The 144,179-nt window shown below is 39.0% G+C and overlaps 7 protein-coding genes across 8 annotated transcripts; all 7 read left to right on the top strand.

Annotated features, from left to right (window-relative positions):
• Positions 1-12,232: 12,232 nt before the first annotated feature.
• Positions 12,233-18,770, top strand: LOC128361677 (docking protein 4-like). The gene is made up of 6 exons (XM_053322213.1): positions 12,233-12,238; positions 12,812-12,919; positions 14,221-14,335; positions 15,969-16,088; positions 16,770-16,959; positions 18,614-18,770. Exons 1-6 carry the CDS (start codon positions 12,233-12,235, stop codon positions 18,768-18,770), a joined length of 696 nt encoding a protein of 231 aa, XP_053178188.1.
• A 340-nt stretch (positions 18,771-19,110) lies between these two features.
• Positions 19,111-22,004, top strand: LOC128358095 (docking protein 4-like). Its single transcript, XM_053318490.1, has 2 exons — positions 19,111-19,253; positions 21,783-22,004. The coding sequence occupies exons 1-2, from the start codon at positions 19,139-19,141 to the stop codon at positions 21,926-21,928; spliced, it is 261 nt and encodes an 86-aa protein (XP_053174465.1). The 5' UTR covers positions 19,111-19,138; the 3' UTR covers positions 21,929-22,004.
• A 7,429-nt stretch (positions 22,005-29,433) lies between these two features.
• nadsyn1 (NAD synthetase 1) lies at positions 29,434-46,103 on the top strand. Of its 2 annotated transcripts, XM_053322617.1 has the most exons (21): positions 29,434-29,682; positions 31,046-31,106; positions 31,370-31,486; positions 31,939-31,992; positions 32,208-32,297; positions 33,261-33,312; positions 33,434-33,522; positions 33,705-33,822; positions 34,109-34,240; positions 34,417-34,488; positions 36,427-36,551; positions 36,672-36,720; positions 36,841-36,943; positions 37,524-37,692; positions 38,835-38,970; positions 39,172-39,278; positions 41,550-41,681; positions 41,942-42,011; positions 44,059-44,187; positions 44,612-44,788; positions 44,956-46,103. In XM_053322617.1, the coding sequence occupies exons 1-21, from the start codon at positions 29,598-29,600 to the stop codon at positions 44,989-44,991; spliced, it is 2,103 nt and encodes a 700-aa protein (XP_053178592.1). In that variant the 5' UTR covers positions 29,434-29,597; the 3' UTR covers positions 44,992-46,103. The 2 variants fall into 2 exon arrangements, with proteins under 2 accessions (XP_053178592.1, XP_053178600.1); XM_053322625.1 differs by lacking the exons at positions 29,434-29,682; positions 31,046-31,106 and having other exon boundaries at positions 31,458-31,478.
• A 1,704-nt stretch (positions 46,104-47,807) lies between these two features.
• On the top strand, positions 47,808-75,070 carry tpcn2 (two pore segment channel 2). Its single transcript, XM_053322103.1, has 25 exons — positions 47,808-47,988; positions 54,432-54,484; positions 55,791-55,867; positions 56,412-56,592; positions 56,698-56,814; positions 57,095-57,201; positions 59,049-59,121; positions 60,904-61,003; positions 61,104-61,169; positions 61,284-61,348; positions 63,201-63,292; positions 65,117-65,198; positions 65,850-65,939; positions 66,044-66,163; positions 66,275-66,334; positions 66,675-66,803; positions 69,528-69,577; positions 70,089-70,188; positions 70,714-70,785; positions 70,919-70,992; positions 71,837-71,942; positions 72,929-73,011; positions 73,125-73,206; positions 74,421-74,512; positions 74,772-75,070. The coding sequence occupies exons 1-25, from the start codon at positions 47,808-47,810 to the stop codon at positions 74,842-74,844; spliced, it is 2,325 nt and encodes a 774-aa protein (XP_053178078.1). The 3' UTR covers positions 74,845-75,070.
• Positions 75,071-79,829: 4,759 nt separating this feature from the next.
• Positions 79,830-84,989, top strand: pop4 (POP4 homolog, ribonuclease P/MRP subunit). The gene is made up of 7 exons (XM_053320393.1): positions 79,830-79,914; positions 81,770-81,825; positions 82,329-82,555; positions 82,677-82,754; positions 82,859-82,920; positions 83,918-84,019; positions 84,732-84,989. The coding sequence occupies exons 1-7, from the start codon at positions 79,908-79,910 to the stop codon at positions 84,866-84,868; spliced, it is 669 nt and encodes a 222-aa protein (XP_053176368.1). The 5' UTR covers positions 79,830-79,907; the 3' UTR covers positions 84,869-84,989.
• Positions 84,990-87,769: 2,780 nt separating this feature from the next.
• Positions 87,770-89,366, top strand: plekhf1 (pleckstrin homology domain containing, family F (with FYVE domain) member 1). The gene is made up of 2 exons (XM_053320647.1): positions 87,770-88,137; positions 88,637-89,366. Exons 1-2 carry the CDS (start codon positions 87,891-87,893, stop codon positions 89,224-89,226), a joined length of 837 nt encoding a protein of 278 aa, XP_053176622.1. The 5' UTR covers positions 87,770-87,890; the 3' UTR covers positions 89,227-89,366.
• A 17,993-nt stretch (positions 89,367-107,359) lies between these two features.
• On the top strand, positions 107,360-140,853 carry pcsk6 (proprotein convertase subtilisin/kexin type 6). Its single transcript, XM_053317134.1, has 21 exons — positions 107,360-107,760; positions 109,691-109,795; positions 111,658-111,768; positions 111,969-112,112; positions 112,435-112,511; positions 116,065-116,153; positions 118,346-118,518; positions 118,595-118,807; positions 121,364-121,464; positions 122,069-122,172; positions 122,346-122,463; positions 123,649-123,837; positions 133,009-133,145; positions 133,234-133,401; positions 133,831-133,933; positions 136,021-136,217; positions 137,485-137,572; positions 138,094-138,197; positions 138,382-138,511; positions 139,195-139,307; positions 140,235-140,853. The coding sequence occupies exons 1-21, from the start codon at positions 107,596-107,598 to the stop codon at positions 140,330-140,332; spliced, it is 2,727 nt and encodes a 908-aa protein (XP_053173109.1). The 5' UTR covers positions 107,360-107,595; the 3' UTR covers positions 140,333-140,853.
• Positions 140,854-144,179: the final 3,326 nt, after the last annotated feature.

Raw genomic sequence — 144,179 nt, forward strand, 5'->3', positions numbered from 1 at the left:
TACATAGGGTCTTGTAAGTATGGTTTCAAGATAGACTAGACTTGCCATGGTAGTTGGTGCTACCAGTAGTTGGTGCTACAGAGTTTGGGCAAACACTGTTTACATTACATGCCCACCAACTTTTTTTTGTATCTGTGCCCACATTCATCAAATTAAAAAAAAACTCTCATTTGTCAAATACTAAACATATTATCAATACTTCATTGGATGATGGATGCAACAATTATAAACTGAAAGTGTAACTGTCTGTCCGCCCAGCAAAGAGTAGGTGGAGTCCATGGCACAGTTAGATTTCTCTTATCACATGATGAGAGTACAGAGAAACAGAAGGCTCAAGGCTGGACCTTATATTAATTATTGTTAACACTGTGCTACATTACAGAGAAATACAAAAATCCTTAAGAGTGAGATGTCTGTCCTCTTTACTACTCTCTGCTGTAAACACACGTAGCTGTTACTGTAGCAAGCAGCTGCTCTCATGTCTCATGACTGTTCAGCCTGCTCTCTCTATTTGTCTGGCAGGCAGGCAGGTTGCTCTGGTTCTGGTTCTAAGCAGTGGTGGTCCTCTGGTTCTGGTTTCCATTTTATTTGTGTCACTGTTGTCATGTTTATTGGTTTGACCTATACTACACTCAGACAGAGCACTTAACTGCTGCTGCTCTGCTGATGTGTTTGCTCCGTAGACATAGGATTAAGTTTAGGAGGGCTTTATTGTCATGGTTACGTTAATAGCTATGTGGTTAAGGTTAGAGGATGATTGTGGTCATGTTTTGTTAAAAGCAGTGTTGTGGAAATATGATCGGTCGGAAGCGTAGAAGTGAACATCAATCTCCTGTCCTAAAGTCTGAGGTTTTATTGGCCAATCCATCAATCCCAACCTCAGCTGATTTCCTCCTTTGCTCCAATCATAATGACCACAGCTGCTAGTAGAGAGCCATGTCACTGGAGCGTAAACATATGTACTTGTTATTTCTCTTTGGGGGACAGTCTCTTTTCAAGTAAAAAACAAAACAAATTACCAACTGTTGTGTACCAGAACTCAATTTTCCTATAATCTGACCAATGATGTCTGTATGTTAAGAGCATTATGACACATTTTACAGCATGTTTATATTAGACATCTGCTAATTTTAATTAACTGGTTTCCAGATTAAAGTGATGTATGTTATGTTACTATCCATATGAACATTTTGTAATGACACAATTCAAATTAGTGGTTTAATATGTGTGTTTACTTGCTTTTATCCACTAATGGTATATTGTATTGTAGAGCGATTGATGTTCATTAACAATGTTCATTTCATTTCTGTCACAAACCTCCCTCCTGCGCTGCTGTGCAGTCTTACACCAGCTCGCACTGTGTTGTATTTACTCCTCTGTCCTTCATTATTGCTTCATTATCTGTCACTGTTGTCCTCTGCTCTCTTCTCCTCCTCTTCCTCCTCCTCCTCTTCCTCTTCCTCCCTTCCTGCAGCCTTTCTGTAGCCTCTCTGTATTTTGTTTGACAAAATGTAATGGGCTTTTTAATTGTAAGTCGATTTACTGCAGCTGCCATTATGTTGTTTTTTTCATTTTTCTGTGTGTGTGTGTGTGTGTGTGTGTGTGTGTGTGTGTGTGTGTGTGTGTAATGCACTTAGTTTGTTTGTGATTCCTACTACTCCTGCAGCTGTTAATTTAGCAGTACTTTTCACTCACAATAACCGAGGTTGAAAAACATGATTAACAAATAAAATATAGAGCAATAAAATATAAAGTAAGTAAAAATACCCCACTTACATGTAGTACAGGTGAAAGTCCTTATTGATGAAGAAGTACAGAAGGATTAAGAGCAAATACTCATCAGTTAGATGGCCTTTTTCATAATGCTATGTATTATAGGATTATTATCACTGATTCATCCATGTGTGAGCAGCATTTTTATTGTGGTTGGTTGCTTTTTTTGATTAAATACTTCTGTTAAACCTCCATCATCTTCAATTTATAAATACATTTCTGTCTTTAAATGAGTGGAAAATTCTGTCAGTGCAGTGAGATTATTCAACCTGTTTTGAGGTTTAAATTAATTGATTTAATAGCACTAGAATATTAGATATTTTTGAAGTTCTTGGAACAAGTTGAAATATTGTCACTAAAACAGCCAACTTTTTAAATAAAGTAAAGTCTCAATTTCATAATGAGATTACTCAATAAGAGGGCTGTTTTTTCACGATTTTTTAAATACTTTATGAGCAATGTGTAATATATTAGGAACAGATCATGCATCTAGTATGAAAAATAATGTGCAAAATAGCTTTCATGAATGTACTTCATCACCTTTCAGCCACTGCTTATTTACATGTTGCGTCTTCATAGACACGGATGATGCTTCAGTGATGATGTCTTTCTTCTTTTCTAAATTCAACCCCAAAGAGAAAAGAGCAGTAGACGCAGTAGAGTAGAATGAGAAGGAGGCTGAATGTGTCTTGCTGTCTGAAGGGCAGTGAGGTGCAGTGAGGTCGGCAGCTGCCTCTTCTAAAAGCCTCATTTATCTTTAATGAGTCTTGATGATGGCTGAATCATTTTAGAGCAGAAATGTAGCACCAGTGTGCCTCACGCTCTATACAATATAACACTAATGCCTTACTGATGACCAGCAACACGTGCAAACCCAGCTTTTGCTTTTTAAAGCAAGTTAAAAATTAAACCACTTAGCATAAAGCTTATTCGTTAACTCAATGGGAAAATATATGAAAAGCCACAGCCTATGGAACGAATGAAGGGCATGTGACTCAGGTGGGTCACGATGTTCTTCAGTAATGTGACCTGATGTAAATAACAGGGCCAACTGACCCAAGGTTCTTGACTTTGTTCTACATTATATATTGTAAATAACATCAGTACAAAGTATTGGTGTAGTGAATGTAGCACAATGCATCTGCCTTCCACAGAACTGCTCTCCAGAGACTGAAAATGTGATCACTGTTGTTAGTCTTGGGAGCTGTTTCCAGACATTCTAAGGAGACCACACTCCTCATAAAGAAGGATCATGTTACTAAGTGCAGCCATGGGGCTCATTGATACATTTTTAATCGTTTTGGACAACAACGCACAGACCCTGTATAGGGAGATCAGGGTGTACGGATGGGTCAACAAAACATCTGACTTTAAGATGGCATACTGTTTACTTCCAGGTTCCTACTGTGAGTCAGCATTGTTTTTTAAAGCCATGACCAACAACCATTGTTATTATTGTAACCATGAAAATGAAGACAAAGTAGTAATTTAACCCAAACAATGAATTTTACCTCAACCGAACCAAGTTGTCTACATGCCTAAACATAACCAGACCTTAACCAGAGCTTTGTCACTGTTACGGAATTTTCCATATTTAGGCTCAAGCATGGGCCTTGTGGTCATAGTAAAGGCAGCACTATCATCTTGGCATAGAGACATACTGTCTGACAGTAAAGACAACTGTCTGTGGTGTGTTGGGGAAAGTGGGAGTCACTTTGATAACTGTGACGCAGCATTATTGTGGCATCCAAGGTCAGAGGATATGACCGTCTCACTCCCTAAAACCACAGATTGGTAACTTTGTCTCATTTTTTGTAGAATAATGAATAATGACCAAAGGCAAAGAGTATTGGTGGTACTCTGTGAAGGTTTAACAAACTGGACAAACTATGTATTTTGCAGTTGGATTTGGGGGGCTAGTTGGGCTGTCATGTAACGCAGTATTGTGACAATGAAAGGCCAGAACACAGTCTGTAAGCTGCTATTCTGAGTGACATGCATGCAGCCACTCAGTTAATAAGAACACACAGCAGGAGTGTGAGTGGTAGGGCTGGGCGATATGGCTGAAATCTCTATCACGATATAAGTGTTTCATATTGGTCGATATCGATAATTATTGAAATATTGTATGACCTATTTAATCCTTACTCTAATTGTAGGCAATAAGCATTTAGGAAAAATGCATGTCAACACATATGTTCAATGTTAAAATCACAGTTGAAAACTGAACAATTATCAATAATAAAGTGCTTTTTATTAAGTGTTATAAAAACATGTGCATAGCAAACCTGTGCAAATGTAGCAAACATGTGTAAACATAGCAAACATGTGTAAACATAGCAAAACCTGATATGAGAAGAACAATGATATTTTCTACTGCAAGTTTAGTGCAAAAATGTTAATAACAATAACATTTAAAAAAATATATGCAGTATTTTATAAACATAAAATAAATTAAAGTAAAACTGAGGTAGACTTATACATCTGTAACATCTGAACTATTTATTTTAGCTCAAGGTTTTGTGCTAAGAACACCAGCTGGTTGACCTTCTCTGGTTTTAAAGCTGCCCTGGTGCATGTAACAATATTACCCCCAGTACTAAAAATTCTTTCTGAGGGGGTACTGGTGGCTGGAATGCACAAGTACTTTTTTGCCAGTTGAGACAATCTGGGGAAGTTGTGTTCATGGAGCCTCCACCAGTCCAGGGGTTCAGCCTCACTGTCTGCATCAGGGCACCTCAGGTACCTTTCCAGCTCACTCTCCACTTGTTGTTCATCAGACATGTCAACTTCTTCTTGACTCTGCTTTTTGAAGAAGCTCCCCAATGACTTGCGTTGCTTCTTCACGCCCAGTGGTAGAGGTTGTGCAGCGGCAGCCACAGCTCCACCTTCTGCACCTTGATCTGCTGCTCCCTCAGAAGGCCCTGCCAGTGACTGGCCTTGGCCTTCCTTCATAACCTCAGACATTGCTCTCATTTTAATGGCCCCTACCTTCTCTGGTCTGATGTACTGGACTTTAAACCTGGGGTCCATCAAGGTAGCCATGTCAAGGAGATCATCTGTGTCAGGGTCTGCATACTTCTCATCAAGATAGGCCATTATTTTTGTCTTCATCTCTTTTGTGAGCTGAGTGTCCCCCTCATTTACTTCAAGCAAATTGGAGCGGAACAGGTGGAGCACAGGTTTCACATAAGGGACGGTCACATATGACTCACCCGAAAGGGAGTCTGTGAACTCCAGGAGAGGAGTCAAGGCTGCATAGACTCAAGGACATCAATGTCCTGCCAAGTTGGGATCAGGTGCCTGGTGTTTTTGTCTGCAGACAGAACTTCAGTAATGGCCTTTTGTTGCTCTAGGACCCTTGCCACCATCCTCTGCCTTGAGCCCCATCTGGTTAGTGACTCTGTGATCAGCTGGTGTGTGGGAAGATGGAGACGTTCCTGTGCTTTGGAGAGTGCACTCTTTTTCTTCCATGAGTAAGAAAAGGCAGAGACCACTTTCTTGCAAACACCTACAGCCCTGTCCACTCTTCTATCCTTTCCTGCAGCACCTGTAGAAAAACAATGACAATGACATAAATTACAGATAATAGATGAGGTTCAGTAAATTAGTGTAAAGCTGCTTTCAGGAATAATAATAATAATAATAATAATAATAATAATAATAATGTATTAGCTAACAAAATCAATCCAGTAACCAACATGGATGGATGATACCATCAAAATGACAATGCTACTCACCAATTGCAGAATGCAAACGATGGCCAAAACATTGTAGCCTTGTCCAGTTGTTGAGTGAAGTCGCCTTCACCACATTTGCACCACTGTCTGTGGTGATGCACACCATTTTTTTCTCAATCAGACCCCAGGACAGCAGTGCCTCTTTCAGCCCTTCTGCAATTAGTTCTCCTGTATGGTCTTCGGGAAAATATGCCGTTTCAAGGCATCGTGTTTGTAATTTCCACTCCTCATCTATAAAATGAACTGTCAGGCTAATGTACGGCTCCGACGTACGGCTTGACCACAGGTCGGATGTTGTGGCAAAGTACTTTGCTTCCAATATTTCCTTTTGCACGGAGTCTTTGCACAACAGGTACATTTGGGGAATGGCAGTTTTTGAGAAGTATTTTCGCCCAGGAAGAACATATCAAGCACGTGAAGTAGGTTTTTAAAACCCGGCCTCTCCACGGTACTGAGTGGAAGCATGTCCTTAGCTATGTGATAAGTGACTGCCTGACTGATATCTTTATAGCGTTTAGATGACTTGTCATAAGGCACTGATGTTGAGTACCTCTCCATGGTGGTCTGCTGTTTTTGTTTTGTTGATTGTGGTTGTTTGATGCAGCTGTGTTCCAAAGGGTGAGCGCGGCTAAGATGGTAAAACAAATTGGTGGTATTACCAGTCTTGGTTGGGACCACGGTCTTGCATAACTTGCAGACAACATTTGTCTGACTACGATCGGACTTATAATATCCAAAAAACTCCTCCGCCTTTGCTAATGCAACCAAGCTTGCTTTGCAACGATTTAAACCCATAACCAGAGAGCGCTCTGGCTAAATTTACGCCGGTTTCTTGAGAAAAAAAAAATTCTATTGAAACGTTCTATCGAACACATTTTCTATTGATATCGAGTACGTGTCTATCGAGATACATATCGTTATTGTTTTATCGCCCAGCCCTAGTGAGTGGTGCATATTCACAGTTAGTAGGTGTTAACTGGTGAGGATGTGTGCTGTCTGTGGTGGTAGAAATCCTCCACCATGATCAGAGCTGGAATATGTTCACATGACAACCGCCTTTCCTAAACACATGTACTCATACTGTAAAAGAATGAGTAAATGTTCAACCTTTTCACTTTAATAATGTAATGATATATGAGTGTAAGTGTGGAACAGTTGAAAGATTTGTCTTGAATGAATTCTTAGCTCATTTTAACAGGATAGGCTATGCTTAACTCTCCTCCCCTGGCAGCAGGTCACAGCTGAAGGGGAACTGGTCTCAGCTCACATGACCTGTGACATACTCTGAGGACACTGCAGGCTGTGGTGATACAGCTCTTTCTTTGCTAAATTATGTCTCTCTGTCTGTTCCAGTTTGCCCTTCCCCACATGTCCTTCCTCTTCTTTTCTCTGTCTCTGAGGACTCTTCAGCTCCAAAGTGGCTGAATAGCTGCTGAGATTTGACAGATATTCTTGAGAGTGGAGATTTCTTTTGGTTTCCTATGTCTTCATATAAGATGAGGTGCACTACTTCTACCTGCCCAGCACCAAACAGCAGACAAGTTAATGACTAGCTGGTGAACACAATGGAGCATTTTGCAGCTAATGGGCCAGATATTTCCCTCAGGAAGTGGTGGAGAATAAAACAGAAACAAGATGTCAGATGAATGTTAATATGAGACTTTTGATCATAGCTGCATTAAAGTGTATTCAGACAGAACCTAAAGCAAATTTCAGAAGGCAGCCGCAAAATCAATTCAAAAATGGAAATGGATGCGATCTGTTGTAATTTGCCCAGAGCAGAGTCCTGCACGGGTCCCAAGACCCACCCCTGAACCAAACCACCCAGTCTTCCATAGATATGGCCAATTAATCAGTCCCTCCAGGAATTCGCGATGTCACGATCGCAACAATTAACGCAAATTCAACCAATCCGTGCGATTATGTGCGGGCCTTGCAATTTTGTCCAACCACCGCAACTTTACCGCAACTTTTCCGCAACTTTTCCGCAAATTGGAGGAGTGAGGTCGGCAAAAAATACCGTCTACCGCGACGGTAAACTCAACTAATTCTGTGTGTCTGTATCTGTGTGCCTGTGTTGTGTGCATGTGTCTGTGAGGGAGATCAATATTGTGTGTGTCTCTGTCTGCTTTGTTTTGAATCTCCAGGGCAACGGGAGAGAGCTGAAGCTTGATGGTGCCGTTTTTCCACAATCTCTTCAGATCAAACCTGACGCTATGTCCTAACACAGTTGGGTGTCACTCCGAATCAACATTATGGTTGTGCTCAATCAATAATAACCTACACGGATGTGTTTCATAGCTTAGTGACGCTAAAGTTAAATTGTGATCAGAAGATTAATTCACCTCTCGATCTGAGAGTCATCAGCTATAAATATCATTATATGCTCTGCGCTTCTTCAATTTAAACATATACGTTTTGTTGAAATATCATTGTTACCTACAGTATATGATCTATTACTTCAATTTAAACTTTTTTCAAGTGATCAAAGATCAGTTCACTAAAATGTAAGCTCTCAGATAGCAGATATTACAGTTTTGACCATGTTTGGCATGTGTGCACATTTGTGTGTGTTTGTATTTGTGCGCAGGGCGTTCAATAAAGAACGAAAATCAATCTTACAGTGTATTTGTTGTTGTTTGGTATTCAATTAATCTTTCATGAAATTGTATCATAATCTTTACTGTGAATCCAGTGCAAACCCTTGTCCATCTGTGGCTTACAGTGTCACAAATGAGTTCTCATCGGTAGGATCCATGGCAATACGTTCACTGGCTTTATTTTTTTGTTCCTCGGTCGGGTCGGGTTCGGGTCATGATCAGCGCATTTTTGCGGGGCGGGCGGGGCGGGTTGGATCTCCTGGCGGATCGGGTTGGGGCGGGTGTTGAAAAAAGCCGACCCGTGCATCACTGGTCTCTGTCTGTGTATGTGTGTCTGTGCTGTGTGTGCATGTGTCTGTGAGAGAGATAAATATTGTCAAATAAAATGTTAAAAACGGTGTGAAAACTGTCTTCAAAATATGAAGTTGAATGTGCAATGAGATCAGAGATGGTGTGTGTGCAATTTTCACTGTCTCCCGCAATTTAATTGCAACAAAAGTGCTTAAAACATCGCAACATTTACCGCAATTTTTTTTAAATGCTGCCGCAAAATCAGGCATTTTAGGCCGCAACAATCAGAAAAAAATCCCGCGAAATCCTGGAGGGACTGATTAATTCCACAGCCTGACCCTAACCCTTAACATCCACGGCCTGCATTTACACTCCAAGCAGAAAATAGTCCAGCATTAAACCATACATAGAAATTAATTGGCACCATGTGTGGTAGCTCCTGCCATCAGTGTATGAATATGTGTGAATGGGTGAATGAGACATGTAATGTAAAAGCGCTTTGAGTGGTTATAACAACTAGAAAAGCGCTACATAAGTATAGTCCATTTACCATAAACAATTCACACACACAGTTGGTGCCTAGCTAGTTGCTGCTGCTTGCTAACTGCTGCTGCTAGCTAATATTTTGTAGTTTATTTTATGATGAATTTGTGTTCGCTAGTAGCGGCAAGGAAAAAAGTTGAGTAATATTAGAGAAATAGTCCCTCTTAGAGTTTCAGGTCAGTTCTGAGGTAAGTTGGAGGGGGACTTTCACAGAGAAAGTGTAGTGTAGTTAGCCGCTGCTAGCTGGCTGCTGCTAGCTGTCCATCTACCTACACTCATCAAAATCCATTGTGGGCAGTAATATGACGCTCTTATTGTCATCATTTCATATGAAAGAAGATTTTAAATGATTTAGTCACATTTTTCATTTGGTTTGGACTGGTGTAAGATACAGTCAACCAGAAGAAGGATAAAGGATTTTATGTGTTAATATTGGGTTTTTCACCTTAGCACATCCCTACTGCTTTCATTTTTTCTCATTTCTACTATCCTCCCTCTAATTCTCCATCTCTCTTTTCCCTCTATCTCTCCGCCATACAGTATTTGAAGTAATCGAGTCTCAGCAGACTGGAGCACTAAGTGAAGTTAAAGAGAGGAGGCTGAGGGTGTTAGGGAGAGATGAAGATACTAAGTGCTAATTGCTCCCTTCTCACAGCTTCAAAGATGAAACCGACGCCAAACAGTTTGGAGTTGCTTGAATTCCAGAGGGGTCTGCTCACATGAAAGCAGCAGACAATGATGTTGTTTCGCCAGGCGTGGCGTTAGCGTAACCTTGAAGGGCTGTGTCAGCATTGCACTTAAATGGATACATGTGCATTTTTGGATAACGGTTGTTTGTTTTTCTTCATCACACTCTCTGTTCAACTATAATAGCATGATAGTATTTTTATATCCTCAGAGGAGATTTCAAACCCAAAAATATGAACTTTGACACTAAAAACTTAAAAAAACAAAACAAGTTTGGATACTAAATTGAGCAAAGGTCAGAAGTAGAGAGAGGGGTTTTAAAAGGATGAAATAGATGCATTAGTACTGCTGTGTTATTGAAAATGCTATTCATATTTATTCGTCCTTTCTCAGAGTCACTGTTACATTCTATCAGTACAAAACAGAACAGGCTAAACAGAATTATTTATCAGGAAATGACTTCTTTATAAAACTTCTTAATAATTGAAGAATGTGCTGAAAAATTTCCAAATCCCTCCTCCAGTTTCTTTGTTACAAAAGGAGTATAATCAATTTTTAAGCCTATCATACTGTCATCTTTAAGGCTCTTGTTGCGTATATGATAAACCTAAATGAAGCCAAAAAATCACATTGAATTGGCTTAATCCAAATGTAAAACTCCTAAAAACAACCGTGTTTCTTGTAAGACATCACAGGAGTGTTCAGCCTAATTTTGGGATGTAGAAGTAGAGAGGGTGTTGAGGGAAGTACTTGAGAACCATTCCGTCATCACTGGTGTGCTAACATTGTAAGGGGCCTTTTGGAGCCCACAGTTTGTTTTGTCTGGTCTATATCAACGGATGAGTTGGCAAATTTGTTTTTGGAGTTGCTGAAGTTTTCCTCTTAGTGGAGAAAAAAAGCATCACTAAAAGCCACATGAGAACATAAACACAGGAAGAAGGTCCTCTGGCCAGATATCAAAAGGGCAACGTACTTGTCCATGTCAGAACTAGGTTCAGTTGACTCATTCCACATCTAGCTGCTAGAAACTGTTGATTTCACTCATCCACATCCCGACATGCAAAGTGCACCTGGCTACAGGAGCTGTTTAGGTCAAAGTTGCAACCCAGTGATTGGGTCAGATCGAAGTTGAGTCACCACTAACAAAAAACTCAAAATTTGCCCACTTTGTAAAGGCTTTCAGTGGTTTGGGTCAATACCTGAGTATGTTTGCTCTGTTCAGACTAAACAGCAGAGGTCTAAATTCCCCCTAAGACTATCAGAAGCCATGTTTGTCCTCTAACAGCTGAAAATTATAGTGAAGTCAAACCTGCAGGTTCCAGACTTAGATGATTGAGCGACTGCTGTGGTTACTGGTGGTAACAGTAAGTATATTTTTGAAGGAAAACAAGGGATTGGAGTTTAGTCTGTGCTGTAGACTGTTGCAACAGCTTTGTGTCAACTCCTAGTTGTAATGAAACTTGAAATTAACACCTCATCTGAGCATGTGTAAACTTATTTCACAAGGGATTGATTTCATCTCTTGTGTATTCAAACCCTCACAACAACTGGTTCTGTCCATCAGTCACATCTGGTCAAAGTGTCCCTCAGTGAGCCTCTGAATTATTCTCCAATCACTTTGGATGAAGACATAAGCTGAACACCATAATTGTGATTGCAGAAGATAGAAAAATCATTTTTATGGATCAGTGTCCAGGTGTGAATAGGCAGGAGTGTCGTTGAAAGAGTCTGCTCCGATAACCCACCTTGTATCAATCCTAATTTAAAAAGGCAGAATCTATGAACTATTGAGTTCACATTTCCTTCTTTGAGCATGTGTAGGCTGGAGAGTATTTGTATTCCACACTTCTTCAATAAAGATTGGCCTGAACTTCTCATTCTCTCTCCCACCGCCACCCTCGAGACTGAATTAAGCTCTTGTAAACAGCCGAGAGACTTAAGTAGAGAGAAAGAAAGGGGGGATGGCTGGATGAGTTTTGCGTATGGATTCATGTCAATATGCTGTTCTGTGTACTAAAAGCTATTCAGCTTATGAAATAAAATAAATAAGAAAATCATGTTGTAGCATTCAGATCATTTACTTCCATTACAAGTAAAAGTCATGCATATCAAATTATATTTAAATAAAAGTGAAAAAGTATTATCAGCTAAATCGACTATATCATATAATATTAATCATTTTTTAAAATTGTATTAATATTTAAAAGTAAAAGCACGGGTTATGAAGATGATACATGAATACATAAAATACATAGCATACATGTAGCTGTTTAAGGAGGCACTATACTACCATACTTCATATAATAATAATAATAATAATAATAATAATAATAATAGTAATAAAATTAACTTTATTTATAGAGCACCTTTCATACAAGGGATGTAGCTCAAAGTGCTTTACAGGAAAGACACACAATACAGTAAAACAACAGCAAATAAACAAATAAAATAATACAATTAGACAATTTGTAAAAAAAAAAAAAAAAAAAGTCAAAATGACACTAATTAAAAGCCAGATTAAATAAATATGTTTTCAGTTGTCTTTTAAAAATGTTTACCGAGCCCACACCTCTTATAGCTTTAGGTAGAGTATTCAACATGAGGGTCAGGGCCCTTCCAAATGGTCACCAGATAAATCTGACAGGGATGGGAACACAGAAAGTTCTGCTACATGAATTTCTATTCATTGTTTTTTTGTTTTGTTTTTAACTTTGCTCAAATCTTTGCTTTTTGTGAAATATTGGACAGTTTTTAACATCTTGTAATTTAAATGAAACATCTGAAGAGTTTAGAGAGGAAAAAGGATAACAAGCCAAAAAGGTTATACTGGTTTTATATTTAACCATGCTTTGTATTTTATAAGCTTATCATATGTTTTTTTATGTCATCTTGAATATCGCAAAACAAAAGCTGTCAATTAAATGTAGTGGAGTAAAAAGTACAATATAATTCAAATGTTCATTTCTTGAGTAAAATGCATCAAGTGTGGTGTCGTCTCTGCTCTCCAATCTCTGCACCTCGCTCTCTCTCCATCTTTCTCAGCTCCTGTCACATCAAATCACTGTTTCTGACTGAAATAAAAGTGGGATTTGATATTAAATTGCTTTGATCCTTGTGTGTGTGTGTGTGTGTGTGTGTGTCTGTCTGTCTGTCTGTGTGTGTGCGTATATATAACAGATCTATCGGCGTTGCTGGCTGGTGTTCAAGAAGTCATCCAGTAAAGGACCTCGTCGTCTGGAGAAATATCCTGATGAGAAGTCTGCTTATATCAGAGCCTGTCCTAAGGTGAGTGCGTGTGTGTGTGTGTGTGTGTGTGTGTGTGTGTGTGTGTGTGTGTGTGTGTGTGTGTGTGTGTGTGTGTGTGTTTGTGACAGGTATACTCTGTTCTGCAGCAAAAAACCAAAGATAAGAAGTTGACAGACACAAACACACAGGGATGAAAGCAGCGAGCCTTCACATCAAAGTCAAATCTTCTGCTTCTGAGCTCAGCGTGAAGCAACATTCCTTCTTGTTCTCTTTTTTTCGTCTTTCTCTCAGAACTTACTCGTCTTTCACTCCTCATCATCGTCACCTCTCCTTCACCTGACCTTTTTTGTCTACTTTCGCACTTTTTCACTTAGCATCTGTCAACACACCAGTGGATTTTAGAGGAAGTTGTTGAAGGTCTTTGTGCACTTTCACTGTCAAGGTATAAGATTGTCTTTCTTGAACAGGAGGTTTCACTTCGATATAAAACAATTAGTGTTATTCCATTAAGCAGGGACTGTTGATGCATCTCCACCTGCTACTTTGGTTCATATATGTATTTAGGTTATGGTAGATGTAGATCTTTTGTGGTGTGGTGGTTAATACATACTCTCCCAGCCATTCACATCACTGGTTTTATAGCTCTGAAACAGCTGAGCCAATCACAGTTAAGCATGAGTTAAGTCAAGCTTTTCCATTAGATCATATCAAAGTGAACACACATCACAAACCTGCAGCCAAACAGATAATTAGGGTCAACTTTCCTGATCCTGATCCAAGTCTGTTAATATTGATTATCTGCTGATACTTAGAGTTATTTAATGTCCTGGTTCAAAACTATGAAACTAATCCGTGTGTCATAAAGCAGCAGTCAGGTGTTCATATGAACAGTGAAGAGGTTTTCCTCTCTGTAATCACTCCTCCTGTTCATACTGACTATTAAAAGATCTCCTTCAAATGTGCTTTCAATGGAAGTGATGGAGGACTAAATCCACAGTGTGTCCACACAGTCATTTAAAAGTAGATGATCAGCTTCTATTGAGCTTCATCAGTGTGAGTTAGTCATATCAAGTGATGTCTGACACACAATCAATCGAGTTTCATTTTGGAACTGGTATTTATGGGTATTTGTTTAACTGTGTTTTGGTTATCAGTGTTGGTCAGTTACCCTGGGAACACTGTACTTTCTATGTTTTTATGGATGATTGAGCTGAGCTGACTTTACTGTGGTCTCAACCCTTTAGTCAATCAATAACAAGACTGTTGATCACATAAAATGTACCAATACAAGATATCTTCGTTGATTTAGCTGTTTTTTTTACCTTTAACCTGTTGCCTAGGTGACAGAGATTAGCAACGTGAAGAATGTGACACGGTTGCCACGGGACACCAAGCGTCAGGCTGTGGCCATTGTGTTTACAGACGACACCTCGCGCACCTTCACCTGTGAATCAGGTAATGTATGGACACACACACACACACACACACACACACACACACACACACACAGGCACATATATATAACACACACACATATTTCTTTTAATTTCACTCCTGCAAGAAAAATCAGCAAAATACACAAGTTGAACTACACTGTACAGTCCTACTGAAATATTTTTTTTCCATTGAGAATCGTGTGTGAATAGTTTATGACTGAGAGAGCAAGACTATATACTATATCGATAAATATGCATGTTTATCATCTGATGTCAAAGCTACACAGGTTACACAGTACTAAATGTGAATGTGTGGTTTGACTCAGAGCTCAACACGCAATCACTATAGTTACGCACATAAAACATAAGAAAACAGATTTGAGATGCAGCCATAAATGTTAAACGTGAGTAACATTTGAGACCTTTGAGACCTTTGTAGACAGCTGTATTGATTAAAAGAGAATCTGTCAAATATGTGAAATGCACCCATTGTGACGGATCCATAACATTTCAATGAAGTGACAGAATTGTTGCCAGTGTGCATCATCTAATTAAGTCATTTATTCCCAAATCATGAGCTGGCAGAGGGAGGTAATTTTACTTGTTTGCAATGCAAAGCAGCTCATTTTAACACTTACACATACAGTTGGGTGAGTCAATTATTTTCCTTTTTGTTTTACCTGTAAAAACAACCTGTACACCTTTATTCTAGGAGGACTCTTCCTAATGTGACCCTGAATATACAAAAATGGAAATTGAATCCAACCAACACATTTTTATACATCCAAATTTGACCTGTGTTTATTACAAAAATCACCATTAAAACATGGTATTTGTATTCTTCATACTCTATAAAATGTTCTCTTGGACCATAACAGTGATTCTGAATTTTTCCCCATTAATAAATTGAATCCACTCTGTTTGCTCTCTGACAGCTTCATTAAGGATTAATCAAACATTTAAAGACTGATGGGGAATTTATGAATGTGAATGGTGTCAAGAGTAATAATGAGTCAGAATGTGAACAGTATGTAAGAGTTAAGAATAATCTTGATGCTAGTGGATGTGATGCCTCTCTCTCTCTCTCTCTCTCTCTCTCTCTCTCTCTCTCTCTCTCTCTCTCTCTCTCTCTCTCTCTCTCTCTCTCTCTCTCTCTCTCTCAAATACACTTTATTGGAGTTACAATATTGCCAAAAGCTAGATTGTTTATTATTGAATAATTATGTTTTAGATAATGTATAATTTGATTTAGTTGGATTTTTTGTGCCAATTTGTTACAGTGATGGTCTTCAGTGTTTGTTATAGTGGATGTTGTTAAAGGAGTCATTTGAAGTTTTATTGTAAGCTACCAAAACTCATTGGGTTTGTCCTTGAGGTAATTTCCTTCCTCATAAAACATTTGCAAAGTAGATTTAAACTATTTGAAATCCTCCATAGTTTAAATTCAGCATTGCTATGCTTCTTGCATTACAGCCATCTGAATATGATTGGAATGGTATGAACCTACAAAACAGAATTTGAGGGATCAGACCTAATTGGCAGTGTGTGCTATAGCACATTCCGCTCTCAATAGCATACAGGATTGGATGTTTTTCCCATTTTAACAATTCCTGTTGTTGGAGTGAGATTACCATATTTCTCTCTCGGTCCAGAGCTGGATGCAGAGGACTGGTTCAAGACGTTATCAATCGAGTGTCTGGGAACACGGCTCAATGACATCAGTATGGGGGAGCCGGACCTCCTGGCAGCTGGGGTGCAGTGCGAACACACAGGTAATACACAGCTGCAGCTTCCAGCTCAGTTTGGCACTCCATCAAACATAATTGACGTGTTGGTGAGTTGGAAGCCAGTGAGGGATTATGTCCCTGCTGGCTGGCAGCTTGCACCACATGTAACAGAGGAGACACCTGTCTGTGAATAGGTAAGTAGATGTTCCAATTTGGGAGTAAAATATATGAAGTAAAAATGTGAAGTGAACTGGTTTCAAAGGGGACTTCTTTAAAACGATTTCTGGAATCTAGGACCATTTTATGTCACATGTCATACCACAACTGAATCACCAGTGGTATACTTTAATGTTAAGCAGAAACAGCAGACATGACGTGTAATATAATACACTTAACTCTAATCTGGAGTAAACAGTAAAATAAAGCTGAAATTCTAAACAACAAGTGAAGCTGAACTCCACAGAGATTCATTTGAAGCTACAGAAGACTGAGAGCTTTTCAAAACAGACCTTTCTCTCTTACTCTTCACATAAGACACAAGTGTTTAGCCAGTCAGACCAAACCTTCCATAAATACTGATGAAAGAGCTTCTCCATGACAGATTAATTCATGAACAGTGAAACCCGGTTGCAACTCAACCACCAACACTTCCTTCTGATGAAATTCCTAAAGCAGAACATCAAGCCACACTGATAATAAGTCCCTGACACTGCTTGGTCTCCTCAGAGCGTTTCAACGTGTTCCTCCTCCCTTGCCCCAACCTGGACATCTATGGGGAGTGCATGATGCAGATCACCCACGAGAACATCTACCTGTGGGACATCCACAACCCTCGCACCAAGCTGGTCACCTGGCCACTCTGCTCCCTGCGGCGCTACGGGCGTGACGCCACCCGCTTCACCTTCGAGGCCGGACGGTGAGACTCAGGGAAGAGAGGAGAGGATGGAAGGGAGAGGGTGGGGGAGATGTTTGATCACTGACAGCCAGTTGCTACATATACATACAAACTCTATGCCAAGTTAGGGATCCTTTGTTACATAAATGTGTATTTAAGACCTGTATCAGAACTTACAACTAACGTGTGTGTGTGTGTACTTGTCAGTCATTCTCCGGTCAGTCCAAGGATATCCCCCTCTCTCTCTCTTGCTTTCTCTCGCTCCCTCTTTCTCACACACACACACACACACACACACACACACACACACACATACATTGGTTGGTTGTGTTGGCCTTAGCCCCATGAAGAGATTGATTGAATAGATTAGACACTGAATCAATGCTGGGCCAGACCTCCTTATCTTCTCCTCTTTGATAAAACCTGACAAGCTATGATTGGGTCAGCATGCAGATAACGGAGTGTGTGCACGCGCGTGTGTGTGTCTGGAACAAAGCAAAATAGCAAGAGCGCCCTCTGGCTGTTGGTCTACTGTACTGCATCACTGTCATTAGATGCCCACTGGCGGAAATGTGCATGTTAAAGCAGTGCAGGAAAGAAGGAAACACATGAGAACTTGGAATAATAAATAAAAATAAAATAAGAGGTCATGTTAATGAAATTTAATATATATATTATAAACTTTACAATACATGGGAGAAATTCACAGCATTTACCAAAGAGGAAATAGGGAGAAAATGTCAAAACAAGGGTGGCAAAGAAGGCAACAGGCTGCCACCAGGTCAACAACATCTTGGGACTTGTGATGTAGTCATTTCCAGTGCATTTCATTAAGCCTATTATTATCACTAGCTTTACAATACAGATGCAGTAATTTGAAACTAGTAAAACCAATAGAAACAGACTGTTTTCAATCATTTAGTTTATTATTAATAGTTTGTGAACTAATGAGCAGAGACTATAAAGACTCAGCAGCACAATCACTACCACTAGAACCAAGCAGCAGGTCATCTGTGGACAATGAGGGTGTATAGAGGTGCACTTGTTGTTGTCAGTCATTGAAGTGAGGCGAATGAGTTGACTAAAGTGGAATGTGAGTCCTGGACAATTTCCTCAAGCTCTATGTTTAGATCATGAAAAAGTACCACTGTCCACATATAAGGCTCCTCGTGTTCATTGTATTCTGATTCTTGAATTGGTGCCATTTAATGATGTCATGAGAAGAGCAGCAGGCAATATTTAGCCATGTTATCTATGGATGGATGTAATTACGGACTTGTTACAACCAATCAAAGAGTCACATGGGTTCACAGATGACTCATTCATTGGACAGTTGTGGTGATGTTTACATGGACTCGCAGAGGAAATCAAAGTTCAGTGACCGACAGCAGGTCAGGCAGCAATTTACTGCTTCTAATGTGTATATTTATCCTCTCTGATGTTACAGAGCTCAGAAACAATTGAATGTGAGAATTATTAGTCGAGACTGAAACTGGATCTCATCATACTTTTTATAAGACAGCAACTATGAGATAGTACCATACCATAATCATAGTATTATACGTATAGCTATTTAAGGCAAAATGAGGTAAGCAGCAATTCAGGTGCTAAATGTTGCTGAATAAAATATTCATTAAAATATTAAATGTTCTTACTGAGTTACTGTTGTGTGTAGGATGTGCGACAGCGGTGAAGGCCTCTACACCTTTCAGACCAGAGAGGGAGAGCAGATCTACCAGAGAGTTCACTCCTCCACACTGGCTATCGCTGAGCAGCACAAGAAAGTCCTGCTGGAGATGGAGAAAAACAGTAGGGTGAGGCTACCTGGATAACACACACAATACACTACACAATGATAATAATACAGTCTACTGTAATCTACTATAAATGAATCCAGGACGAATGGGTGTCACAGTGTGGTGCAGATTTTTTCCTTGAATATTAAACAGGGTATATGTACAGTAAGTGATGACATGGGTGCATCCTCCTCCCTCAGCAGGTGGTATACATCTCGTCCAACTGTGGCAGCTTTCTACCCACAGCTACACTTCTGATCTTTATTAGAGATGTTACCAAAACATGCTATTAATCCTCATAAAGTGTCATACATTCACTAAAATATCACTGTTATCTATTTAATGTACAACACATTGCACTTGTTTTAAATCCCTGACGATGTTGTGTGTGTGACTTCCAGTTGATGTCTAAGGGTTCAGAGCCTGGCTCGTACCCATGCACCCCCACCGCCATCCTGCCCCGATCCGCTTACTGGCATCACATCACTGGAAACCAGAGCGGCATGGACCCCGGCAGCGGTAAGCAACACAACAGCCTTAAAAAATAATGTTTGTCTATTTTTATCTAATTTTCCCAATAGACCACTTCGATTTGAACTCATTTCCTGAATTGTGCCCTGGAGGTTGTTCATGTATCTGCTGGTGTGGTGCAATATCTGTACCTGTATTGACTTGTATTGCAGTTGCATCTCTAGCTGCCCTAATTACCTGTTATTACATGCAAGAAGAGCAATTTTTAGGATTTATTTGGTAAAGAATTCACAACAAGCCCTTCAATTTATTCTGGGTTTTGCCTCTTTCACTTAAATTTTAAATTGTTTTCATGTAGTGAAGATTTAAAGGTAGAATATGTAGAATGAGCAGAACAACGCCATCTAATATATCGAGATTGTAGTCGCAACAACCAAAAAGTAATTCCAGCAGTCGGCTTGCCAGGTCCGGTGCCGGATTTTATTTTAGCTCTAACTCTGTAAATATACCACTTTGTCCACATGTCTAACCTTTTTAGGCGAGAAAGTAGCCCTTTAGATCCACAATGTGATGCTAATTTGTCCAAATAATATGTGCTTAAAGTTTTGTTCCTGCGAATTCGGAGCCACTCAAGTTAGCCGTAGCGAGTAACGCACTTCCGGTCATTTTCACAAAATAAAACACCTGTTGCCTTTTATTATTAAGAAAACCATAACGATAGAGTTGGTGCTTTTATTTTGAAAACAGGAAGCGAACATACCCTCGCTGTAACTGACTTGAAACCCTAGAAACCACCGAGGTAAATTACATTGTAACGCCAGTGGGAGTAGTAGTTAAACCTGGGAAGCGTACCTGTGTTCCCCGGGTCCTATGTTCCCCGATCGCGGCTAACTCGGTTGCTAATTCAGCTGCTAGCTCGGCTGCTAACTCGGCGGCTAACTTATCTGCTAACTCAGCGGCTAACTCAGCTAACTGGCTGACTGTAGACGGGATCATCCCTATGTTCCCCGGTCACATACAAAGTTGGGAACATAGGACACGGGGAACATAGGGATGATCCCCTAATTAAGTAGCAATACAGTCATACTGCACATCAAACAGGAGAAACTCCGCTACAAGCACGTCATTTTTACACACACCAAACACAACTCAAACACCAAGCATATTAATGATCAAATATCAAAATCCGAATAGCGTCAGAAAGTCAACCCACTCTCCACATTTTTATTGCTACCGCTCTGATACTTCATGGTACACAAACAAATAGCATCTCATATGAAAGCTAAGACCCTGGCGAGTTCAACAGTACCACTATTATTGCGCTAAAAACTCAGTGAACCAGCAGCCAAAGAATACAAAGGTAAACAACCACTTATTTATAGCGACTAACAGATATTCTGTCTTACCTTTGAAGTTTTGTGATGAAAAGTTGTACTTGAGAGCAAAAAACGCTGGTTTTAGTAAGTTCAACACGGCTCTTCTTGTTTACAACTCCATTTCACCCAGTGCCAGCCTACAGTAGCTGCACCGGAACAACAGACAACCCTGGCAACCCGCAATTCCAGCCGCTAATTGGTTGGTACAATGTACTCAGAACATGTCAGAACGTCATTGTCGAACCCGTCAAAAAATTGTAAATATATTAATTCAGACTAAATTTTTTTTTATGGAAAAGCAATACTTTCATTCTGTACCCCTCAAAACGCCCCGTGGCTGTATTATTTAAAAAAAATATATAGCTTTTAATAAATATTCTACATATTCAACCTTTAAATTGAGACTACACTTTTAATAGGACAGACTCTACTGGATCAGATTAATAGGTGATATTTAACATAGATGATATTCACAGCTTCTCATCATTATCTTACAGTGGATTGAATATGAACTAGTTATCCTAACTCAATATTGATCTCATATTCAACGTTAAAAGTGTAAAGATAAAGAGTTCAATGACTAAAATGAATCTTATACAGAGCTGGAGTCAGGACGTGGTTACATTAACTTAGCATAAAGACTGTAAACAATAAAACCATTGTGACTCTGTCCAAAGATCAGACAAACACCTAACAACACCTTTAGAGCTCAGTAATTAAATGTTTTACTAAAACTGAAATGTAAATACACCAGTTTGTGGATTTAGGGGAGGTTATGTACTGGAATATGTTTTTTTTGACAAATCAGAGTTTATCCAACCCTCAGGTACTTTAATGCAGCATCTCTGGCTACAACGCAGGTTACCAGATAGTTGGTGAGCACAGCTTTTGGTTTTGGTCTCTGTACAGATGTGATGTGATGGCACCAAACCTGGCAACCTGACATAGGTCTGTCATAGTGACTACTTTTGTTGGACGATAAATTGTCACACAAATAATCGTGATAAACAATATTATTGTCATTTGAAGATCATTTTATACCACTGATATAATGAATATAATAGCATAATAATGCACGGGGGGCAGTGGTGACTGTGCTATTGCTTTTATTCTGACTAATGGAAGACTGCAGCAATACCAAGCAAACTACATTTCAAATTTCAAATCTAAAGTAACGGTTGTGTTTCTGCTCCATCTGCAGGTGATGCCGCAGAAGACGACCTGCTGTCCACCCGCCTGCCTCCTGACCGCCACGCCACACTGCCCCTGGCAAACACACATGCACAGTCCCAGCCGCACATACACACACACTCCCCGACACACTACCCCACTTACCCTGGACAGTGACACAGACACACACAGAGAACAAGACAAAGACGTTGAAAAAATACACAAACACACACTTAACCACATGCATGGAGGCACACACACTTCTCACACAGTGAGACAAACACACACTCTCCCTTCTTACCTTTGTTTTACAGCCCAACGTTACACCTCACAGGAAATGTTGTAAGCAGAACTAACACTGGCCGACAGACCATCTTGAATGCAGAAAGCAGGAAATGAAAAAAGAACTCTGCAAAAGGCTGCCAGGAGATTGGGCTTCCTTACATGACTGCAGTTCCCACAATTCCACAGTAGGGGGCGGGGGGTATTTGGCATTTCTCCACTCTCAGGCTGAGAAATTCTGCCCTGAAGATTATTGTGTACTGTATTATATAAAGTAAGGATATAAAGCTCTCAGTGTGCTTAAAACACATACATTTTGTCTACCCATGTCTAAAAGGGAGTGTTTAAACCTGCTCTGAATAGCTGCAGTCAAAGAGTTGAATGCTAATTATGATGATGATTTTAAAGTTTTATAAGCCATAATGGTAGAAATTCTGAGTAAGAGAAGCAATTTGAGCAATGCCCCCAAAAAAGACCTTGCATGGCATCACATAAGGGAGTCAGTTTCCCTGACCCTGCAGCACAAATGTTATGTGATTAATTGCAATGAGATTACCAGGCAATTCTTTTCACCCCAGCCTAAGCTATAAACTATAGCTGCTATAAATGCTTTTGCTGTTAGATGTGGTCAGAAGAAATTCAAATAGGTTTGTTTGAAGCATGCTGAGACCTTTACAGATACACCAAATAGGTACTATCTTGTTGCCTACTAGCTAGCTACCAACTATCTATCTGGTAACTAGCTATCTGGTAATATATCCAGGTCACCATAGCTAGCTATCCGGCAGCTAACTATGGTGACCCCAATATACTACCTGATAGCTAGCTATGGTGATCCAGAATATAATGGACTAACAAAATACTGTACATCTATATTTGTCAGATTTCTACAAAGGTTTTTAGTGATGAATCAATGAAATGCCAAATTTTGATCAAATTCCCATCCTAGATTTATTATGGTGTATATACAGTAGGACTAGCAAAGCTGGATCTCTTCTTCTGGATTGAGTTTCTCACCCCCAAGAGTGACACATGTTTCAAATAGCTGCCATGGGATCAATGTGGACCGGGACTGCATGGTGCCTTAATAGCACCACATGGACTGTGCTATCATCTGAAGTACACTGACATTTGAGTTCCTGTGTGGAAGTTTCCCAGTGTACCAGCACTGGCTGACACACTTGTATGAAGAACGCTTGATAATTTCACTGTATGTGCGCATCCGGATCGATGCCTTTTGACTTTGCTGATAACTGATGTGACTTTGCGGTTACTGGATCTGTATGCTGTGCTGAGGTTCTGAACCGCTCTGAACCATGGAACAAAACTGTGATCGGATTCATGTTCTCTGGATTGGTTCCTGTACTATACCAGACATTCATTCGCCCTTAGAGCTTCAGTCTTCTCTGGGATGTACTCTTATTACCCCTCCTAGTGGCCACATACTTACATTCTGCTATATTTGCACAAGCCAGTTATTTTTCTTATGTTATTCTTTTATTTCTATGCTATTCTATTCTATTCTATTATTAAGGGTTAGGAATGGAAGGAAAGCTTACAGTATAGATTTTTGAATGCCCTGATTGATTATATGTTTGGATGGAACCTGCCATTAACTGCTGTTCAGTGTCCTTACTTTTGACCATTCGAATGCCAGAATTCTTTTAATGGGATTCATTTTTCCCCAATATTTTTCTCCTCAATAAATTGTGAAATTATCCACTGAAAAAGATGACAACATGGTCGAGCATTGGCGAGCACAGATTCTAATGGATAGAAGTAGAAAAGAAAAGAGGGGTATCTCTTCTTCCCACAGGGTTATGGTTTATTTTTGCTGTATGGTCACACCAGAGCAGATCTTAAGGCCCATATAATTGGTGCACGTGGGAGAACTTGGGCAGTATACATAAGTGCTTAGTGTGCCTCTAAAGGCCTCAGTGGTATGTGAAATTGGGTCCAAAATTAAACATAGAACTGTAGACACAGCTTAGTTAAATAAAGGTTTTCTGAAGATTAATTTTTCCCAAAGGTCACACCAGAGTGGCGCTTATTGCACCAGTGTGTAGGATTTAGTGGCATCTAGTGGTGAATTTTCATATTGCAATAAACTGAATATTGCTCCCCTCACCAGTCCCTTTCCATGCATGAACCCAAGGTGGCCACGAAACTCGTGAAATAACAAAAGACCCTTTTTAGACAGACTTTGGTTTTTCCGTTCTGGGCTACTATAGAAACATGGCAGTGTAACATGGCTGGCTCTATGGAAGAGGACCCACTCTCTTTGTAGATATAAAGGACTCCTTCTAAGGTGACAAAAACACAACAATTCTTCATTTCAGATGATAATACATTAACTAAAACATATTTACAAATATTATGTTCCATTTCTGCCAAGTCTGTTCTATTTGATACCACTTAGTGCTACACACTGTACCTTTAAGTAAATTATATGAGTATGTGGGCCAACCTGAAAGGCACTACAGCCAACGAAAGGGCCACTTTGGCTGATCAAGAGACACTTGAACCACTTAAGTGCTCCTATAATGTGACCATAGGGAAAAATGCAGCATGTAAGTGTCTCATTAGGTTACAGAAATTCCCAAGAAATCTCTGTTATACAGTAGTAGTACAATAGCTGATGTTGCAGTCTGTTCAATAATAGTCTCTTCAGCTTCACATGTATGACCTCTTCCCCACTTTCTGTTGCTTAAAACAACCTAATCTGGCATCAGGACATCTTCTTACACTCACAAGGCACATCACTTCTGCAATCCTTAAAACAGATTGTCTTAAAGGAGAATTAGTTACAATTTAGGTCATTTTTTGTAGTTTTGTCCATCATTTCTATCATTGATAATATCATTGTACCCATAAAGGAATATGACATGAAACATCAGTGGGATTAAACTTGTTAGGAGTTAGGAGGAGTTCTGCAACCCTGCCCAAACCTGACAGGTCCAGATAGTATCAAGTTCTGGGTCAGATTTGTGTTGGTGTGTTGTGTAAAGCTTCAGGCTTAGATCAAGTTCAGATCGCACATTTAACAGTAACAGTCAAGGTCAGTCAGATCGAAAAGATGTGGATGCAGGCTGGATCCAGGTTTTACTTTAGGCCCTTTTAGAACTCTAATGTAGTAGTATGCAAAGTGCATGAGAGATTATTATCAGCATTTTGGGTATCCTCACTTTCAGTTTTACCTCAAAATAAAGTGGGTTAGATCACCTGGCTAAACTGTTACCTTGTTTCCAACCTGTGTGATCATTTACAAGTTTTTTCTCCATCATTATGTTCCCAAATGTCTTTTAACTGTAGTAAGCACTATGATATTGTCACTGATAGAATAATTATTAGCATTTTTGGAGATCAAAGTCTTCCCATAGATGAAGTATTGATCAGCTCTGGTACTGTCAAAATCAAAATCACTGGAGGACACTAAACTAGACTGATATCTACACTTGTATGAGTGAATTTCCCATAGTACATACCAGTCAAACCATGTTAGCCTTCCCTCATACCTACCACAGGCCATTCAAATACCCCAAAGTCATGACTATTTAAGGATATGTCCATCTAAGGTTGTTGTCTTTCATCCAGACAGCTTGACTTTGCTACATACCACCTTTGCCTTCTATTATATCTTTTTTTAAAAAGAACTTAGCTTTTCATTTTGATGGGACTTCAGAGGTGAGGTGGTGGTGGGAGGGAGATGATTGGCATGCCAGGAAGGACGGGGTGACTGAACAAGAAAGGTTGGATCATGCTTTTCTCAGCTTATGGTCTCAAATCGGAGATCATGCTTTGAATTCTGCCTTTCAATTCTGTCATAAGTGTTTAAGACTGTCGATCTGATATTGGAGATTTTACCACAGCAATGTGATGTCTGGGAACATGTCGGCCACCTTTTACGCAATTATAAAATGCCTCGTATCTGGATTGTGTCTAGATCTGATTTAGCTGGATTAATGCTGGAATCCTTGCAACTAACATGTTTTTTTTTATGTCATTTTAACATGACAGGGCTAAGCGTTTTGTTGGTTGTTTACATGATGTAAGTTGTGTATTGTGCGTAGATGTGTTTTTGTGTACTTGCATACTGTTTAACCCGAGTTTGCTGCCCTCTTGAGAGACTCTTGTACATATGGCTATTTATTTCATATGAAGTGTGTGTGTGTGTGTGTGTGTGTGTGTGTGTGTGTGAGAGAGAGAGAGAGAGAGAGATGTGAGGGTGTGACATGAGGGATTATTGGAACATGTGTTCATTTAAAATGCTGACACTCACCATGTTTTTTGTACCTTGTAATGTTGAACAAGCAGATGGTAGCCAGTCCACACTTTGTCAGGGTGGCTCCTCACACATAAATCTGCCCCTGATTGTACAACAAGAATACACTTGCCATCCTGTCTTCTGCACTGTCCCCTCTCACAGTGTGCATCTTTTTGGCCTTAGACTAATCACATCATCTCTGTTTATGTCTGTGCCACACTGCTCTTTTTGGTTTTGTAAAGAAGCGGTTGCAGGAGAAGCCTACAGAGGGGTGTTTCATAAAGAAGGTTCAGATAAGCAGGGTTGATTGTGAAAAGCCTGGCTTGACTGAGCCTAACAAATTGAACCAGGATTAAAATGTTTTGTTCGTTCATAAGTTTGTAATATAAAATTATTGAAGTAAATGAGAACGAAAGCTCTGTTATAAACAAAGCAAAAAGAAACCTTCATGTTGTAGACTCTAACTAACTTCCATGTCTGTTTCTTAACATTCCATCTTGGGTTCAAATCCTGTTTGAGTATGTCTTTGTATTAAAATGCTAAAATTGATGTGCAATATGTATTAAACAACTTGAATTATCAAATACAAGCCCAGTCAGGTTTTATTGGAAGAAAATGAGAGCATTTACATTTTCTAGGGTTCTAAAGTTCATTTTGGGGCAAGTGACATAATAACCTCCACATGCTTGTAATTTTGTTTAAATACCTGCAGATGTGTTGTCTGGCTCACATGTACATCTGAATTTATTTATTTTATAAGAAAGAAATTGTGAAAATGCTATTTTCACTACAGGTTTACAGACATGCAAACGGCTACAGAGGTACAGTCGGGCTTTGAGGTAAATTTGAGTTAGAGCTTGTTAGCTCGATATCAACAGAGCCTGTTGGGCATGTCATTAATTTGGTCGGTATTTCATCATAAACCAAAGAATTGGATAAATTCAGTTTTGTTTCGGTTGATAATAGAGCTCGACCAGAAGTCATCCTGAACCACAGTTGTCAAGAGGAGATCACCAAAGTCATTGCTCATCACTTGGTATTCATGAATGTCTGTACCAAATTTTGTGGCAATCTATAGAGTAATTGTTCATCTGTTTCAATGAATATGTGAAAACCTTTACATAATGGTGGCCCTAGGGGAGAAGTCTGGGGATCAACAACTTCTTGAGAATTGATCCTCTGGGGATAATGAATGTCTTAACCAAATTTCACAGCAATACCTTGTGTATTTGTTGAAGTATTTCAATTAAAAGCGAAGCTGTCAACTTATTGGTGGTGCTAGGAGGAAATGCCCAAATTATTAGGATTTATGAGACCAAAATAGTGGTTTAGTCAGAAGCCAGATTTTCTTATATTAACATGTAGCAGGCATTTTTGCTTTATGAAACACCCCTTGTAAAAGTGGTAAAACAAAGTGCTAAGTGGAGGCCAATGACGGTGATAGAAATAGCTGGGAAGCAGGGTGGTTTAAAAGTATGACAGTGTCAGCTCTCACCAATGACTATGACCCCTTAGCTTTGTAACTGATGATAAAATGTTCTTTTAACCATTTACACTGTCTACACACAAAGTGCATGTTTTGGAAAAAAATAAAGTCCATTGCTTACTTAATGGTGTACCTCTCCTGATATCCATCCCTTGAATGTGACCTTTGCTAATGCTTTGTTTTGTTTTGTTTTGTTTTGTTTTTAAAAGAAGTGATGTGAATTATTTGACTTTAAATTGAAATATGACATCTAGGTTCATATGGTGTTGAAACTGATTCAAATGTTTTAAGGTTGATTTTAGGGTCAATCAAACGGGTTAATGAACATACAGGATGTGGGACACAGTAACTGCTTTGTAAGTCATAAGTATGAAGTCACTAAGCTATGAAATTCCATAGAGACCATAGAGGAGAAAGGGAAGTCCCAAGTCAAGACCTACAAGTCCGAGTCCTATAAATTTTGTGTTTCAATTCCTAAACTGGTCATTATGTGCCCTACACAACTTAATTAATTTAACTCTCTACTGCATGTTGCTGCCTTAAGCTAATAGAAACTCTTTATACAACCTCACCCTTCCATTTATGAAAATGTTGTAATGTCTGATGACTCTTTTTATTCAAACACTCTTTCGAGAAGCACAAAAGTGTTGTAGTGCCAGAAAAAAGCAACATGAATATCACCATTTAACATCTTTAAGTCAAGATAGCTTCAATCATGCATGGATATCTAAATAATCATAACTGTTTATATAGTTTACAGACATGTTGCAATTGCAATTGCATATGGTTGAGAATTTAAACATATTAACTTTTGTCACCTCAAGGTGATGATGTGCAGTTGTGCAGTGTGCAGTTAGGTTACTTGTTAGTTTTTCAAGTCAGGTGAGGTCAAGTTTAAAGTAACATGAGTCTGACTCACTGAGTGACCCAGTGACTTTGACTCACTGTGCTCCAGTCCAGACCTCTTATTTATAATAAATAGATAAATAATCTACACAAATATCATGTACAAATATACACATACTGCTTGCATAGTGCACTCCAGCACATTGGATTTCATATGAAACAATGAATATTAAGTGCTGACTTTTAGCTTTGTAACTACTTTACTTTCACTCTAAATCTACCACTTGAAAGTTGAATTTATAGTGTGCAGCTGTCTTGCAATTAAAATTTTGAAAAAAAAGTCTCATCTTCTCACCACTGCCATATGGTTGAGAATTTAAACATATTAACTTTTGATAATGTCATTAAAATTACTGATATTAAACTCATTTATATATGCCCAAATAACAGGGCTCATCAGGTTCTCAATGACCTGATCAATCTTAAGCTGTAAATGCTGTGGTGTGTCATCACAGCATTTATTGATTGATGCTATATAGGCTACTTTCCCCTATAATGAACATTAAATAAATGAATACAGCATTTTTAACCCATGAAAAGTCAATACAAGCTTATCTTATCATAACTCATAAGTTCTAATATGTTATTCAAAGACAATGAACTTATATATGTACATTTATGTTTTATTATATTAATTACATACAGTCCTTTGTTATTTTTAGCACTAATATTGCTTACCACTTGGTGGCGGTACAGCGGGTTTGTTCAATGCTATCCGAAGAAGAAGCAGCAGCAGCAGGAACATTCTCTACAGCACCGCCTACTCGTACTTAAGGTTACATATAGAAACATAACTATAGATAGACTGTAAAACTACACGTGTGTGCACATAACGTTAGATTTAATGCCAGGGTTTGCATTGTAGGCCAACGTCTGCTTTGTTCACGTTAGATAGTCACCGTATAAAAATGGGACGTAAAGTGACTCTTGCCACTTGCTCGTTGAATCAGTGGGCTCTGGACTTTGACGGAAACTTGGAGAGAATACTGAAGAGTAAGTCACACTATCACTAACTCACTGCACTGTTATGTCTTTAAAGCAACTTCATCTGTAATATATCACCACTGCAATACACGTTTCATATATAACAGTGACAATGAACCTGGTGAAGTTGGTGACAGTTAATAACATGTTTGTTTGGATATTTCAGTGGGAATAGAAACAAACACTAACATCATGTGTCTGACTTACAAGAACAAAGTTAATACTGGTTGTAGGAAAAAAGATAGTGTTACATTTTAAATGTCATCACCCAGTTTGTAGTGCTTTGCATAATATGCGGAATCACATGCCTTTAATAGCGCGCGCGCACGCACACACAAGCTACACATGAACAAACATGCACATTTAACTCCATAAGCTTCAATTATCCCTTTGTAGGACTGCATTTGTCCATACAGGCTGAACCTCATTCACTTAAACTCACACACACTCACTGGCCTCTTTATTAGAAATGAATTCAATACAACAGCTCTTTCATAAATTCTACATTTTGTTGACATTGTGAGGAAGGTCATAATTCTGCTTTATGTTTATTATTAGATCATAGTGGTTGATGGAGGTGTATTAGGGTGCGTTATATTGACAGATGTTCTTAATATTTTTTCCACTCCATTAACATACATTTGAGGGGCAAAATATTAGGAACATCAGTTAATATACAGTAATGCACCCCAGTACGCCATCACCACTTAGTATGACCTCAATAATAAACATAAAGTACAATTATCAACTTTTGACAATGTTAACAAAAACTGAAAATGTGTAAACTTAAAAAAAATTAATTTATGGAAGAGCTGTTGTATTGAATTGAATTAAATTGCACAGGTGTACCTAACAAAGTGCTGACTGTAATTTAAAAGCACTTTTTACTCTACTATATTTATAAGAGAATGAGTTGCGATATTAAAGTAATATTTGACATTCAAAAAAATATAAATATAATATAAAGCACATCTTGTAAAATTCATTGTCATAGATTGAACTGCACAGTAGAGTATGAAGTAGTGATAATTTAAGCTTCACTTCAACCAGTCACACAACAGACACAGTAACAGCAGCTCTGCAGGGACTGAGTTTGAGAAAATAACTGTGATGTCATCAGGGTAAAAATCAGGTTTATCTCAGCTTGAGTTTGGAGATTGTGGGCATTTCTCAGTCAGAGGAAGTCTGACAAAAGATGTTATCAACTTGCACAATGTCAGTATTTACGGACTAATAGTCAGGGTACCTCTTGACCTTGTCTCCTGCAAGTCGTCCAATGTTGTGGAAGTACAATAAAACACTGTAAAACCCTTAAAGGAAGTGGATCACTCTCCTAACACTGGTCTTTGTCTGTCTCTGTGTTTCTCTGCAGGTATTGAGATTGCAAAGGCAAATGGAGCCAAATACCGACTGGGCCCTGAGCTGGAGATCAGGTATGATGGGGAAATTCATTATTTTAAGGTGCTTGTTCACGTTCACAGGTTAAATTAGAAGTGCATCTCTTCCTTTTTTGAGATGGTATGCAGTATTTTCCTATATTAAAATGTCATGGTATGAATTTTTGCCAAAATCGTCATTGTGCCAAATGTCATCACTTTAATTACTTAACTAACAGCATTTTCCTCATCTTTGCTTCTTTTTCTGTCCTTTGCCTACTCAGCTGACCTCTATTTTCTTATTCACTTCATTTTTATAGTGGGTACGGCTGTGCAGATCACTTCTATGAGTCGGACACTCTACTCCACAGCTTTGAGGTCCTGAGGAAGCTTCTGGAATCTCCCATCACCCAGGACATCATCTGTGATGTGGGAATGTTGGTATCGCCATCAAACAGTCAGACCAGTCAGAATACAGTATACAGTCGGTGGTTCTGTCTTTAAAGCTGCATGAGTGATACTTTGGCACCACCTAGTGGCAGGAGGAGATAATTGAACATTTAAAAGTTTATTATCCATAAATCATGAAAGGCAGCAGTCAGTGTACAACCTGCTGTCAGTGTACTGCAAACTGCTGTGACACAATATATTTTCTTGTGTTTTGCAGCCGTCCACCCTGAAAGAAAACCCCCTTCCTCTTAAAAACATGTTTTTCCTCTCACAGTTGAATATTTGAGCTTCACTGTGCAGATGATGTATGTGCAGAGTTTGACATTAGAAGTCTGTTGTCACATAATACATGTATGGCAGGGATCTTTAAAGTAACAAAACAAGTGTATTTTACTTTGAAATCTAACCTTGAGTCTGGTGTCACATCTGCTTCCCTCAGGCCCATAATGCATCACAATGTCCGCTACAACTGTCGGGTTCTGTTCCTTAACAGGTATGTCTGTCCAGTCCAGCCTCACAGCACAGCATGTTGCTTTTTCCTATTCTTATACATTTAGTGGACTTTTTTCAGTTGGAGCATGTCAGTGCACTTTCAGATACAAATGTCTTATTTTATGATGCAACTCACATGTTTGTCACATGTTTAACTTAATCAGTAGTGTAGATTAAATTGTTTTAAAAATACACAGAACTTCTTCCATCCTGTAGAAAGATTCTACTGATCAGACCTAAGATGCTGATGGCCAACCATGGGATTTACAGAGAGATGCGCTGGTTCTCACCTTGGAATCAGTTAAGGTTGGTTGCATTGGTATTGTAAGACCCTGATAATCTTTGTGTCTGTATGAGAACACAAATTCTTGATATTTCAAAACATGTAACATTCATGTCTTTCTTTGGGTATCAACAGGTTTTTCAAATAGATTTTTTCCAGTTATTGAACTTTATACATTTTCCTCTCCATTAACTTAACTATCTCAATCAGATCTAACTGATAAATTATTGAACCTTGCAACAGATGGTGGAAATCTGTGTAACAAAGGCTGAGACATCGTCACTTTTAGTTCTTAGTATGGGCTAAACCCCAAAAAAACACTGGATCCTGTGTTTCCAACAAAATCATTTGCATCACTTGTTAGACATCCTCTGCTTTGTAAATGCCAATGTCGTTCAAAATGCAGTAACATTGTTTTCCATCTATACATAATTGAACAGTCAAAGGTATGGAGATGTCGGCCTGGCTCTTTTCTTTTATAATTGTACAAGTATAGGATGAATGGATCCATATCAAACCTTCCTCCCAACAGGAAGCTAAATTAGGAATTAAGAATGGTCAAACCAAACACTGGCTTTACAGACAGTTCTTCTAGGAGGAAGGTGAGGGAAGTTGCAATTGGCTTTAAACTGCAACCTCACCACTAGATATCACTAAATTATACACACTGGTCCTTTTAAATTCAACGCTTTAGGTCCAATACAGGCATACTGTAGCTGTAACCTGGTTTAGCACAAAGGCTGAGCAGTTAGCTTTTACATGATGTCACTGTTACATTCAAAAGTCAGCTGGTTTTTATTTAAAGTTAGGACAGTTATCAAAGATGGTAACCCCTCTATTAGTACAGGGAACTTTAATGAATGTTAGAAGAGTTTCTCTAAGTGTGAAATTCAGATGCATTTTTAGTCACCAATGTAATTTGACTTACTTGTGGAAAGGATAGGGATAGTAATAAAGGTACTCTTTTTTTCTTTTTTTTCCCCAAGGAAAGTAGAGGAGTATTTCCTGCCCCGAATGATCCAGGAGGTAACAGGACAGGTAAGAAGCCCGTCCTAACCTGAAGACTTTGATTAGTTAACAGAAGATCCGGGTGAAGATTCTGCACGTTCAAGATAGAGGGTGAGTGTATTTTATTCCTCTGTGCTTTTGTGTCCATCAGGATACAGTCCCATTTGGTGACTGTGTGCTCTCCACAAAGGACACCTGCATTGGCACTGAAATCTGCGCAGAGCTATGGAACCCCAGAAGGTAGAGCAACAGAGTGCAATACTGGAAACAACTCTAACTAACACCTGATCAATCAATCAATCAATCTTTATTTATATAGCGCCAAATCACAACATAAGTAATCTCAAGGCACTTTACACATAGAGCAGGTCTAGACTGTACTCTTTAATTTAATGTGACTGGATGTTTTCACTTCTCCTCAGCCCTCATATTCAGATGGGTCTTGATGGGGTTGAAATCTTTACTAACTCCTCTGCCAGCCACCATGAGCTCCGCAAAGCTGACCAAAGAGTCAACCTGATCAAGTCAGCCACCACCAAGGTATGAGAAATGTGAAATTATGATTTGTCATATGTCCTTTAAGACAAATACAGATTTGGAATTTAATTCATGGAAAGACAGCCCTATTGGAATGCTTCATTTGTCACGCATTTGTACATAAAGACAATGCAAAGCAGAGACCACTAGAGGGCAGTATGCTAGCACAAGTCTAGGACATAAAACTTCTATAACTTTGTATCCTTTTTTAGAATAATTCCTGCATTATTTGTTGAGTATTCAATAGCAATTCAGTACTACACTCAGTGTGTTGTTGGTGTTCATCCAGAGTGGAGGTATCTACCTGTATGCCAATCAGAGGGGCTGTGATGGAGATCGGCTCTATTACGATGGTTGTGCTATGGTGGCCATAAACGGGGACATAGTGGCACAGGGAGCACAGTTCTCCCTAAATGATGTGGTATGTATGGACATGAAAAGAACCAGACCTCGGTCAAAATGTAACCACTAATAAGTTCCTGTGTGTATTTGAAAATGATGATCGGTGTTGTGTTTACTGGAGGAAAGCAGATCAGTTATGCAGTATTGAGAATGTGTTACCAGACCTGAGGCTGTTCTTTTGTGTATGTGTTGTAGGAGGTGATTACAGCTACTCTTGACCTTGAGGATGTGCGTAGTTACAGAGGAGAAATGTGCCAGCCAAACATGGTAAGACACCATTTCCATTTTAACAACAACCACAGTCATGCAAGACATGTCATGTTATGACCAACTGCCCGCATCACTAATAAGCTTCAGCTGCACTTTGTGTTTAGTGTTTAGTAGAAGAGTTAGTTCACCATCAGAGTTTAACTATAATGTGGTCATTACACCTGCTGAACATCAACATGTTAAAGGGAACATATTCTACATATATCCAGGTTTATATTTACATTCTTGAACTGGAGTATCTGTGCATGATTTACAGTTCAAAAGCCCTTCAGCCTCTGTTTGAAATAGACTCTAGCTCCTGCCTCTTCCTGTCTCTTTAAGGCCCTCCTCCCAATGATCCCACTCTTTTCTGATTGGCCAGCTTTCGGAAACTGTCCCTCGGGAGTCTTCCTTACGCTTGGGAGGTTATGTTAACAAACCATGAAACAAACTACAGTAATATTTCTTGACTTTTTCTCATTATTTTCTCAAATACATATGTAGGATATTAAACAGGAAAATAAGAAAAGTTAAATTCTTTCAAGAACCAATGTGATTTCTTTTGGCCTAACAGTCCATGTAGATACAGGAATAAAAACACACATTGACCCAGTGACCTCTGACCTAAAGGCAAAAGGATATCAAGAAAACATTGGACAATATTAAAAAACCTAACCTTCTCACCACCAGACACAGAGAGAAAATGAACCGTGGTGAAAGTAGCAGGCCTGACATTTACTGTATGTGTGCTAATGAAACTGGAGCAGAGACTCCTTTGGGCTCAGCCTCTCATTAGGAAGTACTCCTTTCTATACAGATGTCTGTGCAAGTACCAAGCAAGCAAAATACAAAGTGAAATTTCAGTGAAATCTGCCAGTAGTGATGTTAACTGGAATCAGGTTTCAAGTGGAGTCTGAGAAAATTGAGTCAGAAGAAAAGGGATACACTAAATGTTGTGCTAGTGTGGCACATTGGATATTTATATTTAATTGCTCTCTTACTTAAATGTATTATTTTATATGAATGCACTTTATCTTGTATGTTTATAGATAACTTACATTCAATTTCATACATTTCTATTTTGAGTATAAAAGGCATGAGATCACCTGCAAGTATATAAGCTGTGAGTCTGCACTGTGTTCTTCACTGGCTGTTAACACCTGAACCAGTAAAGCCACTGAAGATCAGCTCACTCACTGCTGTGTTTTTAATTTTTCTTTCAGATTAAATAATTAAAATATATCACTCTTTGAGTCAGCTTGCAGTCTGTGGGTGACACTTTCAGTGTGTTACGCTGTCCCCAAGTGGCTAAAATTAGTCACTGCCGCTTTAAGTTATCCATCTCATACATCACATCTCCTGTCCAGACATTTATATATATATTAAACCTTTTGTTTTACCTCAGAAGACCATTGAGGAGGAATCCATATTTACAATGGTTTTGAAAAACAGCAAGAACAACAATGCAAACCAATATTAGGTAGGTAGATAGAGGAAAATAAACTGATGAATGAATGCAAGTAAAGAGAAAAACATTTGGAATCAATTAAAACAAGGTCTAAGATAAGGCCCTGAAAGAATTTTAATTTTAAGGCTTTTGCAGATTTTTCCAAGTGTAAAATGCATTCAATGCATGCAATGACATTTGTCTTATTTCATTTCTGACCAATGGAGCAACCTATTCTGTGACTGAATATCAATATTCTGTGACTTCAGGGTTAAAAGAGATCAAATATAGAGAGGCAGTGACTGTAGTAAAGTCATACATGTATCATCTTCTCTTGTAAGTGTCCTCAGCACATACACAACTTTAAGAAGTTCAGCCTTTGAGTGTGTTTCTGTTTATGTAATCACACTTCAAAATTCTCAAGTTTATATGTTTATACTTCTATTTTACTCTTCTATTTTTTAGTTGGTCACTTTGTTTGTATCATCATCCTTATGTCTCTTTTTCAGGAAAGTGAACACAAACCTTGCCACAGGGTGAAAGTTGACTTCTCTTTATCCACTTGTGACGATATCTACCTCCCTACCCACCAACCAATCACATGGCACTTCCACACACCAGAGGAAGAGATCAGGTACAAAAATAGATTTGATGTAGTACAAAAAACAGTATCAAGTTTTAACGTTTTTATAAGGCTAATACAAAGAAACCTTAATGCAAAAATAACCCAACAGTTGACTCCTGTGTTGTTCAGTCTTGGACCTGCCTGCTGGTTGTGGGACTACCTGAGGAGAAGTGGACAGGTGAGGACCAACACATACAGTTTTGGACCTTAAATCATTCAGACGAACGAGTGATTAAATTGTGTCTGTGTGAACTGGCTTTGGTGTATCTGATGGTTGTTTTTTTTTTTTTTGTTCCAGGCTGGTTTTCTGTTGCCTCTGAGTGGAGGCGTGGACAGTTCCTCCACCGCCTGTATTGTTCACTCTATGTGTGTGCTGCTTTGCCAGGCTGTAGAGGATGGCAGTAAGTATCGCCACATCATATTGCCACATGTTCTTTTAAAGGATTAGTCTGTTAACATTCTTTATTTTGTCTTAATTGGAAATACACAAACCAACGGTGAATTGCAGTACTAACAGTTATTGCGTCAAAGCGTTGTCTTCCTCTGTGTGGTTGAGCTCTGTTGTTGTACGGAAACTATTAAAAACGATGATGATGAATGGTTGTGGATCATAGCAAAAACATAAATACATTCATTTGTAAAAGAATACTAATATGATTAGGAGATAATTATGCAGAAATGAGAGATTATGGCCTTCTGTAAAAAGATTTTTCATTTTTCAAACCACTAAAAAACATGAAGGTTCTGTGTGACTCTCTCATTTATGTGAACATTAAAAAGTGACGATCACGATTCACAAGTTCAGTGAATAAGACAGTAACTAGATTAATGAATTGATTGAATCTTGGGTTGGAAGTGTGCCACTCAGGGAAAACAGTGATGTGAATATCTGTGTCTCCTGTCCTCTTTTCACTCAAGTCTAAAAAAAAAGCTTTTTTTCCCTCTCCATTCTGTCTTCCCTCCCTCGTTCCATGCTTTCAGACAGTCAGGTACTGCAGGACGTTCGTCGGGTGGTCGGGGATGAGTCCTACCGCCCTCAGCACCCAAAGGAGCTGTGTGGTCGTGTCTTCACCACCTGCTACATGGCCAGTGAAAACTCCTCAGTCGACACCTGCAACCGGGCCAAAGACCTGGCCAATCAGATCGGCAGGTAGGCGGGACTTACAGTGTTTTGTTCAGGACACTGTAAGCTGCTGTGTACCATGGAAAGCAACATCTGTCTGAAGGAGTAGCCTTATTGGCATTATTTAAAAAAATATTTAAAAAAACTTAGATAATGGCTAAGAATTAGCCAATGCTTGGAGCCAATGCATTTACTAAGTGTGACAAACCAAGTGTACGTTCTCTGCTTTACACTCATTTTGTCCTTTTAACACACTCTCTACATGCTGCACTATTTTGCCAATTGCCTTTCAACACTGACACATGTGGAAACACTATGCTGTGATGTGGATGAAATCTTATGGTCAGACCCACAAAGAAGACGAGATTTAGCCTCATTGTTCATTGTTTTAACACATTTTGTGTTAAAACATTTTGGAAAAACAGTTTGTTGTATGTTGTATTGACAGTTTGTTATGTTCAGAATACTTATCCTTACTTTACACATGTGGATACCTGTGTGTGTGTGTGTGTGTGTTTGTCTGTGTGTGTGTGTGTGTGTGTGTGTGTGTGTGTGTGTGTGTGTGTGTGTGTGTGTGTGTGTGTGTGTGTGTGTGTGTGTGTGTGTGTGTGTGTGTGTACTACATGTATGACAAACTGCTGCCCTGCACACAGGAAAAGCAAAAGCCACAAGTGTTCTTCATTTGTACTGTCAGTGTGTAGTTGGTGCTTTGTGTGAAGTTTGAAGAGTTTTGCAAGAATAGTTTGCTTTTGCAAGAGATGTATAATGTTTTGCTGGTTTGGTGTTAGGTTTTGTGGTTAATGTGAAGAGTTTTGCAAAAATAGCCAAAGGTTTCAAAGATAGTGTCAAAGCAATCAGAAAAAAACTGAAATAAAGAAATCAGAATGTGATTAGCTTATCACAGGTACATTGTATTGGTATGTACAGTGTGATCAGAGCAATCATGGGAAAGAGAGCATTACACCTGAATAAATAATGGTTAAGAAAAAGCCCAAGATCTGTACATTACATACAATTGTCCACTAGAGGGCACTAACAACTATAAACTGTCCTGCTTAGTATTTCTTTCTCATTTGTTTGTCATTTTTACTAAACATAATGTACAGTATATTTTATTAGCTGTGGAGTAAATATGTTTTCTTCTCTGTCATTTACCTCTTAATTTGCAGCTCACACATGAACATTAACATAGACATGGCAGTGAAAGGCATTCTGGGTATCTTCTCAGTGGTTACTGGGAAGTTGCCTCAGTTTCGCGCCAACGGAGGAAGTCACAGAGAAAACCTGGCTCTGCAGAACGTGCAGGTTAGACACACACACACACACATATTGCTTTTTCTCATCACTAGTTTCTTTGCTTGACTCTGTGCATCACCTTTTCTTCTTTCATCACACGTTTTTAAACCCACATCCATGTTAAACCACACTGATACTTCAGCAATACAGCTCTGGCCTTTTTTTACTTTTTATTAGTGACACAGATACTTATGTATTTTTCTTTCTCAGGCTCGGGTCAGGATGGTCCTGGCCTACCTGTTTGCCCAGCTGAGTCTGTGGGCCAGAGGAAAACCAGGAGGCTTGCTGGTGCTGGGCTCAGCCAACGTAGATGAGAGGTATTAAAGGATCTGTTTGCTTTCTAAATCAAATTGTGGTATTGCTGTTGTTTCACAGGGAGGATAGATGTAGCTCAAGACCAAGTTATTCATGAAATGATTTACATGATTGTGGCTGTAGTAATGTGTTTTGGCATCCATTAAACCTTCTAGTTTTCTAATTTCAGCCTGATTAACACCACCTGTTCATGAGGATGTGCGCACTCGGGAGATTTAATCATTAACATAATCAACACCTTTAAAAATGACCAAAGGAGGCGACCTGTTCCACTCTGTTTCATTCACAAATGTAGCGCATTTGAATTAGACACTCAAGGAGTTTTAGAGTTGTATTTTGACTTTACCGTTCTCCTCTTCTCACGCGATCACAAGCCATAAACTCCATCTTGTGGTGAAACTCAGCTACAACATCAACAATGTACAATGCCTATGTAATCCAATTGGAGCTACAGTAACCACTTGTAAATTAATAAAACATATAAATAAAACAGTTAACATCAGCAGTAAATTAAATAATAATAATTATTTAATAATAAAGTTAAACATACAATAATACACAAACTAGACAGTAAAATAAACTAATATGTAGGGGGTGTCCTTGTTTTCAAACCACTATTCTCACAAAAGCATGTTACCAAAGAGGAAACTTTTTTTTTTTTTTTACAAAACACAAAGCTTCAAGTCCTGCTGTTAGAAACCAGCAGGCATGTTTGTCTGTATTAGTAGTTGTATTAGAGGAGCTGAAACAGTTGGAAAACAGCATGAATCCAGCTGCTAATGATATGTTGTCAAAGCAGAAATAACGAGCTCTGGCATGAAGTTGCTTTAAAAAAACGTCTTTTTAAAGCAAAGCACTCCTTGACTAGTATGAGACAGTCAGAGATATTAGAGAATATTATTACTAAGGCCCAACAGATACTGGATTTTCAGGAGCCAATACTGATATTAGGGAGCAAAAAAAATCCAATATTGATATATTGACCAGTATTATTATATGTTGGTCAATGAGGTTTTTTTGTGTCCACGTGATTGAAAATAATTAAAATGTGAATATAAACATATGAATAACTTGCAAGCATTCTTTTTGTGTGGACCCAGCATCAAATTTCTGCTTATATTATAGAATATATTAGAGGATAAAGCTAATGGAATGCAATTGTTCTAAATATTACATTTAATCTGGGGAATCATCAATCAATCAATCAATCTTTATTTGTATAGCGCCAAATCACAACAAAGTTATCTCAAGGCACTTTACACATAGAGCAGGTTCTAAACCGAACTCTTCAGGTTTTAACTTTAAATAGACCCAACATTCCCACATGAGCAACAGTGCCTCGACCGGTTGGGGTTGAGAGGAGAGAAAGGAAGGACAGAGGAGAGAAGCACAATGAAAATGAATGAAAATCACAATGAATGAATCATGGAGGTCAGGAACCATTTACATTTATTTTATGAAGTCATTATTAGTATAAGTCCACTTAAATACACTGTAGGTTATAAAATATGTAATATTTATCATTCTTTTGTGGTTACACCATTTGACATTTTCAGGAGCATTCAGTCTTACTTTTGGTAAAAAAAAATGGTGCAAATGTCATTTCAAATGATATAAAACCAACAAAAATACTAAATGTACATTTAAACAAACCTGATGCTGCTTTTAAAAACTAGTTTTAGACATATTTTTGAATTGCTCATACAATTGCTTATATAACTAAATAATATATTGGATAATATATTTGCCGATACTGATATATCTATGATACAGTAGGTCAGTGTTGGCTGATAGTATCAGTTGACTGACATATCAGTGGGGCTGTAATTATAATTTAAAGCAGATTATGCTACACTGACAACTGCAACGCAACATGATGCTGGACAGAAAGCTGCAGCTGGTTACAACTTATACTGCTGTGCTGAAATATGACAGTAAAAATGATAAAACCTGAAAAAGTCTTTATTATATTATATTATATTTTGTTATATTTTTTTATATATTTAAACTCCAGATGTATTCAGATTAGGGTGTTATAAATCTTAAACCAAATGACAGACAAGTCAGACTGTCTGCACCACCCATGAGTTTGGTTTGTACCTCAGCCACCAATTCTCATCAACCAGCCGTGCGTGCCACTTCACAACAAAGGTGTTCGTGTGAGCGCTTCTAGCATGAGAGCCATTTTTAGTGAAGCTGCTGAAAGATTCTTTTTCTTCAGACAAACCAGCTTTGTGGAGAATAATTGAAGCCTAACTGGTTTTCCTGCTCAGTCTTACAGGGTATTTCACCAAGTACGACTGCTCCAGTGCTGACATCAACCCGATAGGAGGCATCAGCAAGACTGACCTGAAGAGCTTCCTGCTTTACTGTGTGGAGCAGTTCCAGCTCACTGCTCTGAAAGGGTGAGAGATTGAAGTGTTGGGTAACGTACTTGTTAAGTATGGAGAACACACCAGAAATACCAGACTTGTTTAAGTATATTTTACTTAGATACGGGTAATGGTAAATGTATTTGCATAAAAACTGCAGGACTATTAAAAAACAGCATTTCTTTAGGTTCCTGGCAGCAGTCATTGTGTGATCAAAAGTTTGTCATAGTGAAACCACAGTGGAGCATTTTGTGGTGTTTTCAGTTTATCAGTGGTTTTGCTTTCCTCTGCAGCATCCTGGCCGCTCCGCCTACAGCTGAACTGGAGCCGCTGACAGATGGACAGGTGTCACAGACAGATGAGGTAGTGAGACAGTACTATACTATACTATCTTTTAGCAGAACTGCAATAAAACAGAAATTTATTGAGAAGTCCAGGAGAAAGTAAAGAGTTCATCACTTTTTCAGATATTTTTTATTTCTTTAATAATATTATTTAAATGTATGTCAGTTTCAACTCTTACAGACACAGCTTCAACAAACAAAGCTTCATATAACTAATGGTGACACAACTGCCTTTAGATACACCCCTAACACTGTTTTATATACCAGTTGTATTCTTAATAATTAATAACAAACACATGAACAGAACATATCAGAAACATATCCACCATACCTGCAGTTTTGACCTCTCATTAAACAGACTGGGAGAAATGGATATGAATGTGATATAAGCACAGAGCTGGAGTCAGGAGTGAGTTTGCATAGCTTAGCATAAACACTGGAAACGGGTTGAAAGGGTGAGCATGGCTCTGTCTAAATTGAAAAAAAAACTTTTCATGTATAAAACATGCCATGTATAATCTGTACGGAAGCAGAAATGAGAGGGGGGGGGTGTGGTTGGGGTTGAAATTGATGGTTTTGATACACCCAAAGAGGGGGAGGGATGGGAAGAACAGCGTCTGGCCATCTCCAGCGTCTCCACTGGTTTCCTGGCAACTTCACTGTGATGACAAGACTTACAGGAAGTTTCTGCGCCATTGTTTATAAAGCTACACATACAGTTCCAGCATGTAACAGCCCCTAAGCTACTAATTGTTTTTATGATTCTGTTTGATCATCCATTTAACAAACAAGATACAGCGTGTTCAATTTTTTTAGCTTTAGAGGTGTTAGTAGGTATATTTAAAACAGATCCTAGCTTTTTCCGCCTGCTTCCAGTCTTTATGCTAAGCTAAGCTAAGCACGTCCGTACTGCAGGTCTTTCATTGTAGAACAACTCGCAGGTTGAAGACCCCAGACAATCAATATGAAATAAATTATATATTCTTTAGAAAAGGGAAAAAAAGAGAGGTACAGTATACATTATAGTCACTTCTGGACTTCTCGATGTAAAAAAAGTGATGTAACAAAAAGGAGAGCTGCCAAGTTAAACAATAAGAGATGAATGGATGGATCTCACTGCTAGTTTTGACACTGAAAAGGTGTCATATTCATATTCATATAAAGAACTCTAAACACATCACATAACGCCACCCGAGAATGAAAATGACTAATGTTTAGCTAAGTAAACAGAAAGTCAGGCCATGTAACTAGACACCATGATCCTCGTTAGTTAACCAAGATAATTGACATTGTGCTAAACAACAATAAACACACATCAGATATCTCAGTTTAAGCCAGCATGCTGTCTGATTTGGAAGTTTAAAACATTAGAAACTTATCAGGAGCGTTGGCATCTTCGTGGAACTGAATCTCTGGTCTGTGGTTAGTGTAGAGCTGCTGCTGAAGGTGGAGCTGCTCCAGCTATCAGACTCACACAGTCCTGGATTCAACATCTCATCCTGAACTTCATCCTATCACAAATAACACAACCCTCCTCTCTAAAATGAGCTCACACACAACCGTGTTCTTCCATCACAGCAGCCTGCACAAACACAACTATTCACAATGAGAAAAAATGATACATACACACAGACACAGAGACTCATACAAGTAGTGTTCTCCATTCCTCACTGTGTACGTACTGAGTGGAGACTGTAGAACAATTCAAGGTAAATAACTCTGTCCCCAACCATAATGAGTCATCCAGCATCCACTCTCCAATCCCACCCCCCACCCCCCTTACATTATTATACTATTATATTATCTATTATATTATCATTATATCAGTGGTATAAGATGATCTTCAAATGACAAAAATATCATTTATTGTGATTATTTCTGAGGAAATATATCGTCCAATAAAAGTGGTAATCATGACAGTCCATCACCTCCTTATAGAAATCAATCCCAAATCTCTGCATTGCAGGATAGTACTTAATCACGTTTGTGGTTTAACCTGTAAAAAATCTAAAGAATTTCTGTTTTCTGTCATCTTGCTCTCACCTACACCACACCTCCCTCCTCAGGCAGACATGGGAATGACCTACTCCGAGTTATCAGTGTTTGGACGACTGAGGAAGATTTCCAAATGTGGCCCCTTCAGTATGTTCTGCAAACTCATCCACATGTGGAAGGATGCGCTCTCTCCTACGGAGGTCAGTCAGTGTCTTCACACGTTGCTTTGGGAGAGTGTAACACCTCTGCCTGAAAATCTGATGATATAACTGAAACCACTGCAATTTAGCTGCTTGAACTTACGTTAGCATCAGTGTCACAGACTGATAGGACAGGCTGAGAAATGCTAAATCCTGATGGTTGAGTGACAAAGCTTTCAAGGTGAAGAGATGAAAGAGATAATATGATGTCCTCAAAAAGTGTAATGTGAGATTTCAGCAGCTCTGGCTACCAGCTGTCTATTTCTCTCTGTCTTGTGATTTAAAATGTACACACTTTCAATATACAACTGATTAATCCTTCAGCAGATAGATGGGCCTTTTTCACAGTATTGGCAAAAGTATTGATACATTTTTGTGCATCTACTGTAGCAGTTATTAGCAAGGCGTTGTGGTGTTCCTCCAGGTGGCGCAGAAGGTGAAGCGTTTCTTCGTGATGTACTCGGTGAATCGCCACAAGATGACCACAGTGACGCCGGCCTACCACGCCGAGAGCTACAGCCCTGACGACAACCGCTTCGACCTCCGACCCTTCCTCTACAACGCACGATGGACTTGGCAGTTCAGGAGCATTGACAACCAGGTAGTAAGCAATAAAATGTGACAGAGAAGAGGACAATAAAGCAGATATTTAATTGTGAAGAAGGATAGTTAACATGATTTCTAGTATTTGGTAGAGCTAGAAATGATTATCATTGGTTACCATGGATATGTTTAAGAAGTTTCCGTTTTTCATTTCCTTTCTCACAGGTGTCCCAGATGGCAAAAAACAACCCAAAGCAATAAGAGCATGAGGAGTCCAGAATCCAGAGAAACCCATAAGAACTGTGGCTGTAACCATCAGATAATACTTGATAGTTTTGATTGGTCAAACAGTGTAACCAAGGCAAGAACCATTTTTCTGGGACTGTATGGAACCTTTGTTCTACCTCAGTAAAGCCATAGATATTAATTGATTTAGCATATTTTGAGAAATACAGAGTGACAAACTTTTGTCACAATTTCAGTGGATTATATATGTGAGGTTACTAAGCATATTTATACATTTGCTGAAACTGAAACACGTTCAGCTCTGTAGGACATACATGTGATTCATTTTGATTGTTTGAAGTTTGGAATTTTAAAATGTATATAAATGTATGTTTGTTGTAATAGCCCACTTTAAACAATCTTTAATACATTTTATGCATCAACTGAGTGATCCTAGATAGTCTGAGATTTTATACAAATCCATGTATGAATATAAAATGTTCGCATTTGTGGTTAATGAGTAACAGAATATCTAAAGAGCAAAGCTCACACCTCGTATCTGAACACGGACACCAAGTTTGGTTGTAATCACTTAAGCCAATTTTGGTTTAATGAGTATTAAAGTAAAATCGAACTTACTATTAGAGGTTTAAAGACATGTAATCTCAAAACGGTACGGAATATCAATAATCTGAAAAAGTGCGAGTTGTCCGAGTAGGGGATGGGATTTCCAACCTATCTGTAAACTGTAGCTGTTTTGTTTTCTGAGACCCACATACTACCTGTATCCTAGCAAAGATTAAACGTGTCCCAGCTCTGTATGAAAGTGTGTGTGACAGAAAATGGACAGTTCAAATATGCTTCTGATATGAAGGTTTCAGTGTTTGAAACCCTCACATGACTTATCATTCAATTACCTCCATCAGGTGGAGGATTTCTTCCTGGAACTATCCTCAGTAAGGGTGCTCAGTTTAGTACAACTGTGCCAGATTAGATTAAGACTGTGAAATAGCCTTTATTCCAATCACAGGAGCACACAGACTGTTGGATCACACAGGCTATGCGCTGTATGGAGTTAAATGTCATTAGGTGGTGAGACACCCTGTATGGGATGGGAAGGGCTCTATAAATAAACTGATTCCACATGACACAGTGGATTGTTTGGTTGAACATGGTATCTACATGTTGATAGTTTAATGATAAAGTAAATGATTATGGATGGAAGACATATTGGAGAAATCTTTTGTTAGCAACTGCAAGCAAGTTTAGTGTAGAGGAAGAGTATGTGGTGCTTTCATAGTGGAAAATAAAATGTTTTGGGGCTGTAATCAACATGTTTATTCCTCATTAGATAGTACATAATTACTGTATGTACATGTTCTATTATGTACATATAGTCGCCTGTTTCTCTTTTTTCCTCCACAGTACTTCATGACTTTTGTGGGGCCTCTGCAGCTCCTCTTTTAACTGCACTAGATAGATTATGGGTACTCACCCAGCCATTCATATTAAGCGGATGATGCTTGTATAATCAACTGCTTAAATACAAATTAAGTAGCTTGTCAGTCTTGCATACAAATTAGGTTGGTGAATGTTTTTACTACAGAAGTTCATTTCGGCCAGGAAAAAAAATAAATCAAATGTTAGGAATAGCAAATCTGAAAATACTCAAAGTAGGCCAAGATTATGACTAAACTTAAAGTAAAATTTAAACTTTGTCTTAACATCAGAGTTATGTAACACTGTCTAAATTATTACTTTTTAATAGTGCTAACTAATTGTTAACAATTAGTTGATTTATTGAAATTATCCACTAACAACAATTTTGATAATTAAGAGTAATAGTGGAAGTCATAAAACAAAGCCAGATAGTTAACAAATTAAAAGATTTGAAGCCTTTCTCTCTTTAATATACTGTCATTGTTGATATATTGAATACTCTGACTGTTTGGGTTTGGACTGTCAAATAAAAAAGTCAATTTTGGTCGCTGCTTTTCACAAACAAAATAAATAATTAATGGATTGATCCAAAAACAAGAATAATTAATCCACAGTTTAATTAATAAAAAAAATTGTATCTCTACCTTTTAAGTCACCAGTCTAAAGTCTCATTCTAGGGAATAAGAAAGTGTTACTGCTCCACAATGATGGGATTTTGTAAATTATGTCTAAATGATATACAATTATGTGGTAGTTAAAAAGTTTCTCTTATATTTATCATTTTTAATATTTAATTCTATAATTTTATAGTTTTTTTTTTGTTTTGGCGAATTTGAGCTTCCATACACAGCAGCCGGACAGTACAGTATGTATTACCCCTGGCTGCTGTCTGGGCCTGCTGTTTTGACCTTGTTGTAATCACTGTATGCAGGATTGGGCAACTTGGTTTTAACATGTTTTAGTTTTTTTCTCTCACTCTCTCAGAAGACTTAGTTTCTATATATTACTCCCACCGTTTGCAGCTACAACCCCTTTTCTCCTACTGGACATTGTTCCAGGTTGTCCTGTCAGCTGTTTGTGTCTGGTGAGTGTAGCTGCAGCATGTGCGGTGTACTGTAGGTGGGGTTTGTGTTTTTTTTAAAGTCAGTGTAAAGTGATACTTGAGGACAGGACGGAGGGAGGGAGGAGCAGAGCAGAGGAGCGACTTCCTAAAAACACATTCCCCTGTTAAAAAGCTTGTTGCGCTGTTTGTAACTTTACATGTTAGTGTCCACTGACTGTAAACACGGATTTAACTCTGCTCCACTGCAGAGGATTTCACACCGTGTCCTGCTGGATCTGCTACTTTCACTTTCTAACCAGAGAAACTGCAGCGGTTCATGTATAAAAAGAAAAAGTAGTAGATTTCCTGGATGGAATCGGACAGTCTGCTGGGCAACAGTGTGAACGGAGCCTCCGGGCAGTATGGATCTGGCTCTGGCTCTGGCTCTGGCTCCGGGTCCGGGTCGGGCTCCAGGCACGGAGGGGCCCCGGGTAGCAGACGGATGTCGTACTCTGTGGCCGGACAGTCGTGCAATGTGGAGGGAGACGCAGGTGAGTGGAGGTCTAGTCTATGAAGAGATTAGACACAGTGTTCAATTCATTACAAATATGCCAATTCTGTGTAATGAAAGCTGAAAATCACTTATTTAGAAGTTCTGCATTCAAAAGTTGTACAGAAGTTAAAGTAGTACAAAATCTGACATTATGGTCAATAATAAACTTATTAAGATAAAAGGCCCCTGTTGGTATAGCCCATGTGACCCACCATCTACCCTAATCTACACAAATTAAACAGATTTAAATAAGAATATGCTCCATGACAGTATGCTTAAATCACACTTTTTTTATACGGAGACATAAGCCTGTAATACCTGTTAAAAGACCCTTTTATGATCTGGATTTCAATGGGTAGTATAATTTAGTGCTTCATTCACATATACTGTTCATTCAATTAACATGAACCAGGGGTCCCTGACAGTGTGGGAACCGGGGTCTGTGGTCTCTTTGTTGTCATGTATGGTGGGTAAAAAATCAGGATCTGCAAAGTGACCACTAACTCACAATATTTGCCTCAGAAATTCAGTGAAGTGGGAGAATAAAGTTGCAGTGAAAGTGAAAAAATTAAGTGGAAGTTCCTCAAAACTGTACTTAAATACAGCACTTAAGCAAATAGTCTTTTATTGACAAAAAAACAATAAACCAGCAGACACCTTCGCCTTGTTTGCAGTCAAAATAGCAACACTAGAGAGTACTGACTGGACCTTGAGAAATCTAAGAGCCCTGCATGCTCCAGTCTTAGTGTGTTACCTGCTCTGTGTCTGATGATCAGGCGCTGTCTTAAAGAATGTTGCTCTGTCACATTACACCTGACATTGAGCCTTTCCTTAATACTCCTGGTTACTGGTTACTTTTCATATTACATTTTTACATTAAGAAAATAATCTTATCAAATACAACAAGATGAAACCAGTGTTTCCTTTTTAGCTCATGACTCCAAAAAGTAGCAGAGTGATTTCCTCTCTAAGCTTCACACATGGTTTCCTTTTAAAAAAACAAAAACAAAATGTTGGAGGCCCCAAGAGGAACAACTTTCAAATATTTCACATAAAAAGGGTTAGAGGAAAACAAGATCAGAGGAAAACAAATCCAAATTTGTGTTGCAGAACTTTTACTTTTTCTTCCTTTCTCTCCCATTACTCATCATGACCCCTCAGGTTCATCTTGTGACTCTTTTGAGGGCCCGACCCATAGGTTGAACCTAAACTAACTGTATATAAAGTAGTGTAAACTAGCTACAACAGTAACATGTTGCTCTAACACCAATACCTTTACCTTTAATACTCCTATGGAAGTTTAGATGATAATACATCCATACTTATGTTATGTGGTTTAGGTCATTTTACTAAAGCAAACAATCAGAGTATTTCTTTCTCTTCTGACTCAGACTGCGTGTTTAACCTTTGTGATACTTGTGGCAAACAGCATCATTGTAAGGCCCCCCAGACATGTTAATACACTGTTGTGCTAGTTAAGTGAGTAGACTGAAGTATGAATGGTACTGCCCTTTATTATGTTCTTTAAAGATAATAGAATTAGAGCTGTAGTAATCGATCCCGTGACTCAGGGTATTGTGGATGAAAGGTTGTCATTCTCTGCCCTTTGTTGCTCCAGTCTTATCTCTATGTCATGTCTGGATACGCAGTTTATATGGAATCCTAATGTCACACCAAGGCAGATGAATGAAATCTCCTTCTAATTACTGTTATAGGGACAAGTCTCTGCTGATAGTACAACCTCATGGTCCAGTATCAAAGGACAGATACTTGAGTGTTAGACGTTTACACACTAAGGATGTTAAATTCTTCCATACAAGCAACCAAAAACTAATAGATATTGTACATTAAAATAGAGCTAGGCGATAGGGACAAAGTGAAATATATCACAATATCTTTGCTTAAATACCTCAATATTACTATTAGTGCTTTCACAAAATATTTACACCAATTATATTTTTGAAATAAAGGCAAATAATAGAACAGCTTCAGAAAAAGACATCATTTACTGTAATGCTGCCTTTAAAACCAGGAAAAGACACTTATGCCATATCATGATATTACGATATCCCAAATCTAACACAATATCTAGTCTCATATCACAAAATCCATATAATATTGATATGCTGCCCAGTTCTGCATTGAAATCAGACTTCCTTTGATTTAGGGTGATTATTGAAGGAGCAGTGCAACGCTTTGGGAAATCATTTTTAGGGTTGCATCTAACTTATGTATTTTATTATCAATTAATCTGCCAATTACTTTCATAATTATTGGATTGTTTGTTTGATCTATTAAAAAGTACACCTACCAACAGCTCCAAACGTTTATGATTTACATAGTTACATATTTCACCATGTCTCATCTTTTTGACTACGAGCAAGACACATGTTCGTGCACCACTTATCTGTTTTTTCTTAAGTTCTACAACAGTGTTCATACCTGATGACCTCATCATGAGCTCAGGGTGATGAAAGGCTGCATTATTATATTTACATAGTTATAGCAACGTCATATAGAATGATGCTTATTTGGTTGGGGACAGAGTTATTTACCTTTAATTCATACACAGTGAGGAATGGAGGACACTACTTGTTTAGCTAATGTGACATGAATAGACTGTTAGCTGCTAATGTGAAGTGTGGTGATACTGAGCTCAAAAAATGATCAAGCTCATATCCATGTATCATATGACAAGTCCATATATAGACATGATGATGTTGATAATTACGTTATTGTATGTATAGGCCTATACATTACTGTACCTGCTCAGCACCAACCAACAGACAGGCACAGTTAGCAACTAGCTGCTGAAGAAAGCTGGGCATTTAGCAGCTAAACAGATATTTCTATCAGGAGTTGATGGAGCATAAAACTGAAGTTAAAAGGAGAGTAAATATTACAATATTAAGTGCAGTGTCCCCAGTTTGATTCCAGCTGGAGACCTGTGTCACATGTCTAAGGCAAAAAGAACAAAACCCAAATGTATCTTAAAAGAGAATAGATATGATGAAAGGACAGTTTTACAGTTGTTGGCAGGTGTTTGTTTTTTTTACTTTGAAGGAGCTATGCTAACAGTTGCAATGGGCAACTGTTAGCAATGAACCCACTTAAAAGTAAACCTTTATTATCAGTCAGGTATATATATATATATATATATATATATCACAGTAATGTAATGGTTCTGTGTGTGTGTGTGTGTGTGTGTGTGTGTGTGTGTGTGTGTGTGTGTGTGTGTGTTGGAACTGTGACCGTTTTAAGTGTCGCCCTGCCAGTGCCACTGACCTCCACCACCACTGTGACACATCCTGCTATGATGCATTGAGTCAAGCGTGTGTGTCTGTGTGTGTGTATGTGCGCAACCAGAGCTGACTCATCATGTCTGCTTCTATGTAACTGCAGCATGGGAAAGCTACAGTCATTTAACATAATCACTTGACAGCTGGGAAACTGGGTCTCTGTCAGAGTCTACTCTCTTCTTCTACGGTGTGTTCAGTACTACTTTACTTTATACTGCTGTATTGTGTTCTAAAGCACTTTTTTTCTTCTCTGGCTGAGCCTGGCTGCACACATGATTGGCCAAAAACTAAACGATATGTTAATATAAGTTAGAACTCTTACAGCATATAGGAAGGCTTTCTGTAAAGTCATAGCAGCCTATTACTCAACATTACTAGAGGAAAATAAAAACAGCCCTTGGTTCCTTTTTTAAGCATTTTGGTCAGGCTGACAAACAGTCATAAATCTATTGATTGATGTATGAGAGAGAGAGAGAGAGAGAGAGAGAGAGAGAGAGAGAGAGAGAGAGAGAGAGAGAGAGAGAGAGAGATTTTCTCCAATCGATCTTACAGAATTAACTTCAATGAATTCTTCATCTAAACCATCATCCTGTCTCTCAGACCCCATCCCAGCTAAGCTACTCAAGGAAGTCTCACCCTTAGTTCTTTATTAGATATGATCAAACCGTCTTTATTAACAGGCTATCTACCAAAGTCCTTTTAAAGTAGCTGTAATTAAACCTCTTCTTAAAAGGCCTACTCTTGATTCAGGTGTGACAAATGACCTGGTAATTGCAAGAGAACAGTACTTGTCCTGTTAGATCTTAGTGCTACATTTGACACCACTGTCCGTCACATTCTGTTACAGAGACTGGAATAATTGATTGGCATTTAAGGAACTGCATTAAGCTGGTTTAAGTCTCATTTATCAGATACATTTCATATTGTACAAGTTAATGATAAATCCTCTGTGCATGCAAAAGTTAGACACGGAGTTCTACAAGAATCATCAATTAAGGTATGTAGGAAACACTCCATAAATTCTCTTTGTTACGCAGATGATACACAATTATATTTAGAAATGAAGCCCGATGGAACCAATCAGTTAACCAAACTCCAAGCATGACTTCAGGACATAAAGGACAATTTTCTGTTACTGAACTCTCAACACTTTAGAAACACATTATCTAATGATATAATTACTCTGGATGGCATTACTCTGGCCTCCAGCACCACCGTGGGGAATTTGGGAGTTGTCTGTGATAAGGATACACGATTTAACTCCCACATGAAACACGTTTCAAGAACTGCCTTTTTTCATCTAATTAACATTACAAAAATCAGGCACATCCTTTTTTTAAAAGACGTAGAAAAAACAGTTTAAGCATGTGTTACTTCCAGGTTGGATTTTTTTCAGTTCCTCATTATCAGCTTGCCCTAACAAGTTGTTAAAGACTCTCCAGCTAGTCCAGAATGCACATGTGATAACACTAGAGAAAGATATAGATCATGTTTCTCCCATATTAGCATCTGTATACTGAATTCCTAGAAAATCCAGAATACAATTTAAAATCCTTCTCCTCACCCACAAAGCCCATAATGATCAGGCACCAATATATCTAGAACCCTTTTACCCCACTAGAACACTGCACCCCTAAAATACAGGTTTTCAGTCTCCAAAAGTAGAACGCTTCAGTTATCAGGCTCCTCTCCTGTGGACCCAGCCTCCAGTTTGAGTCAGGGGGGCAGACACCATCACTATGTTTAAGAGTAGGCTTCAAACTTTACTTTTTGATCAAGCTTATAGTTAGGGCCAGTCCAGGTTTGCCTTGACTGCCAGGGGATTCCCATTATTCACTGAGCTTCTCTCTCCTCCTCTCCTTCTCCATCTGTATATATTCATGTATCATTAATGCATGTTACTAACTCAGCATTTTCTCCAGATTTTTGTGCTTTCTCATCTCAACTCTCAAAAAAAATGTGCATTAACCAACATATATGGCAAAGAAAAGCATCAAATCCATCCTATTCAAAAGTTTTGAAAGATTTTATGCTGATTGACTATTCCAGTATCCAACTATTCATTTTAGCTTTAGATAATATTGCATTCATTTTTCAAAATGTAACAAGAATCATTTTTTAACTTTAACTTTTATTTTGATATTAGAATTATAGTTTTAATATAATTTCACATTTTAACATTTCACTTTATCTGTGTAAAGTTTCCCAGTTTCCAGTTGCTTTCATATGTTTCCTGCTATTATGTATCAAAAATACCAAAACACAGAAGCACACGTTGGATAATTTATCAGGAAATGTATAATATGTAAATAGATTAAGACAGAATAGAATGGATTGAATACTGTAACATCACTGCATTATTATGGCCATTAAATGGTTCCAACTCTTTATGAATTAGGGCTTTTGGTTTATATGTGATTGGCTCCATCTCATAAAGTATTTGTATATTACTGTACAATCACCTAATTGTGATACATTTACTGACAGCCAGTTATATGATTTGTAATAATAAGAAAATGTTCTTTCCCGGAAAGCCCTATATACATAGAAATTATTTTAAATGTGTGCGAATTCATAATTTTTTAAAGAACATCACAATGTTATTACTGGTGAGTTCCTTATAGGAGCACTCCACCAGTTCTACAAATAAAAGTCAAGTTAGACATTAGATTCAAATTAAGGAAAACAACTTAAAGTGGAATTGCAAATAATTTAGTTAATTCTGTTAAAATAGAGATATAACACATTTGATTTTCATTTTCATTTTCATTTTATCTGTAGGGAGCTGATTATTTGAATCCAGTTCTTCATCTCAGTGTGATCTAGTGTTGTATTAACACACATGTAATAACCTTGTATTAACATGTGACTGCAGAGCCACACCTTTTAACACGTCACCCGGCTGTTTCCCACTGTCTGCTCCCAGTTTTGCCTTAAGAAAAAAACAAACTATCATTTTAGCTTCCGATCCAACCAGTTCCACAGAAAACAACATCCTAGACTCAGTTTCTGTTGTCTGCTTCGCTCAGAGCACATGTTGCATACAGAGTCATTGAGTGGATTCAGAACATAGCACCTCTGGAATATGTAAAGATCTGTGTTCAGATGCTCCAGCTACGCTCACTTTTCTATCCACCCACAGATGATGACCTCTACATCCAACAAGCTGTTGTATTCATTGAGGACGCCATACAGGTAAGTGCTTACTTATAAATGATCATGCATGGTGTTGTGAGACGGACTGGATCTCTTTTTATCATTCTTCATGCTTAAGTTTCATCATGCATTTACATTGTTGTAAGGTGTTTTGGATAAGTCTAAGATGATATCTAGAAAATATCACAATATTGATATAATATCGATTTATTGCCCAGCTCTATGTGAAAATATACATGATAAGCTTGTTGGGTCTTGTTTATCATAGCATTAAAGCCTCCTATCCTGTCCTGCTTTTTCCACATGAGTCAGAACTACCTTCAGCCCAAAGATTAGTAGTAGATTATTTTCTCATGTCACCTATGTCAACTACTGGAACACCTTGTTTACCCGCATCAGCAGATCATCTGAGTTGTGACTGCAACTGGTCTAGCAAAGTTTGAGTTTGTCTAAAGTCTCACTGTTAAGAGTTTTTCGTAACTCGTGACATACAACTTAGTACTTCATAATGTAGATCAGGGACTTCCTACTGTTCCCTGGTCAAGTCTGAAAAAAGGTGCTCATTCTTTTGCTGTTATTACACCTCGACTCTGGAACAGTAATGCACCAGTCCAGTATTATTGACAATGACATAAGCAATCTTAAATACTATTACTATGCCAGTGTCATTATAAAATGTCAGGGTTTCAGTTACATTCATGCTGGCCTAAAGCAACCCCTAACCTCATGTTAGCTTACTGTACTTAACTCTCCTGTTGTCTTTGGGCCAATTTTGACCTAGGAGGACAATAGATGTTACTTCAAAAGTGAGGTATAGTTTCATTTAAATGAGGCCTATTGACAGTAATTTCTAAAAAATATATGCAAAACCTGTGGTAAAAGGTTGGAAGTGGCTAAAAAGGTCTAACACAGCAGTGAGTGATAATGTATACCTTATGCTTTGTAAACAGTCAAACCAGACCAGGTCAATTTTGATCCAGGAGGACAAAAGTTGCAGGAGGGTTTAAATAGATCTCAATAAGTTCCATGCAGTGAAGTACATATATTGAATTTGGGTGAAAGACAGCTGGTATTGGTAGTCGGTATCAGCAGATACTTTGCATTGAGTTATCCAAGACTGTAGAGATACAGAGCATAGATGGGTGTATCTCTGTCTGATACAGACTCCTGTAAAGTCAGTGCACATTTTAAGTATATTGTATTTTCCATTTCCCTTTCTTTGTGGTATTGTCTCCTTGGTTTGAAATATGTTGTCCTCTTTTTCTCTTTTGTTTCAACTGTAAAAATCTTTTTTCTTCTTTTTATTTAAGTCCTATATTGATAAAGTTTGCTTGCTTGCTTACAGTATCGATCCATCAACCACCGGGTGGATGCCAAGTCACTCCGCCTTTATCGATGGTACTACTCAAGGATATGCCAGTGGTTAGTTCACACACTTTATCTCTCTGTTTACTGTCTACCGGGATACATACAGTCACTGATTCCTGCCAGAGATTATTTGACTATACTTACTTTAGCAAACTTTAGGGCTGCAGCTAACGATAACTTTCAAAATGCCTGTTGCAATTTCTTATAGTCCAGGGTGATGTCATCACATGTCTTGTTTTGTCTGGCCAACAGTTCAAAAAGTTCCAAAGAGAATCCACTTCCTTTATTGTAAGCCCACATTTGAAATGACATAAACAATTAATTAGTTAATAGAATCTAAAAATCTAAAAATAAATAAGAATTATAGGTTTTAAATTGTTAACCCATGTCAAAGCTGAGTGAGTTTGACTCAGAGTCTGTTTAATGTCTCAGTATTTTAGATTTTTGTTATTTCATGCATACAGCTGGAAACCACAGCATGACGTAGCTGCTACAGGAAAGAATTAGACATGAATAACCACATCAGAGTGGATCATTACCTCTGTAGAACAGGCTTTTGGCCATTTGTCCATCCACTCTGCCATCTCTACTTGTGCAGGGGTTTGGGCCTGACTATTGCTGTGCTGTTGTTACTGGCTTTCGTGGAGCGCCCTTCCTCCCTGTCTATCACCTCGGATCCTCACTATCGCCTCTCTCCGCCCTGGGAGCCTCCTTGCGGCCTCACAGAGAGCATCGAGATAGTCTGCCTCCTCATCTTCTCTCTCGATCTCGCCGTCAAGGTAAACTGAACCAGGCCGCAAACATTTAGCTCCAAGGACATCGGGAACTCCAAAGTGATAATGTGGCTTTGACGCACCACTTCACTCCATCTGTTTCATCCTCAGAGCTATTTAATTGGATGGGAGGAATTCAGGAAGAACAAATGGCTGATCGGCTACACTGTGGTCATTTCAATCTCTGTAATCGACTGGGTGCTGTCTGTCAGCATGGTGTGCGATGAGGTGAGAGCATCTTCAGTCATACCTTTTCAGTATTATTGCTCAAGTTGTGGTGCAAAAAAGACAAAAGACCTAAACCAACAATGAATTCATTTCACAAATGTTGTCTTGATATATCTTATCCTTGTCCTCCTTGTCTACTCCATTAAAAAGGCAGTAGGTTTGTAGCTGTACAGAAGTCTGTGGGTCATCACGAAGCACAGAATTCAACTTAATAATGTGTTAGTCACATGGTACCCTGCATTCCAAAAATCTGCGATCTTCTCTTTTCTCCACCGATCAGAAACTGAGAGTACGGCGACTCATCCGGCCGTTCTTCCTCCTGCAAAACTCCTCTCTGATGAAAAAGACGCTCAAATGCATCAAGAGGACTCTTCCAGAGATTGCCAGGTATCTGCTTGCCTCACAGGAGCAGGCCTCTAAAGCTGGATTTATATGTCACTCATAGGAGTTAACATACATGGATACATACAGTGTAGGTGTCTGTTACAGTAGGAGGAGAATTCACAAACAGCTCTCTGTCTCCTCCACCTGTATGAATTTGCATTTGCAAATAGATCAGACAGAAATTCAGTGAAAGTATTTGTTCAGCCATGTGTGTCACAAAAGATCCCATATTTGTCACCCTAACGGATATTTGTTTAATTAATTAATTCACTGTATCTCTAGGGAGCTTATTTCAGTCTCTGCTAGGAATTTGGAGTTGAAGTTTGAGTCCTTATCTACCTTTCCTCCCTGGGGAGTTTCCTTCTCTACCTCTGTCTAATGAGAAGTAAAGGTTGACAAACATTTTTACAGGAAGACATTATTCTGCTACCTCTGTGGTAAATGGATGAAAGTAAATGGTAAAATGTAGTGTAGCAGAAGAACACAAAGAGACGAGTCATAGAGTGAACTAAGTAATGTGCAGTTATTGCTAACTAACTTTTGCTAGCATCCAACCATTAGCAACCATAAGCTAATGGTCATCATTCCAGTACAAGTAAGAAACCCCTGAGTATGTGTGTAGCCACCATAGCTAACTGTTAGCCTCTGTGCAGCCAACACCTAGCAAAGCCACGAAACACTGAGTTCCCTCCATTTCAACATCATGCTTAGGACACTAGATGGACACAGTGACTAGAGACTTTCCTAACACTTATCATGCACACAGTAAGCACAGCCACAATAGAAGGCTTCAATACATGGATGCCTGCGTAGCTTTTGAAGCCAAATTAAAGAAATACCAGCACAAGGAAGTTGATACTAGCTAAAACTACAGTGAAACCTACAGGTGGCTGAATTATCTTGAATTCTAGCACTGAGCAAATATAAAGCCACCACAGACTTCACTGAACTCTCACTTCTGTCAATGTGTCCCTGCTTCCCTATAATGTGGCCACAAACTGATCATGATATACATTCACCGCACTATCTCTGGTTAACAGCAACCTGTGGTGGTTTAGATTAATTAGTAGTGTTATGGAGGGATGGATTTAAGGTTTAGTTCCATATGAATGAGAACACAGAAATGTGATGGACAGTCCTGCCAAAGGTTTCACACACTGTTTCTACTCATTGACAGCTGGCAGCAGTGACCTGCCAACACATGTAGCAGTGTGCCAGCAAAGGCAGGGAAGAAGACTGCAAGCTAGCAAACAAGGATGCCAACAACACAGGACTGAAGACATTTTAGAGTTACTTTGCAAATGTTTTATGAGGAAGGAAATCGATCAGTCAGTCAATCAATCAATCAATCAAACTTTATTCGTATTGCACTTTTCGTCATCTTTTGTGTTACATCGCAATCTAACAGTGCTGTACATAGTCAGAACAAACAAACAAAAAGAAAAAATCATTAAAAATAGGAACTCGGGACATGCTATCATAACTCCCAAGAATCTGCAACTAGGAAACACTTAAGATCAGTTGTCCACCTCTAACATACAAGCAGGAGCTTAATTGTATACTTTGGCAGAACTGTGATAGAACATATACATGTTTTAATCTGAGTTTGGTTCAATTTTGGATGAATTAGGTAGTAATTAGGAATTCAGTGTCTCTCTGTAGAGACACCGACTGAGCAATTTGACAATTGAAATTGTAGTTTGAGGTTATCAAATGGATTGTCATAACATAGACTTATAGTATTCTTAAATTATTCAGGAGTTTTTATTTTCAGTAATATTAGGAATTTATAGTGGAGAATATCTAGTACTGCCTCTCAAGCTTACATGTATGTTCTCCTGTCTCTGCAGTGTCATCCTGCTGCTGGCACTTCACCTCTGTCTCTTCACTATGATCGGCATGCTTCTGTTCGCTAAAACGGAGGTGAGTTCCACACCTTGTTAAACACACACTACAGCACTGTACTATCACTGCACTTGAGCTTGCAGGAACATGTGTGTGAGGGAGTCTGTGTGTAGACGTAGCCATTTAAATATGCTTAAGGCCAAAACTACTGACACCCCACCCTTTCCTGCCTATTGGCTGCTGGACCAGGAAGCAGAACAGTCTACAGCAGCTGCATCAGGCAGGACAGAAGAACTTCTCAGTAGTTATAATAGTACTTATGCACAACGGCAGAATGGCATATATGTATTGTTTTAGCAGGTTTCAAAAGTAAAACTCTGGTGTAAAGTTGAACTGATTGTTATATTCTTTTTTTCAGTGAAGACATTTTTAACATTCGTGCACCTTTGCTGCACTTCTTATACTGACATTACTGTGAGAAAGGTCAAAAAACGCTCTCTCATACAGCTCATGCTCAACCAGACCGCTCTCTGTGGTTCTCATTCTGACTCTTGGCATATTTAAAATGACATACAGATGTTTTAACACTCTGTGACTCACAGGGTGTGACCCCATGTGCTGTGATGGGGGACAACAGAAATAGCTGTTATTAGTATAAGTAGGGTCAGTTAAACCTGACGTGCTTCTGCACTGCAAAACTCTGCCATGTCAAACTTCAGGATGTGTTAAATGACTAAATACTTTATAAATGATCACACCTATGACTCATAAAAAAATAGACACAGCTTTCGACAGTATGAAGTAGCCACAAGAGTTTTCACAGTTCTGTTAAAGTGTGATGTGCTGCACGACTTACTTTGCAAACATTCATCTCCCCCTCAGGATGAATTGTAATAATTCACTTTTTTGTCCAGCTGTGGACAAAAACTGTCCTCAATTGGCTATAAAAACATGTTTTGGGGTCAGTGGTGATGGTTATGGTTAGGGTAAGTTTCCTGGAAATAAATATATATAATAATATATAATAAAAATATTATAAGTCTAATGTCCCCTAAACTTTAAAGTGACCATGAGCTGATCTGTGTGTGTATGTTTATATCACGTAATGGGGACCCTGGTTTCATTTCATTCCATTTGGGGACAATAAGCTGGTGTCCCCTGATTTTAAACCATTCATTGTCAGGGTTGAGACTTGTGGGGACCTTTTCTATCAGCATCATTAGATCTAAATTCGATTTCCTGTTTATAACCTCATTACAAACAAATTGTGTTATTTAAAGGGCATTTCCAACTATTTTACACATTAAATTCCAGATTTTTGGAGTGAAAATAGTTATGTAAAGAATTTTGTGGCTCAAGAAGCAATTGTGTGAAATAAGTGATACATCAGTTTGGGATGAAGACTTTTTACTCTTATATCTGCAGTAGATGTGGTGGTGTCAGGTCAGCTGGTGTCACATGACCTCCTCACAAATGTGGACATGTGGTCCAACTAAGACATGTGTTGTAGACTGTGTGAAGAAATAGAGATCAGACATCAAGAGACAAAAGTGGAAATTAAATGAACACAGAAATAATGTAGATAAGTATAACAAGGTCAATAAAAGACGTTATCTGCCTTTGGGAAATGTGTATTTAACAAGTGGCTGCAGCTCCTTTCATTACCAATGTATATATATTCATAATTAAACAACTTGTCTGAAAATATTAACTCTAGCAATAAATGTGTGTCATCCCTGGAGGATAAAGCCTGTATTCAGTGTACAAAAAGAAAAGAAACAGAACATAAGAAGTCATTTGACATGAATTATATTTGAATGCCACGTTAAGTTAAATCTCTCCATCTGTGTTTCTATTCAGGAACCAGAGAAGAACGAGGAGTGGAGGCTTCATTTCAGAGACCTGCCCAGCTCCCTCACCTCTCTGCTGGTGCTGCTCACAACAGCCAACAACCCGGACGGTAACCAGTCAATCACATGATATGATATGAAGTGACGGAACTGTACTTTAGCAGTCTGATCATCTTTTTTTGTTTTTACATTGACTCTGTCCCGCTACAGTAATGATCCCCGCCTACACCCTCAACAGAGGCTACGCCATTTTCTTCATCACCTTCAGTGTCATTGGTGAGTGGTGACTCTCACTGTCTGTGCAGCAGCTTTCAAATGACTTGAAGTGAAAGTAGATTTTCATGTCTATTATAATGATTATAATGAGGTCATTTGTTTTCTTCCCCTCAGGAACGTACTGTCTTATGAACTTACTGACAGCCATCATCTATAACCAGTTCAGAGGGTATTTACTGGTGAGTCACACATTCAGATAACATGATGCTTATCTACTCAGGGAACATAGGCTGTGTCCGAAATCACTCCCTGTTTGCTATACAGTGCACTACATTTTTTATTTTTTTTCCAAAATGTATTTATTAAATGTTCACTTGTTACAGGAATAGTAGACAAACAACAAAGAACAAGTAAGTTACAGTATACTAGTACAGTATAAATGATTACAACAGAGCAATACATTTGTTAAGTTTTTCCAGGGCTAGGTAATTTGACATTGGGGCCAGCCAGGCATGTAGACTTGGTTTGCTAATAGATTTCTAGGAATTGGCTATATGGTGTTTAGCTTGTAGCAAGCAGTAGACTCCGTCATTTTCTTATTTTCCTTGTTTAGTTTGCATTCATGAGGAACAATTCCCAGGATACACAATTTAGACATTTTTATCTTCACACTTGTGATAAATGAAAGTATATTTAGAACTTCTGTCTAGAATATCTAGGTTTGCAGGCATTCACACAGGCAGTGAATTAATTTGCCTTTCACTCTACATTTAACACATACATCTAAATTATTGGGATCACATTTATTCAACAAGTAAGTTTTTACACATTTACCCTCCACCATGGAACCAGAATGAGTGAATAAGGGAGTAAGTTCAGACAGATTGAGCAGTTATATTTACATCCACAGCCGCCGCCTGTGCAAGCAGTCAATCTCCAACTGAGCTCTGATGATGACTGATGTTTTAATTTTACCAAATAAATCATGACTATTGTTCCCAGCTGGAAAATGAGGGTGTGTCCATGGACTATGACGTTTGTTGGAATGGGAAAAACCAAGCCTGGGCATCTGTCTCAGTTACACTGCACTGAGTGGTGATGATTCTGTACTCAATATAAATTCAGAAAAGCATTGTCATGTTTTCACATATTATCTATCAGTCAATCAAACTTTATTTATATAGCAGCTTTCATACAGGTTTATTGTAGTTCAAAGTGCTTCACAGTTGATTGACAAGCTGATAATAAGACAGAATGAGTGTAGAACGAGAAGAGCATAAAGAAAAACTATGCACAAATTACAAAGAAAAGAAAAAGAGGAAATTGAAACTATTCCATGCAAAAGAAAACAAGAATCCTAAAAATGTTTTAAAAATAAAAATAAAGTAAAATAAATAAGAAAAATAAAAAGAGATTAATTTGAATAAAAGCTAAACTAGAATAGGTTAAAAGATTAAAAAACAAGAAGATAAAACTTAAAGGATTATAATAATTATAAAATATCAAATTCAAGTAAAACAACATTTAAAAGCATCAAAACAAATATAATAAAAATATCATTTAAAACAAAATCATAAACAATGTTTTGTCAAAAACCATATGATTTGCAGGCCCACAGCTAAGAGAGGTTCAGAACAGTAGATTATTGGTAGTCTAGTATGTAATTATCATAAAGTAAGTTAAACAGTCACATGCCTACAGTACAGTTTGTAATGCAGCTTTTCTAAATGTCAGTCTGTCTTTATTGTCCAGGAGGGAGACATCTGGTTTGTAGCCAGATGATTCAGTCACATGTCTGTTAATAATGACACACTCACTGTCAGACACAATAATCATCAATCTATTTCAAACCTGCAATAACTGATACATTGGCCACTTGTAACTGTAAATAACATTGAATTGATCGGATAATAACAGAAATAGTTTAGATGGTCCACCAGCACTTTTAACACATTGTAAATGTAGGTTCAAAAAAGCTTATCAATGAGCTGAAGAAACATGAATGCAGGTTCCACAGACACAGTGAGGACAGTGATGATATGTTCAACTAATTCAGTTGTTAACCATGTTCATGTTCATGTTCATGTTCAGATGTCGGTCCAGACCTCTATCATCAGGAGGCGGCTGGGGATCCGAGCTGCTTTCCAAATCCTCAGCTGCCAGGGAGCTCAACAGGCTGCTGAGTAAGACACACACACACACACACACACACACACACACACACACACACACACACACACACACACACACACACAGTACCTTTTTGTATCATTAGCCATATGACCAATGAGGCATCAGATTCCAGAAATACAGTAAATGTCACATATTAAACTTAAAATATTATAAAGAATACATTTAGCAGATTATTTAACCATAATGCTCCCAACAACTCAAAGCTTTGTTGCCAGTTTTGTTCATAAGATGGATTTTTTAATTTTTTAATTTTTTAAAGAGTCAAAGGCTTTAAGCAAATGCAGCCCTAAAAGGTGTTCAGCCCAGTTTAAATTAACTAGGCTTCTATGGTGATGACAGTTCAGTTTCCATTCATATAAAATGTAAAGAAAACTTAATAAAGAGCTGTTGATAATATCTTATATCTGCTGGTTAATATAACAGCTAATGTTATTTTGCCTATTAGAGAATTTTTCAAATCTTGAATAAGAGCAGTCATTACTATGTTTGACCAAATCTTACACGCTATCGCTCAAGGAAACAGAGGTAAAACTGAGAAAATACAAAGAAAAATAGAGAAAATATCAATTTGGAAACATATATCTTACGTAAGTGTACATACAGACACACAACCCTACAGAAATACTGCAGCAGAGATGTTGTAGGACATGAGGACACATTAAGACATTGGACTCATTCATTGAGAAAATCTAATGTACACCTCACCCTCCGAGAAATGAAAATTATGTTTTCTGAATGTAAATTAAATTGACCAAATGATGCAGATTAAATTTATGTCTCAGAATGAACACTGGTGTCTTTAACATCTACATAGCGTGATTTGTATTTTTTAATAATATATCTATGCTGGACAAACATCATGTTGTGTTCAGTAATTCATGTGCTTGGATACATCATCACTGTTATGTTGAAGCTCTGTTCATGTTTACTGCTGCTGACCATTATTAACTGTTATCTTAGTTAGATAAACTACATGGAAATGTTGCACTAGAACATTTCAGCAGTAATCTAGTTTTGCAGATGACATTTGTTTCTCTTTTAAAGACAAAATTCTCCAAATCATACTCACACATTAGAGAACTGAACACAGAGATTCACAATATATTGATAACTAGTAATGAATAGTGAAGTTAATTTATTTTACATTTAACGTGTTTTGCACTGATTCCATCAGAATCACAATCAAAGCTTTTTACTAATTAAAGAGGTGAAAGAATGAAGGAAGATTTTATCTTTATTTTCTCATTTCTGTTTGTTTTTGAAGGACAGTTATGTTACACACTTCTGCTAAAAACTAGCCTGCTGATGACTGTCTGTCACATGACATTCACCTTGCAGGTGGTGCAGTAGCGACCCCTCAAGAGTCTCCTCCCTTGAAGATCATTTTATACCACTGATATAATGATAATATAATAGTATAATAATGTAAGGGGGGTGGGGGGTGGGATTATAGAGTGGGTGCTACACTTATGGTTGGGGACTGAGTTATTTACCTTTAATTCATACACAGTGAGGAATGGAGGACACTAGTTGTTTAGCCAATGTGACATGAATAGCATCTTAGCTGCTAATGTGAAGTGTGGTGATACTGAGGTAAAAAAAAAGATCAAACTCATGTCCATGTATCATATGATGATTCCATATGATGATGCTGATAATTACACGATTGTATAATAAGTTGATAATGTAATTATTGTGGCAGACCTAGTTGTGATTCCTGGAGTTGAATCCAGCATGAGAGACTCAAATATATAAAGTGAGTGAAGGTTATTATTAACACCGCAGCACATTGTTTGTGTTGTTCTCTCTATCAGGGAGAATGTGCGTGTTGATGCGGTGCTGCAGGTGATGTCCAGAGTCAAGATGAAGAGCTACTACCAAACGGCCATCACTACGGTCAGAACTGACATTGTATCACTCTCCATGTTCACACTGCTTACATGCACTGTAGTAACCTGGTTACAGTCTGCTTTAATCAGTGAGATAGTTTACTGTACTGAACTGTAATGTAAATGTGACACCTGTTTAACCTTCCTCTTGTCTTCCTGTTGCAACTTTTGTCCTCCCGGGTCTAATTTGACTGTTTATAAATCATAAGGTATAAATAATCAACAACCTGTTTTGGCTAGTTAGACATCAATTTCTCTTCCATGTGTAAGGTGTAACCAGGTTTATGATGAGCATTTTACAAGTATGTATGTGTATAATAATTGAGTGCAACGGGAAGGATCATTACACAGATGGAACTGACACAATGTTATATAAATAAATAAGTACATGGTAACCAGGTTACTACAGTGCATGTAAACCTGTTTCCCAGGATACCTGCATAACCTTGTTTCTCTGAGTAAATCAATTACTTAAATGCTTGTTAACACACTGACTCACACAACTTCTCTTCCACAATATGTGAGAATCTTGTTCAAAAGCGTGCAAAACCAACATAAATCATACTATGAATAAAGCTCTCGGATTGTTTACATCATAATAATATTTCATTCTTCTTCCTGTATGTCTGTTAACATCTGGATTGACCCAACATGACAGGAGGTGCAGCAGCATCGCAGTGTGGGCTTCATGGACAGAGAGCAGTTTAGGAAGATATTTGATCAACTAGACAAAGACTGCATCAAAGAGGTAGAGCTACTCAACATTTATTAGACATTACATTCACTGTCATATCACATCTGTTTTATCGTGTGTGTGTGTGTGTGTGTGTGTGTGTGTGTGTGTCTTCCCAGCATCCTCCCTTGCCCCATTACAACTCTCCAGTCCTACAGAGGCTACAGGTGTTCTTCAGTCACTACTATCTCACTATACTTGGCAACGCGGTGGCACTGGCTAATGTCATGTGTATCTGTGTAAGTTATACACACACACACACACACACACACACACACGTATACGCTCCCATACAAACAATAACCAAGCTGGCTATCATATGATAACATTTATGTGTGTGTGTGTTTCAGACTGTCCTCGTGCTAAATTCTGAGAAGTCCACAGCAGAGAGAGACAACTTCATCATGGAGGTGAGCTCAGTCATTTCTCACAGTGACTCTCAAGCCAACACTTTGGTTCAGGGCAGATCAGCTCAAAAATATATGACTGTGTGTCTGTAAACCAGGTTCATTAATACACACAAATATGAAACTGATTGCCATAAAAGTTCCTGACGACATTCAGCTGAGAGGATTAATATAAGGGTCGTTGTTAGAAATGAAGACTGTTGCTTTAAAAGTCTGTCCTCTAACACCACCCTCAGGACACAATGTGTATTTTTAGCAGCGACAAAGTCATGCATGTAATAACCTGCAGTGTGATTTAACTTGTGAATCACTCTGCCTTTCCTTTGTCCTTCTCACCCATCAGATCATCAACCTATGCTTCATCCTCTACTACCTGTTTGAAATGTGTGTGAAGATCTTTGCGTTTGGCTGGAGAGGATATCTCTCCTACAGGAACAACATCTTTGATGGCTTCCTCACCATCCTGCTACTGGTAACACTGCTCTGCCTACACACTCTTTTATATTCTATAACGATATATTGTCATAGCATTGTACTTAAATCTCAATATATGTTACAGAAAACATCTCAGTTCACTTAAATATGAAACAATACATTGAGGGCTTTATTTAGTGAGACATGAGCAGAAAAAAGAGCTCAGCTGCAAACATTTCACACTAAGTTCAAATTCATGTTCAGTTTCCTTTATTTAGTGTACTAATTACTTTTAGTACATTTAGGGCCTGATGTACTAAGATCCCAACTAAAGAGTACTAAAATGCGTGTGCAGTGCAACAGATTGCTAGTTTCTTGTGGGTGATCTATTAACCCTCACATACTGTTCATATTCTGACCCGTCACAGAATTTCCTCACAATTAGTCCCAAGAATAAACTTTTGAACCACAAATCATTCATAATTACTTCATCAGTCACAGATGAATGTGAGATGTATCCTTATTTAAGCTTTCAGAGAGCAGAAAGAGTTACTTTTTTAAATGTTTATGATGAAAAACTATATAAAAACACTATATAATGATCCAATGTTGCATACAATAGGAGAAACATATTTTTTTAAATGATATTAAATGCATTTTTGACATTTTGGATGAATATGTGTGGAATTTATGTTTTTTTAAAAAGTATATTTTAATGCTCTCAGATGTAAAAATGGGTCAAATTTGACCCTGACAACATATTGAATTATAGCAACAACAACCAAAAACCTATATGGGAGTGACAAAGTCGGTGCTGTTAGTAAAAGCAGAGCCTCAGTGCATCCTGTTAGTAGATTAGCTTGACCATTTTTTGTGGGTCATGTCAAGTTTACTCACATTACACACACAAACCTTTAGTAGATCAGGCACATAGTGTTGTTAAATAACCAACATCTGGCAGATACACTGTGGATCTCTATTGATCTCTATTAGCACTCTGTAGCAGTGTTTTATGAGTGGGCCCACACACACACACACACACACACATACACACACACACACACACACACACACACACACACACACACACACACACACACACACACACAAGGATGCACATTCTCATGCACACAGGTGATGTATTACACAGTCCTGCCGGTGGTTTCACACTATTGCATTGATCAGCATGTGGCAATAATGAGCCAGTAAACACATACTGTGCTATAATAAACCTGGATGTAAATGAAGCAGAGTTAGACATCAAGCATTTTATCTTTGGACTGCAGATTACAATACAAGCACATAACAAACACAGGCTTCTGCCATCCACACATTTCCAAGATTTATGAGCTTTGTACTGTTTAGGAGAGATTAAGTGTGCACATAGGAGTGAGTATGGCAAGACTGTCGAGGAAAGGTTTGAAAAGAAGAAATTAGATTTTTTTTAATGGTTCCACACAGTTTGTTTTAGTGTTTCAGTGCAATTATAATGTTTGTTTATAATGAGTGTAACTGCTGTTTTTATATATGAGCATAAAAGGTCATGTGATGGTCTCAAGATGTGATTTAGTGATTCATGGTGTTCATTTAGCATCCACTACTCAAGCTGTTCATTTATGTAATATATTGTTCTTATAAATAATGCATAATTGTCTTCAGTTGTGTATTTGTATGAATGTATTGTAACTTGTACAGAGCAGCTCCCTGGATGTTATTGTAATGAGCTAATTACATAACTTGTCATGTTACCAGGAAAGTACTTTTTAATTTCCTCCTTCACATGTAGTAGTTCCTCTCCACATTTTTAATATCTCTATGAACAAGTTTTTTTCCCTCCACAAGTTTCCCTTCAGCTCCTGGAATTTCCACACATTTCCAAACATTTTCCACATTTTCCACACAAACAGGCTGACACATGTCATGTGACATTCATAAATGTCTCCACCTATTGTTTGTATAATCATTTTATGTTATATTTACGTATATGGAAGTAAATCTGTGCCATCTGCTTTTGAATTTGAATTTTTAGCACTGAATTTTTTTGCATCGAATTTCGAACACTGAATTTTTTTTTCTCCATTGAAATCAGACTTTGAATTTTAAAAGCCGTTGAATTTCAAGAACTGAATTTTTTTTTCCTCTGAATTTTTTCTAATGTTTAAAAAAATTCAATGTCGCAAAAAATTCAGTGTCTCAAATTCAGAGTCAACATCCGGGTAACTAAACAGAAGCAATCGATCCCTGAATCAAATCGTTCACCATCCAGCCAATCAAGTTACGCTTCGTTTGTCCTGTGACCCCCGACACAGGAAGGCGGTGAAGATATGCTGTTAAGCCCACTCAGCTATGTCAGCTACCGGCAGAAACAACGATGGCGCTTCGGTGAGTATTTACCATTTTATTTACCATTTCTCTTGGTAAATAAAATGGTAAATACTCTGTGAACGATTTGATTCAGGGATCAGAGGGACTCTGAATTTTTGACACTGATTTTTTTTACACCAAATTTTTGAAGGCATTGAATTTTTTTACACTGAATTTTTTTAAACATTAGAAAAAATTCAGAGGAAAAAAAAATTCATTACTTGAAATTCAACGGCTTTTAAAATTCAATGTCTGATTTCAATGAAAAAAAAAATTCAGTGTTTGAAATTCGATGCAAAAAAATTCAGTGCTAAAAATTCAAATTCAAAAGCAGATGGCACAGATTTACTTCCATATATTTATCTCATCCTTTTTTATCCCTGAACTCTTGTTTTTTGTTGTTTTTTTGCTTCAACAGGTCCTGCAGATCACTATATATGTCACCTACAGGCTTCCTTATTCTCACTGGTAGGTTCATACTTTCTTTCATTCATTTTACACTCAGTGTTTATTATTTTCAGCCCCAGACTCTCTTGTAATCAATCCTTTTTATTTTAGAAATTCTGCATTTAGTCACCGTTTAGAAACAAACTTAGATGAGGGAACAATTCTAAAACAAATTCAGAATCGCTAAGGGTTACATATATTTTAAATTGTGGCAGAGTGAACAGCTGCAGACTGTTTACAGTGGCTGGCTCCTCTGTCAGAGCATCAGAAACAGACAGCAAATACGTATCTTTGGAACAACAGTATTTCAGATAAATTAAAGTCAAATGCAAAGACTCACAGCAGCTGGATAAAGAAGTTTTTAAGAACTGTGGACATGTCTCTCTAAAACGAAGGTAAATCTATGCTTTACTTTTTCATTCTAATCATCAGTTGTCCCAAATATAAAAACACTGATTACGTTATTATAGCTCTATAACTCTGTTGATGTGTGCATGTGTGTGTGTTTGTGTGCATGTGTGTGCTACCACAGGGACCCGTCTGCTCATGGTGTGATGTCACTGTGGGAAATGGTTCGATTGGTCAACATGCTGATTGTCTTCCGCTTCCTGCGCATCATCCCAGACATCAAGGTAAGGGTGTGTGTGTGTGTGTGTGTGTGTGTGTGTGTGTGTGTGTGTGTGTGTGTGTGTGTGTGTGTGTGTGTGTGTGCATATGTATGCATGCGTGTGTGTGTGTGTGTGTGTGTGTGTGCGCATATGTATGCGTGTGTGTGTGTGCATATGTATGCGTGTGTGTGTGTGTGTATATGTATGTGTGTGTGTGTGTGTATGGGTGTGTGTGTGTGTTTCATGTATGTACAGCAGCAAAGTGGAAAAGAGCTGAGTAAAGTGGAATATATTAACAACTCTCAGCCAATCACATCACTGCTCTCATAACAGATAACCGTGGAATGGAAGTAGTTGAAAAGAGAAAATAAACTATGACATAGCTTTACATACACTTTCCTGTGATCTCCTGTCAGATATATTAGAATAGAAGCACTTCATGATCATTTCATCTTCTCTCACAACAGGAAGCTTTTACAGATGCTGCTCATATATCAGTTTGGTCTTTATGTCCCTTATCAACATCCATACTTCTGTCCTGTCCTGCAGCTCATGGCTTTGGTTGCGAGTACACTGCTGGACCTGGTGAAGAACCTCCGAGCCTTTGCAGGGATCCTGGTGGTGAGTGACATCAGCATATGTCAACCAACCAGCTCATTTGAACCAATAACATGTAACATTATTGTTAAAACACACACAGATGTGGACAGACAGATGTGGATTGACATGAGGGAATGTTGGTGTCTCTCTGCAGGTGGTGTACTATGTGTTTGCTGTGTTTGGGATCTGGCTGTTTGAAGGAGCCATTAAACCACCTTCACAGATGAGGTACAGTATGAAGTCATCTGCAGTGAGAGAACATGATTCATTAGCATTCCCAGCATTATTATCATAGTGTGTGTTTCCTGTCTGGGTTGTGTAGAACAGACTAAGCGGATCACATTTCTATTACTTAGAATAGTGAGAAAGGTTAATGGTAATATCCATCAGCAGCACAAAGGATTGTTTTACAAGTTTGACAAGATAGAGAAGATAAATGAACAATCTTAACTCCATACTAAAGACTACTGATATGAACTCACTTTATATTCAGCACTACTGTATAGAGTAGAGCTGGGCGATTATGACAAAAATCAAAATTACGATTAATTGAACTTTTAACCTCAATTACGATTAATGAAGGATTATCTCCACCCTTGATGAACAATGATGTTTTTTCACAGTTTCTTTAGTTAAGTATTTTCCACTGCTGCCCTCACACATGAGGATCTTTAGAGAGTGAAAATAAAGATGTTTTAAGGTGTGACACTGTGGTTAATGTCTAGTTTACTTGATTAGAACTATGTAAAGATCATGGTTTGGGTTAAAATCATCACTGGAGACAAGTTTTCAAATTCCTTAAAGATATGCAACCTTTGCTGTCATGGCAACAGTGAACACCACCATTAATTGACATGAGCAAGATTAAGTCGATTAGAGTTTCTAAATGTCGGTTTCGATTATTTTTCGATTAATTGCCCAGTCCTAGTACAGAGTGTGACAGTCAACCACATTGTGACTACACTACAATAAAAACTACAGATCTATAGTATACACAGTGGAGTTAATAAGTCCTTGGTATAGTGAGTCTTCTCTGATATTGTGTGCATGTGTACATGTGTGTGTGTCCCAGTGTAATCTCCAATACGACCATGGAGAACATCACCACTAACTTCACCATGGAGTGTGGCACCTATGAACAGCTGGGCTACTGGCCTAACAACTTTGATGACTTTGCTGTAAGTAATGACCATTGATTGCATTCAGACGTTGCTGAAGATGGTTAATAGACTGCACTTATTTTACTTTTCTAGTCTTTTTGACCACTCAAACTGCTTTTACACAACATGTCACATTCATTTATTCACACACTGATGGTGAAGCCATCAGGAGAAATTGGGAATTAAGTATCTTGCTCAAGGACTTAGGGACATAATTCAAGATTTGTAATTATTAAAGATGTTTAATTATGTCACCTTTAGTCTATAAGTCTAGTTTTGTTTATTTTCAACATCTTGCCTCTGTGCAGGAAAAAAGATTTAGTTAGTCCATGATGATGCATGTGCCAACAACCATGCACACATCATTTTCCCACATCTGGATAAAAACAGAAGTTGTGGTGAGAATGAACAGATCAGCACACACACACACACACACACACACACACACACACACACACACACACACACACACACACACACACAGCTGTGTAGAGCACACATGGTGGAAAACAGAATCAAATAATGTAACATTGAGCATATATAATGTTATTCCAATGTACACATTCTTTATGATATGCCAAACATAAGCAGATTTCTACTTTTAATTACTTTTGTGAGCTCAGTTTTAGTCATGTTATCATTTAGTCACGTGTTAATGTTCTTTTTATGTTCTTTTTTATTGCAATGCACTTTGTAAAGAAATATTTTGGCTATTTGAAATGTGAATGAAACCATCAATCGCTATTTACACATACATACATTTGTGACAAATATATTGTGATTGTAGCCTTTACAGCACTGAAATGACACATTTACCATACTTCTGAAGACTGCTGTGGAATAAAAATGCCAAAAATCCACCACTCTCTTTCTTTCCTCTCTCTCTCTCCTCTCTCTCTCTTCTCTCTCTCTCTCTCTCTCTCTCTCTCTCTCTCTCTCTCTCTCTCTCTCTCTCACTCTCTCTCTCTCTCTCTCTCTCTTCTCTCTCTGTCTCTCTCTCTCAGGCCGCCATCATTTTGCTCTATGATGTGATGATAGTCAATAACTGGCAGGCCTTCATGGATGCGTACAGCAGATACACCACAGAGTAAGAACCATTACATTTTTAAATGCATGGCAGCTACAGATGCTGATCACAGTGATAGTGACTGTGATGATGATGATGATGATGATGATGATGATGATGACTGTGTTTTTCAGGTGGGCAAAGATCTACTTTGTGTGCTGGTGGCTCACCTCCTCTGTCATGTGGGTCAACTTGTTCGTGGCGCTCATCTTAGAGGTGAGTTCACTGAGCCTTCACGTTTACAGAAAAACATAGAAAATAAACAGCAACACTTTAAATGATGTTCTAAAAGGTATGTTCAACATCAGGAAACCATAGCAACAAAACTTCTTCTGCACACAATGATCTAACCTAGCATGTGTTAGACTGACTACTAACACATTTAACATTCCTGACTGAACAGATACACTGCTGTTTTAATCAGTACACTCAGACCACATCACTAGAGCACAGAATATGAATCCACAGCTGAAACTAGTCCCAAACAAATGCAACCAATTTCCTTCTGTTTGAAATAACAATGACCAGCTGTTGTAGGAAATGAACATGTAACTTTGTTTGTGAGCCATTTGAAACATTTGCATTTTTAGTAGCAGTTAATGGGTTTAGAGCTGAGGGAGAGAGACGGAGTAGGGAAGTCAGAAAAGCCCCAGAGAAGCAGACTAACACATTGTTGGTTTTGTTATTTTATGTGATTTGTTAACAGTAAGAAAACTCTACACCACCAGCTTCATCCTTTACCCTAACATTCTGTTCATATTCTACATCCTCGCAGTCAATCTTGACCCGGTCTAAGTATCTATACTAAATGTTGAACCACAGATGTGTTTAGAAAGCATCAATAGTCGATCTGACTGATCAATAAATGTTTGATTCATGTTTCAGAGAGCAGAGAGAGTGTATTTTTTAGCTTTTACACCACTCAGCTACTATCACACAATATCATGTCCTATTTGACCTAAGACATGAAAATATAACATAGCAATAATGATGGAAATGTATTTAATGTAAAGGTAAAATTAACAGAACTTTATGGAAGTGTGGGGTTTATTGTATAACCATTAGAGCCATCAGTCTTCACTGCTACATCATAAAAAGAAATACTCATAACTAATATCTTATTTTTTTCTGTTTTATGTAAAGCACATTGAGTTGCCATTGTGTATGAAATGCGCTATATAAATAAAACTGCCTTGCCTTGCCTTGCCTATTAAAACATTTCACTAAAACACATGTCAATTTGACCTAGAACAGCCTCAATGGACACAAAAAAGTAATCAAATTTCAGAATAAAAGACATTTGGGGTGTTTTTACAGCTGTCAAATGGGTCAATTTTGACCTGCACAGTATGTAAGGGTTTAAATATAAATCTACATGTTAAATGTAAAATAACAAGACTAATATTCTCTGTTCCATGTTTTCCTAACAGAACTTCATCTATAAGTGGGACCGCAGTCACAGCTGCTCTGTTACAGATGTGGAGAGGATCAGATATGAAACTTCTGTTCAGCTCATGTTTAAGTAAGTTACTCACACTATGGTGTCTGGTTGTAACTCATTAATCTCTTTCTGTATAAAACCTGTTCTAGTGACTGTTTGTTTGTATAACCATCCCTGACCTTCTCTCTCTCTCTCTCTCTCTCTCTCTCTCTCTCTCTCTCTCTCTCTCTCTCTCTCTCTCTCTCTCTCTCTCTCTCTCTCTCTCTCTCTCTCTCTCTCTCTCTCTCTCTCTCTCTCTCTCTCTCTCTCTCCCCCCCTCTCTCTCCCTCTCTCCCTGCAGAGAGCAGATCCAGGAGCCGACAGAAGAGGAATTACTTTGTCAGCTACACCAGCATCCACACCTACACTGGTGACACACACACAAACCAGCACACACAGAGAACATCAGCACCTGTCGGCAGGAAAAAGTCAGACTCTGAGACTTTGCTGTTGAAGCTTTATGAGAGTCTACTATGAGAGGTCAATATCACAACAATCTGCTTGTATTTTATTGTGATTGTGTATTATTGTACTACTGAAAGCAGTAGAAAGCACATGTTTTTATTTGTCATGTTGTTTATTGAGTCAAGTCTGACTGGTTGAGGCACTGGAGACAATATCATTGGTTGGGTATAAAAGCAGTGGGTGGAGTAAGGAACCAATCCTATACTACATACCACTACTAAACAGTATGTACTATTTTAGTAGTGTACAATAAATGAATCAAACTGTGATCCTGCTACTGCAACATTCACATAGAAAAAGCTCATTTTCAAATGTTATAGTTGAGAAGAGCCTCCAGAGTAGATTTTCTCTACCAGATTTAACCATAGAACAAAAACTGAAGAGATTTTCTCAGTTAAAGGTTAAACCACTAAAATTTAATTAGGGTTTTGCCTGTGATATTGCCCGATGCTAACCCTAACCCTTTGTTTATTGAAGAGTGTAGGTAGTGAATGGTTGAGAAAGAGAGAGACGGAGAGAGAGAGTAACTGTTCTGAAGTCAGCAGCTGTGAATAAATAAATAAATCCTAGCCTGGCCAGGCTCATCTAAGGTGGACCAACCTTTAAGGTGGACCATCTATTCTCAATGTATAGTGACAATCTCAGTTACTGTCTGGCTGCTGAGTCTCTCCTGAGTTTTGCTGCTGTGGTGGTCGTAAATTAGTTTTTTTCCTTTTTATGACAAACAGAAATGGACTCATGTATATGAACTATTTAACTCATTAAAAAACCCTTTTTTGTGAGCATCACCCTCACTCCAACATATAAAAATGGCTCCTGACATTTCTAAAAAAAAAAACCCCAAATTCTCCTAAAACTCATCCTGGCACCTCTCAAATAGGAAAGTATGGTACTTGAACCAATATTACCATGTAACTGCAATTGTGGCATAACATGGTCTTGAAATGACAATTATATCATTTATCGTGAATATTTCTCAGACAATATATCATCCAATAAAAGTAGTTATCATGACAGGTCTAATTAAGGGTTTTTGGGTTTGCATAAAAATCTATATAGTGTATTGTCAAAGCACACACTGGTATACGGGTTAGTGAAGAATGTATGAGAGCTGCTGCTGTGAAATGAGAATGACCTGTATGGTGTGTGTCAGATTTTTATTTTTCAATAAATGCAGTTGTCCCAGCATAAAACCATAACTTCTTCTAGGAACTCAGAAGTGAAGCAGCTACACCATCTTTTAAAAAAAAAAGACTCAAATATGCTTTCGATAACTTTGCCAGCCTCTTTTACACAAGGAACCTGATATTGTTGTCAGACTGTAGTTTCTGGAATTTACACTCAGGTGTTTTATGTGGCACATTTCCAAGTTGTCTCTTTTGCACACAATAATAAACATGAAACCACTCAGAGTGAAAGTTTGGTTGTAAATAATGATGCAAGTTTGCTATCAATCACCAGTGTTAAGACTTAGTCAGAAGTGACCAGCAGGTGGCGGTGTGACAGCACAGAGACACCTGCTACAAACCTGCCAACAAAGAAAAGAGATTTTACAAATTTGTCCTTAGCCCACACTATCTTTACAACACGGAAATGTTCATGACATGAAGAAATCAACATGAATACAGTCATCATGAGATTCCCTCTCATGCTCACATCTATAAATAGATTTTATTACTTTATTGTCCTTGTCCAGTTAATAGCAAAAACATACAAAAAATACAAAACATTAAAATGACAATTATTATTCTAAATATATAAATTTACCAGTTCACTTTAACTGATATAATAACAAAAAAACAATATTGAAGCATATTAAACGCAATGAATGAGGGGTAGTCGTTATAGTGACATGAGGCTGTAATAACTGATGTGATGCATCTTTTAAAGGTGCAGTATTTAGAATTTAGTGGCATCTAGCAGACCTGTCTTGGCTCAAATAAAATATAATATTGCGTGTTTTAATTGGGGCTTAATCACCTGAAAATAAGAATCATTGTTTTATATCTACATAGGGAGCGGGTCCTCTTCCACAGAGCCCACCATATTGCACCACCATGTTTCTACAGTAGCCCAGAATGGACAAACCAAACACTGGCTCTAGAGAGGGCCTTTCATGTTTTTTGTGATTTGTGTGGCCTCTATAGGTTCTCCTACATGCTTGGAAGGGGAGGGGGTGGGTGGTTGGTTTTTAATCTGCTACCTCATTGCTAGATGCCACCAAATTATACACACTGCATCTTTAAAAAGCCTTCCAGATATAGAAAGACTGAATTTAAAGTCTTAAAGTTCAATTTCACTCTGAAACACTCTATAACTCATACACACTCAATAACAACTTAAGTCCAGAATCTTTGAATATGGAAAAAATTTTGCTGTCAAAAGTTGGAACTGCAGTGAAGCCCAAACATCCAATTGAAGGAACAATCAGCCAAACAGATCATCATGACATATCAAATGATAACAAATCCTTGGAGGAACATTGGCCTCATAGTTTGATTATCTGATTCAAGCTGTTTAACAGTGATCTTCCTGTATCATTGTGCCATATTGCTAAACATTTCTTCTATTTTAAGCCACAGTTTGCATTATTAAACTACATGTTGAGATTGGAGAAGAAGAATAGTAACAATCTGTGGAGCTGGCTGTTGCAGAGTACCTTAATGATGGATTTGAAAAGCTTTATAGACTTTATGATTCTTTATCTCTATGGTTTGTTTGCCAATCATCAGCAGTGGGGGGGTCCATACCTGCTGACCAATGACCGCACCCACTGTGAAAATAATTCCTAGTAAGTCCCTATCAGTGTCAACTGGACAAAACAAAGTAATCAACATATAATTATGCAACATTCTACAGTGTAATGTAGCTGTTATCTAAAGGAGGATGTAAAAAGAGAGTATCTTGTTCAGGGAGTTTTAGGGCAGGATTTTTTCACTATGTTCCAGGAAGCAGGAAATTGCCACCAAGGTAGTCTGGAGTGGAATGCCTCGGGGCTAGAACCCCGTGGCACTATATACAAGAGGGGTTAATATTTTTGCCCTCGCTTAGTCATGGAATACCTGTGCCAGATCTTTTTTTCATCAGAAAAACACCTGAAAACACGTCAACAAAGAGTCACTTGTTCCTTATTGGCTGACGGACTCATTTATCACATCTTACTGAAATCTGGTACTGGTGTGGCTGAAGGCTGCATGCTGGATGAGAATCCATCTACAGTGTGTTGTATCAAAGGCTCAGTATACAAACACACAGTTATGTCTTTGAACAGTCATTTCTGCCATAAAGCCAGTGTATGCAGATTTTTTTCAACTCATAGGGTAAAAAGGGATTTGCTTGCTCCTTTTGACTGACGCCTTGTTTTATTTTTCTAGGAATGACAGTGGTATGCCATGATATTTATATAAGTACAACTTCAATGCATTTTATTTGTAAAAATAAGAGATGGGGAAAGAATATTATAGAAAGACGTTTTGATGTGTTGGAAGGTGGAATGCAATTTTCTGATATTTTGTTTTTGAGATACAGCCTGTATTTCAACTTGCATTTTGTAAAATGTTTGTAAAAAGTAGATTTTAAATAAATATTTTACAAAGTTATCTGATTTTATTGATTTTTTTTGTATTGGTTTATTTATGAAGAGAAGCACCTCACTTGGAGGTGTGACCTTCATTTTGGTTTAGCTGTAATGTGCAGACTTGGCTCACCTGTTTCTCCCGCACACACACATACACGGCGCAGACACACACACAGGGAGGGGGTGGTGCAGAGGTATTATAGGGTTGGTGTAAAGTTCAGGTGAAAAATGTGGAAAGAAACAAAAAGTACTTTCCTGGAAACGTGACAAGTTATATAATTAGTTTAGTTAGTTTATAAATTTATATAATTAAAATAACATTAAACTTGCTCACTTATATTATACTTATATTTTTTGTATTAATAGTTTAAAAAGACCCATTGATTTACACAGGGGGTGTGGAACATCTATTGTGCTTTTAAAGGCTAAATAAGTTTGTCAACCGTATTTCTAGAGTAAGCATGAACGTTCATCATTAGCCTTAGAAACAGTAGCTTTATAAAACAATCCCACTTCGAGCTTTTTTGTATGAAGAATGAACTTTCATAAACCAACACGGACTAAAAGAATATGCAAGTCAACAAATCAATCCTCATTACAAGTCATACAACTCCCATACCTGATAAGCAGTGTGTGGTATGTTTAAAGGTCTTGAAAAAGCAAGCAAGTGGCCTTTGGGTTGGAAATGCTTTGTCACTTTACTAGAGTGTTTTTAATATTTCAAATTATAGACTCACATTTTTCAGATCTGTCTCAAAACAGTCAGGTACCTGTATATGAACCTCATATAACTTTTGTGCTTCTTATGAAAGAGTGAACAAAATACATCCATAATCCCCTTTTTATTCAAGAACTCCATTCCATTCATAGTTAAATGAAGATAAATGAGGCTTCAGCAGTCTGAGTTACTCAAATCAACTGGATATCTATCAAAGTTACTGCCTTTTACTCCCTAATGTGGCGGATATCCACTGGATTGACTCTCATTATTTTTCCAGCTTACTCAGTTGAACTGAAGTCATGGTGTACTAAAAATACTAAATATTGCACAGTTGTGTGGATTAAAAAGTGTACTTTATGGAATTGTCCTGGTCAGGGGTGTGTGAGGTCTACTGGGGTAAGTGCTGGTTGTAAAGTCTGACAGCTGCAGGGATGAAAACCTGTAAATGTAGTTGTTCATGTCTTGATTGTGAAGCCGACTTAGCTCGCAGCTCGCGTTGTTGTCTGCAGGGGGCGATACTGCGCCTCACAGCGGACTGTCTGCCGGAAACACACACAAAGAAGAAATAAAACCAGCTGGAGGAGGAAGTGATTGGATTCATAACACATGTGTTTATCTCGTGCGGTTATCTAAATGAATTAAGTTTTCTCCTGGAAGTCCGCAAAAACTCACAAATGGAAGGTGAGTTTAACTGCCGGAGATGAGTAGAGTGAAACCTCAAATAATGCAGAGACTGCTACAGCCAGTCTGATTCCCTTTAACTCATCTGTTCATTCACTATTGGACTGTAATCATTCCTCCTGTTCATACTGACCATTAGAAGATCTCTTCATAATGCACTTACAATGGAAGTGATGGAGGACTAAATCCACAGTCCTCCTTCTGTGTAAACATGGATTTAAAAGTTGATGTGAAGCTAATATGAAGCTTCAGCGTCCAAATGAGTCAAATCAAGTCTTCTATGTTGCAGTGTTACAGTGTTTTTAGTGTCAAAGTTCCTCTTTTTGTTACTATACTTCCACCACAGCTCAACAGGAAACACTAAGAGGGAATCTGATGCTAAAAAGACTGTAAATGTGTCAGATATCACTTGATATGACTAACTCACACTGATGAAGCTCAATAGAAGCTGATCATCTACCTTTAAATGACTGTGTGGACACACTGTGGATTTAGTCCTCCATCGCTTCCATTGAAAGCACATTTGAAGGAGATCTTTTAATAGTCAGTATGAACAAGAGGAGTGATTACAGAGAGGAACAACTCTTTACTGTTCATAAGAACATCTGACTTGAAAAATTGTGAACCTGACCTTTAAGCACTATTGTTGAGTGTATTTTGGGTGTGAGGTTATTTTTGTGCATGTTGGTAAAGAGAAGTGTGTTGAGTTCTGTGAACAATGACAAAGTAAATAATGACAGTAAAGTAGAGTAAAGGCTGGTTTGACGTAACTGAAACTCAAATGACTGGAAGCTTCCTCATTAACAATGGGCTTATCCAAATAAATGAAGCAAGCATAGGTGAACAGTACTACATTGTTACGCCTGGGTTTGTTTGAATGTGAGTCATAATAGTGCTCTGGTATTGTGCATGTTGGCAGAAAACATATATTTTTTTCCATACATATACTTATTAGTTATCTTCTAGATTCAGCTAGTGAATGATAACACTTTGTACCAGTACTCCCAATACTACAAGTACCAGCTCCATAGAACACCAGTTTGAGCTTCTGCCTATCTCAAAGTCACTCTATTAGTTAACACACTCCATTGTCAATACTAATACTAAACAAGGTAGGCAGTCCTCATATTATCCTAATAATGCTGCATATTATTTTCTTTAGTTTCTTAGTTTATGCATGAATCAGCAGGTTTAACACATATTCAGACGGTCAAGAAAACATTCTGTCAGACTTAAAGGTGCAGTATGTAGAATTTTAAGGTGCAGTATGAACAACTTTGTGGCATCTAATTAAATGAACTTGGCAGAAATTTAAAATAATTTTCGTAAGTATGTTTTAATTAGTGAATAATCACCTGAAACTAAGAATCTTGTTTTCATTACCTTTAGAATGAACCCTTTATATCTACATAGGGAGCAGGTCCCCTTACACAGAGACCACCGTGTTTCTACAGTAGCCCAGAACTGACAAACCAAACACTGCCCTTTCCTGTTTTTCATATGAGACCATATGTTCTCCTACAGCCTTTATAGAGAAGGGTGAAGAAGAAGTATTTAGGTGTTCAACCTCATTACCAGATACCAGTATATCCTACACACTGCACCTTTTGAGGCCTGGAGTTTTTTTCCATATGTCCCCACAACATTTTATATTATAGAAGAAATAGAACAGGAAAAAAGTTGATAGTATGGTTATATTGACTTTGTTTGGAAGCAGCAGTAATATTGCTGTCATTAACACTAGAACTTTAAGAGTGTTTAGCTCTTGTACTTCTTGTGTTGTGTAGCCTCCTCTGAGCTAACAACAACTGCAGGGGTCCAGTTTGATCAGGTTTTGTTTTTGTCTTTTCAACAGAAGCACTCGTTCGAGCCACAATCCCTAAAGACCTGGTGAAGGTTCTTGGTGTTGAGGTGAGCGGACGTTTCTCAGCTGACAGTTGCTGCTATGTGTAGTCTAGTGGTCTCCAACCCTGCTCCTGGACAGCTTCTACCCTGCATGTTTTAGGGCAGGGTAGTAGCTGTCCAGGAGCAGGGTTGGAGACCATTGGTGTAGTGTTATGGAAACGGTGTAATCCACATACTTTATCTCTGTTGCAACTTCTACTTCTTCTTCTACTTAGAGTGCAATCACCACCTAAGACTCTGAAGAAAATAGTGATATGAGAGCTAGAACTTATGTCAACTGCTCTGAAAATCATTGTTTTAGTTTTTTATGCAAACATATGAAACATTGACTGATTCTAGCCTCTCAAATGTGGATATTTGATGTTTGTCTTTGTCTCACATGACAATAGAACAAATATCTTTTACATGTTTGACTGTTGGTTGATTTATGTCCAGTAAAATGTGCTGTTTAAAATATAAATGCTGTTGTTGACAGTACTTGTGTCATTATGTCATTGTCTCATTCCCAGTCCCAGACCAGGTCCAAAGCAGACGCCTTCACCCAGGCCTTCCTGAAGAACAGCATCCAGCAGCACTCACGCCACGACCTGAAGAACATGCTGACTCACAAAGCTGTGATCCTGTCTTATACCAGGCCCAAGAAGGAGAAGAAGAGGAGCAGCAAGAAAGCCAAAGGACTGAATGCTCGGCAGAAGAGAGCCATGAAGATCTTCGACATCAAGCCTGAACACCAGAAGTTAGTCAGAAGTCTCAGAAATGGGACAGTAATTGTAGCTCATATGGAAAAAAAACCTTTTATGAATGAAGTAACATCAAAATAATAACATCAATGTACTCTTCATTCATTATCACTGCAGATACAAGCTTTTCCTGCCTCTGCATGACCTCTGGAGACAGTACATTATTGACCTGTGCAGTGGATTGAAACCATCATGGTAAATCAGCTTGAAGCTCTGAAATTGCTGATTAAATTGTTCATTAGAAGCTATTTTTAGAAGGCCTTATCATCAGTCTCATGAGCTTATGTTGTTTTTTGCAGCAATCCACAGTTTGTGCAGCAGAAGCTTCTGAAGGCAGACTTCCACGGTGCCATCATCACAGGTAGATGTCAAGTCTACATTACACTGACTTTAATTAGTAACATGCAATGCAAATCATCTGTAGGGACATTTAGAAGAAAGGCAACATTTTTAGATAGGAATACAAACAATATAAGAAGAGAGAGGAGAGAGGTTCCTAGTACGGCAGACGCCACTGAGCACGTTCAGAATTGCGGTTCCATTTGCAGACCTTGACATCACAATCGCTTGATTGTGTTTTACATTATACATTTCTCAAAGAATATCAGTGCAGTCAAGATGTCGTGATATGTTGCACAACGAGCTAGAGAAGCTCGGTGAATGAAACTGCATTTCCGCACATGCTCAGTGGCATCTGTCGTACTAGGAACCTCGTTCCTGTGGGTTACTGTGTTATCACCGAGACTACTGTAACTACTATGTCCAGGTAGGAAGCAATAAGTCATCCAGTGCAGCAGTGTGTCTCATTGAAGGGGTTTTTAATAGTACACATTGTGAGGTGGCTGTGTATCAGGAGGTAGAATGGGTTGTTCATTAATCAGAAGATGGGCGGTTGTATTCCAGGCTCCTCCTGTCCACATAGAGATCTGTCTTTGGGCATGATAATGAACCCCAAATTGATCGTGATGGCTGCACTATCAGTGTATGAATGTGTGTGTAATGGCTGAATGTGACATGTAATGTAAAAGCACTTTGAGTGGTCAAAAAGACTAGAAAAGTGCTAAATAAGTACAGTCCATTTACACAATACTTGTTAGTAGGATGTGTTCATTGCTGGTTTGTCTATAGAAGATTGCCAGACTGATCCTTTAATATGTATTTAAGAGGTTTAGGTCTGAGTCCATAACAGCAGGTAGATTTCTAAACGTGATGGATTCAAGATGAGCTCTGATTTGAATGGACTAACTATGGCATCAGCAGAAAATAATGACAGAAGACAAACCGTGTTGGTTCTGCCACATCTGATGCTCTGCTGTCTTGATTTTGTTCATTTCATTTCATTTCTAAATGTCTCACAGTGGTTCGGTCCAAATGTCCGTCATACGTGGGGACGACAGGAATTCTGGTCCAAGAGTTCAAACACATCTTTAAAATCATCACCAAAGAGGACAAACTGAAAGGTAGATACTGTTATCTCATTCTCATGTTCTCTTCCTGCATGTCTGGGCTCAGGTTACTGTGACTTCAGACTGAGCTGTCTGCCCTGATGAAGCACATCACCATGGTAACATATGCTGCAATGGAGAGCTGGGAGAAACATCGACACAATATTGATATAATAATATGAGCCAAGATGTTGTCCAGTAGATATTGTTATTAGGACTGGGCAATATTTGAATGATCGTTCACTGATTTTCAGGAGAAACAATCATATGTTTGCTGTAGAACTTAGATCATTCCACTGACTGATCAGTTATGATTTTGCATTAATTTGCCATATCGTATTGTGCGTTACAATGGTATAAAAATATTCTTGTTTATATGCTTTTTATATATTGCCTTAGTAGTTAGTAACACTTTCTACACAACACAAGATTAACATAAACAACCAAGCATAAAGATAATGAAATCTGTTTCATAAACTCAGGCATCCAGTTTGACGTTGTTTAGCAGATTCTTCTCATATCAGTTCAGTCTATAAAAACAGTTCCGCCTTCATGATTCCACTTGTACAATCCGAATCTGACCAACACTTTCATTCATTCATTTAAAGTCAATGCTGCAATCTTTATCATTGTATTATCTTTATTAGTGTTAAAGTGTCACTTGTAACGCATTGTTCCTCTCATTTATTTATTTTCTCCCCCTCACCCTCCACTGATGGTGTGACAGTGATCCCCAAGAGGAACAGCGTGTTTTCGGTGGAGATCAACGGCTTTGTCTCGCACATCTACGGGAGCAAGTTTGAGCAGCGAGCCAGCGAACGCTCGGCCAAGAAGTTCAAAGTCAGAGGAACCATCGACTTGTGACGACAGTGAGTGGTTGATACAGGACACAGTGAGACTCAACAGCTAACGGAGAGACACTCAGCACTGCCATGGAGAGATCTGTGCCATCTACTGGCCATCAGGAGGAACAGCAGCTGATGATGTCCAGGCCAGGGATAGAGGTTCTAACAAAAACTGTTACATTATGGGAAATTAGACCATTCTTTTGTTAATGTCTCCTGCATGTTCCTCAGCTTTTTGAGTGCTAAACTGCTGAAGAATGACTTTAGCCAGAGAAGGTTTAGTTGGTCTAGCATGTTGTTTATTAGTGCTTGATATTAAAAAGCAGTGGGAGAGCCTTTTTATATTAACACTAAAGGTTGTGATTACGTTCTGTTGTCAGATTGTCTTCCCCTGAGCCAGATGTGTGTTGCCAGGTGCACCACTCTTTGTTCACTGGTATCAGTTATGAAAGTTTCCTGCTCTGGTGTAACTAGAGCACACACACACACACTCTTTAAATAGATTGTAAATAAAACACTGTTCAGTGTTACCTTGTTCTGATGTAACTGTATCGTCATACAAAACCACAGTGGGAAAATGAGTCCTACGTGCCCTAAGCACGTCTGAAGTTTTTCCAGAAATGCAGGAATTGTAAGTACACATATTATAAATATGAAGAGGAGACTTTATCATATTATTTTATTTAGCACTCCTGGCTGCTGTCAGATAGTGGCGGTCGACTTAATCAGTTTTACTATATGAACCTTGAGGCTACAGGGTTATTTTAGCTTTAATTGATAATGTTGTTTAATAATATCATTTATAATGTACAGTTGAGACCAGTGAGAAAAGTCCTCATCCTCTTTTTGTTTTTAGGAAACATCATGCAGGACTTAATTGTGCCTTTTAGGCTGTGAGTTGTTTCTGCTTCAATAAAAGTACATTTAAAACGATGACTGACATAAGTGTTGTTGATGATGAACATCTGAGTTTGCCTCCCATGTATTCCCGCTCTGTAATTTATTTGAACTGGAAGGTATCTGTAACCCAAACATTTGGCATCAGTTGTGTTCAGAGACGTACATAGCAGAGGTTTTCCATAAAACCTCAGATTAACATCAAAACTGCATAATCCAGACTTTCTGAGTTCTAAATGTATCCAGGCTATGCTGTGTGTACATGTAGCGCACTCATAAATGAAGCCAAAGGGTTAATTAATCTTTGACTCCTTAGTCAATAAGTATATATGAGACAAATCTCAGAAAGTCCCTCTGTTTGCAAATATTGAGAAAGTTAGCATGAGACGTGGACAGGAAGACACAACCGCACACCACTTCCCATGTTGAAGTTTCTCACGCTCTTTCGTGCTGTTTACTGTGTTTTATTTTTCAATACGCTTACTCAGCATTTGTTTTCATCCAAACTGTATAGTAAATATATGCATGTGCGTTAAAAGATGTAAATTAATTAATATTTTTTTCAGGTTAGAAAGCAACTATGTAGATTCTCAATATGTTGTCAGTTTTTTTTTTTTATTATTATTTTTCATTAGTTATATTTATATAGCGCATTTCATACACAATGGCAACTCAATGTGCTTTACATAAAACAGAAAAACATGCAATTAACCTCCCCACCCCACATAATAAAAACAAAGTACAGAAAAATAGAAAGAGAGAAATAAAATACTAGAATAGAGCATTAAATATAAGATTGCAGCATAAAATAATAAATTAGCTTTAAAATCATTAAAAGGACAGAGTGCAAATGAAAGATTAAAATGTAAAGTGCTTTACATTTTTTATGGCCTGCTTGCAAATATGCTGCAGTTAGCGACTAGAAATTTCCTTTGTCATTATTATTATTATTATTGTTATTGTTATTATTAGTTATTGTTCCGTGTGCCATTCATTCATTACTTTATTTTCTAAATCATCTTTTTATTGACTATTGTAAAGATTGTTTTTGTAAATCCCTTTATATATTTCCTCTTTTTAATTGTGCAATTAGTTATTAATGAATGAAATGCGTTATTCCTCTTTCCGTGACCCTTGTGGGCCTCCATACTTAGGATGAAATTTATGCACTTCATTTTGCCCTAAAAAAAATGACTAGGATACATCTTCATCTTTTTCAGATTTTCAGTCAGGACAAAAGTGATGAACTGACCAACACATGGATAAACAGACCAACATTTACATCTGCTAACATTTTAATAGTAGTGTTCATTGCTTGGGCACAGTTATGATGAAATAATAAATTAGTGTCAGAAATATGATTTTACTGCTCGCTGTAGCCCAAAAATAAATGCAGCTAAATATAAATCTCCACTTGAGCCACTTCCACATTTGCCGCTTCCTGTAAATCGCCCTGATGTGCAGAAAGCATACACCAGTCACACAGCTAGTTGCTAGAAAGAAGAAGCATTTAATAAACTTGAATCGAAGCACAAAAATGCCCAGATGAGTAACATGGATGACAACAGCTGTCATCTGTTTGTGAAATGTGAAAAAAAAATATTTGTTTGCACACATAATTAAATTCATGGTTTTTGTAATTGCTACAGAATCTGTAAAATTCACCATTTTTTAAAATTACAGTTGGTGATGCATTATGAAATAATAAGTATACATCAAATACATACAATCAATTACTAACTCAGTTAATAAACATGACTTTTATGTAATATCATCTAATAAAACTGGGCATATTTGTACAAATGTTTCCTAGAAGTGCTCAGCAGCAAGGCATTTCTGAGGTTTTGTTTTTAGTTCGTTTTTTTTAGTGAATGTTGACACATCTTCCCTGAGAATTTCAAATGAAGCGCCCGCCCCCTTCCTTCTTGCAGAACGTGTTTATCTCTAAAGTTGAGCTTTCTTTGGAAAGCACCCATTGCGTCATCAAGAATAAGACATAAGTGTTTCAGCTGTGCTACTTGTCTCATTAGACAGAAAAGACGAACACATGACAACACCCAAGCATCCATCAGCAAGACACAGTGACTGCTGCACTGGAAGCGGATACTTGTTAACTTGTGAACTACAACAGAAACAAAGACACCATGGCAGACCAGCTAATATTTGCTCAGGAGAACCGTGAGCGGATCCAGGCTGTAGAGAACTCATTTGGACCGTTGAGCAAAACCTTGTCCAAGCTGGATCGAGTTCTGATCGGAGAGGGCCGGCTGATAAAGCAGAGCCGACGGGGGCCACAGCCTAAGGCTTTCTTCCTCTTCAATGATGTGCTGGTGTATGGCAGCATCATTCTGCACAGCCGCTGGCACAATAAACAGAAGATCATCCCTCTAGGTGAGCAACTTATCTGCTCCTGCAGAACATGATCCAGTCAGACAAAGACTCCCCTGAAGAGAAAGATCAGGGTAAAATAGATTTGATTGCATAATTTGTAGGGTTTGTTGGGTGTTTTGACAGCTAAAAGAAGAAAAAGTTAAGGGCCAAAACAGTCTGTCTATAAGAAGACAGACAAAAAGCAAAAGATTGACATTCAAAGCTAATTGTTTGGGTGCAATTTGCATTGACTTACAGCAAATCTGTGACAGCTACAGTTATAGAAAGTTGGTGCAACTCCAACAATAATGAAAAATATGGTTAGATTGACAAAAACCTGTCACCTGAATGCAACAGCTTCCAACTAGACACTGTGAATCAAAGGATGCCTGTAAAGAAACAAATGTTTCAAACAGAAAAAGACAGAAACTATCAGTCAGGTCTTTTTTTAAACTTTTATTGGTGAACAAGTGCCGTCTTTCTTACCTTGTCTCAACGTGCCATCTTTTTATTATTTCAGAGGACATCCAGTTGCAAGACCTGGAGGACGGCTTGAGAATGAGGAACCAGTGGCTGATCCGCACTCCACGGAAGTCCTTCTACGTGGCAGCTGAATCTTATGAGGAGAAGCAAGCCTGGATCGAACACATCGAGGACTGCCAGAACAGACTGCTGCAGAGCGGTAGGCGCACACCCACTTCCATCTTTGCCATTACCTGGATTCCAGACCAGGCCTCAGCCATTTGCATGCGCTGCTCTGATAGGTTCACCATGACCCAGCGTCGACACCATTGCCGAAAATGTGGCTTTGTGGTCTGCGGTGCGTGCTCCAAAAAGCAAGCACTGATTAGACATATTCATCCAACAAAGCGGTTGAGAGTGTGCGACATATGTCACCCAAGTCTCCTGAAGGCAGAAGCCCAAGAGATCAATCGTCTGAGGGGGGACAGCACAGGAAAGTCAGGCTCAGAAGAAGACTTGGAGGAGTTCAGTGAGGAGGACACAGAAGAAGATCAGGTGGAGGACCACGATACCAGCAGGTGGATGAATTGTGAGATGGGCTCCAGGTCCACCTATGTTTTCCTCAAACCAGAGCATGTGAGGCCCTAAACTATATCACATGGGCTGCAGCCACACAGACAAAACCTGTGTAGGACTTCTTTACATGGACGTGGGCCTATCAAGAAACATGGACACAAAGCTGCTATAGCTAGGAACAGTGGATGCATGTCAAAAGGCATTTTGACCCAGCCATGCCCATAGCAACAGAATAATGTATAAAGTAAAACAATATTGTATGTTATTTATTTATTTATGTGAACAGTTTGTCATAACTGCTTTTTACACATCGTGCTTTCTGTGTTAACACTATAACTGTGAAGCTGTCACTTTATTTTCTCTGTTCTCTTATTGTCAGAAGAACTTGAGTTCAACACTTTACTTTAACGCTTTACTACATGTTAAAGTGTGATTTCCATCAGATGTGTACATGTATATGTACTGTACACGGGGAAGCGTATTTCATTTAAAAGTATTTAACTCATCTTTGAAATGAACTATGGACAATAAAATACTTCCAAAGCAGAAACAAGATGTGTTTGTGATGATTTGACTGTTATTAGTGCGGAAGGTTACCATATGTTATCTAATTTGTTTGTCTATTAGCAGGATATTTCAGACTTCATGACAAATGTCAAATTTAAAATAACTCTGACAGGATGACATTATGAGGCAAAAAAAAACTTTTAGATACTGAACAGTTTATTATCATTTGTAGTGAGCATAGATCCAGACTATTAGATTAGTTAATACTGGATCGATAACTATAGGCTTAAATCAATATAAGTAGGTTGTTTATACTGCCTGAATTAATTACTTATTTTTGTGTCCTACCATTGAACTTGTCCATCTCATGAGAGATGAGATGGACAAGTGAGATTGCATCATAGAAGATACGTGCTGATTTCCTGCTGCTACAGTATAGTTCCTGTTCTAAAGAAAAACAAATCTTTGCTCATTGCTGCAACCCTGTGAATTGTACCTGAACCAAAGTCAAGAAAGTAAAAAAATCATTTAAAAATCGCCACATGCAAACGCAACACAATGGAAAACCTGTAAAACGAATCTGTGCAAAAAGTGCCTTTTCTTTCATTGTTTAACTACCTTCCAACAAAAAGTAGGCATTTTAGTTACTTTTTTATAGTTAATCACTGAGTACACTTTCTTTATAACAAAGGACAAATGATTTTCATTATTTCATACAGTGTCATCAGTGTATGACAGGACTATATGTGGTGGTGTTTAGCTCAGTGGTTAGAGCACCCGCCCCATGTGCTGAGGCTATAGTCCTCATTGCAGGCGACCCCGGTTCAAATCCTGCACCGAGTGGTCCTATCCTGTGTGTCACTCCCCCTCTCTGCCTCCAGTTTTCTGTCTCTCTCTACTTGTCTGTCCATTAAAGGCAAAAAAGGCCCAAAAATGTTTTAAAACTTTAAAAAAAAAAAAAGAAAGAAAAAAGGCTATATAAGTAAAGTCCATTTACAATTTGCTGTCCATACTGTATATACACATTGTTGTAGTAGGCTAATCTAGTAGGCTTGTTTACCCATCGGTGCACACATGGCTTCTGTTACCAATCTGTAATCAGGCTGTGAGTAAGATGACAAAGCAAGTAAGTGGACCAAAAGATAATATGCATAATAACATAAATAATTATATTATATAATCATAATATATAATAATATATCATTTTAACAGTTAGTTATATGGATATTTAATTTTTTATTCATGAAGATCTTGACCTTGTGTGTGATCTTGTGTACTGTGTGAATTGCAGAACTGGGAGTGGTTATGTTAGTGGCCAGTATGCGTTTGCAGTGGCTGTGTCACTGACAGAGAAGGAAGGAAGTGGTAGTTAGAAGTAGCACGATATTCTGATCATAATAGGCTGAGCTTTTTCACATGAATTTACATCATCTTTGAAATGTGGTTAAGGTGAAGAAGTCCCTGAAGTGTAAACATTACTTAAACCAACCCAGCAGACAAATATCCCGCAGTGTGTGTACTTTCCACGAAGCAAACATCAGTGTTCCACTTGATTGACACTTTTGGAAAACTATTGTTTAAGCTGGCAACAATCCATGACCTTTACAGTGGTGCTAAACCTGTTTGACTTATCTGTGACCTGCTGCACGGAACATTGAAACACTTGACACTTTTGAGCAGGTGTACAGAGTGACTTGAACAGAGACGGTAATGTCTTTGTTCTCATGTGAAGATCTGTATAAGCGCCTTGTAACAACAAAAGCATGACTCCAAATGAATGCTGGTGTTGCTGCATGTCTGCCAAACGTGTTAACACTGTAAGCAACTGTTCTCTAACATGTTCACTATTGCTTGTTCTGTGGCATCAAAGTAATCACTTAATACTGCTTTAAGAAGTTTAAAAATACATATAAAATCTGCTTTACTAAACACTTCTAGTTTAGTATTTGTCAAGTATTCACACATATTTCCCCTTCTCTCCTGTTCCTCATTATTCCTGAATAAATGGACACATTTAAATAATGACCAAGCTGTTTAGTAGATGCGCACATCTGGAATAAGAAAGCAGGTGTTGGACCAAATAACTAAATCTGTAACAGCAGAAAAAAGTCAACACACTGCGGCTCCCAATGCAGGTTTAATTAAAAGATGATTAGAGCCTTCTGCTCTTCTTCAGAGTCTGACATTTAAGTTTTGTTTACAATCTCATCTCATAAGTCTGCATCACTGAATGTCAACTCCACTATAACTGAATCAAAACAGACCACAAGCAAATAAAAAATACACATTATACAGTACATGTGAAATTTTATATTTGACACATATAAATGATTCCTAGCTAAAAAGCAGACTTATCATATCAGAACTTATAATGTATTAACATGAATCAAATAATGTAATATTGTCTAACCCTAACCCTTTAATCACAATCATAATATAATATTGTAATAATCACAATAGAAAATTGGGTTCTTTATGATTTTATGTTTTAGCCTAAAGATCCATTAACTATCAGCAATTACAGAAGGTAACCAAGTGCATTTACTCAAGTATTTCTATTAACAGTAAGTACTGTTTTTCGGTAATTTATTTGAATATTTTCACTGTATATTACTTTATATTTATATTTCACTACATTTCTACAACCTCAGTATTTCACTATAGCCATAATTACCAATCACTTTGCAGATTATAACCTCCATCCATCCATTGTCTGCCGCTTATCTGGGGCCGGCATAATGCCACCACGACCCGGCCCTGGATAATATACACAATATACTGGATACACATACACTAGCTACAACATTGAAATCCTGCAAACACGCTCATGCATCAATAGTAATAATCTAATAGCATAATATTACATATCACAATAATAATATTAAAGGGATTTCTGCATATTGAGTACTTTTATGTATACTGCAGAATGGCCAGAATACTTATACAACTGTTACTTATGATATTTTAAGTAGATTTATAAGTAAGTTTTGAATGCAGGTTTTTAACTTAAGTATTTGTGCACTGTGGTACTAGTAAGAGAGTAAGCATGTGAAAACTGCATATGTACACCAGGTTTGTATGAGAAACTGCACATCATGGGAAAGCCAGCAGTCACTTAGAGATTTCAGATAAACGAGAAGGAAATGAGGAGTGTGTAACACTCCTTGTGAAGAACGTCACAGTTAAAACATGGTGGGGCAATGGTTCCTCTTTATACAAACTGACTTTCTAAGTGGATGCAAAATGAATAGAAAAGTTTTCTTTGTTTCCTTGTAGTCTCTTTCACTGAAGTGACTAGAAAGGCTGCACATGTTTTGTCCTATTTGGTACATTTACATGTGCAAAATGATGTCATGATTGCCAATACTGCAAATTATACAGTATCTGATTCGACTTCACATAATTTGTGCACTTGTATGTTTAAAGTACTGTGTGTGAAATGTAATTAAAACTGTGTAATGAAAAAAGGCTCCAAAATGGCTTATTTACATAATTAATAACATCATTAATTAACCTCCACATACTAAATAGAGATAAATGTGATTGGCTAATACTTGCAAAACAGTGTTGTTCATTCAGTTCTGAAGGCCCCTATCAAATGTCTAGTCACCCTAATCATAGGGACATTCCACTACTTGTCAGTACAACAGTTGTATAATGTTTGTGTAATGTAACCTATTACCTATGATGAAATGAGAAAATAACCCTGATCAGCAGGTTTGTCAGTTATCTCAGCTTAGGCACTGAGACTGCACTGTTTTTAAAATAAAAATCATACAATTGAAAGCTTGAACAAGAGACAATGACAGACACGGATCATTTCACTTAGTATGGGACCCATCTGACATAAACATGCACTATATGCACTGCTGTGACAAAAGATAATCTGTGCAGTCAAACAACTGACTATTTTAGGGTTCTGGTCATTTGCACATTGGCTTACTGTCACACTGTCATGACTTTCCCTTGAATCGTTCGTGAGATTAGCAACATGAGTCCTTTTCTTATTACTAAAAGTCAAAATGACCGCTGTGACAAAGGCAGGTTCTCCACAGTATGGTCATTCTTTTGTACAACCATTTCCTTTTTGAATGAATTCTAGGAAACTATTAGTAAGTATTAGAATTTGCGGGAGGAGGAAGAGGAATTCTATGAAGGATCTATGAAGTGAACAGAAACTACATAAATTTGTTAAGTATATAATTTCCATCAACAACAGCAATATTTAGAGATATGTTGTAAAGCAGAGTGGGCATGTTGTAAAAGGAGTCTGAGTATATGAGAAAAAGGGAAGGCTCTAGAAAGTAGACAGTTACCCACTGGACAACTCTTATTGAAACTGACTGAACAATTAAATGAATGAAACTAGAGTTGGAACAGATGGGCTAATCTGAGGTGAACTCATTGAAATAACTTAAGCTTTCTGTGCAGGTTCATAACTATCATGGAAAGTAGCTGTGTGGTAGATGCGGCAGTATATTGCATGCATCTGCGAAGAGTGGAACTCTCTCTGAACTGCAGATTTGTTGTCTTGTGGCAATACCATAGAAATGTTGCACTTCCACTTTTGACTGTGTTGGTACGGACGTAATGACATTTCGAAATACATTTGTTATTTGAATAGATACCATTTACAATAAAGTGCCAAGATGTCTTTGCAACATATGCTTTTGGCAGGGCTAGTGGGCGAGATGGGAACATGTAGAAAAGTGTAGAAAAGGAAGTAGGTTTAGAGTCATAGGAATAATTAATGATCCATCTCTGATTCCATTTCCCCAAAGCTTTAGTAAATGCATAGACATGGACCCAGCATCCTTTAGGTTTAGATATAGCTTCACTTCGGCACATTGTATGACAGTTTCAAGGGCGATGCATCTGGAGTTTAGCAGGGACTACTGAGGGTCAGTGTGTAGAAGTAAACCCACTGGATGCAAAAATGAAACAAGACAAGATGTTGTTTGTCTCTGAGGGTGAGGGCAGCTCATTGTTCCTCAATATTAACTATCACTAATCTAAGATCATGTCTTGTGGTCAGAAACACTGAGTTGTGCATTTTGTAGAACTGACAATACAACAGAATTTAAAAGATCTTAGTGATGCATAAGCTAAGACACTTAAACTTAAGTTTCCATCCACTTAAGTTTCCATCCACTTAAGTCAAGGAGGTTGATTTTAATGGTCTTTGTAAATCAGTTTTTACCCTGCTAACTGAACTAGGTGCTAAGAAGACAGGGCCTAAATCAGACAGTGAAAAACATTGTCACAGGAAGCAGAACAGGTGGACACAAATACAGAGACTGAAGGCAGGGCTGCAAAAAAGTCCTTGGACCTGTGTACAAAAACCAAAAGAACAGAGCTGAACTGAGCAAGTTAAAATAAACAACATGGGTTAAAAATAAAATCAAATAAAAAAAATAAAATCACTGAAACAGGTAAAAAGGGGTAAAAGTTCATATACATTTAAAGGGGGAAACTAAATAAAAACAGTTGAAAACACAAGATAAGCATAGATTAACTAAAAGCTATGCGGTAAAGGTATGTTTTGAGCTCTTTTTTAAAAAATATCCACAGAGGTCGCCTGTTCTACACTTCTAGAGTTCTACAGTTTTGGTGCATGAACAATAAAGGCTGCTTCATCACTTGGCTTGTACACAAGAAAGACACAGAGCATACCAAAACCCAGAAAACACCCCACCACAAGCCAACCAAGAATTCCAGAAAGTCCCTGAAAGAAAAGTCACATAACAAACAAGCAAAACCAAATAACCCAAAAGACCAAGCAACCAAAGAATCCCATAAGTATGAAACATGGTGGACAGTGCAGCTAGTGAAGTGAATGGCTGTAAGAAGAAAGGTGCCTGGGGTAAAAAGAGGTAAGTGCAGAACTTATATTGTGATGCAGAAGATGTTTGGCTGGTTTATTTGGTGGATTTAACAGTGAGCTGGATGGCCGCATGCCAGAAAACCTGACAGTGTTTGTTGATGTTGGCTATTGTTTGTTAAGATGCTGGTGGCTTAAGCTCTTGACAGAAGTGTATGCCAAGGTGGGACATCATTGTTAACATGCTAATTGTCTTTATATGTTTGTTGTTTGGTCTAATTGGTGATTTAGGCAGGGTGTTGGTTGCCTTAGCACAGTGTTAGTAGGCAAGTTGGCTTAATGTTAGCAAGTTAGTTAGCAGGGGTCCAAGTGATTGGCAGTGAAAGCTAGCTCCCTTATTGCTAATAAAATAACATCAGCCATATTCTGAGGGTGAGTTTGTGAAGACATGCATGCTGAAGGCTGCAGAAGGTGTGTGTCCTGACAAACGAGAGGCTTTTGGCAACATCAAGTCTCTGTGGCAGACAGGATTTTGGATCTTGAGATTTGGACAGCCAAATAAAGGATAAAGTCAAGTAATTTGTTACATGTTCGGTTGCACTTGATGAGAGCACGGACATGACAGATGTTGCTCAATTGGCCATATTAATTTGTGGTGTTGAATGTCACCCAGGAGTTTTTTGAGTTGAGGCAGATGACAGACACCACATCAGCAAATAACATTTTCAACTCACTTGTTGGCGTGCTGGACAGGATCGGGGTGGACTGGGCTTGTACTGTCAGCCTGGCTACAGGCAGATGTTGTGACAAGTACTCAGAATGTACCTGTACTGTAAACTGAATGGGGGAAAAACTGTGATACTGTTGAACTTGCACTAACCTTTCTTAAGACATCCCAGGCTGTTCATCAACTGTTGAAATGTACAGTAAGTGGGTGGATTATTAAATGTGATGGTGTAAGAATGTACTTGTATTTATTTACAGTAAAAAAGAGAAACATTCAAGAGGTGTTTTTATTCAGAAGTTGTTATGCAATGGTTTTACTGGTCTGGCCCTCTTGAAATCAGATTGGGCTGTATGTGGCCCTTGACCTGAAATAACTTTGACACCCCTGTCTTAGAGTGTTATAAGATGAACTTGCTAATGATAGCAACAAACTGGCTAGCTTAATAAGGTGTTAGCTAAAGTTGGTTTGCTTGCTGTTAGCTGTTGACCCGTTGACAAAAGTGAATAGAACTTTCTACAGAGACTTGTGTCAAGTGTGTAAGTGTAGCTAAAGGGGGTGGTTCTGTTGAGCCTTCTTGGTTTTGTGGGCCCAACTTGAAACACCAGTTATGTTATAGCGCAGCCCATCTGATGACCATTTGCACTCTAACTCACACATACATTCATATTGAAGGAACAGATAAAGCAACATTATTGAAGAGAATTAGTCATTGTAACACAGCCACAGTGAATTATCACCAGACTCTGCAGCGTCACTCAACTTGAAGTCTTTGTCTTTTAGCACATTGTTTCAAATCAATTCATCAACCTTGTTAACAGGGCAGCTGTTTGAGTGAAATACTCTGATAAACCCACTGTACACTACCTGTCCAGGACCGACAGGAAACATGGGAGGGGGGAGGGGGGTGACATGCAGCAAAGGACCTCCGATCGGGATTCGAACCGGAGTCGGCTGCGTATATGGCTCGACCACCTGCGCACCGAGCAGATGGACAAAGTTAATGGCTAGCTGGTGAACACAGGAGAGAATTGAGGGACTAAAGAGAAATACTGTATTTTTTCAGGAGTTCTGTTCTGTCAACACCAACTGATGACTCCCTGCACTTTAACTCACACACACATTCATATTGAAACCATATTCTAGGAACAGATAAAGCAACATTACTCAAGAGAATTAGTCATTGCAACACACCCACAGTGAATTATCACTTGAAGTCTTTGTTTTTTATCGCAATTGTTTCATTTTTCGGCCCTCAACTTTGCTTTTTTTGGTTCATTCTCATTGCTCTCATCAACCTTGTTACCAGACAGGCACTTGCACACATAGGGCCCTAGGGGTGCTTGAGCCCCTGCCCTTTTTGCCTCGTATTAAAAAGTGCCCTCTGTGTGTGTGTGTGTGTGTGTGTGTGTGTGTGTGTGTGTGCTTGTGTGTTTATTTGTTTGTTTAAATAAAATTAATAAATTCCTGTTAGGGATGTGAAAAAAAACAAAAAACGGCGGTACAAAAACTGTACCCATTTCTTGTAATACGGGGTTGTTGTGTGTGTTGAGCCTGCTGCTCCTCTGTCCGTTGCGGCTCCGCTCTGTCACAGAGCCGCCATCTCTACCAGAGGGGGGGGGGGGGGGGGGGGGGGGGGTGAACATACATTCATCAGATGGCCATCAACAGAACTACAAATGAATGCTTAGCTATATTGTACACACCGTTATGTACTATTTACATATCTGTAGTATGTGTAGACTGTTTGCTAACATTTTTGCATTAAATACTTTATAAGGTGATGTCACACAGTTTGATCAACCTGTGATACAATGTATAAACCTTAAATCATATAATAAAATCATCACTTTATTGGACAACCTGTGAGTGGTGTTAGCTTATAGTCATACTTGCTGTAGGAAGCAGGAGGCCGAGGTGTGTCACATTTTCAGACACAAGTAAACAGCTCCCCCTACTGTGCTCAGTCAGCATACAAGTCGGAATACATAGTTCCAAGACCTACCATTTATGATGCATTTTTCATTATATTGGGATATGCCAATGCCAACTTTGCAACCAGAGCAACACATACTGGACAAAGTCTACACCAGCCCACACTGACCTACAAGAGTACACTGACTGTGGTGAAGACTGTGATGGATGACTATGTGCCCAGATGTAACAGAGACCAGAACAGTTACTGTTTGCTCTCTGCCAGAGACCCAAGAGAATGAGGCAGCTCTTCAGCAGTTGAAAGATGTCTTTTCACTGATATCTTTAACACTTTCCTGCAGCAGGCTGTTGTTTCAAGTGCCTCAAGCCTGCTACCATGCTGCCCCTCATCCCTCTCTACAACACCATGAGATGATACATATACATACAAATGCACCAGCACTTAAATACAGCAAAATAAATGCATTACCCAGCTTTTTAATGAACAGGTGCAGAAGCTACCACACATTGCACATGTAAATGCGTCAGCACTTCACTTTAAAGCTCATTTTTAATATATTTTTTATGATTTAAATCAGTTATGTGTCTTTTTTCAAATATGTCTGTTTTTAAATGGGAACATCTTGATCTATGGAGAATGGTATTTTGCTCCTATGTATATGCTGACTGTGTATTATGGAAGTAACAATAAACCTGATTGTGTTCCACCCATTTCCTTTTGTATATATGATTTTATTCTGTCATTTCTATTCTTTTTTCAAAGGTAAAATGCACTTTGAAACTTGAAGCTTAAAAAAAAGGTTAGTTATGAAATCTGTCTGACTCCTCAGCTTGGTCATCTACTTGGCAAAGCTAGCATGAAAGGGGAAAATAAACTACATATGTCTTTTTAGAATATAGGTGTAAGAGCAGGACTCATCAACGTGGAAAAAATTGATTTATCAGAGTCTATCCACAGAAAGTGTAAAGCATGTTACCTGTCATTGACAAATTAACTACATACATGCAAAATATTTAGTTTAACTGTAGAACAGTTCCAGAGTAAAAGTCCCACATTTGGTGCTTCAAATGGCTTTATTTCTAAAACTCTTGTCTTGTACCAACACATAAAATGTTTTTACTGCATTGAATTTCCACAAAGTAGCTTTAAGAAATTTAAGGCAACATAAAACCCAATTTATCCATAATTCCTGACAGGGACTATATGTATAAATTGACTACTGTGACTACAGACATGCACACAATCAAGGTTTTTACTGAGTCCATTTGGGAAAACGCCAAAGATCCACAAAAACATTGGTCCATAGTAATATATTTCAGTTGTAGAGTGGTCAGATTGCAGATACACATTTCACAATGTCAGTTTCTAGAATATAGTAAAACTTCCACATTTGTATCTGTAAAAATGAAGCACAAAGCAACATTAGTGTTAGCCAGCTATCTTTGGGCTTGACTCAGGTTTTCCAATCTCACAAAGCTGGTTCAGTTTAAACATGAATAAATCATCATTTTGATTCAACAGTTAACCTTCCGTATATATATATAGCCCTCCTCTTACCAATGTTCTCTTTGGAAAAATAGCACTACAGTTCATTCACAAACCAGAAGAAGTAGGGGTGTAGATAGTGATCAGATCAAACTTTGCATGAGTGATATAGCTTCGGTGCTAAGGGACCACAGTCTTAACTGTGCAGTCTTCTCAAACCATACAGTATATCACACAGCACGCCCATCAGAGCCAACCCTTAACTGTCCTGCAGACAGTGACTGCCTGAGGTTTTTGGCAACAGGTACATTCATTTATACTGTCATGCTGAGGCTCTAAGCAGGAGCACCCTTTGCCAGGCCACTCAAAAAGTGATAAAGGGTCTCATAAAACTCCTGGACATGTTTGTAAAATTCCCGGCCCATCTACCCATTTTGGCATTAAAGGAAGGCTTCTATCATGTTGCAGACATGTCACAGTTTTAAATGATCAATAACCTACGTTAACCTACATAAACAAATGGTTTTATAATGTCTGATGAAACTGTTATAGGGTTTCTGAGTGTGATTGGTGCTGTTGACTGCAGACTTGCCAGTCAGCACTCCCACAGAGAAAAACATGAGACAGAATACATGAATCCAAAATCTATTCATACTATAAATGTGCAGGGAGCCTACAGTATATCCTCAAATGCTCTCATATGTTTGATATGCATATCTAATTTTATATTGGCTCCTATGCACAGACACTACAACAACAGAACAACCATTGCCTATACCATAATGAGCTTCATTTCTATATTTCATTGAAGATGTAGTCCTTTTGTGTGGTGTTAAAAATTCTATTGTCCTCTGCAATAAAGCCCTCTCCTCCTGACCTCCAGGCAGGGCCACAAAACGGATCTAATGTGGTCCTGAGCAGAACAAGGACTACTTTAAAGCCCAGATCAGTTGTCTGTGTCTCCTGAGAGGGCATCAAAAGTTGTAGCACCATGTGCAGTGCTGTAGCCAAAATAAGGGCTGAGGGAGCTCCACTCCTTTATCCCCCAGACAAAGTGGACTCCATCATCACTTTCAATCCCTGTGGCATAACTGTTATGAAAGATTGTTTTCTGTTAAATTAGCACTCTGAATTATTGTCTTTTATTTTGTCTTCCCTTTATGCCTTTATTCTGCCATTTCTGTGAAAAGACATAATTACTGTATTAGCATTAGTTGAAGGAGAAATTTGTAACACTGCCATCAAGTGTTTAACCTCAGCACTCCTGGATCAGACTGTCGGGTTCTGCTCCGGTTGTGACGTTTCTGTGCTCCTCCGTCTGTCACTTTCTTTATCTTTGTTGTCTTGATGTGATCTTCTTCTTTGCAGCTCTTCTTGTTGGAGGAGATGAGGGAGAGGAAGTACAACGGTTACGCTCGGGTCATCCAGAAAGCTTGGCGCAAACACATCGCTGTCCGCAAGTACGTCCAGATGAGGGAGGAAGGTGAGTACGTCTTCATCGTTATGTTGATCAGAGGGTTAACCCTTTATAGGACACTCATAGGAAGGAAGGAAGGAAGAAAGGGAAGGAAGGAGGGAGGAAGGAAAGGAAGGAAGGACGGAGGAAAGAAGGAAGGTAGGGGGGAGGAAAGAAAGAGAGAAGGAGGGAGGGAGGAAGGGAAGAAAGAAGGAAGGAAGGAAGAAGAAAGGGGGATGGAGGAAGGAAAGAAGGGAGGGAGGAAGAACAGATGGAAGTAAGGAAAGAAAGGAAGGAAGGACGGAGGAAGGAAAGAAGGAAGGGAGGAGAGAAGGAGGGAGGGAGGAAGGACAGATGGAAGGAAGGAAAGAAGGAAGGGAGGAGAGAAGGAGGGAGGGAGGAAGGACAGATGGAAGGAAGGAAAGGAAGGAAGGACGGAGGAAATAAGGAACGAGGGAGGGAGAAAGGAAAAGAGGAAGGGAAGAAAGAAGGCAGGGAGGAAGGAAAGGAAGGAAGGAAGGAAGGAAAGGAAGGAAGGAAGGAAGGAAGGATATTTTGGGATATTTACAGAAGTTACCAAATATAATTATTTGCCCAATAAAGGGTTAAAATGGGTACTGCAGTCCAACTCAAAAATATTGCGTGTTTTTAGCTCGGGTTGAATCTATCTCAGCTGATCTTGTTTGTTTGCTTGCTGCAGGACACTGTGTTTGTGTGCGTGCCAGTTGTACATATCTGGCAACCTGGGGTGTCGAAATGTGCATCAGTATGATCTCACAGCATATGAAATGGTGGTGGCGTGTGATGAATTAAAATTACGTGCCACAGCACTACAGTCAGATTGAATAAGCAAAGGGCCAAAACAAAAACAGACGTTCTGCACAGGAATGGAAATTTCTAAGGAGGACATACTAGCTGTAGTATTATAGCAGCAGAAGCATGTTTCCTTAATCTCTGATTAACATATGATCATTTTATGAGTTAGTACAATAAATATTAGTCCTTGGACATATTGGTCCTTTAATACAGCCATTTTTTAAAACAGTTATTACAACAATACAGACAAACTTCCAATTTCTAATTTAGGTTCCTTGATCTGGAGCAGCTTGACCTGGTAGTCAAGTTTGAAGGTCCTTCTATCAGGGCCCTTACTGAGCCTGTTGTGACAGATATTTGACCAAAGAGCTTTTGTTAAGCAGCCAAACACTGTTACAATGTCAGTGATTACCAGCTACACTATCGGTCTCCCTCTCATTTTCTCAGAAAACCATTCATATAGTCTTGTCATTGTAATCTATTGAGTTCACATCAACTGCTATGCTAGTAGCTAATGTAATGATGATAATAATAATAGCCCAAATGGTAAGGTAAAAAAGTCTCAATACAAATCTGGCTTGGTAACTTTCATCAGCAGCCTGTAATTTAATGTGACAGAAGAGAGGTAAAGGAAGAGGTTAGACTCAAACTAATAAATAAATAATAATAATTTGTGGGAGTCATGTAGTTGATTTGAGGTAGATGTAATGTTTCTCCCAAACACTAGGGGGTGCATGGTAAAGGCCCTGCGGGGTACAGGTTATTTAACCTCATGCCATTAATCACAGGTGTTGCTGATTGAAGGAGGAAAACCATTTTTGACTGTGCTCGTGTATTTTGGGATGTATTTGATTTTTGTTTCGTTTCATGCGAAATGTTTATGTTATGTGATGGACAGTGCGTAAGATAGACATTTAGTAAGATAATATATGCACTATATGTAAATTTGCTGGAAAAGACTGAATAGCTTATCATTCATGTTGACTGCATGTCTAAACAATCACTGCCTTTCACAGTCAGTAGTGGCTAAAGTGTAGGGCTTAGTGTTGTTTTAATTATGTAGTGACTAATTGGCAGAGGCTCTTGCTAAGCACATCCTAGAGGCACGAACACACTGCCACTAATCCTGTCATAGTTTGGGGGCAGACAGGTTTGTGGGCTGCAGAGGACAGCTGTTGCTGGTGCACCACACACAGTTGGGCAGAGCTTTGTACTCTGCATTCACCTCTTATTCTGTGACATCTGTAGCCAGTTATACCTGTTCCTCCTATATGGAGGTAGAAGGTATTTGAGGTGATTGAGGTGATTAGACTGTGTACATGCAAAGAAAATAAAGGGCAAACTAACAAGCAAAGCCAATCAAAGCTGTATAAACTGAAGATAACACAAAATAAGTTCCATCTGATATAAGTTTTCAATATTTAACTCAATAAATCTTTGCCATGTGACATCAGCTTTATCAGCAGCGAGCAACGATAGTTTCAGCATCTTGTCTATATTCTCTGGGCATAACAAGCGAATCTGACAAAAAAACTGTAGGTTACTCATGTAAACCCGGTTCTCTGAGTAGCATGAGGGAATGTCTCACATTGTCACGCATATTTTCTGTGTATATCATTTATGTCATTTGTATTAGATTATCAGCGTCTGTCTTTCATAGCATTCCCTGAATAATATTGACTAAATGCCTATGATGTGACGTCAATATGAGACACTTACTCATGCTACTCAGAGAAAGTAAACTAAAGTTTCTATGTCAGATTCACTTCACAACTGTCCACGGTTTGTTCATTGTCTTCATACAGTATAAGCCACATAATTACATAGCTTTATATTATATGTTGATTAAGCATGATAAAAATCAGTTCTACATGTGATAAGAAAAGCAGATGAGCACAACTTGTTGAACATGCCATGAGAGAGAGAGAGAAAATCACAGCTCAGAGATAGTGAGAAGGTAGTTGGGCAGAGGTCCAGTGGCTTTGACCCTGTCTGGTCAAAAAGTCTTATCTAGCTACAAAACACACCTGATGGGATGGTATGGTGCCTGTTTTTCTAATATACAGTGAAAATAGGTATGTGTACAGTTTACGGTAGTTTAGTTACAAATTAGAAACCATACACAGTGGGAGAGCAACAGAGAGGCCACTGATGTGCTGAGGAGGATCACGTCTGCTCTCCAACAGATTTATCGAGACAAGGGAGATCGAAGCCCACTGCAGAGGGCCTGTATAGAGGCCCTACAATCATGATTTTTTTTCCACCAACCCTCTGCCTCATGCAAGTGGTGCATGATTAGTATTTTAGAGGAGGAACCTGTTCTTCTCTCAGGTTGTCCAGGAGATGACGAAAATGTCAGATCAGTGGAACACTCAGACAATATTACAGATAAGATTGGAGTACTTATTCATATCATGTATCTCAGGCAATTGCACTGATCTCCACATTGAGAAATCCAAGGACACAGGCTCAGGTGAAGGAGAAGTGGGCCTTCAGCTGTTATAAAATGAGGTGCCAGCAGACAGTTGGTGCCTGGAACAGATTCTCTGAAAATGTATATTTTTTTACAAGCTCTTAAATGATTGGATTGACGAGCTCATGACTCTTCACTCAAGCTTTAATTTAGTTTGTTTTTGAAGGTCATGGTCTCATTTTTGGACATGCTTGTAGAGAATGTACTGAGTGAGTGGCTTTACCAATGTGTATTTCAAGGTTCTTTCTCCTATTAAAATGTAGAGAGAAGCTTGGATATCAGCTATAAAATCCAGAAATGCAGTTGTTAAAAAAGAGCAGGACTTTCTGGTTGACTAGGAAGCATTCCAAGATTGAGTGATGCTTCCAGGCCTTAAGATTTGTCTGAGTCTTCCAGAAGAGAAGATTAGGGTGTAGCCACTGCCACACTGTCACTTGTGTAAATTGTAACTGAGATTGACGTTACCACAGGCTTTAATAATTAGAATCTACTATGAGCTAGACAAAGGGTCATGTACTGTATTGGCGGTTCAATTCCCGGCTCCTCCAGTCCATGTGTCGATGTGTACTTAACCACAAAATTACTCCAGATGACTGCGTCAACGATGTACTGTATGAATGTTAGATTCCTCCCTTTTGAGCAGGTTGGCACCCTGCATTGTGGTCTCTGTCATCAGTGTATGAATGTGACATGTAGTGCACTTTGAGTGGTCAAAAAGACTAGAAAAGTGCTATGTAAGTACAGTCCATTTACCATGTATTGAACCAGAACATTTTTGTTACTGGGATCATGTTAATACAACATACAACTTGGACATTAATGATAATGCTTTCAGTTAACATAAAGAAACTTGTTTTCAGATAGCACTACTATTGCAATATGAGTTGAGTCAATTGTGGTTATTACATCTGTGAAACTGAACAATTGTGTTCAGATGTTGGCCTGTTCTCCTACAGTGTAAAGAAACTTGACCTGCTATCAACAAGTTGTTTAAATAATACCATCCAAAATTTTAGCCATTATGTAACTCAAGGGTGGCTGTGATATCCCTAATCAAGGAAATAATTTAACAGAATAATATATTCCCAAAAGAGACTTTAGGCAGTAAAGTCAACATTATATAATACTAATCATATCAAACACACTACCTGTCAGTAATTCTCAGAAAAAAAGCTGATTGCTGTAGTGTCAGAGTGGTCACTACCCGTATTTGTGATAGGATATTTCAGTTCCATTGCTTCAGTCTGTTTAAAACTGGATTGTCATGCGCAGCTAAGTTTGCAATGATCTGCATAAGTGACTCCAGTTTGTTGTTATTATCTTTGTACACCAGTACAATATAACTGGACTCAATGAGGAAAACATTTTGTTGGTAAAAAGGAGCCGGAGAGAAGAGACATACTTCTAATCGCTACTAAATGTGTCTCTACTAACCAGCTGTTCTGCTAGTAAATGTATTCTCCACCTGCCTCTACCTTAGTATAGATGTGCTATTGTTTTTTTTTTAAATGACTATCTCATATATTTCTCATATTTCAAGGTGAAATTCCCTTATAATGTTATTAATTGCTTCTGTCCTCCTGTTTTGACAAGTCAAAATGTCTGCTGTGAAAAAGTTCTATTGTGATGGTACTCACACTAATTCCTGTGAGAGATGGAGCTCTTCTAGAGCCAAAGGGCTTTGTTTTTTTAAATAAACTTGATTACTGTTGGACTCACTGTGTCTGTGTTTTCCTCATTAGATATCAGTGAGGTCATGACAGTCCAGTGGATTTACTGTTATTCACTGTGTTGTGATGCCATCACTGAGGTGTCTCAATCATGAACCCTCATGAAACTTTTGTTCTTCCATTCAATAGCTGGTAGACAGAATGTGAGACAGTGTTTAAAATGTAACCTTATAGGTCAACGTCAAATCAGCTGTGGTGGTGTATGAAGGGATCCATGAACAACATATTTGTTCACACTGGCCCAGCAGTCCTTAAAAACCTCTGTGTGTTTGTAGAAACAGATGATTCATTGGTCAGTGACACATACCCCACCTCAGAACTTCAAACACAACCCTGCCAGTCTGCCAGCACAGCGAGGCCTCAGCCAGGGCAAAGATCTGCCAAATAGTGTGTGTATGCAATTTTATTTCTCAGAAGTTACACACACACTACATACACAATAAAAAACAATTTTATTCCTCTGGTTCATATCTATGAAGTATAAAGAAAACCTTTTTTCAATCCTAAATCAAAGTTTCTTTCAAATTCTTAAAGCAGGTGGCTGTCATGAATGATATAATGGACCACACAGTGCTTTAACCACACTTTTTCTTCTTTTAAAAATCAAACCGTTATCACACCCAACAGTTTACAATATTGCAAGTAGAGCAAAGCTGAACCAGAATAATTATTTCCCTCCTCTCTGATATGGTTACTGCTCAGAAAATATAATCCCTCAAGACACTACCAAAAATATCAGTTTGGTTTTATGAGCCTTTAAAAACTTGGATCAGTTGAATCCCATGATAACAGACTGAAGATCTAAGTAGCAGCTTAATGGCCACCAGGAGGCCCCAAATGACGCAAAATACAAATATGACTTGTCACTACAGTGCAGTGTTTAGTCACATGTGCTGTTACACTTTTTAAATATGCACAAAAATAATCATTTTAGACGTTTTTTTATGTATTTGTATTCAAAACTATAGACATGAACTTTTTAGTTTCTTTTTTGGTTTGTCTCAGTGTTTTGTTTTGAAGTGTTTATAGCTTGAATCTAAGTCTGTGAAGTGGTTGTTTAATCAAACTGACCCTTGGCTTTATGCTGTGATATAGCATGAAATCAGTTTAATTTGTACATGACGTGGCAAAAAAAAGTATTTATGCACAGCATAGCTGAAGATGTGTTTTTAATATTGACATTTATGATGGAAGTCACGGTTTAGGTTGTGTGAAATGAAATGAAAAGCAGGATTTGTAATGCGGTTCAGTCACTGATGCGGGTAAATCTCAACAGGTCTGAGCAGCAGCAGCAGCATCCACGCATCTGATCCTCTCTGAGCTCACATGGCACAGTTCCTCTGAGGCATGGAGACGTGAATTTCACCAGTGCGTGACGACAACATGATGGACTTATGACGGACTTTACGCAGAGCTGCGCTGTTGACTGAACCAAACATCCAACACTTTCTCTGTTAACTGACTGCTATTTTTTTTTCAACTTTGAAGACAGGATGATTTTCTTTTTCTTTTTCATTTTATTAAGTAATCAGTCCAGCCGCTCGGTGGTGACAGGACAAGGGGACGTTTATACAAACCACTGGGCAGTGCGGATCACAGGTGGTCCGGAACAGGCTGACACAATCGCAGCAAAGTATGGATATATGAACCTGGGTCAGGTAATGATCCAGCTTGTTATTCCTCATATCAGTGCTGTCCATGGAGGTTCTTTATGTTTACTTTGTAACAAAGTAACATGACGTCATGTTGGTCTCGGTTTGTGACTGTGATTGTTTTTTCTAGTTTATTATGAAAATGGACTCATTACATTTGAAAAATATAAACGTTTCTGGAATATTTAAATTCTTTTTTTTCTGGAAATGCTCTAATCTGGAACAATTATAGGATTCAGCTAAGAAAATTCACTCACATGAATTTCCTGTACTTGGTTATAGTATGTTTTTCATTAGAAAAGGGTAACAGTTTACTTTCATTTTCCCTATTCATAAGCACATTTAGTAAACATTTTAAAGCACACTTTAGTGTAATTACAAGCAGATTTAAAGACAATTTAACTCTTTATTAATGTACAATATTTATCAACAGTCATACCTTCTCTCTATTTTGCATTATTACAGCTGTGTTTTACTAAATTGTCATTGATTCTGATCTGTTTATATATCAGCTTCCACTTATGGATGGCCAAACCAGGAGTTCTAGTTGCTGACAATTACATTAATAGACATGGATATTTTCCTATAATTACATTACAGTGTGTTAAAAACCATGTATGATATGTTTGCATACTACTTATAAAATGGGGACTTAAACTGTTTTCTTGACACAGGGAAATAATGTTGACTAGGACTTTTGATGTAGTATTGAAATATAGCAAAACTTAAAAAACTCCCACTTTCTAATATGTGAAGCTTCTATGAATAATTTATAAATTATAACTAATAACTGAGCTGTTTCATAAGAGTGTTTTTTAGATTGCCTCATTGTGAAAAATCCCTCTAGCTGCTGTTTATCCTACCTCTGCAGAATGCTTGATTTATCCTGTTAATTGATCAGTTCATCTGGCTAATAGACCTCTTACCTTCCCTCTGAGAAACACCTGGTGTCGACATCAAACTCCATTTAATAACCACTTATTAACATTTATAACTCAAGACTCCTGTGGCTTATGGGTGTGTAAAAGCCACTTTCACAAATGGATGAAAAACAGCCAGAAAGATTTTTCATAATCTGGAAACTCTAATCTCTCATTCTTTTTATAATTATAACTAATAACAAAAAGTGTATACACATCTTCTGTAGGCTCCAGTCCTGTTTTTGTGTTTTTTTTATGTGCCTAAGATATTGTATGGTTCTGTACTGGTATTACTGAATGTTCTGTCATTTGATGAATTGTAGAGCTGTCCCTCTTTTGTCTGTATACATAACCTGGTTCATATAGATGTTTGCCAGAATAAGACCTTGTAGATTGAAAAGTGACATCATTAAATCTTTTGGGAGCTTGCAAACATGCACACTACTTTTCCTTGTTATGCTGCTTTTGTCCTGCACCTGTAGACTGTTCTATAAGACATCAGTAAATGAATTATTGATGTTAATGATGAACTCTTTAGTTACAACTTTATAAAGGGTCTCATGGTAAAAACCCTCTTCTTTAAGGTACTAGTGTAAAAGAGAATCACACTAGATATGAGTGGTTGAGGGAGGTAAGTAGAGGAGCAGCAAAGGGATGAAGACAGATGTAGTGAGGAATGGTTTCTGTAGACTGTAGTCTGAAGAATACTGCAGTGTGCCAGCTGTCCACATGTGTTGAGATTCCTGCTCACATTTTTTGTGCAAAGTCTAGAGAGAACATGCATATTTATTACGTGACATCATATACCATATACAGATGGCCAAAATGTGCTCTGAATGTGGAGAACTTTGTAGAAGCAAGTTTAAGTTTTCTACTGTTAAAGAGTCGGAGCACATCAGAGGAAAAGGCTATTTAGAAAACAAAAGTTGAGTTGTAGATTAAAGAAATGTGACTATATGCTAAACTTGTGTTGTAATGTTCTTGTCTTGATGCTGCTGTTGGATGTCTTTGGTCAGATAGGAAGCCTGGAGGATCATTACCATTTCCACCACAGCAGAGTGGTCCGCAGAGCTGCAAAATCTTTCAAAGGCCCCCACAGTTTCATCCATATGGATCCCCAGGTGAATCAAAATGTACAACACACACAAGCAACATGGTGAGATTTACACATTTATTCCTCTGGGCTCAAACCTAGCAGAAAAGCAGACATAACTCTGGAGTACCACACTGGCAACAATTCACATATTTCTGTCATAACTGTATGTTTATACAGTGGTGTGAAATGTTGTGCAACTTTCCAATGCTTCAAAAGTGATTTATACAGATTTTCCACAGATTTTCTTTTCCACGGATATCGTTAAATTCCATAATTTTGTGTGCGGTTAAACGCAACATTCAAATAGGAATTGGCTAACAAGTTTATAGGAGGAAACAGGTTAGATTTTCAGCCTTGGACTGAGTTTCAGTTGGGTGGAGAAAAATAATTGCTGTGTGGTTGTTTCCCCCACAACACATCCACTCGACTCCGGTGCCAATTAAACAGAGTGAGAGAGACATGCCATGAGACGGTAACTTTGGTGATCATTATTTGCAACCAACGGACCAATGTGTTCCCATGTGAAGCCTTCATCAGAGCATACAGTATAACACAGCAGCGAGTGAGAAAAGGTTGCATCCCACAGTCCTTTTCTTTCGCAGACCTGACATATCACAGTAGGAAAACACTTGAGCCACGGTTAAAGTGATTAATCTGTGCTATTCCTACTGTGACAAGTCCAAATATCTGCTGGGAAAAACGTCTATTGGTACATGTCATGTCAAACAATCCAAAAAGCAGTTAACAAACAGGAAGTGACAATGTGGTCAAATGAATGCTGAGATTTAGTAGTCAGTCACCTATGTGTGCCCCTGCTAGTCTACTTGGTTAAGACAGATGAATTCAAGACAAGTGAATTCAGACATTTTCTTCTAAACACATTAAATAGGTCATAAATGTATGTAAGTATAAAAAAGGTGTAAGAAGCATTTTAACCATTTAGATTTGAATTGTGGAGCTAGGCTTCACAAACTGTTTCAAGATTTCTGTGTTCAGGATTTAGTGGGCGAATCTGAAAATTGGCGTAAACTCACCCCTGCTGCTCTAGAGGTATAAATACATTCAGCACACACTACTACTACTACTACAGCCTACAGTTAGCCAGTTAGCTTAGTTAGCTGCCGAGCTAGCCGCCTAGTTAGCAGCTGAGCTAGCAGCAGAAATCTCTCAGACGTATAGTGTCCATGTTTTGGGTGGAGGTGGTGAGTTTGATTGACAGGTGACACTTGGTAGGGGGCGATTTTTTTAATCATTCAAATTTGGCAGGGTGGTTAACAACACACTTTTCTGTGGTATGTCAAACTCAGAACACATTTATTCTTACTTTAAATGGACTTTAATACTGAATTTATATATATTTGAATGTATGTGTCTATGTATAAATGTGTGTATGTAAGTGTAGGTATGGGTGCACATACAGTATGTGTATTTGTTGTATTAATATTTATATGGTTAATTAGGAGTATTTTGGTATACTTATTTCTAAATTATGTGGATACATTTTTAACTTTCTTTTTTCTTTTCTTTAAAAGGTTTTCTTTTTTCTTTTATCGTATTGCCTGTCATGGGGCGATGTTATATGTTGTGTTTGTTTTCAATTTTTAAAAATCAATAAACAAAGCATTGAAAAAGAAGCCACTTACCACAACGTCTGCTGTTTGCATCTGGATGCAGAACTTTGTTGAATGTCACACCAACTCTCTACCCATGTTTCAATCCTGTCTCAACTGTCGGATAAATGACAAATACCAAAAACAAATTGTTTTAAAAAAGAGTTGTCTATGTAATTGTAAGTATTTTTAAAGAATTTCTATATAACACATTCTGGATCATTTTGCACTTGGAAGTGATTCATCATGTTCTTTCTATCTCCAATTTCATCTGTAGGTGGAGTGGGCCCAGCAGCAACTGGTAAAACCAAGAGTAAAGAGGTACACCCAAAGTGACCCAAATTTCATTCACTTCAGTGACCCAAAATGGTCGAACATGTGGTACATTGTAAGTACAGTGCACTGAATTGTCCTCATGTATTACTGTGTTCATAAGAAACCACAGCAGACAAACAAATACGCACATACAGTGTGACTTTGTCAGTGAAAGTCTAAGAACCCCTTGAAAGACTCAGCCGATTCACTCCTATACATCTCAGCTGTATCTTTAGTAGTATATGCTATTTCTTTGGTCTTTTTTCTTGTAAGCACTGCAATGATAACAACAGCCGCTGTCACTCAGAGATGAACATTCTGGCAGCCTGGCAGAGGGGCTTCACTGGCAAGAACGTGGTGGTCACAATATTAGATGACGGCATCGAGAGGGACCACCCTGACCTGGCCCAGAACTACGTATGTGCCACCCATCTTTTCATACTAGAACATTGAACCATGGCTATTTAGAGGATTGCTATTCAACGATATTAATGTGGATACCGTGCAAAATCAAAATAAATACTGTGGCCATGAATAAATGTGACATATTGAGTTATTAACCTAGTTTTGTAACCCAACGTTTGGCTCCAGTTTGTTGCTAGTTATCCTACATCACAATATGAACAATGACATAAAAGGCACAGGGGGGTGTACACTATCTCCTTTTTATGAACTACAGTAAATGTGAGATGTATTCTCTGCTTCAGTCTCATATTTGATGCCTTTTTCATTTCTGCAGGACCACCTTGCAAGCTATGATGTCAACGGGAACGACCATGACCCCACACCACGTTATGACTCTCGCAATGAAAACATGTAAGTAATTTCAATCTAATCTACCGTCCCTCATTGGTTTTTTGTGCTTTGAATATTGTATTCTTGTAGTCAAGTACCTTAGATACAACAAGACTAGCTCCAGATCCACATTTTCATAATATCTGGAACCTAGATGACTGAGAACCTTCATATTTATGAATGCGTGTGAGAGAATCCATCTTCAGCATACCCACACACACACATCTCCTCAGATACATGCCTGGAACTGGTCATGTTGTTCTCCAACATGCTTGATATGTTCGTCAGTAGTCGGTATGCCACTTTTCAGTAACTCCTCCTCAAGTCACGCTGTGTCTATTATCACACTGAGGCAAGACATCCTTTTGATGAACAGTATGATTATTCAGTGGGTCTTTTGCTTCATTTGGATGGTATACGGTCACAAAGACTTACCATGAAAACACAGACTAAAATTGTAGTATTGGTAATGATCCTTGTCAACACAGTATATTAGCACATGCTATCAAAATAAATTTTATTTTTTGGTTTGGATATGGATTTCTATTTTATTTTTTGTTCTCATTTCTTTATCTATGATGAGAAATAATTTATTGTATCTACTCAATTAGAGTTATACAGACTTAGGCACATATATCATGTCAAGAAATTATCAATATAATATGCCCCCATAATGTGTTTTTTTTTTCATTGATAAATTATAATGTTATAATGCCATTAATTAGATAATGTTTTAATTGTTTAAAGCTATAGTGTGTAGAATTTAGTGGCATTAGTGGAGTGGACTTGGCAGAAATGGAATCTAATATTCAAATGTATGTTTTAATTAATCACCTGAAAACATAATTGTTGGGTTTTTATGTTAGATTGAACACTTTATATCTACAGAGGGAGCGGGTCCTCTTCCACAGTGCCCGTCATGTTGCACTGCCATGTTACTACAGTAGCCCAGAATGGACAAACCAAAGACTGGCTCTAGAGAGGGCCTGTCATGTTTTTTGTGAGTTTCACGGCCATCATAGGTTCTCCTATACCAAACTATTCCATGAAGATTCATGTGGATGCAGGTTTTCATTCCAATCAAGTAGGAGCACACCAGGCTTGACTTATTTAATCAATTGATCTCAGTCTTCAGACAGTTGATTGGATGAATAGTGTGCTCTTAATTGGTTGGAACAAAAACCTATAGGGACATGGCCCTTTGTGGAATAGTTTGGATATCCCTGGAAGGGTAGGGTATTCAATTGTTTGCAATCTGCTTACACATTGCTAGATGCCACTAAATCCTACACACTCATCCTGTAACAGTTTTAAAATGAGACTGCATGTCAGGACAGCTGTTAGTGAAATCCTAATGACCTCATCATGCCCATTCTACACCCATACCACACATCAGATGCACCTCTAAGCCAGAAGAAGTAGTGAAGAAGACAGAGTAGTCAACATGTGTTAAGCATCTGAGTTAATATGTTGTAGTTAGTGTTTCTCTGGAGAGCCACGGTGTCAAGATGCCATCAAGTGGAAGGATTTTACACAGAAAAAAGTACAGTAGGAGCAGGTGTTCTGATACGTGCTGTTAGCTAACTACAGTAGCTCAGTAAAACAGCAACATTTCAAGTAACTGCAACTGAAGACAGCTTAATTACAAACATGACACCAACTGATGACACATCTTACAAACTCTTCACATTTGTACAAGTCACAAGGGTGCCATATATTTCATTTAAAACAACAAATTTCACGAAAGGCTGCGGTGGCCTTAATGAGGATCAATACGTAAAGAAAACAGCCTCTGGCGATGTGTGTCCTGGCCTTGAAGAGATAACTTAATTGCACCTGGTTTGGGGTTGGATTAAGTCTGTTAGTATTCAAGGCAGTTCCCTCCTCCCACTGTTATTTAGCACAACATAGAACATTAGAGGTTTTGTATTCCATAATGCTGCACTCAAACCCTGGCCATGTATTAACTGTAGCAGGCCAGCTGCACAGCATGGAGGGAAAAGTAGATGGTAACCCTAACCCTGAAGATGAAGTATCATGCTTTGTATCGTTTCCTCTTAACCTCAAACAGACTACAGGGAGCTGAGCCCAGGCTGGCTTATATTATACTAGTATTGTAGCTCTTAATGTAAAACAGGAAGTTGACAGGATAAGATGACCACTCTGTTACACACATAATTTGAGCATATATTATGTATATTTATCTTGTAACCATCCTGTCGTCATCCCATCGATGTGCAATTTTTGTCCTCCCGCATCAAAATTGGCCCAGTTTGGTCTGACTGTTTATGAAATATAAGGTATAAATGATCACCCAGTTAGACCTTTTTAGTCAACTCCATTCCAACGTATTACCACAGGTTTTGCACATATTTTGGGAATCTATGGTTAATAGGCCTCATTTAGAGAAACTATACCTCATTCTTGAGATAAGCCACATCAAAATTGACCTGAGGACAACTGGAGGGTTAACATGGTAACATGATTTCATCATTTGGTATTGCTGGTCAGAATCTGTTTGAACAAAGCATAAGATAATGCAATAATGCACAGCATGATGTTGCTTGTGCAAAAGGGGGTCATCCTTATGTTCCCACAGCCCAATGTTCCCTCAGGCCTACATTGGATGTTGGTACCAAATTTGAAGCAATTCTGTCAAGGTGTTCCTGAGATATCGCGCACATTTTATAACCTTATGTTTTATATAACAAGCCTATAACCTTTTTAAAAAACTACAACAATCATCTATCTACATGATAATACCTACACTTTAAATGAGCACATCCTTCTCTTTTTCTATTTCCAGTCAAAGTGAGCTCTAATACCGGCAGTAAATGTCAGAGTTTGATGTCAGTCCCAAGTAATCAAATGATGGAAGGCTTCTTTCTACACTTCACACATTTTTTTACCATATAGGGAGAAATCCATCACAGGAAAAGAATAGAAACCAACTACTCCATAAACCAAACTTTGAATGGCAGCTGAATATTTTGCTTCTTTGGCTCTTATCAAATGGCATTCTGGAGAACTAAATCAAACTAAAGTGAACGTAGACATATCCTGGAACACACTGAACGCTGTAAATTGACAGCATGAGTTTCAGAATGCTCACAAGTTCCTCTGTCTTCTATACACCAGCTTTGTAGAGGGTGGTAAAATTCATTATGGTGCTGTTGCCAGAGGCTTGTAAGAGTCCAATGGCTCTAGGTGGAAAAGGCAATCAATTTTAGTTGTTGTTTTCCGCTATGTTTCCATTATCTGTAGGCACTGGCAGGTATCCTTAAGGAAATTATCAATTCTTGGGTGTATTAAGTTTTTATAAAAAGAGGTCTGGTGAAGAAAGGGAGCATGTCAGCCTCTGAATAATGATTAGTTTGCTGAGCCTTTAAAGCTCTCTCCATGGGTTGTGTGATGGTTGATAAATTCAACCTTTGGAGTTCTGTCAGAGGTTTTCTCTTTCAGATATTCCTCCTAGAGATTTTACAACAACCAGCCCTTGAACTTGGCATTCAACAGTACAGGGCTGTATGTAAGATTGTAAAGTCTGTGTTTTTTTCTTTTTGTTCACATCTAGACATGGAACTCGGTGTGCAGGTGAAGTTGCAGCTGTGGCCAATAACTCCCATTGTATCGTTGGGATTGCCTACAATGCACACATTGGAGGTAGTGTTCTCTGTCTTATTCTCCAAGCTTCCAGGAAGTTTTTTTCCCCCTCATGTGCCTTTTAGTCATGTTAGCAGTCATCAGTTGATGTGCAGTTCCAGGTGTCCATCAGTTCCAGACGTCTGTTTTATATTGCTGGTGTATGTGGAAGATGCGTTTTGTTGCAGTGAGTGGCCACCTGGACAAATTACAGATTACAACTACAGTTAAATCTCTTCATTTGGCCTTTTGTTGCGTCTAGAATCCAGTAAAATTGTAACTTTACTCCCTCTTGGTTAGGCTCGTATGGGATTTAAAACGCTGACATAAATATAATAATTATAATAGTTATAGCAAAGGTCTCCCACTACCCACAGCGGTGCCCAGGTCAAGACAATATGGTTGACCCATGTATTGAACCAAAATTATTCCATAATAACGGTTCAGACTGTTTATGTCAAGGAGTAGCACTGCTAGAAAAAGTAAATAATTACTGTGTTTGAAGGAATAGGATGTGAAGAACTTAGAACTTCACCTGGCTGCTACTCTCTCTCAATGACATTTTCACCGTTAAACACTCGATTACCACTTCTTCTTGTCTGGTACTATACATCATAGTTTGTAGCGCACTCCATTTAAAAAGTTGTTTTCTGTACGTCCAAGCCTATAACCCTGATGACATCACTATGACGCACAATGACATCATCAGGACTATTATCAGACTTTAGACATACAACAGAAACACAAACAGAAGGCCTTATACGTATATTGTGTCCCTTTAACTAAATTTCTTATTGGTATAAGATTATTTTTATTCATAAGCATGGTGTATTTGAAAATACAGCTAGTTTATAATTTTTTAACATCACGTTTATAATTTTCAGGGACAAAGAATTACATCTAGAACATGAACAAAACTGTTTTACCAAAATTAAAAATGTACAGTCTATGTGTACAACAGGATCCATGTTACAAAAATTATCAGCGTTTCATCAGATTGTCAACAATGGAGGAAACAAAAGACAGTGCTCAGACAAACATATTGAAGTACATTGCTCTGTGTGACATTCAAGTTCAAGTCAAGACAATTTAATTCATATAGCACCATATCACAATACAAGTTATTCAGGCATTCAGGGCTGTGTGGTTTGTCTCGTTTGTCCTAGTGGTTTGCCGTACCTTGCTGTCCAATTGGCGAAGTCGCTCAACCAATTATATTCAGGGATACAATGGTGACAGCATTCCCCCAGGCCCGCCCCGTTACTGAAAAAAAAACGCCCACCAAAGAAATTTAAATTTAAGAAACACTTAAATGACTTAAATGTCACTGAAGGTTCCATCCTGCTGACTCAGGGCTGTTCAAAAGGCTTCCAAAAACAAGAAGCTGTGATGTAAACAGCTCACGTTTCAATGAGAAATCAGAGGTCAATTAAAACTTTCCTTTCCACTAATAAGACCCTCAAGACCGTCTATTCTTATTAATCCTCTCACAGTTTATCCAACACAGCAGTTAACTCGGGGCAATGACTGTGTGCATCATCTTAATTTCAAAAAGTCTGACCAACAGAAGCCTGCAGCTGCACATTTTTAATTACAATACAAGTAAACTTGTGGTTCCAATGACCACAGACATTACATTTATGGTATTCGCTGAAACAGAAGATGATTATTTTAAGAATCCCAACTTCTTTGTGCATCATTATAGTACAAATGTCAATTTATGTCATGTCTTATCTAACTAAACTAGAGTTCAGTATTTTAGTATTGGAGATGTTTCCATACTACTTCGTATCGATTTATTTTGATTGATATCTTAAATGTATCGAGTACTTATATCCAACCCTAGTTGGCACGTTTGTTGTTTCCTCGTAGCTGAACTGTTATTATTTCTGTACTAGCAGCTCAGATAACAAATGGCGCTTTTCCACTACACAGTCTCAGCACGACTCGACTCGCCTCGGCTCGACTCGTCACGTTTTTTTTTGTGTTTCCACTAGGGATAGTACCTGGTACCTGGTACTTTTTTAGTTCTAAATTCTAAATTATTAGATGATTATTATGAACCTAGTTGCCTAGCTTCATAATAAACAATTAATACTGTCATTATTATTTCACTGGCCTTCAAGATCCTCCAAGATCCCACATCCCTTGACCTGTGTACTGTAAAGGTGAATTTGAAGTTCATTCAGGTCACCGTGTTTCTTGGGACACAGGTATTCGTATGCTGGATGGTGATGTGACTGATATAGTAGAGGCCAAGTCCCTGGGAATCCGACCTGACTACATTGACATCTACAGTGCCAGCTGGGGGCCAAAGGACGATGGAAAGACAGTGGACGGCCCGGGGCCACTAACCAAACAAGCTTTCGAACAAGGCATCAAGAAGGTTTGTGAAACTTTCTGTGAGCTGACTGAAATCTGTAGCGTTCATCTCTGAGCTCAGCATCATCCGTCTCACACAGGGTCGCAAAGGCCTGGGTTCCATTTTTGTCTGGGCGTCAGGTAATGGCGGTCGGCAGGGTGATCACTGTTCATGTGATGGTTACACCAGCAGTATCTACACCATCTCCATCTCCAGCACTACAGAGAATGGAAACAAACCTTGGTACCTGGAGGTCTGCAGCTCCATCATGGCCACAACCTACAGCAGTGGAGAGTTTAACGAGAGGAAGATTGTGAGTAATGGGCATGGTGCTTGTTTGTCTGTTGAAGCTCTATGTTGAGAAATACTTTATAAAAGATGTGTGACATATGTAGAACATTCACTGACAAATAAAGTGTATGACTGTAGTATAAAGCTGTAGGCTACTAATCCATATTAGAGGTGTCACTGATGAATCCACCCAACTCTGCCGTGATCAGCTCTAAAGACTGTTTCAGTCTCTGATATTATCAACCTTGTTTCCATTGTTAGATCCTTTAGTCTAGGGGAAACCTGGCCCCAAACGCTTAGAGACCTCCCAACTCCTTCTAGTCCCAAGAACCGCCAGTCCAACATCCACCAGAGATTATAATGTAGCAGTTTATTGTTGCTTCAGAGCTGAACATTGCCCAAGAAAGGAAACAAAATCAGCTAACACCCCAGACCCTAAACTTCCCTAACAAGTTTAACTATTTACAATATATAAGAGGTTAGGTTCAGGTTATCATCTTCTAGCAACAAACACTTCACAGTCTTAATCTACACCTCTGCATCAACCAAGATCAGTCCAGTTCTCTTAACTATTATCTAATTCTAAGTTTGGCAGGTGGGCCTCCATTGTTGAGAAAGGAGGGGGGGCCGGGGCGGCATCAGCTGGTGTTTTAAATCGTCCACGTTAGCATATCAGCCAGCAGTCAACCTGTTGCCTGGGCCAATCAGGCAGCACCACTTACCTCACTCACTTACACACCCACACACACAAACACACACACAGAAGGCACACTCCAAAGGAGAGGAGAGGGAGAGAATTATATGACACCAACACAAATGACCAAATGACCATGGGTCATCACACCAGCCAGCTGTTTTCAGCTCTGATAAAGCAACTGTACAGTAGCAGCCAGCACTAAAAAGCAGAGAGGAACAGTTAGTGACTAGCTGGTGGAGCATTTAGCATGTAGGTATTTTTGTCAGGAATTGGTGGAGACTAATACAGCGTACATTTTGGCTTAAATTCAACAACTGGACACAAACACAACTCCAAATGAAAGCTAATGTTGCTTAATTGTCTGCTGGATGTGTAATCAGGCATACATAGTGGGGTTGCTTAAGACTCAGTCATTTCAAATTGATGTTTAAGTTTGGTTTTCACTTCTAAGTTGAAGTTAAGGGTCTATAGAACAATTTTGGTCCGAGTGTCAAACACACAGATAAAAAAAAGACCTCCAGGGGGCGCCGCAAAATATGTAAACTGCTATAACTTTTGATTGGATTATCCAATTTTAACATATGAGGTATGTATGGATTCGGAATTAAAAGGAGAAACTGGTATGTCAAGCCAGTTTTATAGTTTTTATATCCACAATAAACCAGACAAACACATATTAATACAGTGCTCTGCTGCAGTCAACAACTAACTGTGAGAAGTCAGAGCCGGGTCCTGTCTTGGCTCTGCCTCCCTGCCTTTTCTCTCAGTCCTACACTGTGTACGTCAGTGTAAATATTATGCTTTGGCTTCTGTTGAACTAACCAGAGTGACAAGACCACCAGCCTCCCGGTGCAGTGGGTAGGATGTGTGGCTGACCTTATACAGAAGCTCATAAGCTCCTGCATGAGGTCAGCTACACTCTGAACACTGATATTTATCTCTCTGATTGCTGATATTGATTGTGTGAGCTCATTTTACTCCTAAATTGGCTTCTTGGAGCATTAATAAGTGCCTGACAATCTTTTGGAGGAGTTGATGTGTCTAACCTAGACGACATTAAATCATTAATTTAATGAGTTCAGACTACATTAAAAAGTTAATGTTATTCACTGTCAAAGAAGAGCTTTACCTTGCACACACACACACACACACACACACACACACACACACACTGAAAACTCGTGTGTAAAAAAGTGTGTATCAGCCGAAATTTCTAAGATTCTTGACACATGAACTATTTCATTTCTGTTTTAAGATATTAAGATTAGGCAGTGCTAGTCCATTTAATGGAAATTAACCATGGATAATATATGAAAAATGCAAATGAAGAGTCTCATCAAAATATTGTCAAATTAAGGGCTTTCTGCAGCCAATCAATATAACATAAATCAATAATTTACAACAAGCCATGCTAGCAGCTCAATGAGACTGTACTTAAGCAACAGTGGTGCCTTAGGCCAGATGCTGACACCACAATGAGTGGCAAGATATCTCAGTCTGGACCAAATGGTAAATAGTAAATGGACTGTACTTGTATACATGTAGCACCTTTTAGTCTGTTTGACCACTCAAAGCACTTTTTAACACTACATTCATACATTGATGACAGGAGCTACCACACATGGTGCCAACCTGCTCTTCAGAAGGAAGCTAACTTTCACACACATTCGCACACTGTTGGCACAGCCATCAGGAGCAGTTTGGGGTTAAGTAGCTTGCCCAAGGACACATGGGACAAGGGCACATGTGGACTGGAGGAGCTGGGAATTGAACTGCTGATCTTCTGATTGGTGGACGACACAGCAAGCACAGCCAAACATTAGATAAAGAAACAGTGTTTGAAAGGAGATCAAAATGTTGTGTGTGCTTCTTACCTTGCAGGTAACCACTGACCTCCGGCACCGCTGCACCGATAGTCATACTGGCACCTCTGTCTCTGCTCCCATCGTGGCGGGGATCATAGCTCTCGCTCTGGAGGCCAAGTCAGTCATCTTTTTTTATCTCCGTCATGATATGCCTCTTCTCCTTCACTCGGTATTCTATCTCTTCTTAGTCTTATTTAGGTCTTCTGCTGATACCTATCCTCTGTCCACTGTGTCATGTGCCTTATCTAGACACTGCATAAGCAACCAGAAATATCATTATTTCCTCTAAATAAGCCTTATAAAATATAGGAAATATACAAAATACAACATGCAATGAATACACTGGCTTCTGTGATATTTCATCATGAGTTACATTGTTGAATAAAATTTAGGGAAATAAACTCGTAATATGTCCATAGTGCATACAAGGCAAAATGAAGTGACTTTTGTACTTTTTTCCTGTTTACATTGAAGGGCTATGATTTATCGCTCATACAGAGATTGTGAACAAGAGTTTTAGAGTTGTCTCGCACAATGTGACGTGCAATAAACTTGCAAGATCATTGTTGTCACACAGTCTTAAGGTGTCAGAAATTGACCAATGGTACAGTCTGCTAAAAGCTTTCCTTTAATGGTCATAAGAATAAACTGCCAAACCGATAACAAAGATGTAAAGTCTTGTCTGACCAAATAAAATGAGTGGTGTCTTTGTTTTCTGCAGCCTTTTGCTCACATGGAGGGATGTGCAGCATTTGCTGGTGAAGACATCCAGACCGGTCCACCTGAGAGCTGATGACTGGAATACCAATGCTGCTGGACACAGAGGCACACTGCATTCTACTTCTAATACTAACATAGTACATTGGCTCTGTTTTATACTTTGTTCAGTGCACTGCAGGCCATCTCAACCACACATTCTTTTTATGAAGCCTTAGCTTAATATAGATGGTGTCAGCAATTACTGCTGTTTAGTAATGAGTGTGTGTCTCTGCTCATAGTCAGCCACCTGTATGGCTTTGGCCTGGTGGATGCAGAGGCCATGGTGCTGGAGGCTACCAAGTGGAGGACTGTTCCTCCTCAGCACACCTGCACTCAGATACCTGAGCGACGCACCAGGTGAGGTGAAGGGCAGGCAGTGTACATGAGTTAATGATGTGTTTGGTGTTCATGTGGTTTAGTCAAATTTGAAGTGGTTAGAATGTGTAAATAAACACACTTTTTTGTGGACCGAGCATTAAATTCCTGCTTTTAATCCAAATTGAGAGAATATATTAGAGGATTATGGCACAAATGTTTAAGTGTTGTAACCATAAAAATGTTGTATCAAATAATTATATTAATTAAAGTTAATGGAATACAATTGTTCTAAATATTACATTTAATCTGGGGAATCATTAGTAATTATTAGTATAAGTACATAAAATATTTAATATTTATCATTCTTTTGTGGTTACATCATTAGACATTTTTAGGAGCATTCAGTCTTACTTTAGTTAAAAAAAGGTACAAATTTCATTTCAAATGACATAAAATCAACAAAAATACAAAATGTAAATTTTAAGCCTGATGCTGCTTTTAAAACTTTTTTTTTGTTTTTTTTTAACATGTATATGAATTGCTGATCTTGCCAACCCTTATTTGTCACTGACCCACACCTTAAAGGTATAGGTGCCACCCAGTGTTATAATCATCAGTTTCAACAGAAAATCCAATAAATAAAAAGAAGCTCATGCTTAAGTTGATTTAAATGAAAAGACTGCATGGACAGAGAAAACAAGTTAAATCATGATAGCAACATAAATATTATATGCCATGCAGTAATATTGTATGTGCAACAGATTTACAGTAATCACATCCAGACACACATGCACACTTTGATTTTGCTTTGCCTGGCTGATTGAATTGATGGTGATGCTTATCTTTGCCAATCCATCTGAGAAGTGGAAAATATTTTGTCAGTGATCATGTCAGTGAAATTACTTTTGGCTGCATCAGTGTGTGTGTGTGTGTGTGTGTGTGTGTGTGTGTGTGTATGTGTAGACATGATGTGCGAATACCAGGATGCAAGATGGATGACAGATGTTTAGTCCTGGACTATACTTATGTCTTTGTCTGTTGTTCAAAAATTCATCAAATAGTTTAAGACTCAGCCTTTAAATTAGACTTTTACAAACAGAAACTTGTTTGATTATTGAAAATGTCCTGAAATGTTTTTGTGAGAGTGGAAACCCATGTTGTGCTCGTATTCTAACAGTCATTATGTATTTGTTACATAATTACTCATGTTTATGGCTCTCTCAGGTACATCCAAGCTGGACAAAGACTGAACAGCAGCATCACCTCCTCTGGGTGTTCAGAACAAGCTGAGCAGCATGTGGATTACCTGGAGCACGTGGTGGTCAAGGTCCTGATTGTCCACCCCCGACGAGGAGACCTTGAGATCAACATCATCTCTCCATCTGGGACGAAATCACAGCTGCTGGCCAAGAGGTTAGACCTGCACACACCATTGTACTGTGACAATATGTGAAGTCCACACTGGCCTTTTACTGAATGGTCAATTCACTCAAATATCCTTGTAGATTCTATTCATTCATATGCTTTTGTTCTCACCCTTTCTCTCTGCCCTACTTTCCCTTTTGGGTCTTTCCTGCACTTTATTGATATTCAGAGTTCATTGTCATATTGAGTCCTTGTCATAATATGCTAATAATACCATAGAAAACTAGATAGTTTGTTTGTTTGGTGTAAGGATAAAGCACAAAGGAAACCATTCACAAAGGTTTCACCAACCCCGGTTTGCTTCAAATAACACTCACCATTTTGTGTTTCTTTCTCAGTGTCTGCTGCACTTTCCTGATAATTTATTTTCCTTAATTTACTGATGAAAACAGTGGCGGACTTGGGCTGTCTGAGGGGCAGGGGCAAAAACATATAAAGGGCACCTGATACATTCAATGGGCCCCCAACAGTAGAGAAAAACAATGCATGTTTGGTAAAAAGGATACATCTCCAATTAAGAGATTTTATAGGATAATTCAGTATATAAAGTAAATGACACCTTTGTATTAAAAGGAATTGTGGCCATGTCACAGAAATAACAAACATCCTCAAAAGACTGGGTTGCTCTGTCATTTCTCATGCCTTTCCAGTTCCTTGAGGTGGTAAGGCACTGACATAGAGCAGTAGATCTGCACTAGTAGGGTATGTTTTTACCCAAACAAGTTGTTTTCACTCCTCAAAGTGTTCACTTCCAGATTTCATTTCAGGATACATTTTGAAAACTTTTTAACATGCCTAGGAAAAGGTTTACATTCTACTGGGCATCCATTTAATTGCAAATGGCTAATGCAATCATACCTTTATCTCTCTCATCTCCTCCCTCGCTGCCTCTAGCTGCATATTGAGATCCCTTTGTATTGTCTTCAATTTTCTGCCTCTTCTTTGATAGATAGTAGTTCTATATTTCGTAATTATTTGTGCATGACACACATGGAGGAAGCTGATGTGTTGATGTGATTCTAAAGAATAACTGAACTTAGATTATCTGCAGGCTTTGGTCCACTCTTTGGCAAGCTCACATTAGTAGCCACACAGTACATTTCTGATGTCATTGCACATACCACTGCTCATGATGTCACATCCTGAGCATCAACATGAGGGACTGTAACTGTTCTTCTCAACCATCTGCATGGTTATGACTAGTGTTTGGAAATGTTTAAAAGTAAGTAATTACATTACAAAATTACTGCCATTACTCAACTCAACTCAACTCAACTTTATTTATATAGCACTTTAAAACAACCACAGCTGAAACAGAGTGCTGTACATAAATAGATAAAACAACACAGGAACATGAAACAATTAACAAGGAAATAAATACTAAAATAATTGTTTTATTGTTTAAATTTTTTTTTAAAACAATAATTAAAAAAACAAACAAACAAACAAACCATAAAACACTAAAACAGGAGCAGAGTCTCATGCTGGGTTGAAAGCCAAGGAATAAAAATGGGTTTTAAGCATAGACTGTATATAAGAAATGGATGTAACATCCGTGACGTCACCCATTGGTTTGTGAACTGCTGCTCGGAAGCCAATAGTATCGAATCTAGGCAGCGCCATCTTGAAAATTTCAGGTGCATGCCGGGAAAAAAAGAACACGGATTCTACTTATATGGGTATGAGGCGGAGTCATGGATGGACGTATGGGCGGGACCAACAGCGGAGCGGGGAGGCTGCGATTGGTTGCGAGGGCTGGATCTCAAGGACATTGGTCAATCAACCTGTCAATCACAACGTAGCCACGTAGCCTGCTTTATCGTCAAATATAAAATCAGGGAGGCCAAAATTTCACAAATGAACACCATACTGCATTGAAGAAGGCTTTAAACTAGCGATTGAGACCATAAACACATTTTGAAAACGTTTACTGAGGTTAGAAATCAGGTGAGAAGTTGATGAATTCTCCATTGACTTGTATAGAGCCGGACGTCTTTTTGAACACAAAACGGTCGCCCCCTGGTGGCCTTTTGATAGAATGGAACTCCCCGCCTGATTTTAAGGCGAGTTTTAAAAATGGACAGTGAGGAGGCTTGTCAAATATTTAAAGGAAGCTCGTTCCATAATTTAGGAACCCCTTTGTGATTCCTCATGTTGTTTTAGTCCAGACCTCCTTTAAATATAATTACTGGATCATCATACAGCCAAGTCTGACCCATAATCTGTAAATTTTACAAACATAACACATTAGGTTACTCTTTACATTAAATAAGTAATCCAAGTACTCTAATGCGTTACTCCCAACACTGGCCTGGCTCAAGTGGCCACAACAAAAGGGAGACACGCCATTGCAATGTTTGACAAAAGAAAATTTATTGAACCAAATGAACAAAAAGGTAACTAAGTATTATTAAAGCATAGGGTGTGGATGTCAGTAGTTTCAGGGGTGTATGGTGTGCATGGGTGTAAGATGTGTGTGTTATTGTTACAATGTGCAAGAAAGTAAAACATGACACTAAGGAAACATAACTAAACCAAACCAAATAACGGATGGTTACAGAGGTAACCGTGGTTCTATGAATGAAGGTCAACACGCCACCGTATGGGTCACTCTCTCCGAGGGTGAGCTGTTTCAGGAGACAATGTAGCAAATTAACACCTCCGCCCAGCGGGCGCAATCAGAGCCTATTAATACAGCTGTGCGATCACCTGCTCACTCTCTTTTTCTCGACTGAGGCCGAACTAGCCTTCTGAATGACAGAGCAAGCTGGCGTGTTGACCTTCATTCATAGAACCATGGTTACCTCTGTAACCATCCGTTCTATTTCATATCTGGTCAAAACGCCACTGTATGGGTCAACAGTATAGCAAATAAGGTCAGGCAGGAGGTGTAGTGAGGCAAAAAACACTCAGGACAACCAGTTCACAGATCAGAACACATTTTAATGAGAATAATTAATCTCCAGGTTTGTGGTTCCAGGTTTGTGGCACCATAGCCAAAGGCCGACGAAGGCCACCTGCTGTGAATGAAAACACTTTCCATTGAAAAGGAAAAAGGTCCCCATAACAGAACATCCTTAATAAATGAACACAACCACCGGGTGAATATCAACCATGAAGCCATGGTCCAGCATGGCTGGGACCACAAATCTCACAGGCCTGCTTGCAGAACAGCAGAGGCCATGGATGAAGCAACATTTAGCCTGTAGAACCTTGCAAAGGTCCCAGAAGAGGCCCAACCAGCCGCTGCACAAATGTCCTCCAAGGGAGCCCCCTTGAAGAGCGCTCAAGAGGTAGCCATCCCTCTGGTGGAGTGGGCCACCACCCCCCTAGGTGGAGGGACCCCAGCATTATCATAGGCCAGAGCTACGGCCTGGACAACCCAGCGGGCCAAACGCTGCTTTGATAGAGCTTGGCCCACCTTAGCACCCCCATAACAGACAAAGAGCTGATCAGCCTGTCTAACGGGGCTCGTACGGGCGATGTACACCCTCAGGGACCGGACTGGACAGACCAAGTGTAACCGGGTCTCCTCCACAGATGCCTGGGGTGGAGGATGGAAGGGCTCCAGAACCAAGGGCCTTAAAACAAAAGACCGAGGGAGCACTTTAGGTAAGAAGGCTGGATTTGGCAGGAGAGAGACGGCAGAGCCCTCCTCTCCCAACCTCAAACAAGACGGATGCACAGACAGGGCATGTAGTTCAGAGACCCGCTTTGCTGAGGCCAGTGCAAGAAGAAAAACCGCGTGGGACCGTGGTGGGCAGATACGCCTAGCCCGCCTCAAAAACTGGCTAATAAGGGGCTGCGAGCCCATTGTCCTACCCTCAATAGGGATGTGACGGTCAGATACAACCGCCACATAGCCCCGTAAGGTGGACTCTGTCAATCCTTTCTCCAACAGGGACTGCAAAAATAAGAGGACTGCCCGTGTCCCACAAGAGACTGGGTCCCAGCCCTTCTCTGCACACCACAGGCAAAACCGTTTCCATCTGCCAGCATAAAGCACCCTAGTAGAGGGAGCTCTGGCTGCCTGCAGGGTAGCCATAACAGCAGGACTCAAACTGCTGAGCGGCTCCCATCTAGAGGCCAGTCATGCAGCCTGTAAATCCCCGGATTCGGGTGCCAGAGCTATCCCTGAGCCTGTGACAGCATGTCCCTGCCAGCAGCCTCTGCAAAGTTGCCATCCATGGTTGATGTGGCCAATCTGGGGCCACAAGCAGAACCCTGGCCTCCATCATCCCCACCCTGGCCAGAACGGCTGGTACGAGGGGAAAGGGAGGAAATGCATACAGCAAGCCCTGGGGCCACTGGCCCGCAAGAGCGTCCACCCCCAATGTTCCCGCTGGACCTGCTATGGAGTACCATAGTGGGCAATGGGCGGTCTCCCGTGAGGCAAAGAGGTCCACCTGGGCCTCTCCGAAGCAAGACCAAATGGCTTCCACAATCTGCGGGTGAAGCCGCCATTCCCCTGGCCTGGGGCCGCCCCTGGACAGGAGGTCTGCTGCCACGTTCACTGCCCCTGGCAAGTAGATGGCCTTCAGGGACACACCCTGTGCATGAGCCCAGAGGAGGAGCTTGTGTGCCAAGTCGTGCAGGGACCCCGACCGCAGTCCGCCCTGCCGGTTGACGTAAGCGACCACAGTTGAATTGTCGGTCCAAACCAACACATGCTTCCCCCGAATTGCAGGAAGGAAATACACCAAGGCTCGATACACTGCCTCTAGTTCGAGCAGGTTGATGTGAGCCCCTCTCTAAAAGGGACCCCACAGGCCCCGGACCGGGTGGGTCTCCCATAGGGCCCCCCAGCCTGCTTTTGAGGCGTCGGTAGTTATGGTCACCCTTGAGCACACCGACCCCAGTGGAACTCCCTCCCTGAGGCCCAGGGCTGTGGTCCACCACGCAAGTGCCGGAAGGCAAATTGCAGACACCAGGATAGCCCTCAGGCCATCCTCGTGGGGGCACACTCTGTGCCTGGCAAGCCAACGCTGCAGCGGCCACATGTGAAGCAACCCCAGGGGCACCACCTGGGACGCTGCCGCCATGAGGCCCAACAGCCTCCGGCCACACTTCACTAAGATGTGCTTGCCCACAGTCAACTGTGACAAGCTGTCCATCAGCACCGCTGTCCTCTTCAAGGTGAGGACAGCTCTCATTAAGGTCGAATCCAGAACCAAACCCAGATACTCCACCCTCCTTGATGGAACAAGGCAACTCTTCTCCCTGTTCAAGGCCAGCCCCAGGTTCTTGAGGTGGTTCAACACCGTCAAGGTGTCGAGCCGGGCCTGGCGCTCTGACGGGGAGCACACCAGCCAATCGTCCAGGTAATTCAAAATATGACTGCCCTGGCGACGGAGAGGTGCCAGCGCTGCCTCCATGCACTTTGTGAAGGTGCGAGGAGACAAGGACAGGCCGAACGGGAGGACGGCGTACTCGTATGCGGTGCCTTGAAAGAAGAAACGGAGGTACTTCCTGTGACCCCTGTGAATAGGAATGTGGAAGTACGCATCGCGCAGATCCACCGTAGTGAACCAGTCTCCATGCCTTATAGCTGACAGCTGAAGGCGCGACAGACGAAGCATACGGAAGGGCAGGCGTTTTAGGAAGCCATTGAACCCCTTCAGGTTCAAGATAGGACGGAGGCCACCGTCCTTTTTCGGAACCAAGAAGTAGGTTGAATAAAACCCTTGGTGCATCTCGCCACTGGGGACGGGTGTTATTGCCCCCTTCTTCAGAAGGGCCGAAACCTCTGTCACATGGGACTGACAATCTGCCCTGTCGCTGAGGACGGTAGGAACAATGCCGGGAAACGGCGGTGGTCTGGTTCTGAACTGGAGGCTGTATCCTGACTCCAGTGTATTTAGTACCCAAGGGCACCGAGTACACTGGCGCCAGTGAGCAAGGTGCTGAGGAGTGAAGCGTGAAGCCGGAGGCTGACAACCGTCAGCGCCGGCCACCAGCTGACCCCGGTCTGGCACCCCTACAACCAGAGTTTCCACTGCGGACTGGGAACCCCTGGGCAGCAGGCTGCGGCGCCCTGGAGGCTGTAGAGCTGACTTGAAAGGATCCACGACCCCAACGCAAGCATGAGACTGGCACATCCCTCACAGAGTGCGTCAGCTCCCTCGTCCTACGAGACTGCTCCAAGGCAGCCTCACAGGGTGGACCAAAGACCTCTCCTGGCACCACTGGAGCTGCCAGCACAGCAATGCAATCCTGGTCGGACAGATTGGATTGTGACAGCCAGACTTGGCGGCATGCCTGGACCATGGAGGCCATTGATTGGCCAAGGGCTTGGGCATGCGCACTGGTGCCCCGCAGCAACATGTCCGCCACACGGAGCATCTCCGTCATCTCATCACTCGGGGCTGCTGAAGCCAAATCCTGCAGCAGACCCTCCAAATAAAGCAGCAACAAAGAATTGGTGCACACCAGCCTGGCCACCAACACTGAGGCATGATAAGCTCTGCGGAGCTGGTTATCAGTGGCCCTGCAGCGCCTGTTAGGGTGATTTGCATCCCTGCCAGCCCTTGCCACAGCTCCTGCCAACATAGCAAAGGTGGCCCCAACTCGGGGGGCCGTGGCCACCCCATGTGTTTCAGCCCCTGCAATGTTAGCCAGCTGGGTCCTCGGAAGGGCTGCAGAACTAGGAGCCCCCCAAGAGGACTGCAGCTCAGACATAAAATCAGGAAGGACAGGGAGCCCGCCTGACCTGCGTCGCAGTGAGCCCCTGTCAAACACTGAAGCAGTTGGAGGCGGAGCTTGGCAGACCAGCTGTGCACGTGCTGCCGCCCTTATAATCACAGCCCTATCAGAAGGGTCCATCGACTCAGGCTCTGAAGCCTGTGAAGAGCCATCCACCAAATCTGAGAGCGACTGGACATCCTCCTCGAACTGGGGGTCGTGCAGACCCTCCAAACTGTCAGAGGCTGCGACAGAAAGCACATCTGGATCTTTATCCCAGACATCAGGAGCTGGTCTGCCCATGCCAGGCAACCCTGCAGGACGCTGAGCATGAACAAGTCCCTGCAGGGTATTTTGCATAGCCTCCACCTGCAGCTGCAGCTGTTCAATCTCCGCCTCTGAACGCCTCCTCTTCCGCGTGCGCCGCTTACCGGCGAGCGGCCGATCACGCGCCTCTGTGTCCAGCTCATTCTCCGCCCGCAGACCAGCTTGGCCCAGGGCAATGGCTGGAGAGGGAAAAACCTCGCAATCGGCGTCCTGTGACATGGTCTGGCAAGCCAAGACTGCCACTCGGACTCAGCGGAAAGACACAGGCGACAGGTGTGGATAAAAGCCTCAGGTAGCGTACAACCTCCCGGCCGCAGTGGCTCCTCTCAGCTCGAAAAACAACCAGGACTCAGTCAGTACAGTCAGTACTCACCTGGCCGAAGACCACAACAGCAACCCAGCCACGTGAGGTAGCGTTCTCCCTCACGGGAAAAGAGGCTCCCCGCAGCGCCACACTATTCCAGACAAAAATCCAAAAATCCGCACACTCTTCCTTACTGCGAGCAACAAGCTGTTCCTGTAGGAAGAAGGCAGATAAGTACGTATATATTGATAAGCCACATAAAATGTCTCAGTCTTGAACAAATACTCACGCACTCCAGGAGGAGAAAAAGAGAGTGAGCAGGTGATCGCACAGCTGTATTAATAGGCTCTGATTGCGCCCGCTGGGCGGAGGTGTTAATTTGCTACATTGTCTCCTGAAACAGCTCACCCTCGGAGAGAGTGACCCATACGGTGGCGTGTTGACCAGATATGAAATAGAACTGGAGTGGAGAACAGAGAGTTGCACACCGCAGCAGCCGCCCACAGTCAGAGGAGAGTAAGCTGTGCTGCAGAACACCCACAGGCAAACAAACAATGGCTAGTATAGGATGTTCCGTTCACGAGGGTGGTAAAATGCTAGTGTGCCTGGTCGTAAGCTGCGCTTCTTGCTGATGTCATGTTCAGTGAAGCTCCAATGACATCAGCCCTCTATCGTCATTCTAGTACAGTCATCCCCTCAGTCTCCAATGGGTCATTCCCATATCAGAGGCCATGGGTGGATTGATTTGTTCAGCTGTGGCTCAGGAGGTATAGCGGGTCGTCCACTAATTGGAAGATTGGCGGTTCGATTCCAGTCTGAGGTTTAGTATCCTTGGGCAAGATACTTAACCTGCTTTGCCAACGGTGTATGAATGTGTATATAAATGTTAGCTCCTCCCTTATGAGCAGGTGCTAGCCCCTGTCATCAGTGTATGAATGGGTGAATGTGTCAAAAGACTAGAAAAGTACTCAGTCCATTTACCATTTACTGCTATTAATAAACATACAGCAGCTTACAACACTGGGCTCAGGACATGTGATATAGAGGACTAAAGAGTGGTATTTTACAACATAAAAAGGGTGATTAAAGATGCAAAGAGATGATACAGAGACAGAGTGGAGTCCCGATTCCAGCTGGGTGACTCCAGATGCCTATGACAGGAACTGAGAACTGTCACGGACTTCAGGGGGAAAACACCAGCTGTGTTGAGCACTGACTCCTCACTGAGCAACAATCTCAATGCCTTTTTGTACTTCAAGGCTAGCAGCAGCCAGCTGGAGAATGGAGCTACATGGTAAATGGTAAATGGACTGTACTTATATAGCGCCTTTCTAGTCTGTGCGACCACTCAAAGCGCTTTACATGACATGACATCATTTACCCTTTCACACACATTTATACACTGATGGCTACCACGCAGGGTGCCAACCTGCTCATCAGAGGAGTCTAACCATTCATACACATTCATACACCGTTGGCACAGCAACAGGATTAGGGGTTAAGTGTCTTGCCCAAGGACACATCGACATATTGACTGGAGGAGCCGGGAATCGAACCACCAATCTTCCAATTGAAGGACGACCGCTCTACCTCCTGAGCCACAGGAGATGCCCCCGTTAAAACGGCGTGTCCGCTGTCCATCTGAGACCTCTCCTAAGATTTTGTAACAGTCTGGTGCTGACTGCTCAAAATTTAAACAGCAGATCTGGTGTGGGTTATTGTGCTTTGTTAGTGCACACCATCATTCCAATACAGACTGCAGATTATGCCTTCAGATGGCTCTAAAGAGGAATCTAGCTGTTGTGTATGATAGTTGCGTTAGTCTCTCATTTCACCTGTGTTTGTAGGTTGTTTGACAGTTCCAATGGGGGCTTCAGGAACTGGGAGTTCATGACGGTTCATTTCTGGGGTGAGAAGGCAAAGGGCACATGGACTCTGGAGATTATTGACACACCGTCAAAGCTACGTAACCCTGAGGTGCTGGGTAAGGCTTAGCAGTATACACACACTCAGGCACATTTAGATTTACTTTTACATGTGAAGCTGATTATTATGATTGTTACTTGGTACAGGTAACCTAAAAGAATGGGCACTGATCCTTTATGGCACATCTGAGCACCCTTACCAGCCCTACAGGGGACAGCACTCCCGTTCAAGGATGTTGGAGATCACAAATCCAGAGGAGATCCCGGAGGAGCCAGAGCTCCAGTTGGAGGAGGAGGAGGAAGATGAATACAATGGTGAGAGACTGAAAGGGTCACATTTTTAATAACTTTCACAATGAAATATGAAATATATGATAATGTGTCCTTGGGAATCTACTGTGCAAGGAATCTAGAAATAAGAAACATGTTTAACTCTTGAAAGAGTAGCTTGTTTTCATGAATGATTACCATAAGTATTGCACAGTACAAAGAAGGTGGGTAAGATATGGGTGTAATATATTTATTTTTAGTAAAAATTAAGATAAGGAGCACAAGTATAGTCAGAGATAGACATTCTTGAATTTAGGGGGATGTTACTGGTATGAAGAAAACTTTCCATTTTGTATTATTTGAAAGATACCCTGTAAGTTACACATTGTAGAAAGAGATTTCTAAGCTGTTTATACTGTTAACAATGATGATGGTGGTGAAGTTGATCATGATCATTGTGAACCACGCATCAAGGACCATGCCACAGTGAGTGTGGAGAGCAGGGCTGTGATGGACCAGATGCTGACCACTGCCTCAACTGTATCAACTTCAGCTTCGGCAGCTTGAAAAGTGGCAGGTAAGAGTCTAGAACCAAATTTAGGGGGATGTAAAGATCACCAATGATGTAAAGCTAAGATTCACATTGCTTTAGGTAGCAGATAGTCTGACATACATTTCTGAATATAGTTGAGCTTGCCCAGACTTTAAAGTTGCACTAATGACCTATTGACAATTGATCAAATGACTGTATGGTTAAGAGTGAAAGGTACTGACAAACTCAAAGAGAAATGTAACCCAACTCTACAGTTCCCCTCAACTCTATGGAGCTTTTTAGCAGCTATCGGCCAATTATTTTGGTTTACAAGCCCACAACTCCTGTCTCAACACTCTTGTTTAAAGCAGCAATCAGCAGCTGTTTTCAGTATAAAAGCTCTAATAAACCCACTGTACACTACCTGGTGACCACTTAACAGCAGGCAGACAATGCAAGGCAGCACTCATTAGTTGGTGGACAACACAACAAAACTTATATCTACATTGTATATGCGCAGGCTAAGCTACGATGGCTGGCCCAACTGGCTTGATAGGCTTAATAGCTTAATCTGAATGAAATTGGCCACTCTGTTGTCTAGCCACCATCACTGTATAATTGGTTCCACTAGTCTTCCCAATAGCCACAAACTCCTCTGGTATGAGAAATGTTTCATGAATCATGTTCAAGATTTAAGATTAATTTATCATTTTACAGTACTAGGTTGTATAACAAATCGTAGCTTGTACTCCCTTTAGGATACTCCCAAAAAACAAAATTATATAAATTGATTAATAAATAATAAATCATAAAGATAAAACTTTATTTTATTTTATTGGACTGCAGAGGATGAATTGAGCCCGAGGAAAGAATCTGCTCTGTAGTCTGGTGGTGTGACAGTAAATACATAAATACAAATACTGTATCTCTATCCCTTGACCTGTTTGACCAACAAAAAGAACATTAATTTCATTATAAAGCAGTACATAAGTTTAAGAGTGCAGGAAAGTTTACAGGGTCCCCAGGTGGGAACCCTCTCAGTAACTGTAATTTAAATGTAAGTTTAGGAATGCCAAGATTTCTGGCTTAGTTATAAGAGACAGGGAGTCAAAGAGAGAGCTGACGTTCTTTCTTTCTGTGCTCTAAAGACCATTATCTATCACTGCAAATGTATGAAACACAAGAAAATTCATTCAGTGTCACCATTTTATTGCAACCCTTTTCCCTGTTTTTCTTTGCTGACCTGCATGATCTTGTTTAATTGTATTCAGAGACTTTTAGTTGGACACATGGCTCTGAATGGTCCATAGTTATTCAGCTATGCGTCGGACCCAAAATTGACTTCATATGTGAGAATATCTGGTTGCACATATATGTGGATCTAAATGCTGAAATCAGTTTGAAGGCGACTTTCTTCAGACAAACTTCTCTGGCAAACTTTCTCAACAGGCCAGACTGACCCATTGATCAATTGTCAGCAATGTTCAGTGTTTTGTGCAGCTGTGAGAATTTAGATGCCCACAGTGAAGATGCTTGGGTTCTATCTGGCCACTGCCGTCTTGATTGATTCAACTTCATCAGCCTTATCTTTGAGATTTTTCTCATGCCTGGCTTCAAAATGTAATTTTACTCTTGAAATTGGACACATTTTTTTGAGTGCACACTGCTCGGTCCTACTTTAACAGAACTTTATTTGTTTGTCCAAGATGGCTGAAAGAGAAGAGAACATCAACAATTGTTCTTGAAATAAAGCAAAAGAGAAGCTATCCTACATTTTCACTACCACTGTAAAGCTGCGCTCTTTGAGATTTATTAATTATTTCAGTATTATTTTAAATCAGATTGTTCATTTAGTTCACCAGTAGGCTATATTTTATATTAAACATTTTTTATCCAAAAAAGTGTATTTAAAAAACAGTTTTTATTGCATTGCTTTGTGGTGCCCATGTAAATGGCTTTGTGAAAAGTTGAATTCATAAGCAATAAAATGCACCTTTGTTCAGCTGCTAAAGCTTCACTTATTGTGGTATGACTGTTAAGTTATGAAAGCTAAAGTATATGAATGTTAGTGAACTTTAGGTGAGTGTTGCTGTAATCTAACACTGTATTTTTCTGTGTGTGTGTGTGTGTAGAACCTGTGTGAACCACTGTCCGTCAGGACACTATGAGGACATAACGTCTCGTCGCTGTAGACGCTGCACCAAAGGTTGTGAGAAATGTGATGGTAGATCAACCAGCAGTTGTCTCTTGTGTCGCAGAGGCCTTTACCTCAACGCACTCAACTCCAGCTGCATCGACACTTGCCCCTCAGGTTACTTTGCTGATGAGAGTAAGTCAACACATCCGCTATATAAGTGAGAAACAAACATCACTGAAACATTACTAAATAATAGATGAGCAGAGCCAATACTGTATAAATGAGAATTGGTCACTTCAGCCTATTATTTGCATCTGATAGGACATTAGACCTATTTTTCATTTATCAAGGGTACAAAAAAGAAGAGTAAAGCTTGATTTGTTTGCAATCACGTTACATACATCTTCATTGTCTCCACTTGTCAATGTGGTATTGGAGATACTGACCATGTGTTTTTAAAACTCATATCACTAAGTACAATGTAAGGAGTATAACAAGAACAATATGGCACATGTTGGCTCTTTAGATAATTCTTAATAGTTTGATTGCTGCATGTATACAGTTCATGTAAAGCTGCTGAGTCATGAGTTATGATATTACTTTAAAAATGAGTAATATGTAATAAGTGTAATTAAGTAATTTGCCCAACACAGATTAACACACACTACACAGATTAACACACACTACACAGAACCACCAACAACAATTAAAAGACAAGGAGAATTTTTTAAGTTTATAAAAGCTGTATTTGTTGTGAATATTATTTGAATATCCCAATGCTTAGTTACTGATGGACTAATATTGATATTGTCAAGATAAATATTATAAATCATATTCATTATCAAAAACTTTAAAAAATATATGTTTCATTTATAAAACTGTTATCAGACAATAATCAATATTGTATTATGTATCTTTTGGGTACACTCAACCTCTTTGCTTTATATAGTTTAACTCTGATTACTTTGTAATTGTCCTCTCAGCTCCTGAATTGTTTTTTTTTTTTACTGTCATCTGAATGTGATTGTAACACAGCTTGATCCTACTCCAACTTCAACAACCGCAAATACTACATACAAGTAGCCACTTCACTACCTACAAATACCACAAGTATGGGTACTGGGCCAGACCCAGATTGTTTGCTAGCACACTGCTGTGTTTATTGGCATATTACTGCCACTAACTGTCTGGTACAGGAATAGCATGAAACTGCTGGCTGGAATGTTTATGGGGTCACACACATGCTTGTACTTGAGCTTCATACGGGAAATGCTCACAATTGCGTCTCTCTAAAGTACTATTATGGTACCTTTAAGTATCATTACTGGACCCTAACTACACACTGATGATGATTAAACCCATCAACTGGAAATGTCTGTGTTTTATTTTTGAGATTGTATACGTTTCATATACTATATGCACGAAATACATTGATGCTTATGCTTGCTGTCTATGCCAGATCAGAGGTTGTGTCTGAAGTGTCATGAGAGGTGTATGACCTGCCTGAGGTATGCAGATAGATGTACTGCCTGCAGAGAAGGCTACAGGTATGTAAAGACAGCTAGATTACCATTTATATATGAATAGGCCTGTCACAATAATTACCTCATCGACTTAACATACAATAACATAATTATCAACATCATCATGTCTATATATGGACTCATCATATGATACATGGATATGAGCTTGATCTTTTTTTTGACCTCAGTATCACCACACTTAACATTAGCAGCTAAGAAGCTATTCATGTCACATTGGCTAAACAACTAGTGTCCTCCATTCCTCACTGTGTATGAATTAAAGGTAAATAACTCTGTCCCCAACCATAAGTGTAGCACCCACTCTACAACCCCCCCCTCCCCCCCTTACATTATTATACTATTATATTATCATTATATCAGTGGTATAAAATGATCTTTAAATGGCAATAATATCGTGTATCACAATTATTTCTGAGACGATATATCATCCAACAAAAGCATTATTGTGACAGGACTATATATGAACTTTTAAACTTTTAAACAGGTAATGTAATGTAGCTGGGTGTTTCTGTTTTTTTTTGTAGTCTGGCAGGGATGACTTGTGTTCCTGAATGCACTAATGGAACCTTTTTCCATCTGGAGGAGATGACATGCAGCCCCTGCCATTCCTCTTGTAGGACTTGTACAGGTTAGTGTGTTTGGTATTGTGCAGTGTACCTTTACATGAAGAACAACCTTATAATAAAAGTTCTCAATTATGAGTCAAATGCTGATTAAGAAACTGGAGGTAAACCTGTTACTTAACAGAATGTATCATACAGGGACCTGTAGGAGAACTTGCATGACATGGAGTTTCATATTGGTTTTCTCAGGACCAGGTAAGGAAGAGTGTATCCATTGTGCTGAGGGCTACCTGCAGCAGGAGTGGAGGTGTGTGCAGACTTGTATTCCTGGATACTATTCTGGAGAGGCAGTAGGAGTCCCCCATAAGATGTGTCACAGGTGAGTCATTCATAATCATTTGTCCCTGGATCGTCTGAAAATGTTTTTTTTTTACAATGATAGCAACAAAAAATCTATTTCAAATCCATCAGTGTTATGCTTCTTGACTCCAATTTGTATAAGTTAAAATCCACAGTAAAAATCGAAATGTTGGATCAGAGCCTAAATTTATAATTTTATTTTTATAGTATTTGTGAAGGTTCAAACTGTTTGCAGACGATACACATATTTCTTGGTTAAATTTAAGAGGTGATTTTATGTAAATTTTCAATAAATTTGAGTGAAAATTAATTCATGGTTTATGCAGATTTTTTTTAAAAAGAGGAACAAGTCACAATATCCATAAGTGGAGTAATTATTGAAATGCAAACAAACAAATCAAATTTTTGTTTTTAATTAAATACCCTAATCTTTTTTGAAAGTGTCCAAAAGTATTGCATATTTGAATAAAGCAAATTATATGTTGGATTATAAGACACTTGAAATGTTGTACATCTCACTTACTGTACCACATTTTAGTGAGTGTGTGGAGTTGTGGGCAAACACATCTACAATTTATTTAAATACATGATCTATACTACAGGGAAGAGCAATAAAAAATATAAATAAGGTGGATGGGAGGTAATACAATTTGTCAAATTCTAAGATTTGATGATTTCAGCTGTTTGTTGTTGTGTCTCCAGGTGTGAGGAAAACTGTCTGACCTGCAGCGGCCCCGGAATGACCTGCACCAGATGCAAAGAGGCCTACAGTCTGGTCAGCAGGACCTGTATTATTAATGCATCCTGTAATAATGGTGAGTGTAAAATTATGATCTACATCAGCTTCATTCACTAACTGTACAAGTTGTTCCAATGGAGGGTTTTCAATAGTTTTTCTAATTACATCGTTTATCCATTTTATGTTTTCAAAAGTAGGATATGACTCATCTAATAAATGAAGGACAGTCAAAAACAATATCAAAATTAAGCATATTAAGCCTATTTCATACATTAAGCCATGTATGGGTCAATTACGTTTTTTTGTGTCCATGTAGATTGGCCAAATCTGAATGGGTTAGAATTTGAAATTAAACATATGAATAACTTGCACACATTCTTTTTTTGTGGACCCAGCATCAAATTTCTGCTTTTAATCCATTTGAGAGAATATATTAGAGGATTATGGCAAAAATGTCTAAGTGGTGTAACCATAAAAAAAGTCAATAAAACACCATATCAACTAGTTTGGCATGATCTTACATTATAACTTTTATATTAAATAAAGCTAATGGAATACAATTGTTCTAAATATTACATTTAATCTGGAGAATCATGGAGATCAGGAACCATTTACATTTATTGTTTATTATTATTATTATTTGAGTCATTATTAGTATAAGTCCACTTAAATACACTGTAGGTGGATTCAATATTTAATATTTATCATTCTTTTGTGGTTACACCATTTGACATTGTCAGGAGCATTCAGTCTTACTTTTGGTAAACAATGGTGCAAATGTCATTTCAAATGATATAAAACCAACAAAAATGCTAAATGTACATTTAAACAAATCTGATGCTGCTTTTAAAACTAGTTTTAACTGATTTTTGAATCGCTCATCTTGGCAACACTTATTTGTCACTGACCCATATACACTTGAGCAGGGAGCCATTATAATTATTGTGCTCATTTTTCATGTAGTTCAGCTGATTCTCTGCCTCTGTTCTCATGTGTGTGTCAGCTGATGAGGTGTTCTGTGAGATGGTCAAGTCCAACCGTCTCTGTGAGAAGACGCTTTACCGTCAGTTCTGTTGCCGTACCTGTCTGATGAACGGATGAAGAACCACTTCCCAACACCTCCCTTTCTGTAATCAATGTTGAAGAGAGACTGAAGAAAAGAACAGAAGGTTCAAACATTATAATGAAGTAAAATGGCCTAATTTAACAGTGAATGTCTCTGCTTGGAATGTAACTCTAAGGCAGGTGGGATTTTTACTAGATAAAATGGGCATTTTTATAAATGTTACGCAGTATGTGGAGTGTGTATAGTCCATTGTATTGAATGTGTATTGAACATGTGCAAAACCAATGTTTAAAACCACTGTTTTCATTCAAATATAGTAAAGACTGGATTTGACATTCACTAAACATTTATTTTAATACTGTTTTATCAAATTAGTTATATTTTTTATTTTATATCTAAACCATTTCAGGGTCTGAAAAGGTTCAGAGTATTGGCCATTCCCCTCATACTTATTTCAGACTTTGTTTTCAAGGCTAATATTAGAAATGTTGTCAGTATAGTTTAACTTTTTTCTAAGTTAAAATGTAAATAATAAACCTCATTGAGCTTTATGAAGTCAGAAGTGTTGCCTCTATCTTCCTTTTTCTCTCAGTCATGTTCTGATGTGTCTGGGTTTTTTTTGGGTTCCCTTATTTTCACATCGTACAACTTTCATAAGTTTAAAATATACCTTTCAAATACATACAGTATATTTTATACTGTATATTATTTTAAAGATTGGATGTAGTTCCTAAGGTGTTGTCATAGTGATAAACCTGCGCTTATTGACCTTGTTTCCTTGTTTCCAGCAGCAGCAGGCAGCTGACAGCAAAACATCCGATAAACCTACTGCAGAGTAGACTACCTTACATCAAACAGCAAGTTATCCTAAAACCAGATATTTTTTTCAGCAGAGACAAGCCACAGCTGAATGGAAAGTGAACATTGGAATTACATCCATTATTGAACATTAAAAGACGAGTTCACAATTGTTTATGTCTGTCTTCAAACAACTGTCAGGAGCCCAAATGAATGGTGAAATCTATTTTTCTTGCTGTAATCATTCCTCCTGTTCATACTGACCATTAGAAGATCTCTTCATAATGCTCTTACAATGGAAGTGATGGAGGACTAAATCCACAGTCCTCCTTCTGTGTAAACATGGATTTAAAAGTTGATGTGAAGCTAATATGAAGCTTCAGCGTCCAAATGAGTCAAATCAAGTCTTCTATGTTTCAGTGTTACAGTGTTTTTAGTGTCAAAGTTCCTCTTTTTGTTACTATACTTCCACCACAGCTCAACAGGAAACACTAAGAGGGAATCTGATGCTAAAAAGACTGTAAATGTGTCAGATATCACTTGATATGACTAACTCACACTGATGAAGCTCAATAGAAGCTGATCATCTACTTTTAAATGACTGTATGGACACACTGTGGATTTAGTCCTCCATCACTTCCATTGAAAGCACATTTGAAGGAGATCTTTTAATAGTCAGTATGAACAGGAGGAGTGATTACAGAGAGGGACAACTCTTTACTGTTCATATGAACACCTGACTGCTGGTTTCAGACATGCTCGAAAAACTGTGAACCTGCCCTTTCACACTGACAGTTGCTTACTTAGTGACTAATATTTAATTATATAGAAAATATTTAGGATTTAAGGCAAAATGTTTGAAAAGTGATTTCTCATAACTAACAGAAGTTAGATTAATAAGCAAATAATGTTCCAAACCGAGACATTCTTTAGTTTTCGCTGCTTAATCCTACTTTCTCTAAACTTGTTGGGTATGACCACTTAACAAAAGCTTCAAGATGCTGAAAAACCAGAATGCAGTAGGGTGCATAAAGTTAGATATAGTATGACTGACACATGCCTTTGGAGTAAAATGTGTTCAAAGCGTCAAGATGCTCCTAGAGCAGAACTTGGTAGAATGGTGCCACTAGAAAAAATAAAACAGAGACGTAATTTGGAATAAAATGTATGAGTTCAAAAGCTTCAAAATAAACTCAGATTAAAAAAGGAGGGAAGGTAGCTGTTACTAAACAATAGATCTATCAGAGCTGACAGTTTTACTTGTTAAAGCAAGAAATAGGCCTAACCATAGTTTGCCAGCATACACAATACCAGAGGCAATTAATTACTTCCTGTTAATTTTTCAGAAAAAAATGGGCTGGCCATATTTTTAACAAGCTATACTATTTGTTTCCTCCAGCAACGAGACAGACCAAGAGAACTGTATTAATCCTAAAGTGAAATGTAAGTACACTGCAGCCACTTAGATACAAAAACACTGAGGTAGGTAAAAATGAAGGGCTTACCTTAATGCCTGTAATGTACTGTTTGCTGACTATACACCTGTTCAATGATAATACGTTATAATACACTGTACAAAGTCAGGTGGATATTACTATATACATGATTGTGGATGTTACAATTATGTGTACTTGAATTTACATATTTTCATAATGTTACAGGCTTGGCTGGTATCTATTTTTCTAAACTTTCATACCTTCGTGTTGTCTCACCAGTGTAAACAGTATGATGGAATCTGTGTCACAAGAAACCCCCAAAAACATAAAAACTGCTGAGCTGGAAATAACCATCCTTCTTCCATAGATTCTTGCTGGAGGACCCTATGTCACTTGTTGCTGTAGTGGATGATGTGCGGGTGGTGGTGGCACACTGATAGTTGAATAAGCACAAAAAAGAACATTATTAGACAGCACAGCAATATTGTAATTACTTTGAGGTGTGCCTTTATTTGTTAGACTTTGGGTTAATATGACATTTTTTCAGTGTTACAATTGCCTCCATTAGGGAGGCAAATTTAATATTATATTCTTGTCATTATTAGTAAAAATGTAATACCTGTATTATTAATTAGTGCACATATATATGTCTCATATCAAAAGATGACAAGTGTGTCTGTGAGTTAAGAAGGAAAATGTAAAAAATGTTACAATTGCCCCTAGCCTCCAACTGTACAAATATAAACAGCCTTCACAGGCCCAACCCCAGTACCCACAAGAGGAGTCTAAGGCACAGAGCTAGCTTTCCTCATTAATTTGTTTAGCTTGTTAGGGTTCCTGGGTCTGATAGTGCTGCCCATTAACAACTCAGGCTTCCTCAAGAAGTAGCGTCTGCTCTCTCCCAGTAGGCATTCTCTGTGTTGCATTTCCAATCCAGCCTGCTGCTGCCTAAGTGGATTCAGAATTATTGTCCCTCCATCACCTCCACATCCTCTCCAAAAATGTTAATGGTGTGTATTGTAGCCACATTTAGGAGCAGGTGGTTGTTGCAACACCCACGTCACAAAGCGTTCCACCATGTCTCTGTACGCAGGCAACGCTGATGTACCCCACAGCTGCAGAGTGGAGTTATCTGAAAACTTCTGCAGATGACAGGACTATGAGTACTACTGAAAGGTGTACAGGGCAAAAGGACAGTCCCATGTGGTGACACATCCGTCCAACCATACAAACTGTGATCTGGCTATCAGGTAGTCAGTAATCCAGGAGGTTATGGAGGGGTTCCACCTGCATCCTCTGGAGCTTCTCTCTCAGCAGTACAGGCTAGATTGTGTTAAAGTCACTGGAGAAATCTTATTCTCTCTGATGGGGCCATTAATGAATTGTTAAAAGGTTTGCAGTGTGGTAGAAAGAGAAGTATGGTCTGAGAAGATCAGAAGAAGTCTCCTCAAATGACCATGAAAGCATTTGTGCGTTAAATTCATCTAGCGGTGACGGAATTGTTGATGTCATACGCTACATCGGCAGCAGATAATGTCAGGATGTAATATATATGTATATATGCAGACTCTCAGCAATGTCTGGACTACACATATGCTCTTTCACAGTAACATCCCAGCCAGCAGGTCCATGTGGGCCCCACATGGAT

The sequence above is a fragment of the Scomber japonicus genome, chromosome 1 (genome assembly GCF_027409825.1).
Source record: "Scomber japonicus isolate fScoJap1 chromosome 1, fScoJap1.pri, whole genome shotgun sequence".
Classification (NCBI taxonomy): Eukaryota; Metazoa; Chordata; class Actinopteri; order Scombriformes; family Scombridae; genus Scomber; species Scomber japonicus.

What these genes read in the sequence shown, in the direction of transcription:
- LOC128361677 (XM_053322213.1), top strand. An exon ending in GGTGCAGTGCGAACACACAG is followed by an intron (nt 16,089 to 16,769) that starts GTAATACACAGC and finishes TGGTCTCCTCAG; the next exon opens with AGCGTTTCAACGTGTTCCTC. An exon ending in TTCACCTTCGAGGCCGGACG is followed by an intron (nt 16,960 to 18,613) that starts GTGAGACTCAGG and finishes TGTTGTGTGTAG; the next exon opens with GATGTGCGACAGCGGTGAAG.
- LOC128358095 (XM_053318490.1), top strand. Translation starts at nt 19,139, where the DNA reads ATGTCTAAGGGTTCAGAGCCTGGCTCGTACCCATGCACCCCCACCGCC. An exon ending in CGGCATGGACCCCGGCAGCG is followed by an intron (nt 19,254 to 21,782) that starts GTAAGCAACACA and finishes CTCCATCTGCAG; the next exon opens with GTGATGCCGCAGAAGACGAC.
- nadsyn1 (XM_053322617.1), top strand. Translation starts at nt 29,598, where the DNA reads ATGGGACGTAAAGTGACTCTTGCCACTTGCTCGTTGAATCAGTGGGCT. An exon ending in TCCAGGAGGTAACAGGACAG is followed by an intron (nt 33,313 to 33,433) that starts GTAAGAAGCCCG and finishes TGTGTCCATCAG; the next exon opens with GATACAGTCCCATTTGGTGA. An exon ending in CCAGGCTGTAGAGGATGGCA is followed by an intron (nt 36,944 to 37,523) that starts GTAAGTATCGCC and finishes CCATGCTTTCAG; the next exon opens with ACAGTCAGGTACTGCAGGAC.
- tpcn2 (XM_053322103.1), top strand. Translation starts at nt 47,808, where the DNA reads ATGGAATCGGACAGTCTGCTGGGCAACAGTGTGAACGGAGCCTCCGGG. An exon ending in TACTCAAGGATATGCCAGTG is followed by an intron (nt 55,868 to 56,411) that starts GTTAGTTCACAC and finishes CTACTTGTGCAG; the next exon opens with GGGTTTGGGCCTGACTATTG. An exon ending in CATCACCTTCAGTGTCATTG is followed by an intron (nt 61,170 to 61,283) that starts GTGAGTGGTGAC and finishes TCTTCCCCTCAG; the next exon opens with GAACGTACTGTCTTATGAAC.
- pop4 (XM_053320393.1), top strand. An exon ending in AGTGGATTGAAACCATCATG is followed by an intron (nt 82,755 to 82,858) that starts GTAAATCAGCTT and finishes TGTTTTTTGCAG; the next exon opens with CAATCCACAGTTTGTGCAGC. An exon ending in CAAAGAGGACAAACTGAAAG is followed by an intron (nt 84,020 to 84,731) that starts GTAGATACTGTT and finishes ATGGTGTGACAG; the next exon opens with TGATCCCCAAGAGGAACAGC.
- plekhf1 (XM_053320647.1), top strand. Translation starts at nt 87,891, where the DNA reads ATGGCAGACCAGCTAATATTTGCTCAGGAGAACCGTGAGCGGATCCAG. An exon ending in ACAGAAGATCATCCCTCTAG is followed by an intron (nt 88,138 to 88,636) that starts GTGAGCAACTTA and finishes TTATTATTTCAG; the next exon opens with AGGACATCCAGTTGCAAGAC.
- pcsk6 (XM_053317134.1), top strand. Translation starts at nt 107,596, where the DNA reads ATGATTTTCTTTTTCTTTTTCATTTTATTAAGTAATCAGTCCAGCCGC. An exon ending in TCATCCATATGGATCCCCAG is followed by an intron (nt 109,796 to 111,657) that starts GTGAATCAAAAT and finishes TTTCATCTGTAG; the next exon opens with GTGGAGTGGGCCCAGCAGCA. An exon ending in AGTTTAACGAGAGGAAGATT is followed by an intron (nt 118,808 to 121,363) that starts GTGAGTAATGGG and finishes CTTACCTTGCAG; the next exon opens with GTAACCACTGACCTCCGGCA.